This window comes from Amphiura filiformis, chromosome 9 (assembly GCF_039555335.1).
Source record: "Amphiura filiformis chromosome 9, Afil_fr2py, whole genome shotgun sequence".
NCBI classification, from domain to species: domain Eukaryota; kingdom Metazoa; phylum Echinodermata; class Ophiuroidea; order Amphilepidida; family Amphiuridae; genus Amphiura; species Amphiura filiformis.
The window spans coordinates 27,392,792-27,536,970 of NC_092636.1; the positions used below are offsets into that span (position 1 = coordinate 27,392,792).

Below are 144,179 nucleotides of genomic sequence, written 5' to 3' on the forward strand. Positions count from 1 at the left end.
ATTGTGAAGGGCCTAATCCTATGGTTTAGGCCCCTAACAGTCAATTTTGAGTTTCCCGTCACATAATTTCTGAAAACAAGTGAGGTAACTATTTCATTATTCATTATTCATTATTTTTCTGTCTTTCATTATATGACCAACACACATGTAAAATGTGTTGTTATTTACCGCTCACTCACTTGAAGATGGATGTTTAGCCCAAACGAGAATCAAAGTATATTAAAAAAAAGTCTGCAAGCAAGGTTGACAGCAAAATGTATGTTTTGATTTAGATTTTTCCACAAAAAATAAATAGATATTCATCATTTTTTTTGCAAATATAACCAGTTTTTATCGGTATTTTTTGGAAAATCACAATAATGAAATCAAGTGAGGGTCAGAAAATCAAGTGAGGGCGGGTGATGGGAAACTCAAAATCGACTTTAACTGGCCTAATCAGTGAAATCGGCATAAGTGAAGTTGGCATAAGATTGGTGTGACTAGCAATCCGTGAAGTTGGCATAAGGTTGGTGTGACGAGCAATCATTGAAATAGGCATAAGATTGGTTTACCGAGTAATCAGTGAAGTCGGCATAAGATTTGGGTGACAAATAATCAGTGCAGTTGGCATAAGATTGGTGTGACAAATAATCAATAAATTCGGCATATGATTGGTGTGACGAGCAGACATTGAAGTCGGCATAAGATTTTTGTGACGAGTAATCAGTAAAGGTGGCATACGATTGGTGTGACGAACAATGAATGAAGTTGACATAAGATTGGTGGGACCAGCAATCAGTGAAGTTGGCATAAGATTGGTGTGACGAGCATTCAGTGAAGTCGGCATAAGATTGGTGTGACGAGCAATCAATGAATTCAGCATATGATTGGTGTGACGAGCAGACAGTGAAGTCGACATAAGATTATTGTGATAAGTAATCAATTTAATAGGCATAAGATTGGTGTGACGAGTAATCAGTGAAGCATAAGATTGGTGTGACGGGCAATCAGTGAAATAGGCATAAGATTGGTGTGACGAGTAATTAGTGAAGTCGGCATAAGATTGGTGTGACGAACAATCAATGAAGTTATCATAAGATTGGTGTGACGAGCATTCACTGAAGCCAGCTTAAGATTGGTGTGACGGGCAATCAATGAAATAGGCATAAGATTGGTGTGACGAGTTATCAGTGAAGTCGGCATAAGATTGGTGTGACGAACAATCAATGAAGTTATCATAAGATTGGTGTGACGAGCAATCAGTGATGTTGGCATAAGATTTTTGGGACGAGGAATTAATGAAGTTGGCATAAGATTATTGTGACGAGTAATCATTGAAGTCGGCATAAGATTGTTGTGACGAGCAATCAATGAAATAGATATAAAATTGGCATGACGAGCGATCATAAGATTGGTGTTACGAGCAATCATTGAAATAGGCATAAGATTTGTGTTACGAGCAATCAGTCAACTCGACATACGATTGGTGTGACGAGCAATCAATGAAATAGGCATAAGATTGGGGTGACGAGTAATCAGTGAAGTTGGCATAAGATTTTGTGACGAGTTATCAGTGATGTTGGCATAAGATTTTTGTGACGAGGAATTAATGAAGTTGTCATAAGATTGGTGTGACGAGGAATCAGTGAAGTTGGCATATGATTGTTGTGACGAAGAATCTGTGAAGTTTGTGAAGATCTGTGTGAGGAGCAGCGATCGATGAAGTTGGCATAAGATTATTGTCATTGGCAATTATTGAAGTCGGCATAGGATTTGTGTGACGAGTATCTGTGATGTTGGCATTGTGTGACGCACGGGCAATCAGTGAAGTCGGCATAGGATTTGTGCATCGAGCATCGGTGATGTTGGCATAAGATTTGTGACGAGTATCGGTGATGTTGGCATTGTGTTGGCAGGATTACTGTGATTTATAGTGAAGTCCGCATAAGATTGGTGTGACGAGTATCTGTGATGTTGGCATTGTGTGACGGGCAATCAGTGAAGTCGGCATAGGATTTGTGCATCGAGCATCGGTGATGTTGGCATAAGATTTGTGACGAGTATCGGTGATGTTGGCATTGTGTGACAGGCAAAAGGTTGGCATAGGACTGGCCATTTTTTATCAAATTCAAAGAACGTGTCAATGTATGTCCCGCGTGAATCACAAGTCGGCATAAGATTGGTGTGACGAACAATCAGTGAAGTTGGCGTAAGATCAGTCTAACGAGAAAATACTGATGTTGGTATAAGATTGGTGTGACGAGCAATCAGTGAAGACCGCAATATGATTGGTGTGTCGAGTAATCGGTGAAGTCGGCATAAGTGAAGTTGGCATAATATTGGTGCGACGAGTAATCAGTGAAGGCAGCATAAGATTGGTGTAACGGGCAATTAGTGAAGCCGACATAAGATTGGTGTGGCGAGTAATCGGTGAAATCGGCATAAGATTGGTGTGACGAGTAATCAATGAAATAGGCATAAGATTGGTGTGACGAGTAATCAGTGAAGTCGGCATAAGATTGTTGTGACGAGCAATCAATGAAATAGGCATCAGCTTGGTGTGACGAGCAATCGTAAGATTGGTATGACGAGCAATCAGTCAACTCGACATACGATTGGTGTGACGAGCTATCAGTGAAATGTGCATAAGATTGGTGTGACGAGCAATCAGTGATGTTGGCATAAGATTTTTGGGACGAGGAATTAATGAAGTTGGCATAAGATTATTGTGACGAGTAATCATTGAAGTCGGCATAAGATTATTGTGACGAGCAATCAATGAAATAGATATAAGATTGGCGTGACGAGCGATCATAAGATTGGTGTTACGAGCAATCATTGAAATAGGCATAAGATTTGTGTAACGAGCAATCAGTCAACTCGACATACGATTGGTGTGACGAGCAATCAATGAAATAGGCATAAGATTGGGGTGACGAGTAATCAGTGAAGTTGGCATAAGATTTTGTTACGAGTTATAAGTGATGTTGGCATAGGATTTTTGTGACGAGGAATTAATGAAGTTGTCATAAGATTGATGTGACGAGGAATCAGTGAAGTTGGCATATGATTGTTGTGACGAAGAATCTGTGAAGTTTGCTAAAGATCTGTGTGAGGAGCAGCGATCGATGAAGTTGGCATAAGATTATTGTCATGGGCAATTATTGAAGTCGGCATAGGATTTGTGTGTCTAGCATCGGTGATTTTGGCATAGGATTGCTGTGATTTATAGTGAAGTCCGCATAAGATTGGTGTGACGAGTATCTGTGATGTTGGCATTGTGTGACGGGCAATCAGTGAAGTCGGCATAGGATTTGTGCGTCGAGCATCGGTGATGTTGGCATAAGATTTGTGACGAGTATCGGTGATATTGGCATTGTGTGACAGGCAAAAGGTTGGCATAGGATTGGCCATTTTTTATCAAATTCAAAGAACGTGTCAATGTATGTCCCGCGTGAATCACAAGTCGGCATAAGATTGGTGTGACGAACAATCAGTGAAGTTGACATAAGATCAGTCTAACGAGAAAATACTGATGTTGGTATAAGATTGGTGTGACGAGCAATCAGTGATGTGTCGAGTAATCGGTGAAGTCGGCATAAGTGAAGTTGGCATAATATTGGTGCGACGAGTAATCCGTGAGGTCGGCATAAGATTGGTGTGACGAGTAATCAGCGAAGGCAGCATAAGATTGGTGTAACGGGCAATCAGTGAAGCCGACATAAGATTGGCGTGACGAGCAATTATTTAACTCGACATGAGATTGGTATGACGAGCAATCAGTTATGTCGGCATAAGATTGGTGTGACTAGCAATCAATGAAATAGGCATAAGATTGGGGTGACGAGCAATCAGTAAAGTCGGCATAAGATTTGTGTGACGAGTAATAAGTGAAATAGGCATAAGACTGTGGTGACGAGGAATCAATGAAGTTTCATAAAATTGGTGTGACGAGGAATCAATGAAGTTTGCAAAAGATTTGTGTGAGGAGCAATCAATGAAGTCGGCACAGGATCTGTGTGTCGGGCATTGGTGATTTTGGCGTAAGATTGGTATGATAAGCAATCAGTGTAAATCCGCATAAGATTGGTGTGACGAGCAATCAGTAAAGTTGGCATTAGATTTTTTTGACGGGCAATCAGTGAATTTGACATAAGATTGGTGTGACGAGTAATCAGTGAAGTTGGCATTAGATTTTTATGACGGGCAATCAGTGAATTTGACATAAGATTGGTGTGATGAGCAATCAGTAAAGTTGGCATTAGATTTTTTTGACGGGCAATCAGTGAATTTGACATAAGATTGGTGTGACGAGCAATCAGTAAAGTTGGCATTAGATTTTTTTGACGGGCAATCAGTGAATTTGACATAAGATTGGTGTGACGAGTAATCAGTGAAGTCGGCATAAGACTGGCGTGACGAGCAATCAATGGAATAGGCATAAAATTGGTGTGATGAACAATCAGTCAAGTCGACGTAAGATTGGTATGACGAGCAATCAGTCATGTCGGCATAAAATTGGTGTGACGAGCAATCAATTAAATAGGCATCAGATTGGTGTGACGAGTAATCAATGAAGTCGGCATATTAAGATTGGTGTGACGAGCAATCAGTGAAGTTGGCATAAGATTTATGTGACGAGCAATCAGTGAAGTTGGCATAAGATTTATGTGACGAGCAATCAATGAAATAGGCATAAGATTGGGGTGACGAGCAATCAGTAAAGTCTGCATAAGATTTGTGTGACGAGTAATAAGTGAAATAGGCATAATACTGTGGTGACGAGGAATCAATGAAGTTTTCATAAAATTGGTGTGACGAGGAATCAATGAAGTTTGCAAAAGATTTGTGTGAGGAGCAATCAATGAAGTCGGCATAAGATTTGTGTGACGAGTAATAAGTGAAATAGGCATAATACTGTGGTGACGAGGAATCAATGAAGTTTTCATAAAATTGGTGTGACGAGGAATCAATGAAGTTTGCAAAAGATTTGTGTGAGGAGCAATCAATGAAGTCGGCACAGAAGTCGGCACAGGATATGTGTGTCGGGCATTGGTGATTTTGGCGTAAGATTGGTATGATAAGCAATCAGTGTAAATCCGCATAAGATTGGTGTGACGAGCAATCAGTGATGTTGGCATTGTGTGACGGGCAATCAGTGAATTTGACATAAGATTGGTGTGACGAGTAATCAGTGAAGTTGGCATTAGATTTTTATGACGGGCAATCAGTGAATTTGACATAAGATTGGTGTGACGAGTAATCAGTGAAGTCGGCATAAGACTGGCGTGACGAGCAATCAATGGAATAGGCATAAAATTGGTGTGATGAACAATCAGTCAAGTCGACGTAAGATTGGTATGACGAGCAATCAGTCATGTCGGCATAAAATTGGTGTGACGAGCAATCAATTAAATAGGCATAAGATTGGTGTGACGAGTAATCAATGAAGTCGGCATATTAAGATTGGTGTGACGAGCAATCAGTGAAGTTGGCATAAGATTTATGTGACTTGCAATCAGTGAAGTTGGCATAAGATTGGTGTGATGAACAATCAGTCAAGTCGACGTAAGATTGGTATGACGAGCAATCAGTCATGTCGGCATAAAATTGGTGTGACGAGCAATCAATTAAATAGGCATAAGATTGGTGTGACGAGTAATCAATGAAGTCGGCATATTAAGATTGGTGTGACGAGCAATCAGTGAAGTTGGCATAAGATTTATGTGACTTGCAATCAATGAAATAGGCATACGATTGGGGTGACGAGCAATCAGTAAAGTCGGCATAAGATTTGTGTGACGAGTAATAAGTGAAATAGGCATAAGACTGTGCATGTGGTGACGAGGAATCGATGAAGTTTTCATAAAATTGGTGTGACGAGGAATCAATGAAGTTTGCAAAAGATTTGTGTGAGGAGCAATCAATGAAGTCCGCACAGGATCTGTGTGTCGGGCATCGGTGATTTTGGCGTAAGATTGGTATGATAAGCAATCAGTGTAAATCCGCATAAGATTGGTGTGACGAGCAATCAGTAAAGTTGGCATTAGATTTTTTTGACGGGCAATCAGTGAATTTGACATAAGATTGGTGTGACGAGTAATCAGTGAAGTTGGCATAAGACTGGCGTGACGAGCAATCAATGGAATAGGCATAAAATTGGTGTGATGAACAATCAGTCAAGTCGACGTAAGATTGGTATGACGAGCAATCAGTCATGTCGGCATAAAATTGGTGTGACGAGCAATCAATTAAATAGGCATAAGATTGGTGTGACGAGTAATCAATGAAGTCGGCATATTAAGATTGGTGTGACGAGCAATCAGTGAAGTTGGCATGCATAAGATTTATGTGACGAGCAATCAGTGAAGTTGGCATAAGATTTATGTGACGAGCAATCAGTGAAGTTGGCATAAGATTTATGTGACGAGCAATCAGTGAATTTGGCATAAGATTATTGTGACGAGGAATCAGTGAAGTTTGCAAAGATTTGTGTGAGTAGCAGCAATCGGTGAAGTTGGCATAAGATTATTGTGATGGGCAATCAATGAAGTCGGCATAGGATTTGCGTGTCGAGCATCGGTGATGTTGGCATAAGATTACTGTGATTAGCAATTAGTGAAGTCGGCATAGGATTGGTGTGACGAGTAATCAGTGAAGTTGGCATATTTCTCGTGTGACGATGACGAGCAATAATTGGAAGTCGGCATAAGATTTTTGTGACGAGCAATCAATCTAGTCGGCATAAGATTGGTATGACGAGCAATTAGTGAAGTCGGCGTAAGATTGGTGTGATGGGCAATCAGTCATGTCGGCATAAGATTTGTGTGACGAGCAATCAATAAAATAAGCATAAGTTTGGTGTGACGAGCAATCAGTGAGGTTGGTATACAATTGGTGTGACGAGCAATCAACATGATCAATGAAATAGGCATAGGATTGGTGTGACGAGCATACAGTGAAGCATGCATACGATTGTTGTGACGAGCAATCAGTGAAGTCGGCATAGGATTTGTGTGTCGAGCAATCAGTTAAATCCGCATAAGAATGGTTTGACGAGCTCTCAGTGAAGTTGGCATAAGATTATTGTGACGAGCAATCAGTGAACTTGGCGTGGGATTTGTGTGACGAGCATCGGTGATGTTGGCATTGTGTGACGAGCAATCAGTGATGTCGGCATAGAATTGAGCATTTTTACCAAATCGAAGAATATGTCAATTCTTGTCCTCTGTGGAACCCAACATTTGACATTTGACCCGTTTACCTCGGGAACTTTGAAACGACACATTTTAGCGTTAAAAGTGCATTGTCTGCGCGCATTTGTCCCGGTAAACATTTAAAAGTCGCTATAGTAGTTGGTCAGCGGGCGAGTTTGAAATGTTGCCCCCTTGGTTCGGAGGTCCCGGGACGCCTCTTGCTGGTTCTTGTAATTATGTAAAAAATGACCAACAACAAACACTGACAAACAAAAACATATTTCAGTGCGCCATCTGAGTTCAAGCTTCAGCAGCTTTGAAATAGGTCGAGGAGTCTTCAGTCTTCAGTCTTTATGCTCCTAAATAAAGCAGATAGCTTGTCCAAGGAGAAAAAATGTGCTGCTCAAAACACAGGTGCAGATGTGCCAATAGTGCAGGATATGTACAAGATGTGCGAGTAAAAATGAACTCTAGATGCTTAGAGAACCTGGTGGACTGCAGAAGGCTGTAAAGCTCTAACTGCAGGGAGTGCTGCTGACTGGAAGGCTTGGTCTGATGTTGATGTTACAGCTTCCACAGGCAGGCAGTTCCAAATTGGTATCGTGCGAATGAAGAAAGAATACTATCAATACTTGTTAGTGCCCCGAGATGCTCGGATGGGCTGATACCGGAGATGGTGGGTTAATCTCCCAACGGTTGGATGAAGTTTGATGATGGGTGGAAAGTTGACATTTATGAGTCCATGATGTATTTTGCTGTTAGGAAATCGAACTAAAATGATGAACATTAGTTTACGTCAATTGAACAAGAAAGACTAAATTTATATAGTACACAATTATTCATATCGCAACAAAATGTCAATTTGGGATATAGTTTTTTGGAAATTGTTGCAAACTTTTTGTAAAACGTTTTCACTCCTAGAGAACATGTATGCACTGATAACCGTACACCCATCACATGTGCCTGTTACTATTGTTCAAATGTTCAATAAAATTTACATTTTAGTGTAATTATTTTAATTGATTATATGACTTGATTCAGGTCTATTCTTCATTGACTAGACGGTATCTGATAAATGCTCTTTAGATCCGGTCGATAGCAAATATACATATTGATAATCATAACTGATATCGGCACGATTCTTTGAAAATTGCGAAAATGTTAAACTTATTTTGTGATTTCGCACGCGTGGTACAACTTTAAGCGAAGATATTTTAAGGAGGATGGTCCGTTTTAACTATATTTAACTACAGGGTTTAATGACTTTGCAGTCACTGATACAAGCACCGACTACGTCTCTCATAAAATTTGTGGCATGGTAATGGTGACTTCTATTTATTTATTTTCCACATTAGTTCCATCACTTCCGTCCCCCGCTTCTGCCAACTATATTTTTTTGCTCGTGGTAAAACATCGTGATTTTGACTAAAATCATGATAAAATCAGCAAATGTTACGCGATTCGCGAACACTGGCCCACCTAATACCAAAATTTAAAATGCATCCTCATTTGGGCTAAAAGAGTCTGGAATTGAAAATTATTCATTGCAGCACAAAATATGCTTCCCCCTCCTACATTTTAACGTTTCCGCCGCCGTCACTAGTTCCCATGGGTTTAGGGGGCTATCGTTTTTCTTCGGGGGGTCCCAAATTTACAAAAAGTCGCCGTCAATAAAATTGCGATCCCCCTATTTCGGCAACAAAAATTGTAAGACTCCCCACCACCGATACACCTTACCCCCTAAACAGGCTAAAATGGTAATGAAATCCGTCTTTTTTAATAAAATGAACGCACTATCTGTGGTCACCTTGTGACTCCTTTGGTCATCACAAATTGATATATAGGCCTACTTAAAGTGTATGTAGCTGGGAGGAAAAGCCGACGATCATTTGAACATTTGGACTTTTCTTATTAAAGATATAGGCCTACATTTTTTCCCAAAAAGACCTAAATATGAAAAAATAAAAAATAAATCATTTTTTAATAATTTGCCATGAAATGGGTTTTATTCAAATTCAAAAAATCAAAATTACTTTATATCAGAAGGACATTCCTCGTATTCAAAATGCAATTCGATATGCCTGACGTGCACTCATGTGCAAACGTTGATATCCGATCCCGTAAGTGAGCCAGATTTTTAGTATATTCGGTTTTAAAGTGACCATAAATCAGAGACTTCTTTTACTGTGACGTAATGTATCGACGGGTCACTATGTAGGCCTACCAACGGGTCACTATGTACCAACGGGTCGTCGGGACCTGGAGTTTAGTTGTACACTGCTATCTACTGTAGATAGCACTATCTATTCAGTCCAACTTAGTCATGTTTGTCCGGTGTAATAAAGTAATCGCCCTCTCTCGTGAAGGCGATCTTATTTAAGCAGAGGGCGCTATGAATATATAAACTTAATATAAACGAAGAGATCTGCGAAGAGACAGACCACAGACGTGTGGTGTCGTGAGGCTGAAGAAGCGGAAAATTTAACTAAATAGTATTAAAAATAATTTTCGCAATAATGTTTCGTTGTTATATTGGTGTTGATTTAAAGCCATATTATAACATTTCTGTAAAAATAGATTAGTATTTATTTTCCATAAAATGTTAGCTTTTACTGTCAGATTTTCCCCCTTTTAATTTTGAGCCGAACAAGTGAGGTAAAAAAGCATAGAAAATTGGAATTTAGCGGCCATGCATGTTCTCCCGCGGTTCTACTAATTCTAATCATAAATTTTGTGATTTCGCACGCGTGGTACAACTTAAGCGAAGATATTTTAAGGACACATTACAAATTGTAGAAATAGCCACAGGTGTTGCAATTTGTGCAATTTATAAAAGCAATGATTATAATATCTGAGTTGCTTCCAGTATAAGCGCTATCTGTGCTATTTGTGCAATTGTACATGGTGGAAAGAGAAAGAAAATTTAAATAAGAATGATACGTACGAGGATGTTTATAACAAAAAAAATTCGAAAACCGCCCTAACTACGGTTTATGACACGCAACTTTTCAGGGCTCGCGCTGCGCCATTTCTTTCGAGAACTGCTTTCATATAAACCGAGAAAATTTAAGGAAGAATGATACGTACCAGGATGTTTATAACAAAAAAAAGTCCGAAAACCGCCCTAACTAGCTCTAACTACGTAACGCTGTCCAAAAATGTCCTCATTTCAAAAACGCAGAGTCATTAATAATAATAATAATAATAATAATAAGAAATTTATTAAAAGCGCACTATTGCACACAAAGCGGCCTCTAGGCGCTGAATACATAATACACATAATAATGAAAATAATACAGCATTTATAAAAATTACAATACTTATCAATATACAAAATATGAATTTACCTTAAAATTAAACAATAAAACTATAAAAAAAAGCGGCCAGCTGCACATACACAACATCAAGGGCATAAAAAATAGCAAAAAACACAACCATCTCCATCCAAGGATGGAGACGCCTGTGTAAGAAGCATGCGAGACCCACCTATGTAGCACAAGTGCCAATCCGTGGGCCGCACGTCTGATGCCCCTCAACATAATTAAATATAATGACACTAACAATAAAATTATTACACTCAAAGAAAACACTATTCTCATGAAATAAATAGCATGGCAAATAAATAAGCAAAAACACGACCACCCCCATCCAAGGATGGAGACGCCTGTGTAAGAAGCATGAGAGACCCACCGATGTAGCACAAGTGCCAATCCGTGGGCCTCACATGCCCCTCACCATAGTTAAATATAATGACACTTACAATAAAATTATTACACTCAAAGAAAACACTATTCTTATGAAATAAATAGCATGGCAAATAAATAAGCAAAAACACGACCACCCCCATCCAAGGATGGAGACGCCTGTGTAAGAAGCATGAGAGACCCACCGATGTAGCACAAGTGCCAATCCGTGGGCCTCACATGCTCCTCAACATAGTTAAATATAATGACACTTACAATAAAATTATTACACTCAAAGAAAACACTATTCTCATGAAATAAATAGCATGGCAAATAAATAAGCAAAAACATTAACCTTTATTCCCGCTAATTTAGGGGTTCATTCATATTCGTATTCATATTCAGATTTTCATGACTAAACGGTTGTTTATGCCCGAGGGGCCGCTTGCGGCCCGAGGGCATAAACAACCGTTTAGTCATGAAAATATATGAATGAACCCCGTTCATACAAGGTGTCCCATAAAAGGTTACATGTAGAAAATGAACCGCATTTTGTGATGGTACAACAACACATTTTTTCAGATATTATTTATTCATCCTTCTTCACTGTTTGCTAAGATTCAATTCCCTATCTTAAAAGCAACTGAACTTATGAGGGCAAGATGACAGGGGTGTCAACAGTCAGTGGCTAACCATCAAAATATCGCACAACGAAAGTTGAACACACGCGCACCTTTGTTTTCAGATTTTTCTGTATTAGTATTACTTTTTATGTTTCTTTTATTTTCATTGTTAAACTTATTACACAAAAGAAACAAAGAAACATATTGAAAAATTTAATATTGTACACTGAAAATAAATCAGTTTTAAAACTTCTAGACTCTTGGTGGTAACACCTAAAGGAAGATGATCATTAGAGAAGAACACGTTTTTGCTGAATGTCTTTCCGTTGAATCTCCGGTCATCAACATAGTCTTTTGCATTTAGGCTTTGTTGAGTTGAAATTACTGCTGTTTTATATGCTCTAAGAATATTGTACATTTCTGACTGAACTCTTGAATTAAAATTTAATGAGTTTTATTCTCTGTTCATCAGAATAAAACACTGAATGCATCAGTCATGCTATGGCTGGGCCTACTCAAATGCCCCACCAAAGGCACGGTGGCTGTGACAGTGGTTATGAGCCTCGTGTTGTATTAGGGACGCACCATTTGATACTCAGTTAGGTGGGGAAGTTTTTTTTTTGCTCATGTAGTGGGTGAAGTTTTTTTTTTTAAACCTCCTACCCCCACCCTGAGAATCTAATGGTGCGTCCCTTATGTCATGTAAACAGCTTGCTCATGAATGCGTGGAATGCGGGCTAAATACACAAGTTGTGAACTTGACATTCACAGGGGTAGGCCTACTAGTAGAGGGTACATAAATTATGTCATGAAAGGGAAATTTATATTTGTTAACATTAACTTAGATTATTTTCAAAAATCTACATGTAACCTTATTTTGGGACACCCGGTACATACCAGAACATTTTGTGATTCTTACTGGGGGGCGTTTAAAAGGGCGGTACACACTACTGAAAAACAAATTTACTCTCATGTACTTGTATCTGGTCGATTCCAACAAAAGCGGGTCTCTATGTGAACTTTCCACTTAAAAATATCATTAATAAAGGAAATCACGTTATTAATGGAGCATATTATGATCATGCCACGTCCAATGTGCTCTCTTTGGACATAGGCCTTAATAGCAAGTCATACCAGGGGACAAGTTATTATATGGTTTAAACGAATTGGCGTCAGTGGCATAGCGTGGGTCATCATATTGGTGGGGGGGCACCGACCATGTTGGGGGGGGGGCCCAGGGTCTGATTGGGGGGTACAAGCCATTTTTCGGCAATTTTCCTATGGGATTTTCTAAATTTTGAGATCGATACGTGCCCCCTGCCCCTATCATCGCTACGCCACTGATTGGCGTAATGTACTTTAATCAAAATGAAATTATAAGTTTGCATGATCTCTCTTTATATATAAAACGATTGAATTCCACAAAAGTTTGTGGACTCTGGAGGCCATTAAGCAATTTTGACTAATAATTTTGTTACCCGCGTATCAAAAATAAAATGATCGTTATGAAAAATGTTAAGTAAATATGCTATCTATATCATGAAACGAAGTTTCGTACAATAATTCTGAGGTCCAAGTGATTATTTCATACAAGTAGGCCTACATTTTGCCCATAAAATTCCACAAAATCAAATTTGACGTTACCCACGTATCAAATGTTATCCACGAGTCAAATATAATTGCCATAACTTAAAATTTACATTCAATGACCTTGGACACTGAATTTCGTTTGACAAGCGCTTTAATATTGTAAATCGTATAAATACGTTCACAGCTTTAAAAAAATTATACGACGGTTTAAATTTTTGATACCCACGAATCCCGAAGAGATTCTAACCCTGAAAAACAAGGTGAATACTTATTTAAAATCAGCACATATTCAAGTAATGGGTATGGTATGATTTTTACAATAGGCCTACTAACAGTTTGTGCACCTAAGAAAGCAAACCCAAAACTATACTAGTACTTATAGCTTTACCCACGAATTCGGCTCTAGTAGGGCCCTACTAACAGTTTGTGCACCTAAGAAAGCAAACCCAAAACTATACTAGTACTTATAGCTTTACCCACGAATTCGGCTCTAGTACTAACAGTTTGTGCACCTAAGAAAGCAAACCCAAAACTATACTAGTACTTATAGCTTTACCCACGAATTCGGCTCTACCCACGACTCCAAGGATTTATGACTCGTAAATTAGATGTTTCTTAACTGCTTATCATCAATATCATTTCTATTGAATTTGAAAACTTTATTCTCAAAATGTTTATACCCAAAATGCCATAATGATCAATTCTAAATATTCCATGTAGTTTGTATTTTAAAATTCAATGTAGTGCCATTGTAGCCTGAATTATTGACATACAGAAAAGTAATTCTAATTTTTATTTTAAAAAAAATTAATAGGAATTTGCTAATTTTTAAAATGGCCCTCTGAGAGACTGAATTTGTCCCGCTTTGGTTGGAATTGACCACCTGTATTTCAATGGGACTTTATTTAGTGGTGTGCGCCCTTAAGGGGATAATTGCCAACGGGTTGTATTTACCATGCACGACCGTCACCCAACTAGAAAAATTCGAGAAATGAGAAGTATTGGGTAAGCTTATGAAATTTCTTCTATATTTTCCTGCAATTGTTTTTTTTTTAATCAGCATTCAGGTTTTCTACAATTTTATCAGGTGAATTTTATGTACAATTTTGAAAATCTAAATCGTGTATTTGATATTTATACATATATCTTGTCCTTGACCTTGTCCTTGACAAGCACATGAGCATGACAAGCCCTGAGGCTGAGCCTCCCTTGCACAAGTTGCAGGGGCGTAGCAAGAGCCTCAGGGCACAGTGTAATCGCCCCGATATCTTCATAGCAGAAATCGCCATGGTAGGTTGAATCCACTGCCACGCATGGCCATTTTGTATCGACCTTTTAATAGTTTTGAGTCGCATAATGGGCCGAAGCACAGCGATATTTCACCTATTGACCACGTATCAAATTATTATTTCTCTACTGGACTCGAACCCAAGACTGCATTGTACCTTTTGTCAAGGATGTACCAAGCACGGCCAAAGCATGTTCAAGAGACAATACCAGGCATTTATCATGAGGGCTACCATGCTGGTATCATGAATACTCGGATAAACTCTTTTGTTCATATTGCTAGCAGAGTATTCTTGTGATGAGTTTATAAAAATTCGCTGTAGGAACTTTAGAGTTTAACTGATACCATGGGTTATAGTTATATTCCATGCTATTGTTCTGTACTTAACTGCAAACTGAAACTCGCTTTTATAAACCTCTACCTGCTTAAGTATGTCTGTGTGCTGTAATACATCCGATCACATGCCGAGGCGTTGAATATGTAGTAAAAGGCAGGTCCGATAAAATCCGAAGATATGACCAAATTGATGGTTGAAGGCGGAAAAATCCGCCAAAAGGCGGAAGATGCCATATGCATGTATTTGTGCATTGTACTTGCATAGACCCTAGAAAACAAAACTCGAAAAATATTGTAAAACTGGAATACAAAATGTCATCATCATATTGGCCTTTGATGAAAATTTTATCACAATAGCCCTTCGGAAATGGCTTGAATCTATTCAAATATCAACCCATTTATTTTCTACAATACAGTATGTATTCTTGGGAATATGAGAGTTTTGTTTTGAAATTTTTTGTATGGATCAAACATTCGCATATATCAAGAGATGGCACTATTTTTTGGGTAGGGAAATATCGCTGTGCGAAGGACATCTGACTAAGGCTGCTGACAAAAAAAATAGCCCCGATTAGCTCGGTGACTGACCCTCGCTGTGTGTCAGTCGAGCGTGGTACGCCATAGTGTCATATGCTTTTAGATTGGCCTATACACTGCGCTATATAATTCGGCAGTTTTTGATTCAAGACGCAAGCTACTCTCTCAAGACGCAAGCTAACGACTATCATATCTGTTCAAATATATTATATTCAAGTGCAAGGAACCACATCTGGTTTCTTTCCCGGGTTTCTTTATACGAAATCATTTTGGGAGATATTCATCATTTTCTACCCCGGTATCCAAAGATTTTCTTCTCATATCAAACTCGTGCATAGCAAATTCACGTGTATCGATCCCGGGTATTTATTTTAGTATCTCTGCTGACAAAGTAATTATTAGCCAGACGATGTCGGTGTGCAGGGGGCCCATGGACAAGGATCTGTATGGGCCCTTTTAACCAGGGCGGGATTTACCTTATGGAGGCCCTGGGCCAGGCCAAAATTTGGAGCACCTTCAATAAGACGGCCTGAAATGATACCAGTAAATGAAGCGTTTCTAGATAATTTCAAGAACACCACCGCGCATGTGTAAGACCTTTTTAGCCTACGTCTCGTATCCTACTATCGGATCGTTGAAACAAGAAAACCTCATCACAAATTCACTCACCTTCCTACTACACCACCAGTTGAAATAACACTCAAAACTTCCTGTGTTATTCCTCAAAACAACATGTAACTTATACGAGTGGATATTCTGTAGTGGTAGATTAAATGATAGTTTAACTTCAACACTACACTATTTTTTGCTCACCTGGAACGTTTTCACTAGTTTTTACTAGCATCTTCAGCAGATGGTGAATAAAGAAGGCGTGCAGAGCGTGTAAAAATTTTGCATAGATTCTACGCACATTTCGATTGAGCAGTTAAAGAATGCGCGCACAGCGCGCGAAAATTTTGAGTCACCAGCCCTTAATAATTCTATAACCCCCCCTATTTTAGGTGTTAAATAAATTATAAACCCCCCCTATTTTTCGTCTGATAATTCTATGACCCCCCTGTGTTTTTGGGACCCCCCCTTCCGAAGAAAATGCCAGCCCCCTAACACTACATGTCTTATTTGACAACAGATAACAATACTCAATTTAGTCTTATATAATTTGCATTGCATCCATGTAGCACAGTGTCGACACCCTGTATTATATATATTTTTTCCCTGCAATGAATCACATCTATACTTCGTTGGTAAGTGACGGGCGATTGGTATTTCACCGAACGCAAGAAAAGGAGTCCTACATGTATCTGATTGGCTAGAAATCGATCACTAGGTCGCTCAGTGATGGTGTACAAACTCAAAATGTAGAGATGTATTCAATTCTATTTAAATCAATATTCTATTATTGACGCAGAAAAAGAAAGTTGCATAGTCATAGTGTCTCGATATGGTACATTGTATTATCATAGACTTGTGATTTAATATTCTATACAGCACGTGGATCTGAGCTGAATGGGCTATGCGTGTTCCTTTTATATGATTATAATTCTCAAACATCTGAATATAAAAATATCACATTTTTAATGTACGATTTAAAAATCGTTGTGGTGAAAATGCAGTAAAATATATCCATTATCTGTTTAAAGAAAACAGCAATCGCCGCTGAGTGTATTGAATTTCCAGTTACACTGTAGTGTATTGAAAACAAAACCTGGGTTTTACCTGACAACAAATCGAATTTTCTTGTAATGGCAACATCATATGGGGTACTGAGCATGCGCAAATCGTAAAAACATGTAGAATAGAAACTCTGTGGTATCTCATATCGTGTAAATGATATGCTTAGCCTGATGAGTCTGTTGCAAAACGATTGGATTCGTCATACTATCGCGGCAATTTTTGACACAAAGATAAAGGGATGATGACGCTGTGTGTAGATCTTCAAAGTCATTCCCTGCAACTCACAGGTGTACATGTACATGTACTTTTATGTTAAGAACTTGGCTTTTGAAGGGATGTTTTTTATCTATATTTTCTCAATTAATGATTAAATTAATAAATAAAAAATATTCTATATATTAGTATCCAAGTAGTGATTATAGTTATGTATACATGATACATTTAACTCTAGAATACAAATTAGGTTTTTACCAGATTTGACCGGTTTAAACCTGATTTTAACCGCTTTGTGGACAAAACAGGTTTTGACTGGTCAAAGGTCTAACCAGGTCAAAACAGGTTTTGACCGGTCAAAAGTCTAACCCTGTTTTTATGCCTTACCATAGAGTTTCTGTTGCCAAGAACCTTCTTGGATGTCTCATTGAAGGCTGTTTTTATGCCTTACCATAGAGTTTCTGTTGCCAAGAACCTTCTTGGATGTCTTGTTGAAGGCTGTTTTTATGCCTTAAAATAGAGTTTCTGTTGCCAAGAACCTTCTTGGATGTCTCGTTGAAAGCTGTTTTTATGCCTTACCATAGAGTTTCTGTTGCCAAGAACCTTCTTGGATGTCTCGTTGCAGGCTGTTTTTTGCCTTACCATAGAGTTTCTGTTGCCAAGAACCTTCTTGGATGTCTTGTTGAAGGCTGTTTTTATGCCATACCATAGAGTTTCTGTTGCCAAGAACCTTCTTGGATGTCTCGTTGCAGGCTGTTTTTTGCCTTACCATAGAGTTTCTGTTGCCAAGAACCTTCTTGGATGTCTTGTTGAAGGCTGTTTTTATGCCATACCATAGAGTTTCTGTTGCCAAGAACCTTCTTGGATGTCTCGTTGCAGGCTGTTTTTTGCCTTACCATAGAGTTTCTGTTGCCAAGAACCTTCTTGGATGTCTTGTTGAAGGCTGTTTTTATGCCATACCATAGAGTTTCTGTTGCCAAGAGCCTTCTTGGATGTCTCGTTGAAGGCTGTTTTTATGCCTTGCCATAGAGTTTCTACATCAATGTCAGCATCATTCAGCAATGGGAAAAATCTTCCTCAAATTTCAACTTCATAGGAGTTTTGAGTGATAATCAATCAATCAATCAATCAATCAATCAATCAATCAATTTATTTCATCCATCCATTCATATACAACAATATGATTATGATAAAATGAAATACAGATGTATTTTATATATACAATAATATAATGGAAAAAGCAACTATTTTTATGAAAAACGTTGATGAGATTGATGAGGACACTGATAAACGCAGAGCGTGAAGTGCAGTGCCCTCGGCCTAAAGTTACAACATACAGCATTTAACAAAAAAATAAAATATGCTCAGTACAACTTACACTAAAATAAAAATCCTGCACTGAGTGACTTTGAGCTTTTGTACATCGTATCGTTTGGTCTTGTTTTTGTCTTGAATCTAAGTCGTAGGTTGGCTATAACCAGTTGGTGGTCAGACCCAACATCTGCACTATATAATAATTGGTTGGTTTATTGCATAGGGTCTATAGCAGTTCTATACATGTTTGAAAGAGGACAGGGGTAAGATGAGTTATTTTCATATTGTTTACTTTATCTTTTGCAGCAATTTAGATCCAGTAATGCTATATTAGAAGGAGAAGGGGTGAAGTAAAGGGAATTGTAACTTTCAGAAGATGGCATCTGCAGAATCACAAGAGAAGAAAAAGTTGTCAAAAGCAGAGAAGAAAGCAGCCAGAAAGCAGGCTAAGTCACAGCATCTGTTATTGAAGCATGATGGTATAGCTACATCAGAGACACCAACCAAGGTATATATACTGCGCCAATAAAGTATCCTTACACTTGGATAAATAATCACAATTTCAAAAGTGAACCATATTAGGGTAAATTAGAATTTTAATAGATGCACTATCTAATCCTGCACATTATGACACCACATTGAATCCAATGTGACATCAAGAAGTAAAGTTATAAGCAATTGAATAGACGAAGGTCCAGTATTAAAAGTGACAAACTGGCCTATACAAGGCGCAAAAAGATTCCAACAAAGAGACAACACAGTTTCTTCAATGAAGCATTATTTAAAGCAGTTTTTATTTCAGGTTTTATTTCTCTGTACTTTTCATAACTTTCATTTTATTTGTCAGTTCTTTTGTTTCAGTTTTCTTTTGTTCCTTTTGTTTTAAATTAAAGCCAAACGAATAAATTAGTCATTCACCACTCTCAAACCATATGTCTAGTCTGTGGAGTTTTAAATAGGCCAGTTTGTCAATTTTAAAACGGGACCTTCGTCTAATCAAATGCTTGTAACTTTGCTTCTTGAAGTCACATTAGATTCAATGTGGTGTCATAATGTGCAGAATTAGATAGTGCATCTATTAAAAAAACAAATTTACCCCAATATCGTTCAGTTTGGAAATTGTGATTATTTTTCCAAATGTAAGGATACTTTATTGGCGCAGTATATAATTATACATTCATGTATAATAACAATGCACTATGTGACACATCGTCTACACCAGGTAAATAATTATTTTGTGTAGGCAGTGAAACGAAGTGGTCTATAAATGCTCCGCCAGCTGCCGAAGGTCACAAGAGAGTCACTCCCCGTGCGTATTGGTATTGGTAATTGGTGTCTCATTGGCTAAAAACCCCGGCTAAAAACTAATCGCTATAGTGCAGCGACGTAATTAATTCAGCTGTATGAGGCAAAATTGTTATTCTCTTGGGGCAATAAAGCTTGTATATACAGTCTCTATAGAATTGATAACTCAATGACAATAGTCCGAATCGACTCGCATTCCTGAAGCACATGTCCTAGCTACATAGGCCTATGCTGGTGTATTTACTATTGATATGATCAAATCTCAATTCTGTGAATATATTTCATTATTTTTGCTATTTGAAAAAACTTTTGTGAGGCTTGCACATGAATATATATGTTGAAAGAATATGAAAACCTTTACTCTGCATATTGAATTCCCCGCCTGCATCTTGAAAACAAAAACTGACATAAAAAAAGAATTTTCTTGAGTTAGTAACGTTAAAGAGGGTAATGAGCATGCGCAGATCATGATTTCAACAGCGGAGCATGTGTATATGCGCTATTCATTTTCAATGTAATTTTTGTTGTAAAGGTTAAAGGACTTGATTTGGTTTTGTAAAAGCACTGTACAAATAAGACTATGTACATTTTGTATGTTTCATTTGCCATCTTCAATTTGTTTTTTTCCCAACAGTTTCTTCTCATAGGTAATGGTGGTCTTCTAAATGGCATTCAACAGGAGCTGCTTGCCCCCCTCTTTAAACACTATGGGCAAGTGGAAGAGATTGTTATGTTGCCTGGGAAACCATATAGTTTTGTGTGCTACAGAGAAATTGATCGCGCCATCAAAGCTCATGACAATTTACAGGGGTATGTGTTAAGAGATGGACTGGGCCCGACAAATATCAGGATGTACTTGTCTTATGTTACACAAGGTGAGTGTGCCAGAAGTATGTAAGTGCAATAGCTGCCCTGTGAACATTTGGCAAGTTACACACACACACACACAGTATATTGTACTCATCCACACATGTCAGCTACACCTGGCAGCTATTTGCACTTACTCACTTCTGGCAATGAGCAGTCAAATTATATGTTGTGATCATGGTACACTGCCAAATAGGGTTCATTGTTGCCATTTTCCCTAATGCCATTTCATCTAATACTCATTTAGACCTTTAAGATACAACTGGTTTATTACCAAAAAGGCTAATTATAGTAACTATGTTTACTAACCATATAGTCTGATAGCCATTTGGTCTGATATTTTTAGTAACCATTTGGTCTAATAATAGTTTGGGCTAATAACCATTAGGTCAAATCATTATATTGTTTAATAACCAATTAGTCTGATACCATTTCATCTATTTGCCAATTTGTCTTAAAATTTGCCATTTCATCTACAACTGGTTACTACAACTGGGCTTTCTTTATGAAAGCAAAGATTTTCAATTATTATTTTGAGCATGAAGGCTATGGCTGATTCCCCTCAAATTTAACAAAATTTCCCTTGTGAAAAATATTTGCCAATGGCAGAAAGTATACATGAGGGCTACGTTCATAGATTCTGTTCAAACTGTGTGTTTCTACTGGGGGAACAGTTGGCGGGTAATGTGGTTTAGTTTAGAGTGTTACCGGTCAATGTACTCAGTGGAAACATATCGGTTCAGAGTGATGCGGTGTGGACACCCGGCAACCGTGATCCACCTCATGAGGTAGACCATGTGGCGTGACACCCGGTATTTCTGTCAGTGGAAACACAACGGTTAACGGTTGCTGGGTGTTGAATTTCTTTTATGTACATTTTATGTATCACATCGTGACCTTAAAAGCAGCTTGGGGGTCAGGAAATTATTTTCAGTACTTCCGGTACACACCACAACCCTTATTTTAAGCATCAGTAGAAACGTGCTGGTTGTTGCCTGAATCGCATTGTGGGTTACCAGGTAATACCGGGTAAAAATACAGAGTGCTCAGTGTAAACACGCAGAAAGTAGCCCTCGTAATCAAAAATGTCTTGCACTATTCCAGTTGACTTCCGCACACCCCCTACAAAAATATGACCATAATCTCTCTGACTGGAGCTATCTGATTGGAATTTACCTGAAGGGGTTACTCCATTTGAAATCTACACCACCTGTGTAGAAGATTAAGGTCTTCTATATGTGACCAGATGTGATCCAATCAGGCTAAAGTCAGCAATAATAAAACATAGAAATGAGATAAAGCTAGGCAAAAAGTGAGAAGAAAAAACAATAAAAACAAAATAAAATGGACATATAAAAGGTTCATAACTTCATGCCACCAAGTATTCAAGAGACCTGTGGATTCAACATCAGTATGAGTAGGTACTGAGCAAGTTAGTAATGGTATAAACTAAATTTGCAAAATTTCCAACTTTGGCCTGAGTGGATCAGATAAGGTCACATATCGTCGTTGGGCATGTGCTTTTGGCCTCTGAACATGCTTAAAACAAAACTGCCAACAGGTTACATAGGTGGTTTTGCTTTAAACGTGTTCAGGGGCCAATGACACATAGGAAGTTTTTCCTGTATGGTGTATCGATTTCAAATGGAATAGCTCATTTTGAGTCTTGATTTTGAGTAAAATAGGTCAAGTACCTTGAGGCCTATTGACCTTGACCTATTTTGCTGTGTTAGGTAGGTAATTAACAGAACATCCAAGATGGTGCAATCATATCCTTATTTGAATTGTTTTATCAAAACAAACATTTTGACACCCCTTTTGTCAAAATCGGAGCACTTTGATGTTTTTTTACCCCCATGGTGCCAAAAATGTGACCTTTGACCTTTTCGGTTATAACTCAAGAACGGTACGTCCCAGATAGGTCAAACTATACACAGTAATATAACTTGTTTCTATTTCAGTGCCTAAGAACTCCATAAATTGTGAGAATCTACCAGCTGGCCTTATTCTTATAGAAGATTTTATTGATCAAAGTTTGGAAAGAGAGTTACTCGAGAGTATCACGTGGGAGGATGGTAGTGCTACTTGTGAATCCCAATCTGGTAAGAAGGAACAACTAAGGGTTTACTTATGCTAGTTTCATACTTTCTTGCCGCTTGCTGCTTTGCTGCTCTGAAGATGATTTTGCTTCACTGCGCAGTCGCACCAGAAACGCTAGTGGTGACCAGCGGCAAGCCGATATATCGATCAAGCAACCGCTTTGCCCAAGCGGCAGCATCGCTAGGAGTTTGATTAAAGTCAACTCGGAGCGGTGCCGCTCTGACGTATGAGAACAGAGTAAGATTTTGGAGTGGTGCAGAGCGGCAACATTGGCTTTCATAGTCATGCCGCTGCCGGTCAGCGACTTGCTGCTCCGCTTGCAGAAAAGTCCAAGTGGCATGATGAAGTCTTACACCGCTCAGCGGCAAGCGGCAGAAAGTATGAAACTAGCTTTAGAGTATACTTACTCTTTTGATGCAAAAAGTATAATATCAGGCTCAGTGACCTTTTCTGTACAGCATCCCAGCAAACAGAAAATACTTTTTGGTTATTATTTTATTATGATTAAATAGCATTCATACATACTCACGATATAACGAAGTTTCTGATTGGGTTTGGGCCCTTTTTTGCTGGTCATAAATTCCGTTTATGACCAGTACGTAGGGCATAAACAAGCTGCGTCATACAGTGTTGGAACCCAATTAACGTGATCAACGATTTGCTAGTGTTGCGATACGCCAAGATGTCACCGCGCCCATCTCACGTGGAGCGCAAAAGATGACGCGTTGACTCCCGGCCGCTGACCTTATGAGCCGAGCTGCTTCCTGCAAGTAGGCCTACTCATTTTCTCCCAATTTTTGAAGGAAAACGGTATGGAAATGTTATTTAAACTTGTAAACCCTTATTATTTTCACTTGTATTGAATTGCAAACAATGTTCAGAATGTTGGGTATGTATGAACGGGGTTCATTCATAGGATTTTGGGCATGATCGTTGATTTATGTCCTCGGCTCACGCCTCGGGCATAAACAGCGATCATGCCCTCAATCCTATGAATGAACCCCTAATTTGTATTAGTGCCTTTACTAAAGGACAAAGTGCTGTACAAGCAAATTTATCCTTATAAAGGATATCTTTTTTAAATGTGTGGGTGTTTTTTTTGGGGGGGGGTCAAAATGTTTTCATAACATTCAAATTTTGGGTCATGAAAACATTTTTTAAATGTTTTGTATGATGAAACGTTACAACATTTTAAAATTTTAATTATTTTTTGGCAAGGCAAACATTTTTGCAAAATATTTTGTTAACTCAATATTTAGAATATGTTGTATCATGATTGCAAAAATGTTCTCTGAATATCATCAAAATTCTTTATAGTACCCTTTATATAACCTTACATTTAAATGATTTTTTTTCTGTAAAATGTTTTTTTGTGAGAATCCTGTGGTGATATACTAGTAATAAGAAACTAAAGGTACAAACCAAGAAATAATGGCCAAGCAATTTTGGTCCCATAAAAATAACTTACAATGCTTTAGAATATTTACCATATCCAGTAAATAAAAGGAAGTCGCTAAATCTTGTCCAGAAGCAGTCTCCGAGATGCTTTAACTTTCAGCTCTGATTTATGCGTATATTGATCGGGTACATATTGCCATTAAACCATCTGACGTTCATTTTTGCAAAACTATTCAATCACTATGGAAATAACAAAAAAAAAATGGTCGGTTGCTAGGCCGTTCAGGTCAATAACCTTATGGGTCAGGTCATGACAGCAAACGCGTCAAATGCAAGCGATGTCCAACACGTGTGGTAAGCGGCGAGTCCGCACCTGCGCGTACATGGTTTCACGCTCATTGTGACGCATGATATGGACGCACTTAATGTTGGCTTACCGCGCGTAGGCCTACGTATGTGTGGGTGTGTACGTGACTGATTGCTTCTCTGAGACAGTGGCGGATCCAGGAATTTGGGAAGGGGGCACACTGGAAGTTTTTGCCGCCACCTTTTTGAATGGCCACGAAGCACCATTGTGTCCTGCGCCGTGCAGCCGGCTGTGTCCCCTCAGAATTGGAAACTTAGTCAAAGCAAAGGCCTTGAAGCAATTTAGGGGGATCATTGGGTGTAAGCTGATGAAATGGGGGGGGGGGGGGTCATTGGGTGACAGATTTGCAAAAAAAGTCCACTTTTCAGAGGGAATGTTAAAAATAAGTAGCCTACAGAGTCGTGTAACTGTTCAATATAGCCCGAAAAGGTTAAATGTTAGGGGTTGGATGAGCCCACTTTAGTGGAACTTGAAAGTCCACATTTTGGAAATGCTGCGGCCCCTGCAAATAAATCCGGGCTATAATGTAGGCCTAGCTATTAACAACACGGGCTCGCTTAAAATGCTTTGCTGCAACTTTTAAACATGTTATTTACATGTTAAAGCAAAGGCCTTGAAGCAATTTCGGGGGATCATTGGGTGTAAGCTTATGAAATGGGGGGGGGGGTCATTGGGTGACAGATTTGCAAAAAAAGTCCACTTTTCAGAGGGAATGTTAAAAATAAGTAGCCTACAGAGTGGTGCAACTGTTCAATATAGCCCGAAAAGGTTAAATGTTAGGGGTTGGATGAGCCCACTTTAGTGGAACTTGAAAGTCCACATTTTGGAAATGCTGCGGCCCCCGCAAATAAATCCGGGCTATAATGTAGGCCTAGCTATTAACAACACGGGCTCGCTTAAAATGTTTTGTTGCAACTTTTAAACATGTTATTTACATGTTTTATACCATTATAACCCGAAATTGAAACGCTTTTCTAGCAACCTCTTCTAACCAGGCCCGTGACGCAGGATTTTGTTTGGGGGGCTGATTTTGAAAAAGTGGACCTTTTTTGCCAGGGGGGGGCTTTTCCTCAAAAATTTGGACCTTTTTTGGCCTAAAAGGTGTAAAAACCCCAATTGTCATACCCCGGCGTACGGGGCTGCTTCTAACATTAATGTTTTATGATTGTTGGGATAAAGTTAAAATCAACTATTTTGTCACGAGCTGTTTCAAAAAAAAATCTGAGGGATTGAGTGAGTAACAACATTATCACAGGTCTGGATATTCACTTAAAGTTTAGCTTCTTTAATATGACAGGAGCTAACATATGATTATCAAGCTAACATGATCATTACTATACTGGATGAATAATCTACACCAAGACACCATGATGATCATCACCGTTGACCATGTTTACTAACCACTCCCGTTTACTAACCGCTCCCGTTTACTCAACTAGCGGGGACCCGCGCGAAGCGCGGGTCTCCCGCTAGTTTGAAATAAAACCAACCCGAAAGTTAGCTCCCACAGTAAAGGATAAGGTGGATGTACTGGTCCAGCCAAACTGACTACACAGATCTGGGAGATACTAAGGATAACCCAATGCAACCATTGTCCTAGGAGTATTATTGTGCATTAGGCATACTCCATATTTTGGTACTTTACTGGACTTTATTAAGTTATCCAGCAGGGATATGCTACATGGCAGTACGTTGAAAGCAAATGAAATCTGTGATACTGTAGGATTTGGTGATCAAACTACTGTTTCTGCACAGAGAAAATAAAAAAGATGAGATGATGGTATACGAGGGGTATCCAAAAGTTTTTGACATCACCCAGAAGGAAAAGAGCTATATTGATGAAATTTTGTCAGTGTAATCACTGGTCCTTATGTACATTATGGTCCAAAAATGGTCTCCTAAGTATGTTTACTTTCTTTACAGGTGGTGCTAGATGGGCAGTAGGCGCATAACCTGTAAGATAGTGAAAATTGAGGCACGCAGATTGATTAAGTTCCTGCATTTGGAGGGTTAGGCCTACAATGCTCAGAAAATCTATGATGAAATGAAAGCTATCTGCATGTGATGATTGCCCATCATATGGCACTGTTGCTTTTTGAAAAGGAATTTCCAAACTGGCCGCATGTCTCTTACAGATGAGCCAAGAAGTGGACGCCAATCATTTACGGATGATCGGCCACAGTGAAGAAACTCAAAAAGTGGAGGATCTTATCATGAAAAGGTTATGCGCCTATTGCCCATCATAGCACCACCTGTAAAAAATTAAACATACTTATGAGACCATTTTTGGACCATAATGTACATAAGGACCAGTGATTACACTGACAAAATTTCATAAATATAGCTCTTTTCCTTCTGGGTGATGTCAAAAACCTTTGGATACCCCTCGATATTATATTTAGCATCTTTACAACCCTTTACAAAGTAATGAATTTGCCACTGCTATTTCAGTTGTCAAACTACAATCCCACTGTTTGTATCTTAGCAACTATATTGAAAATCAGAGGCTGATAAAGTTTGTTGACCTTCATATATGACATAACGAAGTGTTATACCTGGATGAAGCTACAAGACCATAAAACTTGTCATTATAAAAATGTTGGCATTAATACAATGTCTTTCACATGTATCAAAGCGCTTTACATTTATTCCACTGTCATTATATGTCAGCTGCCATACTTTGCCCAAGGCATGCTCATACCTTTGGGCAGCGCTCAACGGACAATGTTCATATCAGATCCCCATTTCACCCCTGGGTAGAGAGAGGCAAGTGAGGTAAAGTCCCTTGCCCAAGTGCACAACACGATGGCACTGCCAGGGCTCGAACTCACAATCTGAGTAAAGCCTGTACCGCTGGACCACCCTGATCCCATTATAAATATATACAACGCCACATTGGTATAATCTACAAAATAATCATTTCTTAATGCTTATGATTTCATTCAATGTCAATACTGGAGACTCAACATTACCATATCCAAATTGTTTCTGATTGAGCTATATTTTTGCAGTGGCATAGCTGGAAGTTTTTCATGGGAGAAAGTCCATGTTGACGGATATTGATATCTGAAACCAAGTTGCAGTAACCCTGTTTTAATGCACACAAACTCAACTAAAATTGACAGGCTCTGTTTTTAAAAAGTCCTGAAACTTCCACATACATACTTGTGTCATTCTGAAAATAGTTTTTCAGAATGCGCTAAAAATAAATGTACAATCAATTTTTTTTTCACCAGCTCAACAAAGCCTTAAGCATCGGCGAGTGAAGCATCATGGTTATGAGTTCCTGTACAGTACAAACAATATTGATAAAGACAACCCAATGCCTGATGGGATGCCGGCCTTATTTGGGCAAGTTATTGATGACATCATGGCTACTGGGCATGTGCAATGTAGGCCAGATCAGCTGACCATTAATCAATATCAACCAGGACAAGGTAAATTTGGGCTATTCCAGTTAAAATTCATACACCCCCCTATGGAAGACATGACCTTAATCTCCCATACAGGGAGTGTGAATTTCAAATGGAAGTACCTGAATGAATGGCTCCATTTGAAATTCACTCAGGAGATTAAGGACATGTCTTCCACAGGGGATGTATGAGTTTCAACATCAGATTTGAATAATCATGCTCTTTTATTTTTTATTGGGTGATGACAATTGTGATGAAAACCATTGAAAAATGTACAGGAAAATGGACATGGACTATAATATGACCCTTGATTGACCACCATCTTGCTACCAAACAAGGTTCTCCCTGAATTGCATGCATTCTGCATTTGTTTCTAGGTATACCACCTCATATTGATACGCATTCTGTATTTGTTTCTAGGTATACCACCTCATATTGATACGCATTCTGTATTTGTTTCTAGGTATACCACCTCATATTGATACACATTCTGTATTTGTTTCTAGGTATACCACCTCATATTGATACGCATTCTGCATTTGTTTCTAGGTATACCACCTCATATTGATACGCATTCTGTATTTGTTTCTAGGTATACCACCTCATATTGATACGCATTCTGTATTTGTTTCTAGGTATACCACCTCATATTGATACGCATTCTGCATTTGTTTCTAGGTATACCACCTCATATTGATACGCATTCTGTATTTGTTTCTAGGTATACCACCTCATATTGATATGCATTCTGTATTTGTTTCTAGGTATACCACCTCATATTGATATGCATTCTGTATTTGTTTCTAGGTATACCACCTCATATTGATACGCATTCTGCATTTGTTTCTAGGTATACCACCTCATATTGATACGCATTCTGCATTTGTTTCTAGGTATACCACCTCATATTGATACGCATTCTGCATTTGTTTCTAGGTATACCACCTCATATTGATACGCATTCTGCATTTGTTTCTAGGTATACCACCTCATATTGATCGCATTCTGCATTTGTTTCTAGGTATACCACCTCATATTGATACGCATTCTGTATTTGTTTCTAGGTATACCACCTCATATTGATACGCATTCTGCATTTGTTTCTAGGTATACCACCTCATATTGATATGCATTCTGTATTTGTTTCTAGGTATACCACCTCATATTGATATGCATTCTGTATTTGTTTCTAGGTATACCACCTCATATTGATACGCATTCTGCATTTGTTTCTAGGTATACCACCTCATATTGATACGCATTCTGTATTTTTTTCTAGGTATACCACCTCATATTGATACGCATTCTGCATTTGTTTCTAGGTATACCACCTCATATTGATACGCATTCTGTATTTGTTTCTAGGTATACCACCTCATATTGATATGCATTCTGTATTTGTTTCTAGGTATACCACCTCATATTGATACGCATTCTGCATTTGTTTCTAGGTATACCACCTCATATTGATACACATTCTGCATTTGTTTCTAGGTATACCACCTCATATTGATACGCATTCTGCATTTGTTTCTAGGTATACCACCTCATATTGATACACATTCTGTATTTGTTTCTAGGTATACCACCTCATATTGATACGCATCCTGTATTTGTTTCTAGGTATACCACCTCATATTGATACACATTCTGTATTTGTTTCTAGGTATACCACCTCATATTGATATGCATTCTGTATTTGTTTCTAGGTATACCACCTCATATTGATACGCATTCTGTATTTGTTTCTAGGTATACCACCTCATATTGATACGCATTCTGTATTTGTTTCTAGGTATACCACCTCATATTGATACGCATTCTGCATTTGTTTCTAGGTATACCACCTCATATTGATACGCATTCTGTATTTTTTTCTAGGTATACCACCTCATATTGATACGCATTCTGCATTTGTTTCTAGGTATACCACCTCATATTGATACGCATTCTGCATTTGTTTCTAGGTATACCACCTCATATTGATACGCATTCTGTATTTGTTTCTAGGTATACCACCTCATATTGATACGCATTCTGCATTTGTTTCTAGGTATACCACCTCATATTGATACGCATTCTGTATTTTTTTCTAGGTATACCACCTCATATTGATACGCATTCTGCATTTGTTTCTAGGTATACCACCTCATATTGATACGCATTCTGTATTTGTTTCTAGGTATACCACCTCATATTGATACGCATTCTGTATTTGTTTCTAGGTATACCACCTCATATTGATATGCATTCTGTATTTGTTTCTAGGTATACCACCTCATATTGATACGCATTCTGCATTTGTTTCTAGGTATACCACCTCATATTGATACGCATTCTGCATTTGTTTCTAGGTATACCACCTCATATTGATACGCATTCTGTATTTGTTTCTAGGTATACCACCTCATATTGATACACATTCTGCATTTGTTTCTAGGTATACCACCTCATATTGATACCCATTCTGCATTTGAAGATGCTATTATCGCACTCAGTCTTGGTTCTCAGGTAAGAACACAGGAACAGCCCTTTAGTCTGAAAGGTCATTAGTCCGAAACAGTTTGAATAATCAAGCATGAGAATTTTCAGTTTAAAAACTGAATTCAGTTTTTTTAAAGTCAAAATTTCAGCAACTTTATTTAATTTCAGCCTATTTTTGGTACTTTTTGCTCAATTTCACGCGCATTTTAAGTTTTTTCAGGTTTTTTTTAGAAAAGTGCAGTCTCATGCCTGTGAATTACGGTTTTGGACATTTTAGGTTAGGATTCGGGTTAGGGATATTGTTATGGTTAGTATTAGGGTTAATGTTAGGGATAGGGTTAGGTTCAGAGCTAAGATTAGAGTCAGGGTTATGTTTAGGGTTACAGTTGTTTTATGTTCTTCTTAACACCCCAGGGGAGGTACTCAAGTTTGGTCATGTAGGGGTGAGCTGCACCAAAAGTGGACCGATTAATATACCAATTTTTCAGAAATTTGGACCCATCGATATACCAAAACTCTTTTTTTTGGCTGAATTTAACCCAAACTTTTGGCAAAATTTCAAACATTTTGGCTAGATTGAGCCATTATTATGTTTTGATGGATCCAAGTGTGTGAAAATATTGGATCCAACACATAATAATGATAAAATTGATACTTTACACCAATATTTATTGGTCTCGCTATGAGTTGTAAAATATTGGACTCGACTACGTCTCTTCCAATATTTTTAAACTCATAGCTCGACCAATAAATATGGGCTCAACCGATTCAATTTTATATCAAAATTGGGCTGTTTTCCAAAAAAATTGAGAAAATTGTGAAAAAAGGACCCATCCATATGCAAAAATTGGCCTAGAAGAAGGGGTAATTGATATACCAAAAGGCTAAAAATGCTACCCATGTTTGCAGCACGTCCCCATATGGTCATTTGTACTGAGTATCCCCCCCCCACCCCCGGGCTTAACACCATGTTTCCTCTGGGTTTGGTGGCTGATATAGTAATGTGATATGCTTGCTGTGCCTGGCTGAATTGGATCCATTCTCACCATGTGACCAAACCATGTAATCATTTGGTCTTCAATAACTCCTTTCTGGCGGGTGTTGACTGCAGACGACATGTTTCAAAAATTTCAGAAATGTAAATTTTCCTGACCATATTTGGAATCAACATGAAAATTGCATTAAAATGAGTACAAACAAGCCTAGTATTGGTTCAGAAATTCTTAAGATAGCTCTTGATATTTTGAGAAAAGATTTCAAAACTTGAACTTTTTCTGTTGAAGCACATGGATAGCATGCAGAGCAATAAACTTTATGCCTACTATATCTCTTATTACTTTGTTCATCTTTGCCGGGCTTATTTGCTGTTTTCCTTGGACATTATTCCTTTATCAGTCTTATTCATGGGCCATGTTTTTCAGATATTTGGGTCAGTTTGGGGGTAATACAAACTTTTTTAGGCCTAACATTATGGATTGTTATAATTCTGTCATGCATGGTCAGTCTTGTTTCTTTCTTTTCCAAAATTGAATGACAAATATCAAAAAGGAGACATTGCACAAAAAAAGGATAAATAAGGCTTCAAGGCTTCAAGTGTCAAGAGACATGCTGTAAAATAAGACCATGAGGCCTTCTTCTTCAGGATACTTTTCAACGTCCCGTGAATGGAACCAGGCGAAAAGGCCTACTTTATACTTGGAACATTAAGGGATCTGGAATGAGCGTTTTGAGCATTTGGACAGTATTTTTGTGGGACATGAGAGCACATCAGACATATCGAATTGCATTCTGAATACGAAGAATGTCTTTCTGATATCAAATAATTTTTTTTCTTTTTTTAAATACACGATATAATACAAATTTTATGGCAAATTATTAAAATTTGATATTTTTCACATTTTTGATATATAACAGTCCTCAAAGTTAATTTTATAAATCTAATGACATATTCTTAAAGTGTATGTAGCTAGGAGGAAAAGCCGACGATCAATTGAAAATTTTGACCTTTCATATTGAAGATATGGATTTTTCCCCCAAAAGACCTAATTAATTTTAGGCCATCGGCTTTTCATCCCACCTACATACACTTTAAGTATAAATCATCAGATTTATAAAGTTTACTTCGAGTACTGTTAAGTATCAAAAATATCAATTTTTAATCATTTGCCATAAAATTACATTGCGAATTAAAAAAAAAAATCAAAATTATTTGATATCAGAAGGACATTCTTTGTATTCAGAATGCAATTCGATATGTCTGATGTGCTCCAATGTCCCACAATAAATACTGTCCAAACGTTCATACCCCATCCCTTAACTTTTATTTTGTGGGCCAACGTAGTACCCTCGTCTATAGCACAAAAGAAGTGGACCTACTATCACCGGCATAGTAACAATAGCTCAAGAATTCCTGCTTATTCATTTGTACTACTTATCTTGTTGTTATGTGCACAGGTGTTGATGGAATTCAGCCATCCGGATGGACGCCACATTCCTGTACTTCTTTCGCCACGTAGCTTAGTGACAATGACAGGGGAAGCCAGATATCTTTGGTCTCATGGGTATGTTATGCAGATTTTATGGTAATTTTATAGCAAGTAAATGACATCTCTATACGACATCCCTCAAATTTTGTGCTAGTGAATTTAAGGAAACGGAGAGCAATGTGTGCACATTATTTTTTGTGGGACATGAAGAGTACATCAGACACATCAAATTGCATTTTGAATACGAGCAATGTCCTTCTGATATCAAATAATTTTGATTTTTTGAAATTTGCGATATACATGTAATACAAATTTTATGGCAAATTATTAAAAACTTTTTATATTAAACAGTCCTCGAAGTAAAATGTATAAATCTAATGATACATGCTTATATGTATGTAGCTGGAAAGAAAAGCCAACCATCATTTGAAAATTGTGACCTTTTGACGGTATTGAAGGTACACATTTTTTGCCAAAAAGACCTTAAGATTCATAAAGTTTACTTTGAGGACTGTTAAATATAAACAATTAATTTGTTAATGATTTGCCAAAATTTGTATTCTATCGCAAATTTCACAAAAGCAAAATTTTGTGATATCAGTCGGGCAGTTTGATGTGCTCTCAGGTCTTACAAAAAATAATGTACAAACATTGCTCTCCGATTCCTTAAAGCATGTTTAAACAAATGTGTGATAATTTAGCTTTTTTAAATAAGAACGGCATCAATCATAAAATGTTGGATAAACAATTTCCAAAAGATATTACATGTATGGAAAATCAGTAAAAGTTACTTTTATAGTAGGAAAAAAAATCAAGGAATTTATTTTTTACATTTTTGTCCCATGGGCAGAGTGATATTGTGTTTTGAAACATATTCTGTGATAATATTATACTGAAATGCAAGCTTTATAATGTGGCTGTGGCCATGAGAATTTTAGCTCTCTGATATCAAAATCGATCTCGTATAATAATATGCTTATATATATCCCATCAACACATTCGGTGATTGCAATGGTCATTGTAAATATTACATTGTTATTCATTTTTGTTTTTCAATAGAATTACACCTAGGAAAGGAGACATAGTCCCAAGTGCCACAACGGACACCAAAGGCGGCCTTACGCTAATGCCCCGATCTGTTAGAACCTCCTTGACTTTCCGGGCCATTAGAAGGGAACCATGTAAATGTGGTAAGTTAATAATATGGCAGTAAATCATTTCATAACCTTGTTGTGACTGATGGGCAATGTAGACCCTGTGGAAGCCTACTAAACTAAATAATGCAGAGGTACTGAATTGGAATTCTGTGCTTTTTATATCCTATATAACATGATGTTAAGGTGGCTGTGTACTCTCAGACATGCATGTAGTAAAAGTGCAATAACTTTGTAATTATTCGCGCAAAACATATAAAAGTATACATTTTTATGACGGCAAGACATCAATAAATCTTAATATAAATACAGATTTGGGGTAAAAACAACAATTTTGAAGAAAATCACAAAAAGTGAGCTTTTGGCAATATTTGTTAGGTACAACATAAAAAAAAAACACTCTTTCCAAAATATTTTATTTTGTTTTTAGCTCAATCTTTAGGCTCCATTCCAAAAACGTTTTTTTTATTTTTTTGATATTGGCCTTATTTTTTGAGATATTGACCATATAAGGCATCAAAATGAACTTTTAAAATTCAAAACGCCTATTTGCACAAAATGATGCCCAAAATCGGAAATAGACCAAAATATAAAAAAATGAGAAAACTGCGTTTCTTGAGTCGATCATGCTTTTTACGATGATCATATTTGCTTACCTATAGATGCTGTATTTATTGAGTTATCGTGTACCTAAATCGTCATTTTACCGAGAAAATGAACATTGAAATAATGGCCGTTGAAGTTTAAAGTGGTCACATTTTGCACTTTCATCGAATCTCACAGGAGAATGCGACAGTTTTCGCTTTTTGAAACTTATATTACGTGAACATCGGGTAAATCCACAGCCCCTTGAGAAGTTTGAGCGAAATCCATTCATAACTTGATATTTAAATCGGGGGAAAAAACTTGAAAAAACCCACATTTTATCAGCTAAAACTGAGCCATTTGACCACTAGGTTTTTGTGAAATCAGTGCTTCCGTGGTGTTTCCATAAGATGCGCCACAAGATGCAGATAAGCGTCGCGTAAGCGTCAGCGATTTGTGCGTTAACAAATTGCGCGACATAACGCGATGAGTTGTTGCGCGTGTACCTTGCTGGTACAACAAAGATTTTCTTTCCTTTTCAATTTCAAACACGAGTGGAATAGTGAAATAAAATCCTTAAAATATTGCAGTTGGAGGTTACAAATCTGGATTTTCATTCCTTGTATTTATAAAAAACATAACAAGGTACAAATATATCAAAAAAACTCAATTTTGAGAAAGAAACAATGGCTAGAGTACACAGCCGCGTTAACAGTCAGAGACAGTCTACTAAGAGTCACACTTTGGGTTTGCACCCAAAATTGCATTTGTGACATCTATCACAAATTTGTGATCGCGTACAGAATTTTTTACAATTCCGACCAAAAAAGGTCAAAACCAATTTGAAGAAACTTACTTTCTTGCTGACAGTTTCGTCAGTGTACCACTTGTTGTGATGATCCAACAGCTGATGACTTAGATTGTAGACCCCCGTCTCTGTTCATAACTCCTTGCCCCCTTCTCCTGATCTGAATCAATTCAACATCAACCTTTGAAAAAGTCAGTGGTTCACTGACAAACTGTCAGCAAGAAAGTAAGTTTCTTGAATTGGTTTTGACAAATCTAAAAACTTTTAAATAGGGTTTTTGTGAATGCAAGCCTTAACAATACTATTATATGACAAAAATTCATATGCGTGTGTTGTAAAATTTGTGAAACTTACAAAAATAAAACCCACATGAAAATGACCACTTATACATCAGATGCTTAATAGGCGGGGAGGCAAAGGGGGGGAGGCAAATGTCAAGGTGGGGTATTTGAAGAAGATGGTAAAAAATGGGCTAAATATGACAAAAACGGTCAACAAATCTTAAATATCAGGGAGGCCAGCATGGGGGGGGGGAGGGGGAACACCAGGAAGTTCATTTGTCAAGATTTAGTTCAGATTCTGACATTTTCTTGACCATTTCTTGACTTTTATTAACTATTTCTTTAAATTATAAAGAAATAGTTAAGGAAAGTCAAGAAATAGTCAAGAAAATGACTGAATCTTGAATAAATCTGAACAAATGGATTTCCTAGTGGAAGGGGGCAAGACTTATCACAGGGGCAAGCTGCCCCCTCCTTAGGCTATTCTATTCTCACTTCCTGATCCCCAGATTATCCAAGTAGATGTGACAGCCAACAGAACCAAACCATAGTGAAGGCAATTCAGGAGCATAATCCCTCAGCATCGCTGCCTACCTCAGAACAGGAAGCAGCCGTCTTAGAGCAAACTCATGTTCATCAAGTCTACGATAGAATAGCTGAGCATTTTAGTGATACCAGACATAAGCCATGGCCAAGAGTGGCTGAATTTCTCAATAAGTTAGCTCCAGGATCTGTGGTTATGGATGTAGGTGAGTAATTCTAGCAAAGGTGAAATTTAGTGGGTAATGGGCATTGTTCCATGCCTGTGAGTCGGGTAATGTGGCACACGAAGGATAAAATCATGGAAACAAACATGTGACAATTTTTTACAGGAGCCTGAGAACAAAATGCAGCGTATATCGCAAATTTGAACACATATGGGCTGCCATTGTGGGTGACGGGGTTGCTCACTACTATCTTCTATATATCTGCTACTATCGAGTTGACAGTCACCAGCACCCCTGAACCTAGTGCTCATGTGCTATGCATTAAACATTACGTACAATACACGATCTGGTATCCAGGCTGTAAATCGCAGTTGTGTTCCAATTACGCAACAGCAGTGTGAGGGCGGTTTACATGGTTTTACAAATTGCTCAGGCGGCTGCCAACTCCCATATTTAATACTCCCTGAAAACAATGCATATCATCTGAAAAGTCTCTTTTTATCAGCATAGAGGATATTTGCAGCTACTAAAAGTTACATAATTCATGTTGATAAGCTCAGTTTGTTTGGAAATTAAAAACACAAGAATTCAGCCTTGATTTGTGCATAATGACATCAAAACTATTAAAAAGATCTTTGACATTACAGCTAGGTGAATTTTGAAATGATCAAAATGTCACAGCAGAAATAGATCAGATTGTGCTCACGGTTGTTTGATGTGATCATTTATTAATTTTTCAAACAAAACATTACATGATGTTCTATTCTAGACCTGAATAATACCAAAAGCTATCACACTAATAAACTGTATGTACACATATATTTTGTAGCAATTTTTAACATAGATTTTTGTTTCTACATCAAATTATTCATCTTTTTCTGCTTTTTTGTGGTAATTTTTATTCTATAAACTGTATATTTGTATGCAAATTGAGGGTGCTATTTACATATATTTAAATTTTAAATTAGCCAAATATTATGAGTGATACCTTAAATTTCATGATAAAAAGTTTTTTGAAAATTCCCTTGTCATTTGTTAGTCTTTTTTGCTGATGTTCCAGGCGCGTATCCAGGGGAGGGGCGAAGGGGGCGCGCGCCCCCCGGGTAAAAAATATAACAGTGAAAACTTGTCCATGAATGTCTGCTAAAATTTCACACAATAATAGTGCCAAAATGGTCCACCAAATGGATTCAATTAGGTCTTCATTTTGTAAAACTTTTCACTTCTGAGGGGCCACATCCCCCTCAGACACCCCCTGCGTCGCACAAGCGCTCCTGGGTGGCCGCTCCGCGGCAATATTGTAGGCCTATTTGACTAAGATCGAATTTGCGCCCCCGGTCTACGAATTCCTGGATACGCGCCTGTGTTCTAATACCATTATACAAGTGTATACCTCTTGTAAAGATGCAAACAAGATTTAAGATAAATAGCGCTATCATTGTTCAACTTTTCTTAAAAATGACTCAGTTTTACATGCCATCAAACAACTGTGGCTCTAATTTGTAATCAATTAAAATATGCTCTTTTTCTTCTTGAATAGGGTGTGGTAATGGCAAGTATCTTGGCGTGAACAGAAGCCTTTATACGGTAGGTGTAGTTTCATATTTGTTTGTTTGTTTTCTTCTTTAGCCTGGATTACTCATTCAGTGGATGTTTTAAGGTGTCATCTGTTCCTCAATGAGGCCCATATGTACATTAAGGTGTCATCCTTGAAATGTAAAACAATCTCACAAGCGTCTTAAAGCCATAATGTACAATTTCCATCAAATTTTTACTTTGCTATAGTGGTTAAGCCGAAAGGTGTGTATTCAAGACAAAACTGGACATTTTTACATGAAATTCTAGCAGAGAAATTATACGTATGTATCTGAGTGGGGCTTCAACTTTGTCCATACTTCTGTTTTGCTCATTTTGTGCCAAATTTTTCATTGCAAAAAGACAATTTTAATGATTTATCCTTCACTTACAAGCAATTTATACATAGTTTTAACCTTTTTTTAAATACTTTTACTGGGATCACTGAATGGGCCTTTATTAAATTTGGGAATTATCTCCATTTCAGTGCATAGTGCTATAGTATAGTAATTAGACCCAACCTTTTCATTGCAGATTGGCTGTGATAGAAGTCAGCATTTAGTAGACATATGTAGACAGAGACAATTCCAAGCATTTACCTCGGATGCCTTAGAGTTGCCTGTCAGATCTGCCTCTGTTGATGCCTGCATATGTATTGCTGTTATACACCACTTCTCAACTCAGGTGAGGAATCATACATTCATTTTATGTATAGACAATTCTTCTAATTTGCATGCATTAGCCATAGACGGGGTAAATAGCAGTGGCGTTGCCAGTTTTTTGGGAGGGGGAGGGATAGACTTGTGAATATACCGTTTAGAGGTTAATAACTGCGCATCGGTTATTTGGAGGGCATTGTGAAAAATCTAAACATTTTGCCTTTGGAACCGAGGAATATGCCCCAAGGGATATTCCGAGGTCGAAAGCAAAATGTTTAGATTTTTCACAATGCCCAACATATTACCGATGCCAAGTTATTAACCTCATTCATAACCGTCTATTTAATCTCTTCACCTTACAAAATAACACAAAATATTGCTCAAAACTATATAAAAATAGATGATTTTTACATCTTCCCTTTCCAAAAATCGATCAGGCTAAAACAGGATGACCAATAACAAAAGTGCGTATCACAATCTGTGCAAATATAGTAGAGCGCAATCCAAATCGACGCACAACAACACGCAAATGCCGGTCAATTGTGTGCGACATTGGAACAATTGCGCATTTTGCGATCAATTGTGAGATATTAATGACCTCGATTTGCGTTTGCGTTTTCACAAATAACTAAATGTAATTGGATCGCACGCACCGTGTTTATTAATGAGGTTATGAATATGTATTGGTGATATCCAAAGTCACATACTGAGGTCAAAGGTCATTTGAGGTTAACTTGTAAAATGGGCTGAAAATGAAAAAAAAAGTCTCACATCTTCGGACACCGCCGTCCCTATTTTTATACCCGAGGCCCAGAATTTTGGTTCCAGTTAGGTAAAATTGGGGCACTGTGTATGTAGTAAGCGAAACTGAATGTATGCTGTGTCAATATTTACTTTCATTTCATTATATTATATTTGTTTGGTTTTACAGGCAAGAAGAGAGAAAGCTGTTCAAGAAATTGTCCGGATCTTGAATTCTGGTGGTCAAGCTTTAATCTATGTTTGGGCTGTAGAGCAAGAAAGGAATAAAAAGAAGTCCAACTACCTCAAAGACTCAAAAACATCTGATAAAGTACAAATTGCAAACAATGGTGCTACTGACTGTGAACAAGAAGCAGTTGATACTAACTTGGAAACTGAGAGACGTAATGGTGATGCATGTCTGCAGAAACCAGTAACCGATTCATCGATTTCAAACCAGAACAGCAAAGTAACGGTGAAGGAATCACATTCAATTACTGCAAGCCCCAGTAATGTAGGTTGCTCAGATACATCTCAAGACTGTTGCAAATCACAAGGTACAGCAGATAGGGAGGATGTTCCTGATATTGAGAGGAGAAATGGAGTTGGTGAGAAGGGAGTTAGTGTTCCACAAGGTAACGATCTCCAAACTACAGACAATACATTACCCATACACAAAAACAGGACTCAATTTGTGCAGCCGGATCTTTTGGTGCCATGGCATTTGAAAATCAAGAAAGACACAAGTCAGGGGTCACCTTCGAAAGATTTGACAGCTCAGAATGAAGCAGCGCAGTCTGTTGTGTATCATAGGTATTATCATGTGTTTAAAGAAGGTGAATTGGAAAAATTATGTCTCTGTGTAGGTGATACAGAGGTGGTTAGTAGTTATTATGACCAGGGAAACTGGTGTGTGGTTTTCAAGAAGAAATAGTATAGTGTTGTTCCTTAGAATGCTAAGCTTTACATTGAGTTTGGTCCTATAGTGCTATCGGTGCCCCGATCAGCAGTGGCTGCCGTATGGGGGGGGAGCAATTTATTGCAATTTACATTTTGTGGGATTGTGGAAAATTGTGGAAATTGTATTCTCAGTATTGTCTCAATGAATTATCTTAGGGCGTGATCACATCAGGCACTTTTGATGTAGGGACGTGGAGTTGACCCTACATCGAAACCACTTCCCCGTGTAGTGTGAACACAAAGTAAGTGGATTCGACCCTACATCAACAATGTGGATCGAAACTACCTGGTTGAGGTAGTTTCGACCCTAGGAGGTGGGTTAAATTTCAGTAATGTGAACGCATAATAATGTGGAGTGATCCAGATCGACTCCACATATACCGGAAGTGGCCGTGGTCGTACGGGCAGAAATAGTGAACGTCAATGGAACAAAACGAACTGTATTCACTGGGAATTGACTTCATGACATTTACATGCTAACAATATTTCAGTCCACAGCATGCTCAACATAAGCTTACATAAATTACTTGTTTTACGATCAGACAGGCCGTGTTACGGGCAATCCCAAATAAATGGCTTATGGTTCTGTATTCAGCGTTTTAGCCGCCACAATGTTACCGCTAATCGCTTCTCTGGGGTGATGGCTTTATGAAATTTGGTATCTATGCTGCGTGGTAACGGCGCTTTACTTCCGGGTCGTTCTAACATCCGGGTATGTGGATTCGCTCCACTTACGTCATAACCCACTTTCGATGTAGATAAGCTTGGTAGTGTGAACGCGAACTCAATGTGGAGTTGATGTGGATCAACACCACTTCACTACCTACTATCTGTTCAATTAGCTTAGATTCTTGAATTTTTAAGATATTTGAAAAAATAAAAATTTGTGGTCAAACTCATCAAAGAAAAGTGTTAGCACAGCCTTAGACCTAACATGATTTATACTTTTCAAATTCTAAAGTTCCATTTAAAACCCCATTTCTTTTCAATTTTGGTCTCTTCCCGCGATTTTTTTTATAAAAAGCCGTAGAACGTCGGGTACCATAAACTTTTTTGAATCAATCCATTTAGAGCAATGGGGACGAATGTCACAATGCGCAGAGATAGTATTTATTCGACCATCTGCATCAGGAAGTATTGTCCAGCAAAATATTTGCCAGTATGCCTAATTTATGTTGAAACCCTACTTTTGAACATTTATGAACTAAGGTTTTCTAAAATAGGCACAGCTTATATAAATAGGCCTACATTCCTTGCGTATTTATTTATTTATTTATTTATTTATTTATTTATTTATTTATTTATTTATTTATTTATTTATTTATTTATTTATTTATTTATTTATTTATTTATTTATTTATTTATTTATTTATTTATTTATTGTTTGTTTGTTTGTTTGTTTGTTTGTGCGAATGGGTCTGAGAAGGTGTAGGCCTATTATAAAACTACACATTTATTTTCAATTTGTTATTTTGTTTTGTTTGTTGAATACAAACTAAAAAAACTGTGAAACAAGAGAACTTTTGTACAAAAAAATATCATTTAAAACAATCAGGTTACAGAAAACAATTCTTGTAAAGTCACTGTATCTGAAAATGTCAAGCGAATGCTGATACTCTTGGGAAGGAATGGTGTTATTAAACAAAACTCAATTTACATTGTAAACCAGTTGAAATAAGAACAAAATCCATAATTTTAATGTCATTGTTTAGGAAAAAAATATTAAATGCTCAGAATAATGTTATGCATAAAACATACTCGCGCCATATAATTTCGTGTAACAAAAACCGGTGGACCATCATCACCTATAGAACCTATCCAATAACCGGAACGGTATAACAAATTGAAATGGCAGGACAGATTGGTGGAGATTGTTTTGCTAAATTGGATAGGGTCTATACCCTAAGTTGAGAATGGACTGTGCCACTCGATTTGTAAAAAGGTCGCGAACCCTTTTGGTGGACCCAAGTAACTGCCTAAAATGAGGCAAAATTGAAAAGAAATGGGGTTTTAAATTGAACTTTGGAATTTGAAAAGTATAAATCATGTTAGGTCTAAGGCTGTGCTAACACCTTTCTTTAATGACTTTAGCCACAATTTTGTATTTTTTCAAATATCTTAAAAATCAAGAATCTAAGCTAATTGAACAGACAGTAGGTACGAAATCCACATTGTGTAATGTGAACACGCCCTTAGAGAGATGATGTTTCAATGATTATTTTAATTGTATTTAGATTTCAACTGTCATGCCTTTGTGATTTGTAAATTCCTTAAATTTAGATATGCCTTCAGAAATATTTTGTGTACATAAAAATATGTGTATATTTGTGACAAAAAGAAAATATCAGGTATACTTTTCTCATCAAAATAAGCCAAGTATCAACTGTACAGTATCTCTGCATGTTGGCATTGAAACACCAAACTCCAGTGCATAGTCTGTAAGCTCCCATGCTCATCATGGGAAGTCAGTCACTGGACAGTATAATAGTTTCTCGAGGTACAATTTGCCATTTACAGTATTGTAAACATGTATGTCACAGAAGTAACGTTCTCCCATTTTAGTCTGATACTTAAAACTGTGCATTAAATTTTTGAAACTGAAATAACAAGAGAAAAAAACCAAATGACACTATATATGTAGGTTCAAAATTTAATGCACATTTGTTGAGTTATGGGAGATGCTCTTTTTCATTTGTGCCATAGAAAATCTGCCTTTTATATATTCTTCTAGTTACTACTTTTGTCATGATTCTCAGATGATCAAAATTGTTGACTATATATTGCTATGTAAAAAAATATCAGTCTTGCATTGTATTTTGTCTTGTGCCTTGTACACGTGCTTTGTTCTATTACAAATTCTTACATAGCTATAATGATCTTGCAGCTGATTGATCCTCGTATCGGAGCTATGTTATCTTGCAATAGATATATAGCATATGTAAACTGCCAGAAAAAGATGTGAAAAACTTATGATTGAAAATTGCTGACATGTGACTCATTTTCTCTTGATCATGTCACATATTATTAAAAAATGTGAATCACAATTGTTTTGTTTTTTTATATAATGCCCATTATCTATGTGCTTACAAACACTACTGAATAAATTCAAACTATTACAAAATGTGCTTCATGTTTTAGTATGTTTCTATTTTTATTGCTTCGGTAAAATACCCTGATTTACTTAGACTATGCCATAGTCGATTTTTGATAAATAAAAATGTTATTAATCATGATGAACGCATTCAGTTGAACTCGAAATTATACTGATATTTATTACATCAAAATACTAGTATAAAATGGTTATGAAAAAGTTTATATAATTATATTTGTGACAGTAAAAGTAAAGTATAGGCCCTACGTGAGGCTTATATTATTGAATGCAACATATCATAATGGCATAATTATAATGACACTTCAATACTGAACAATTCTAATTTTAGAATCTGCCAGTTTATTATCCGAAAAACCGACTATGGACTTTCACTTTTAAGCAGAACTTACCCCCTGTTTACCCGGGACTTCGTTCTCTAAAACACACTGTCAATCATACTTGTTTATCAATAAAATCTAACCACAAGACTAAGCATGGTGGTACAATACACGCTAGATGCGTACGTTCATCCGCCAGCACAAAAGTGCCGTATTCCCTAGATAGTTGTGTAGTACATGTATAGTTAATGGTACCAGTACGTGTCGGGAGGATTAAAACAATAACGATATCTGGGCGACCAATAACAAGCCAGATTCATTTAAAAATGCATTACATCATGACCAATTTTAGTTAGGCCAGAAATTGGCCTAACTCTCCATAGAGTCCCGTGTTAAAAATGTTAACTGCAATCCAAAGTCAGTAGTCCACTTGGGAAGGTATCAAACAGAGGGCGTACAGTGACTGAAAAGATCAGTTGTGAAAATCTATCAATTGTGCACACATTAATTAAATCAGAGTTTTAAGCTTATGTAATAGCCAGTGTATGCACAATTGGCAAGTGGACTACGGAGAAATCTATGATTTACTAAGCAGCAAAATAAGTTATTATCATTGAGTTTAGCTATATATATATATATATATCTATAAAAATACAATATAATAATGCTGCATATCTTTTTCATATTTGTGACTTGATCTGATCCAATCGGACCAAAGTTGGCAATAACTTGGTGATATAGGCAAAAATGTAAGGAAATTGACCAAAAAAGCAATGGTGATAATCAATCTATTTTCAAAATCAACTTTGCTATGGCCTATGGTCCATTTCTGACCCAATTTGATGCACTCAGGCCAAAGTCAGGAATTTTGAAAATTGAGTTACTACCGTTACTAACTTGAATCCCCAGGTCTCTTGAATATTGGCTGCAAAGTTATCAACCTTTTATATTTCCATTTTAATATGTTTCTTACTGTTTTTCCTCCTCACTTTTTGCCTATATCTCAGTTTCATTATTGCTCACTTTAGCCTGATTGGATCAGATCTGGTCACATTTAAAATGTACACTCCCTTGTGGGAGATTAAGGTCATGTCTTCCATAGGGGGTGTATGAATGTGACGCATGATAACAGCTGCATGGCAAGCTGCGCCTGGCATGTAGTGTCCAATGCATGAACATGCAGATCATTTGTACCTAGGGATGAAATCAAAACTTGACCTGCAGTTGACCGGCGGTTGCACCGCATTCCATTGTTTAGAAAAATATAAATCGGCTCCAACCGGACGGAACCGCCCGGAACCGGCGGTCGACCGGCAGTAGAGTTTTGATTTCATCCCCAACAAGATGGCAAAAGGCTGACAGCCTCTATTTGAACTGGAATAGCCCATTAGTTGTCTGGTGACCTGCCAATGTTATAACCCTCTCTCCTGCCATACCTGGATGTAGAATGGAAAAATAAGAACAAAATCAGTATGCAATATACTGTAAAAGTCAATATTTTCGCGAGAAGATATTTTCGCGATTTTGAAGATTTTGTCAATTGCGCGAGAATTAAATTTCGCGGTTTTGATATTGATACAATAGAAACCTAATGCAAAAGGTCATTTTCGCGAGTTTTTATTTTCGCGATTTTATGTCCACTCGCGAAATTCGCGAAAATAAAAACCTCGCGAAAATTTCTACTTTTACAGTAAATAAATACAGAAATAAAGTCCTCACTTATGTAGCCAGTCATAAATCTAAAACTGGGCAAGAGGGGGGCATTTCCCCCCACATTTTTCTTTCCCTCCAGAGTCCCCCCCTCCCGGTAAAACCCCAAATGATGAAAAATGCCCCAAGCCCGCCCTAAAATTGTGTGCTGCCACTGGCCGTGCCTAGCAATTCTGACTCTCTGGTCGTTTCTTTTGAAAATGCACTGTAGCAAATGTGGTATCAAATTGGTGTTAACAAGATGATACACATGATTGTGTCAATCAAATTGTCATACAAATATAAGCAGGTCTAGATTTATGATGGGTGTTTAAATGTAGGAATGTTTTAATGACTTTAATTTGGTCAGTTCCGTTTTCAGGCTTACATGAGGTTTCAGCAGCTCTTAATTACGGTACAAAAATGAATCATGTGTAAAATACAAATTTGTTGTCATTTAAAATCACTCTATTAGGATTTTTATAACATTCAGAGAAGCCTATTTGAATGAACTTTCTTGCCATTGATGAGACTGACAAAGCTAGTTTCTCTTGGTTTTTGTCCTCACCTCTTAAAAAGCTGATTAGCAAAAATGTCCAGCTAGATTGAACATAAGGTGCAACTGGATTTGACGTGGCAATGTAATCTACCACAGGGAGTGTGAGTTTTAAATGGAATAGCTGATTGTTTACATACCTTTGTTGCTGCTCTATGTAGTATAGTATGTCTTAGAGCCAATGCATCTAGATTCCTAGAATAACCCCCTCCTATAACAGCTGCACATGGATAGCCCTTGGATGCAATGTAATCCAAAACCCAAAAGTCTCTAGCAAATAGACCTGTATAATCAAACAAATAACAAGCTTTTAAGAAATATTCATTTTGGGATTATTTAGATGCATAAACACAAAATAATTGATTTCTGATGCATATGTTGTCAAAATAGATCACCAAAACAATTATTAAGAAAACTGGTACAATTGAAGATGAGCGAGTGTCCAAATTGGACCAGACAGGGAACATTTTGAACAGGTCAACCCCGATTCAGGGTGGGGATAAAATACAAAGGCCAGGTCAGGGCACTTAGCCGTTGGGTTTGTTTGGGTCTAGGCAGGTGGCGATTTGGCAATCCCCACATCAGCATATGGGCGGTCTACGGTCCAGGGCTGTCTCTAAAGGTTATTTTCCCCCTACCCCAGATTCTCTCTGGAGCAGGCCACGAACCTTAGCTATGCCCCTCGGCTTTGTGCCAAAGCAACCGTGATATGTGCGCTTCATGCACAGTTATTTAATTTTTTTAGGTCAGTCGGGGGACTGTGGCATTTGGCCAACCCAGTCATGAAATCCTGCACACGTTACTATAACATCATGTGACCAAGGTGTGACATAGTTCTCTTTATGCAATGATCAGGACAAGTGCATCAACCACTAGTGCAAAATGATCCTTTGGTATCTATACTATGATCAGCTCGTAATAGGCGAAAATCTTTTGGTTTTTGTTACTGCACGCAGCAATATTAAAGTCCCAACTTACACCTGTAAATCACAAAAGCACACATCTGTTAAGCAATACTCAAAGTGTGGTTCATGTAGGTGGTGGGTCAAGCTGTTTGTACGCTATTCTATCAATCCACGATATTATGAGTCCTTATGATTACGAGCTGATATAAGAATAAATGTGAAACTGAATTCAACTACTAACCTTGATCAGTCAGACTCAGTCTGCCCAAATCATCATCAATATGAGGGTCAACCCCAGCATCATATAACACCAAATCTGGTCGGAATGTATCAAGCACCCAAGGCACATGGTCTTTTACAACACGTAGGTATTCTTGGTCCTCTATCTTGTCTTCTAAGCTCACGTCTAAATCACTTTGTTGTTTTGTGAGAGGAAAGTTCTTGCCATTGTGAACAGACAATGTAAAGACACATGGGTCATTCTGGAAGATAAATGCTGTACCGTCACCCTGTTAACATAATAAATTATGACATCAATTTAATTTGACCCCGGAATTTGACAAATAAAAGAATTGGAAGAGCCTGATTTTGAATCTTATGGAATGCATGATTTACCGGTGTATTGCCAAAATGGATGTTCTATTCGCTGTAGAAGTGACATCATAACCGGATTAACTATATACCATAGCAATAGATGAATACAATTTTTTTGACTTTTTTGTTTTGCACTACAAGCAGGTTGCTTTAATCATCTGTGTATGTCTGCAATCATAGATTGAATACAATACCGCTCTTTTCAAAGCTACTAATCTTCTTACAGGTGCGAGTGATCAGCATGATATGGCATAGATACCGCATGAACATTGTAGTGCAGGGCGATATATTCAAAATTATTCATCTATTGCTATGGTAGCCTTCAGGCACTGTATTTTGGAATTTGCATGACAGCATTAAATAGCTCTTCTGGAGCCTTCAAGGACAGCTGTTTAGAGCATTTACAATATAATGTAAGGAGAGAATGGTCAACTAAGGAGAGCTAAAAATCACTCTCCTATATCAGATTTAAGGAGAGCAGTAGAGAGTGATTACTCTCGTTCTCCTCAAAAGGCAGTCCCTGAGCCTTACCTCACTTCTACAGCGAATAGTGTAAGAATGTCCTATCTGCAATAGCTGCTATGTGTCACATGTGTACAACACAGAATGCAGAAATTATCAAATTCTATTAGGGCAGCTATTGCAAATATATCCCCTTCTTGCACTATCCCCTCAACATGTGTTTACAAGTGCTACCTCTGAGTCCCAAGATTACCTGATGCACATCTAGGTCTATAATCAAAACTTTCTGTGCTTTCTTTTGTAATATCATTTGTTTAGCTGCCACAGCCAAGTCATTTAATAGACAAAAACCACTTCCATAATCTGGGAAAGCATGGTGTGTTCCACCAGCAGTACTACAAGCTAGACCTCTTGACAATGCAATGTCTGCAGCAAGTATGGTACCCCTGTGAGGAAAATAACAAAAAAACAGGGTGAATTCATAAATGAACAGTAAAGCCAATAGACCATTTCAAATCAAGATCAGAAAAGATTGGAAAACCGCAGTATTTATTCAGGTAAGCTAGGGGTCAAATTGATGCACAATGAATCAAGTGGAATCATGTACCCTTTTGAATGAAAATACAACATATTTAGCCAAAATCAACATGAGCAAGTCACAGAGAAATTATTTCTTATGGTATTGAACTAATACTCCCACTATTTGGCACTTCACAATGTGACAGTAAAAGAAAGAAAAATGCAAATGTTTGTTGTCTGCGGCACATTTGATTTGGTCTTTGTGTGGTCTTCGCAATATAAATATCAATATCAATCTCTTGCACAAGCCATACCCAATGCTTGACAGTGTCTTTCACACAGATTTGTGTTCAGATGTAATGGTTTGCGTTAGCGTCGATGACCCAGAATTGTAAACGGGGTCTTAAAAAAGGTCTATAAAACAAAGGTTTGTCTCCGGATACGGAAAACAAAAAGAAATTGCACATTTTGCATAGCCATTAAAACTATTCAAAAAATAATTTGGAAGCTGATTTGCCTTTTTCTAAAATTTCACAACTGTATTAAATCATCACAGCTTTTGCATCGAAATGCCTGTACTTGCTGTTGCACTAATAAGGTTTATGAACAATTCCTATGCTCCCTTTCAGAATGTTGAACTAAAAAGCTTTCAACAAGTTCTAAAAGTATTTATCAATGTGCCATAATTAATAAATTAAACTACACCTAAAATTACCATGAAGGATTCCTTTCCATCAAACTGTCTTTGTTTGTTTTTACACGTTCACTCAGTGTGGAACCTACATTGTATAGTACGGTATATAAGCATGCTGGCATATATGGAAAGAGAAGTGAGAAACATGCAGATTTGAAGACAAAGAACAAGGAAAAGAAGGTCACTCCCAACAACCAAATAATTTTACTATCAGCCTCTGGGTCTGTTCAACATAATCCAAGACACAGTGTTTCCTCATGACTTCGTTTGGAAGTTTACTATTGATTCCCTATCATTTGAAAAGAAAATGCTCATGTACACCTACACATACTCTACATACAAAACAACCTCACATCAATAAAACTACACAATTACCTGTTTCAAGTCTACACCTTCTGACCAACCCTTCACTCCACTTGAACCCAGTCACCCTCTGTTCCTTTGTATCTGTCCCTCCATCAAAGAACTTGTCTATGTAGGTCTTTGAATGTACACAAGTGACAGTCTCTTTGCTGGGAAGGTCTGGTTCTGATACTTGATTTGCTGTGATGACGCCTTGTCCTTGAGGAGGAAGTTTAACACTTTGGTGAATTTTTGCATTGGGAAGCGATGGTTGGGTGGAAGGTAACAGACATAGTCCTTGTGGTGGACGATTGGGAGTTTACTATGCAGTGGATTACCATTGTAGCTGCTGAAATGCTAGGAATAAGAAAAACAACACAAAACAAAAACAGAAGTACAGAACATTAAATTATGTAGACATAGTGAAGAATATTAAGTTGTTTCCATTTTCTCTGTTAGAGGGGGGGGGACATTTTTGGTGAGCCGAAAGGGGGGGGGGGGCAAGCAATTTTTGGCACACATTCATGGGGCACCATTCAAATAAAACGCTCTATAATGGCTTAGGAAAATAGTACGGAAACGCTTAAATGTGTAAATTTTCCTGCTGGCTCCGCTCGCAACATGTATCTAGAGTAGTAAGGTTTGCAAATTGGGAGCTAAAAAATGTGCCATGTGCAGGGGGGCAGCTCGGGGGGGCAAAGATTTTTGGCCGGCCGAGGGGGGGGACGATTTTGGTGGGGGAGGGGGAGTGATTTTTGGCGGGGGGCAATTTTGGCATTCCATTATGATTTGGAAATTTGGCCCCGGGATTTTACCCCTCTCCTGAGGCTGATGTACATCATCTAGGTATGCCAGGTGAATTCAAATTTGCCATCAAACTGCATCATTTTATATATCAAATTAAAGCCCTTGAGTAAAAAAAAAAAAGCCAAAAATGAAAACCTTTTTGTCATAGCACTTTCCGTAGCAAAGTTACATCTAGTCAAAGATTGACTTTCATCAAAAAGATTCTGCTAGCAAAATTCCCCAAAACAGCATTACGGGGGTGTTTCTAGATCTTAGTCTCATGACGATAGCTTTTAATTAATGGAACTGCTATCAAAATCCCTCTGAAATTCCATGTGCGAGTCTCTCATCACCAAAAAAAATCATATATTTGGGTCAAGTGAAGTATAGACAACATATTTATGATGGTTTCCTTGAGCAAGCGGTTCTTTTAAATTTCAATGTAAATTTGTATTGCCGGTTTAGCCATTTTGACTGACTAGCAAATGTGTTAAAGTCTTATTCAGATTTCATTTGACAGCTTAACCATCGCATATACGCGCGTGACGTCAAGCGTGTGCATTGGACCTTGTGCAAATAATACGCTCTGGACGGCTAGCAGTATGCTTAATTTGTAAAAGGGAATCTGAATAAGACTTTAACTGAGGTTTCCCTGTACGGTCATACCTACATCGAATACAGGACACTTAGCCCACAATGCACTTCGCCACACGCAATTTTCGCCTACACGCCATTTCGCCTCGTGCCATCTCGCCCCTAATTAGCTATAGCGGCAATGCAACGCAATGGCATTGTGGATGTATACGATCGATGCGCACAGGATGTGTGTGTATTCAGACCATACTATCAATGATGTATTCATTAAATCGCCCCCATTGGATGGACGAGAATTAGCCTGGTGTAGTCTTGAGAATAGCCCGGTGTCAATAGGTGATGATTGTTTTTAATGATCGTGCTGTGGAGATTTGAAGTTGAGAAGTATTATAGTTGTATTTCTCCCTCACATAATTTAGCTATAGCGGCAATTAGATGAGTAGCTCAGTATTAATTGCGTTTCCGTTTTTAGTCTTTCAACTTTTGCATGTTTTTTAATTCTTTATTGGGTAATTTGTAATATAAGTATCTTTTCTTTAGTTTTCGACGGGTCCCTGAGGTCCTTTTTCTTTGCTTTACAGGCCCATAGTAAAGTATCTTTTCTTTACTTTTTACGGGCCCCTAGGACCCCGGGCCCGGGGGTAACGCACCCCCTTAACCATCTTGTCGTCGGAACTGTATCTTTCTTGACTGGCGAGAACTACTCTTGGACCGTTCCTCATCAGGGATATCCCTTTTAACAAAGGAGCACCTGCGCATATGATGTAGCATAAACACCGTCATCATGATCTGACTCGTTATACTTAATTGCTTTGGCTTCAAGTATTTAGCATTATGTATCCTATATAATATATTTCGTCGGTCGCAACACATAGTGGCGTATAGGGCCTATAATGTACAAATAAAATCTAAACTGAAACTATAGGTTTAGAGCTAACTATTATCCTATAATATTTATTCCTTGTTAACTATAAGATATAGTTTAATAGTTTGAACCTTAAACTTCAAATACAAATGGAATCGGGTCACTGAGAGATAACAGTGGAGGAGTATCGACTCTGTTACTAGTAGCATATCCTTCAAAATCGTTTTGATCAGAATCGTATTTTGTCCTTCACGTACGCCACTATGTGTTGCGACCGACGATTTATTTGATTAAAATGCAAGTTAGGCTTTAGGTATTTTAGTCTCAGCTCAAACCAAAAAATTTATGTATATGACATGACCATTGACAATACAAGAACGTATCAAAGGGGAAAAAATAATTAGGCCTAGGCCTCAAGAAAGAACAGGATTGAATAAAGAAAAATTAAGGACATAAGGAAAGAAAGACTTTGGCCTTATGCCTGAAGGAGGAAACCGGGTTTAACAATCTAATACGGTAGTCGGTATTCGTTTATAGTTTGAACCATGTGATTACCAACGGAGTAGGCCTACAAAACAAGCGTAATTGGACGGGAAAGAGAAAAAAATGATTATAATGGGTGTACTGAAATGACATGTGAAAGACTAAGCTAAAACTAAAAGACCCACGCATTTACAGCTGCAAGTGTTACGCTTTCATAACATGTATATAGGTGGTCGCCTCATGATGGAAGGGCCTTTTGATGACCAATGCTCAAAGTCTTTTCGGCCTTCCCGAGTCCTTCTTTCTTAAATTTCTTGGTGACAAGCTCAAAGTCGAATCCTTCCCTGATCATGCTGATTTTTTGGCATTGTAATGTTTTAACATGTCTACTGAGTATACATTGGAATCAAATTCATTATGTTTGTAAGACATCGGAGCTACCCTGGGAAAAAATTTCAAATAAATGGAAACTTTTTGTGCAATAAATGTGTTTATTGATATACGAGCTGTGATTTAATTTGAAACTTCACGTAACTCGTTATTTTCCCCAGATTTGGAAGATGTAGGTTGTTTGGCTTTATACAGGTATGATTCATTTTAAACTTCATATAACTCGTTATTTTTCTAGATCCTGTTAACACGCGCACCGCGTCTTCTAGGTCTATCAAATACCATACATGATTTCATTTTAAACTTCATATAAATCATTATTTTGCCCCGTATTTTGCGAATACGAATAGGTCTACGAATAGGTCTTCCCTATCCAGGCTTATCAAACACCCAGATTTGGAAAATCGGATGTCGTTTGCATGATCAGGCTGGGCATTCACACAATATTAACACTTGTCTAAAATAATTCCTTCCTTGTTTCTATTATTATAATTATTATCTTTCTTTCATTTATCATGTGTATACCTTCTTTGTATATTACACATATGCACATCATATTTCTTTACTGATTTCTAACAAACACCACCGTCAAACAAAAACAAAAAATTGCAAATTCGGATTTATGCGCGCAAAAGTAACATTTTCAATTTCCGAGCTTGTTTCTTCGAGATGTGTTTGTGAAGGGGTGTGTATGGAGTGTTAGATAGGGTGTGTATGGGGTGAGTGGACGTAGAGAGAACAAATAAACAAACCAAAGTCATTATAGAATTATAGGAGAAAGAAAACAAAACACAGATTCCAGATTCAGTTTTATGCGCGCAAAAGTAACATTTTCCATTTTCGCTTTATTAAAATTCTTGAGGTGTGTTCGTGAAGGGAGTGTGAGGTGGGGGTGTGTGCGGGAGTGGACGTAGAGAGAATAAATAAACAAACCAAAGTCAATGAGAAAGATTAGAGAATTACATACAGGAGAAAGAAAACAAAACACAAGATCAGTTTAATGCGCGCAAAAGTAACATTTTCTATTTCCGCGCTCAATTCTTCGAGTAGGGACTATGTGTGTTCAACATATAAAAGGGTGTGCGTGTGCACCGCGTGCGAAACCAGGAGTTGAGTGTTTACAAACACAGGAATTCGAGGAGGTTAGACCCAAAAAGCAGTAATTCGAGGAGCTTCTCAAAGTGGAGAACCCTATAGGGGGGTTAGGACGTCTTTTTCTGGCATTTTTGCCTTCAATTCGAGGAGATCCATAATTGTATTTGTGCTAAGTTCTCCTCACACACCTCCTCACATTCCTGTGAAAACTCCTCGTTTTGTATGTAAAGTGTGCACAGTTTAACACACTTCACACACTATATGCTTTTCTGTCTCCTCGTTTAGACTGCGCTACGAGTATAGGTGTGTGTGTGGGGGGGAGGGGGGTGGTATGGTTAAAGGTTTAGTATACCTACAGCGTCAAATATCCCATTCCTGCATTAAAAGTACGTGCATGATGATACATTCCAACCCGTGCTGCACTCCAAGAGTAGGCCTGCAAATGTCTATATTTAGGCCTAAAAGAAATTCAGCTTCAGTTTCCTCTTGTCTAAAATTAAGTAAAACTCGTAGGAGACCCGGGTCCCCGCTAGTATAATTATATTTGCGGTCATAAGGTATTTCGGGGGCAAAATTGTGCAATAAATAGGAGTAGGATCCAAAAAGGTCTTTCGAGGGCAGTTGCTAACATTAATGAGGCCTTTCGAGGGAAGACCCCCCCCCCCAAAAAGAGTTCTTTCTGGGCCATATTCTAAAACTTAGGACTTTTCCACAAAATGGTCTTGGGAGCTGGCCTTTTGCGTGAAAACAATAAGAAAATGATGGGTCTTTGGATGTGTAGGCCTATAAGGGAGCACGTTAATACTAATAATATTTGACAAAGAATAACCCCAAATTAAAATTTTACCGAAATCGTATTTAGTATTAACCAGTTTTGCAAACATTTGCAACTTTTTCTTCTTCAAGCGTGCCTCCGATGAGGCCTACGCCATAAGCACAAAACATGGCCCGTATAATTCTCGGGGTCTTAAGGGGGTACTACACCCCTGGGGTAAATTTGTGACTATTTTTCATTTTTCTGAAATTCCAGTGTAGTAATTGGATTCATTGCCCCTATAATATACATAACTTTTGTTACCACTGTGTTATTAGTTTTTGAGAAAAATGCAAAAATAGACACAAATTTATCGAGGGGTGTAGTACCCCCTTAATCAAACTGAGAGCATACTTGACCCGCGACTTGTCAAGCAATCGATCGTACATCAGTGTGTATGGCATGCGGCCGCGCGCGGGGCACGGCCTTGTCAAGGAGAGTACATCGGTGTATTCTGGCATTTTTGCGTGCTTGGATCACGGTACCATTGATTGAACATAATCACACCGGGAATCACACCCGGCGTTTTCGTGTAAGTGGTAGCTAATATCCGCCGTTAACACGCGGTGCAAAAATGGGGCATAAGTCACTGCACAGTAGGCTACCCCACAAAATATCTCAAAGCTGCATGCTGCTGGCGTTTGTTTTGCTAGTTGTGCACATTTGTCTTTGAAAAATTTGGCAAATATTTTTTTCCCTTAAAGGGGCATTTCGTGATCCACAGCCTCATCCCCCCACTTTTCCCAAAAAAAGTTGAGATTTTTACACCACTGGATACCTCTGGCTACATAATGTTTATGTACCAAATATTTCTTGCAGATTAATTCGTTTAGCAAAAATATCGCTAAATTTGAATTTCGTTCTGGTGCACCAGAACGAAATTACAACACATTGTCTATGGAGCAGTGTAATACACATAATCATGCATAACTCGCAAACGCATAAAATCGGAATCAACTGAAATTTTGGAAATAAGCTTTTTTCGTGGATATCTACTGAAAAATGTCATAAAAAGAGGATGCTAGGATCACGAAATCCTCCTTTAATTGTTTCATTAGGCTATGTCAAAGAAGATCTTCTCTGATTTAATATCTTTTATAGGACTGCAAGTTTTAAAAGTTTTGAACATCTCAAACTTTATTTTAAGTGAGTTTGAGCGGTGCTTGCCGTAAAATGAATGATTCGGTAATAATTAAATAAAAATGCACAAAACTCGCAAGCGCTTTTTTTTGGCCATATTATATAAATTATTAGGCCATACTGGCCATAATTAATTTAACACTAAAAAGTATGAACTTATATGAAGTAAACATAATTTGTAAAATAAAATAACACATATAATAGGGCCTAATTGATTCTTTTGTTCATGAAAACATACCTGTAAAAATAAAATACATAGGCCTAAGGATTTAACATAAAAATACATTTATAAGGCCTAAATTTCGGACATATTAAATTAATTATTGGTCGTGAAAATATAATGTAAAAAAGTGATGCCGATGATGGGAAACTTGGAATCAACTTTCATTACCCTTATGATTTTGTATCATAATTCAATGGCTTTCCTTCATCTTCGTGTGCATGGTACGGGCTTACAAGCACAAAACATGTTTTAACACGGCCCGCAATTACAAATTTTTTGTTGCGCACACTACCCGTCCTCCAACACGCTGGCAAGTAAAGACTTCCGCGAAATCGCCGGGTATGCCATGGGTAAATCAATGGCACTGTGACCGTTATTCCATTTCCGGGCCATCCGTGGTTTGGCTGGCGGTGTGCAGGCACGCAGGGGACTTGTCAAGCAATAAATCGGCAGCAAATACCCATGTGTAAAAGGGGAAAAACGCACAGCATAGGCCCTGCTCGCTGAAAATGGCCAAAAATTTATTTTAAACACTTTATCACGTTATCAAGTTATTAAAAGTAGGCTGAAAGGTTTAACAATCAATGGTATTAAGAAAATTAAGACTGCCATATTTTTCTTTATAATTATCTTCATAAAAATTCACGTATAACACACTTTAACACGAAGTTATCAAATTATTAAAAATGCATGTTGAAAAAATGCATACACATATTAAAATATTTAAAAATATTGTTATAATCACATCAGCACGGTGTGTTAAAAACCGAACACCATAATCTACACCGGGACGCGGACGGTAGGGGCCTCAATTTATAAAACGCACACACATACCCCCCCACACACACATTTGTTTAATATTCCCGTGCATTCATTGGAACGAATCCTTGATCGTACAGTCTGCTACCAACACAGGAACACACGTAGTCTCCTCCGCAGCCAGTTTGGTTACGCTCCCTCCACACAAACAGTCTGCCAATGGCCACTTATAACGCCGTTTCTGATTGGCTACACGTATATAGCCGTGAGAGCTGTACATACGGGAACTTGATTGACCTCAGTCTAGCTGGCGAGATGGCGGGTCAAACTTGCTCATGAATAATAAAGTAGCCGTCTAGCCGATCGACCAATTGAAAGCTTTGTTTGACGTCAAGCTGGATGACGTCGGCAGAAAACCGTTAGCGAATCAAAAAGGACCAGTTCGTGACCATTGGCAGACTGTTTGTGTGGAGGGAGCGGAACCAAACTGGCTGTTTGTGTGGAGGGAGCGGAACCAAACTGGCTGCTGTGGAGACTAGAACACACGACCCTTCCGGTCACATCGATCGTCATGATACATCCACAACCGCCATTGCAATGCATTGCATTGCATAGGGGGCGAGATGGCACGTAGGCGAGATGCCGTGTAGGCGAAGTTGCGTGTGGGCGAGGTGTCCTGTTTCCCCTACATCATCTAGAGATATTATAAAAAAGATAAAAGAGATAAAAATCAATAGTTTTGAGCTTTTAGGTTTTATATAATTACAATTGTTTTGGAACTATTTTTATAGCATGAGCATACTCACTTTAATGTTCATGAAAATTCGACTTGTAACACGGTCGATACACATGAAAGAACCGGGGAAAGAACTCGCTGCCACTGTGACATGTTGTTGACATGCATATAAAACACTGGACTTTCGACAGAGCATTTTGAGACCCATTTTGACGAAGTGTTCTTGACCAAAAGATGACAACTTATAATCAAACACCAACACGAAATTGATCTCAAGACATCAACGATTTATTTGGAACATCTCGACACGAAATCTGTGTTTGAAATAACGAGTTACATCAAAAGTTAACAACGGCAGCGCCAGAAATCGAGAAAACCGGCTTATCTCTCTGTTTATATTTTGTAACACATGTGTGTGACCTGGGGTCAAAGGTTAAAAACAGATGCAGGGACCGTCGTAAAACTCTGATTTTATTCCTATAAAAAGACATTGTCATAATTGTATATAGAAGTTTTTTTAATAGTTTCTATATTTCAAATAAAAAAATTCTTATAGTTGAATTATTTATAAGTAATGTAATTTCTAAATAAGCAACATTTATCTTCACTATCAAGTAAAATAATGCATTTTAATCCGGCGCTGTTTACAAATTATGCCACTATTGAAAATTTTGTCAAGACAGTCCCTGATTTACAGCCAGCTGACCTCGACTGATCTGGGAGCTCACGTACACCAGTTGTACCAGCATCAACCTCTGATTTTTTCTCGATTTTCATCCATAATTTTGTTTCTGATTACTCAGAAAATAAATCAACATGGCCCTCAATAAGTTGAGCATCGACAGTGTCGATTTCAAAGGCAAACGAGCTATTGTAAGGTAAGAATTGCAGGTCTATTTATGTACAATCTAGTTGAAAATTATTTATGTTCAGTTTGTCATTCACTCATTATAGTCTCATGTCATTTCATTGACAGTGACTCAGTGTGCACGTGTGGGGGTGTGCATGTGTGGGCTACTGTATTTTGCTGTCAGTCCCAGAGTTGGGCCTAAATTAAAAGCTATAGTCAAATGCAGCAAACCTAATAATGCTAATTTGTGTCAATTAATTTTAAAGCCAGCAGCAGGAATAATTCCCATCTTATGATCCTGACCTTGCCTTGCCCTTGGTGATTTTTATAATTATCCTGAAATTGACTGGAAAATCTGGCGAAGCAGAGTCAGTAAGTGTTAACCACCCCAGCTGGACACTATTAGACTGCTTGCAAGACAACTTTCTTTTCCAAATGGTAGACTTCAACACAGTTTACTAGATCTTGTTATCACAAATGAAGAAGGAATGGTTGGAGCTATAGAAAGCAGGAACCCATAATTGGTAAAAGTGACCACATGTTGTGATTGTTATAGAGATGTTCTGCTACGTGGATGAAACTGCCAATAATAGCCCTGAAAGATTTCTTTCTGAAATTATAAATTGATAAGGGAGATTACACAGCACTGAGAAATGAGTTGGCTGATTTAGATTGGGAGGAGGAAATAAAGAATATGGATACAAGTAAATCATGGGATCTTTTTGCCAACAAGTTAAATGAAGCCATGGAAAGACCAAAATCGAAGCCAAGACAAGAATGTAGACAAGAGAAACGGCGGAAACCGCTCTGGATGTGTAAGGAGGCATTACAGAAAGTTAAGAAAAAGTACCATGCATGGAAAAGATACACCAACACCCATCGGTACAGGGACTGTGAAGCCAAGCTTACTGTAGTATCAGAAATGCTGCCACCAAAGAAGTTCGAAAAGCTAAGAGAGAGTATGAGAGAAAGATTGCGGAGGACATAAAAAGAAAACCCACATTTTTTTTGGAAGTATGTTCGTTCTAAGACAAAGGTGAAGTACGGCATCAGTGACTTAACTAGAGTAGATGGGTCCACAGCGCATACATGTACAGATGAAGACAAAGCAGAAGAGTTGAATTTTTTCTTTTCAAGTGTATTTACTAAAAAGGATATATACCAGTAATAGGCCTATACCAGAACCTGAGACCAGACACCAGGGAGAAACTCTGAATACAATTTCAGTTTGTGTGCTGAAGAAATTATTGAAATTGCAGCCGTCCAAGTCACCTGGTCCAGATGGTTTTCACCCCAGAATACTAAAAGAAGCAGCTGAGGCTATAGCATCTCCACTTGCAACAGTTTACAACCAGTCCCTGAGTGAGGGTGTGCTTCCATCTGACTGGAAGATTGCCAACGTTACTGCCATTTTTAAGAAAGGGAGTGTCAAGTCACCAGGAAACTACAGACCAGTGAGCTTAACATCAGTGATCTGCAAACTACTGGAATCCATTGTAAGAGATAAGGTCATGGAGTTCCTGAATGCCAACAATCTCTTTAGCGAGGACCAACATGGTTTTAGACCAAGGAGGTCATGTGTCACACAATTACTAGAAATTATGGAAATGTGGACGAGTATGCTGGACGAGGGAGGTGGAATAGATACATGTACAACATACATAGTGTATTTGGATTTCAAAAAAGCGTTTGACAGTGTACCTACCTCACCAGCGACTATTGAAGAAAGTACATGTAAGAACACATGGCATTGACGGTCCATTACTGAAGTGGATTGAGGCATTCCTGACTGGAAGGAAACAGAGAGTGATGGTAAATGGAAAATCTTCATCATGGACCAATGTACTTAATGGCATTCCGCAAGACAGTGTCTTGGGACCAAATTTTCATCAACGATCTCCCTGATGTAGTATAGAGTTGTGTTTTGGTTTTTGCTGATGACACCAAGGTTTTTACACATGTTCAAGATGAAGATGACTGCAACAAGCTGCAAAGAGATCTGGATGAGCTTAGTGATTGGTCAGACCGATGGCAGCTTGGTTTCAACATCTCCAAATGTGGCACTATGCATTATGGCAACCAACAAGATCCTCACACATACAGCATGTCTGATGGAAACAGTAGAAGGAACTTGGATGTATTTCAGGAAGAAAAAGATCTTGGAGTAAAGTTCGACTCAACATTAACCTTCAGTAAGCATGTTGCAATGGTGGTGAAGAAGGCGAACAGTATGGTTGGGATCATTAGGAGGACTTTTAACTTCATTGATGAAGACATGTTGAGAACTCAGTATAAGACCATAGTAAGGCCTCACTTGGATGCAGGGTCTTAGCTAGAAATTGAGGATTGCCCGTCATTTGAATAAAATTGCCTGTCCTAATTTGACCTTTAAAACATTTACCAGACGTCTATAGCCCATTGGGGGTTCAAAGAGTTCAAATATGTGCTGATATGGCCTTGTTCTACAAAGTGGGTCTACTAAAAAGGTCAATTAGCTTCTCAAAACATACAATTTATAATATAGTATCTGTCAAAGGCATTAATTTTGCCCGCCCCAGGAGCAAACTCCCGCCTAAAATGACGGCCAGCGGGTGGCTAGCTACATGTAAGACCCTGCTTGGATGCAAACTGTATTGGGAGCCCTCTGCATCACAAAGACAACCAGCTGGTGGAAACAGTCCAAAGAAGGGCCAGTAAGTTAGCACCACAGTTGAAAGATAAGTCTTACGAAGAGAGGCGACATGATCCAGACTCATGCATGGGATTAATGATACAAAGAAGCCATGTTTGAAATGATGACAAGCCACACGTCGGTGACCAGAGGACATACATGTAGTCTTAAAATCATGAAGCAGCACTCAAGACTTAGGCTTAGAGAGCACTCCTTCTCCAACAGAGTAGTAAATACCGGGAATGACCTGCCGAACGAGACAGTAAATGCTCCAACAATGAATTGCTTCAAGACAGCAGTGGATAAAGCCCTAGCCAAGAAGTTCAACAGATTTACATTTGGAGTTGGATGTCTCTGGCAACAAGTTTCCAATTAAAGTATTTTCCATGGCATACCTAAGTTATCATGCAGTGAACAATAGGATGAAATTGTGTGGGCATCACAGGGCAACAGCCCTATTTCCAGAGCCCGAAGAACAGGTGAATACAGTTCATTCATAAATTTCCACTCGGCAACAGCAGATCGCCTCAGCAGCTAATCAGAGACAAGTGCGTCCAACACAGTAAATACGCGATGTATACTTAAAATATGCGGTCATCAAAGGTTTACTGCATTTGATTATAGTGAGCACAGGTGCAACATACATGACATATTAATTAATTTGGACAAAATAATTATATCCAAAACACTGGGTTGAATGTTTAGACTTTCTGTGACTCGATTGTCAGAAAACATGCCGTTTCTGTGACTCGATTGTCAGAAAACACGCCGAAAATGCATGTTTTTGGCTCTTTTTTCAAGAAATTAGTAAAATAGTGAATTTTTTCTTTTATCTCCAGTTAGGACTAAAATAAATGAATGATTAGGATTGAGCTATGTTTCATTTGGCAGAACTTGATCATATTTTTTTAATCCCAAAAAATTAGTGCTGTATTTTTCTGGAATGGGGAGTAGAGGTGTTCTACAGATAGCTTCACTTTTATAATGACTTTGTTACACAGCGAATTTGCAAATTCCCTCTTCTCTTGCATGTTACATGCTACAATGGCGCCACTTGCACATATGCATTGCTTATATCATGTGTCTTTAGGGTGTTCACAGATTTGAGATCAAAGGTCATTAAGGGGTCATTTCCGGTGCAAAACCAAAAACCTTCAAAATGCCTCTTCTGCCACAAATTACATAGCACGATGACGTCACTTGCACATATGCATTGGCTATATCCAGTGTCTAGGGTGTTCACAGATATGGGGTCAAAGGTTATTAAGGGGTCATTTCCGGTCTGAAAGCTAAAAATATTCAAAAAATCACTGTTGTTACAAATTACATAGCAGAGTGTTGTCATTAGTACACATGCATTGCAACTAACCAGGGTCTTTGGGGTGTCTACAGTTTCGGGGTCAAAGGTCATTAAGGGTCGCTTCGGTCAAAAACCAAAAATCATCAAATATGTTCATTTTTTTTATCTCAAAACGTAACCAGACCAGAGTGACATAAACTTCATATATGCATTAGTGTTACCCGATGTATGCACAGTATTTTTTATTTTTTTTTTCAAAGGTCATTTAGACGTCATTTCCGGTTTTAAGCTTAATAACTTTAAGAATTTTTATCTCCATAACTAAGCATAGTAGATTTTTTTAATTTAAACTGTTACAATGCATTTTCTCGGTGTATATGAGGGTTTTTTTATATTGGGGTCAAAGGTCATTAAGGAGGTCAAAACGTCAAATTTGCAAAAATGTTTAAATTGGCTTAATCGAGCTCAAATTCAACAGGAACGATTCAACAGGAACGACATTCTAAACATGTTAAAAATATTTATGACCCCAGAGGTCAATGTTTACTTTGGGGTCAAAAGGTCAAAATATGGTTGCCAACTTGCCAGGTACATTGTAGCTATTCGCTGTGTACCCAGATTCTATTGACTCTAGTTATTATATGTTTTTTTCTTTTTTTCAGAGTTGATTTTAATGTACCACTCAAAGATGGACAAATCACAAATAATCAAAGGTAGGTACATGTATTTGTAGGCCTGTATTTAGATATGCTGGCCATATGCGTACGTACTATACATTTTTCAAAATTTTTACAGTTTTGATTACATTTGCATGGCCAGTTTGCATGCTGGCCATATGCATATTGCATTGTACTATATACATTTTTTCAAATTTTTAGTTTTGATTATAATTGCAGTTTGTATTACTCTCAGTTTCAAAGATTTACACAATAAACTGAATTGGGTCAAAAAAATTTGTGGTTCTGAAGTTAACCAGAAAAAGTATGACATGATTATTTACCCTGTATATCCTGCGTACATATAGTAAAACATTTGTACAGGTTTTATAATGTATTATAACTTGTGTGTACCGGTTGTACATTGATTTTATTTCCAGGATTGTAGCAGCTCTTCCCAGTGTCAAGCATATTCTAGATGGTGGAGCTAAATCTGTGGTCCTCATGAGTCATCTTGGAAGACCCAACGGAACACGACAAGATAAATTTTCACTCAAACCAGTGGCTGCAGAGCTCAAGAAATTATTGGCAAGGTAGTAGCTTTATCAAGATCAGTGTTTGCAGACCCTTTCATATCTAGGCCTATTACAGGAGTATAACACTCACTGTGTATACAATGTACTTCAGGAATATAACACAGTATACTTCAGTGTCTTAGCTAGCCACCCATCTGCCTGTCAATTTAGATGGGGAGTTGAGAAAGGCTATTGACCTTTTTAGTAGACCAGATTTGCAAAACAAGGCCATAGCAACACATATTTGAAATCTTTGACCCCCTAATGTACCGTAGAAGTCTGGTTTACAAATGTTTAAAGGTCAAATTAGGACAAGCGATTTTATTCAAGTGGTTGCCAAACCTCATTTTCTAGCTAAGACCCTAGTAATACTCTACCAGTGGTATACTCTATCTGGGAAATATTCAAATTATGATTAATTAAATCATTTTAACTAGAAAAACTTTTGGCTTAGGCTAGACTTTGTTGATAACATCAAAAGTTTCCACTTTTATAGCACTTCCTGTATAATAAAAATAAGCAAAAATGTTTACTCCATGTGTAAGTTCACTCATTTTCTATTTTGCCCTTTTTATGAATTTTAAGAGATGTGCTATTCTTGAATGACTGTGTTGGGGCTGAAGTAGAGGCTGCCTGTGCGAGTCCTGCTGATGGTTCGGTCATCTTGTTGGAGAACCTCAGGTTTCACATGGAAGAAGAAGGCAGCATGAAAGATGCTGAAGGCAAGAAGGTTAGTGTTGAGGTTAATGCATTCAGTCCTGGTGTGGGGAGGGGTGGTACACAGTACAAATGACCATACAAGGATGTGCTGCAGACATGGTATGGGCCACATTTTCGATCATTTGGTTTATCAATGATCCGTTTTTCTTGGGGCAATTTTGGTATATGGATGTGTCATGTTTTCAAACTTTTCTCAATTTTTTTTTTAAATAGCCCAATTTTACCTCACTGTAGCCAACATTTAGAAATTTGAAGAAAAAAAACTTGTAAAATATCTGGCACTTTACCAGGGGGGAATTTATGCAGGATTTGGCTGAAAATTTGGACTTTTGATATAGCGATGGGTCAAAATTTCTTGGACGCTTGGTATAGCCATGGGTTCACTATCAGATTTCCAGCTGCACCTCCCTACACAAACCAAATAACTACCTACCCAAACCAAGCTTAACCCCATGAGAACTACCTGCCTATTGGTCAAAAAGAAGTTTTGATTATCAATTGGACCAATCAGCAACATTGTTACAATAATTTCACCACATAAAAAAATTGGGATGAATTATTTGCAAAAACCCATTCTGATTGGTGATTAAAATGAAGATATCATGTAATTGACCAATCAGAGGCAATGTTAGATCGGCAGGTAATACTGAGGGGGTTAACTAGAGTCCGAAGTTTTTTTTTACCGTTTTCTAAAATCCATTTTCCGTGTTGTAATCCGTGTTGTAAAATTTGTAAATCTGTGTCATGAATAAAGCTTAAAATGTATAAACAATGATATTAATGGCATAATAAAGCGTTCAATATCGCGATCAATATGCTCTGATTGGAATATTCTCACGAAAATAGGCCGACTATTATGATGTTTGGAGGGAGATAAGGGGTTCATGTCTTGGTAATATACCTTTATTTCGGTATTATTAAACAGTATTTTTATCATAAAAATTGACATACACAACTCATGATTGTTTTTAACATTTATTTCTCTTATCTTTTAAAAATTTTTGTCACATCATACAAAAATGTCATTTTCCGTGTTGTACCTCCGATTCCGTGATTTTCTTCCGTAAAACGGAAAACTTCGGACTCCAGGGTTAACACCCGATTCCAGAAACAAATATGTTCATATCCCTAGATGGATGACGTTTTAAAGTATTATGTTTTGATTGACTTGTTTTACTTACCAGGTAAAAGCTAAGCCAGAAGATGTGCAGGCATTCCGAGCATCATTGTCCAAGCTAGGTGATATTTACATCAATGATGCATTTGGCACGGCACACAGAGCACATAGGTAAGACTGGAGAATGCAAAACTGGCATTCCAGTTGAAATCCATAGACCTATAGAAGACATGTCTTTAACCTTCCACACAGGGAGTGTGAATTTCAAATGGGGTTACCTGAATCTGTGACTCAATATGAAATCTTCACCCCCTGTGTAGGATATTAAGGTAATGTCTTTCAAATAGCCCATTGCAACCTGACTTTGCAACATGTATTGGTGAGCAGTACATCTTATACACATGTACATGTATACAATTTATTCATGATGTTTTTCTGAATGTGTTTAATTCCATGTTTGGTTCTCAATGTTTATTCTTTGTTCTTTCATTTCCAACTCATGTGCTTCTCTTATTAGTTCTATGGTTGGTGTGGAGTTGCCACAGAGGGCAGCAGGGTTTTTGATGAAGAAAGAACTGGCCTACTTTGCCAAGGCCCTTCAGTCTCCAGAAAGGCCATTCCTGGCTATTCTTGGTGGGTAAGTAACATGTGACTGAAATACATAGTGTGATAGAGTGCTGCTGCTGAGTTTTGACCCAAAGAGTCATGACTGTGAATGCCTTGTGCCTAATGCTATGGTAAATATGTCATCTTGGTTGGTCACCAGGTTTATGTTGAATAAATTTAGTACTAAATATTTAATGTTTGCTGTCTCAAATATTCTCATGGTTCACTTTCCAGCTGTTTTGAATGCTAAAAAGTACAGTAATTTCTCTATGCAAGTGCCAGTTGGCATGTCCTCCTGTTCTCTAGAGTGCCGCTCAATTGGTCAGTTTTAGTGCTTGTTACTACTGACCAGTGTAGCGACAACCCTTTTTGTCAATATTGTAAGTTGTAACCCCGGCATTTCGACTGCTCAGTGTCAGAAGTGGGTAAGTGCAATAGCTGCCATGTGTATATGAGTACACTGTGGATATGTGTGTAAATTGCCAAATGTTCACAGGGCAGCTATTGCACTTGCCCACTTCTGGCACTGAGCAGTCGATTTATTGGCATGAGCTCGATATTGAACTTTAACTTGCAACTTCCAGGTTGAGCAACACAAAGGTTTGTACGCATGGCATGTGACATGGCCACAACACATTACACACACAGTGCAAACAAGGACACACTCTAAATTGAAGTTTACTATTGGCGAATGGTGAAATAATCCGGAGCTACACTATTTTGCACTCTCTGAGTGTCATGCAAACATTGCAGAGTTGCTACTCTTTGGGTCTAATCTCTTTAGGGTTGCCATAAAGAGAACAGCAAGGCTTTGATTCAATATATCATTGCACGTCGTTTAGTGAAAATCCTTTCTGTGCATTGCAAATCGGTGTGACGTCAAATGACAACATCTTGGGTCTAACCGCAAGAAATTATGGGATTTACCAAAAAAGTCAATTCAGAAATTTGTGAAATAGTGTGCAGACTATTTTTATTCTATGGTTAGTGCGATGGTTATGGTTAGTTGAGAACTACCTGCTGATTGGCCAAAATGAATATTGTGTCCAATTTTGAACCAATCAAGGAGGATATTAATAAGATCATCTGCAAATGCAAGTTTGACCATAAATAGTTTAAAGCCTAGTCATAATTGGCAATTGAAATGAGCATTTCAAGTTATCAACCAATCAGAAATGCTGTTAGATGACCGGTAGGTAGTGTCCAGGGGGTTAAGGTCTGAAGTTGCATGAGGGGTTACATGTACTATTAGAGTTCTGAGTGGCATAGCCAGGGTTTTCCAAAGGGGTAGGACTTTGAAAGAAGATTTGATTAAAATGGTAATAAAATAGCTGTAAAAATCTCAAATTATTGTAATTGTTGTATAGTTATCCTGTGCAATGTGCATAAGTAGTTAACACCCTAGCATCAACTCCTTCATATTTCAGTGCTAAAGTAAAGGACAAGATTCAGCTGATTGATAACATGTTGGATAAAGTAAATGAAATGGCGATTGTTGGTGGCATGGCTTTCACCTTCCTCAAAACTCTTCATGGCATGAATGTAAGTGACCTTATCTGCTCAAAGTAAATCAACTAATTATGTTGAATAGATTCATCAGATATGACTGTTATGGACATCTGATTCACATTCATGGGAAACTGGTGTGCAGTACTAAAATTTGTTTGGCTTATATAAGGCAGAAAAAACAAGGCTCATAACATTATTGATATAGAATGGCATGCACACAGTGGGGCGCAATGCTTACGCTAGTTGTGCGTTGCGTAATGCATTGACTGGCGCACGCTTATGTGAATTTACGCGAGCATTATATAAACCAAACAAACTTTACTTTAGTCTAAATGACATTTGTTATAAGATCAATTCATAACTCGGTTTGTAATTAAGGTGGTCCCCACACAAAAGTGTGCAAATAACAAAGGTTTGTAACTACAAATAATATAAATGTGCAAATAACATGCCACAAAACTATACAGCACATCAGGCCACCATATATTATCACCATACCAAGTTCGAAGGTGACTGGTTATTGCGTTTAAGCAGCAAAGTGGATTAATGAAAATTGGGGAAAATGTGCAAATAAGCTCATTAATATTCATAAATATGCAAAAACATGACACAAAATTATACAGAACATCAGACCACCATATACTATCACCATACCAAGTTTGAAGATGATCGGTTATTGCGTTTGAGCTGCAGAGTGGATTAACGACATCCAGGCAGCCAGCTAAACAGACAGCCAGGCAGCCATAACAGACAATCATTTGGGTGATAACATAAGCCCCATATATGTGTGGGGGCCAACATTTAAGAAGTACGCTGCCAATATGGCTCCTTCCTTCCAACTCACCTTAAAACAAAGCAGGGGGGGGGGTGGACAAGTAAATGACACTCTAACTGGGAAAAAGTTATAAGATCCACAAAACTTGGATGTTGTAGGAAATAACCCATTAATTGTTTGTTTTTAGATTGGTAAATCTCTGTTTGATGAAGAAGGTGCAAAGATCATCAACAAACTGATGGAGAAAGCTGAGAAGAATGGAGTAAAGATCCATCTACCGGAGGACTTTGTCACTGGAGATAAATTTGCTGAGAATGCAGCGGCTGGCACTGCAACATTGCAGACTGGCATTGAAGATCCATGGATGGTATGTAGGACAAGATATAAATCATGAGAAGAATATGTTTGAAAGGAACTTATTTTGATTCAAATATGTGACATGATCAAGGGGAATGAGTCACATGTTGACCCTGGTCAAAAATGAGTTTTACGTATGTTTCTAAAGAGGACAGCTTTCAGAAACTGAAAACCCCATGTTGATACGACTTTCCTTTGCAAAGTTTGCATTTTACCATTCGCTGAAAACTTGCTCGAAACTACCAGCTTGCAACTTTATGTTCATTTCATGGTAGCAGATCACATGTGATTTTCATGTTGGGATAGAGGCCTGCCAGGTTTAGAAATAATTAATCACAATTTAACAAAAATTACTTTTAAATATTACCAGAAGCTCAATTTTTTTACCCAATTGTTCATCATTATATTCAAATGTAATATCAGCAGGTATGAATGTAAAAATATTATTTTATTTTAATGATTCTGCTTAAACTGTTTGAATCAATTGTTTTTACTTCTTTTGTTATCTTTTTAAGGGACTCGACTGTGGACCTAAGAGTGTGGAGGTGTTTAATGCTGCAGTAGGCAGAGCAAAGATTATTGTATGGAATGGGTAAGGCTGGTTGCTGCATATATTTCATATAGAGACCCCATATCTTAATTGCAATGTGTTTATACTTACCATCCCGCATAACAGTACTTGTAGTCCCCTCGACGACGTCAACTGGGGTGTTTTTACTGCTCTCCTACTTACCAAGGGGTGGCATCCAGAATATCATATAAATATATAGCTATAGAAGGAATTCCAATTGAATAAATGCAGCTTACAATAGCGTGACGTTTTTTTGCGTACACTAGCATATGCGACTGTGCATGAGTAATGCGGAAGTGAATCCAACCATTCCAACGCACTTGTGATTGGTTAATATTGTATCCAAGGTCGTGCATTCATGTGTGATATACAATCGCGGTGTATCGAGTACAGCTGTTGAAAGCTGTGTTCATTCAATTGGAATTCCTACTATAGGTCAGGATTTAACTTCATTGAGATTTGAGGAGCTACTCAAATTAGCCAATTGGGATTATGGATCACACCTTTGTATTTGCTTACTCTGTACAAACATACAGTCTCGGAATCCATTGCAAACGATGCACATATTGTTGCGGACATCATCATTGCACATGTTGAACTGATGTGCAGTACCATAACCAGCAGTAACGATGAGGGAATTGGCATGTTATATTTAGGATTTCAAACTTATGGAATTTTCTGAAATGGCCTATTGGATTGAATGAATTCACAACATTGAACAATAATAATGCCAAAACAAAAGAATTCCCTCTTTTTAAATTTCCATACCAATTTCAAGAAGCATGTGTGTGATTCTAACACTGATTGATTAATTGATTGGTTGATGGCTTGATGGATCTAAACTGTTGTTCTGTCTTTCTACGCAGGCCTGTTGGTGTGTTTGAGTTTGATAAGTTTGCAGCTGGAACCAAGTCAGTAATGGATGCTGTTGTGCATGCTACAGAGAAAGGAGCAACCACTATTATTGGTAAGTAAATATTTTGTTACAATAGACCTTTTAACCGCAGTATTTATTCAGTAAGCTAGGGGGTCAAATTGGTGCACAATGAATCAAGCGGAATCACATACCCTTTTGAGTGAAAATACAACATATTTAGCCCAAATCAACATGAACAAGTCATCACAGAGAACTATTTTCTAAAGGTATTGAACTAACACTTCCACTATTTGGCACTTCACAATGTGACAGCAAAAGAAAGAAAATGCAAATAACCATTGGTTACTGCTCCAAACCTGGGCTCATACACCTGTTCCGAATTTTGATATGCCATAGGCTTTGTGTTGTGATCATTTCGATCAGTGGTTCGTAAAAAAGAAAGCGTGATCCAGTTGACCTGGCAACTGTCATATTGTAACGTGCACTACAACAGCGAATGCTTGACCGTGTCTTTCATGCAGATTTGTGTTCAGACGTAATAGTTGCGTTTGCATTAGCGTCGATGACCCGGAATTGTAAACGGGGTCATCCATAACGAACTTTGGAAAACTTTGATTTGAAAAGGTCTATACAGTAGACTTGTAGTTGTGTCAATAACTTGAGTCGAGTCAAGTCATCAATGGCTTGAGTCTTAAGTTGAGTCATTGATCTGACAAGTCTATTTGAGTCATTTGTGATTTAAGAACTAAGTCCTAAAGGAAGTCCCGAGTTATTTGGGATTTTAGACTCAAGGCGCGCGACAAGTCGGGTTAGGGGTGAATCAAGTCATTTGAGACGTTACAACTCTGTACATCAATGTTATAAGTCCTTATTATATCACTTAAATTAATTATTTTAATTAAAAATCATTGTCACAAATTCAGCACCTAAGGCCTTGATTTTGATTTTCACAGGGTATATTTAACATCCCATGTCTTGTAATCATATCCTTACACATGCCCTTACTGATGATGATAATATTTGTATCTCTTCAGGGGGTGGAGACACAGCTACATGTGCAGCTAAATGGGGTACTGAAGATAAGGTCAGCCATGTCAGTACTGGTGGAGGTGCTAGCTTGGAATTATTGGAAGGTAAGAGGGATACTAGTAGTACATGTCGGTGAGGTTGGGGAAAGTTGGCAGACCCTGTGTACGAGTTCTAGGACATGCCTAGTAACAAATTCTTGCAATTCACAATATGATGCGCTGCCAGCGGTTGCTCTTGTCCATCAAATTCTGACATCCAGGGTCAATATTGCCGTTCTAGTCACCATTGGATTTTCACGCGAATGTGATAATAATAATGTTGAAAATGGCCCCACAAAATTAAAGTATTATGTGTGATCAATAGATAGAAAATGGATCTACTAAAATTGTAAATTATTGTTTTCAGAACGGTCAACTGCATATCCGTCAATACATGCTTTTTCAATGGGAAATGAATTTTGCTGCTTGGATGATGTCACGATGAGGTTAACATTTATTCCGTATTGAAAAGCGTGTACTGACGGATATGCAGTCGTCCGGTCTCTTTAGTGTGTATTCGCAAGTAACATCAGTATATTGTCATTTAAACACACATTGACAAATAATGTTACTGTGTTTTATTCGTATTATGTGCTTTGGATGTCAACATTTTCCCATGATGCACTGCACATATTTGCCTCTCCCCAGCAACCACTGGAGGCGCACTCGATTGTGAATCACCCAGTTTAACAAGTTTCAGAGTTTATGATCACCAGACTAGCAAAGTTCAAAGGCTACTTCAGGCCAACTCAACTAATACAAGATGATTATTGTCTCTGAGCAAACTCAGGAGTCTCTCTTAGTAGATCTAGAACTACACTACAAGATTCCTATTGCGGACGCATGCACAGGTACATCGTCGCCAATGTACCTACCTGACTGGTACACACAGATTCCTACACAGTACCAATGCTGCTACTGCACAGGAACCACCAGTACTAGCTGCACTAGTGCTACACCAGTACTCCCCTGGTACTGCACAGTACCTAGCAACAGTGTACCTTTGCAGGCAGCTGCAATTCCCCAGCAAAGTAGTTACGTAACTCCCTGGTAACTGGATCACGCACCTTTTGACTTTGGTAGTACATACCATAGATTTTGTTGGTGCAGAACTCAAAAGCGTGATCCAGTTGCCATAGTGATAATTGGATTACACGTAACACTTCGCTGGCAAATAGGAATCTGGTATTGTAGGGGTACACTATATATTTAGGACCTCATAGGTGATGATCCACTGTCTGATTTCCAATACAGTATTATGCATGGGTTATACTGAATCATTGCAGTGAAATCTTCCACAGGGGGTGTGTTGATATTCAAAGGCATAGTCCATTGACATTTTTTTAAATATCTATACTATTAATTACATCATATGACATGTTCTGTGTATATACAGGTAAGGTACTTCCAGGAGTGGCAGCTCTTACAGATGCGTGACTACATACATGTACAGTTGACCTTGCCAGTAACCTTTGACCTCCGAGTGAACTGCTTGAATAGGTGTGGTATCCTACATATAGGTTTAGTTTCGTTCCCAGCTGTTTTCTGAAAACTTCTGATAAAAGTGTCTGCTCCCATCCATTACAGTAGTGGTGGTACCACCAAGATAATATGGCCAAGAAGTGTTACAATATGTTGGCAATACTTAAGATGCAAGTTAAATATTGGGTTTTTACATTTGGATTTCGGCTCTGCATCAAAAAGTTCTAATAATATGTAGACCTATAATTTGTTTTCCATTTTACAGTCAGTTAGCTGTATTATTATGGCACTTGATGAGTATAATCTTTAAACACTACTAATGTTGAAAATATCTGGCACATATGAAGGTTTGGTATTGCTCTCAAAACTTTGGGATTCTTTGAATTTGAAAGCCAGTACTGGTGTTTGCAGTAGAACTGTTTTCAAGATTGTTTGATCAGCGTTTTTCTATTGGTCGTACAGTATTATTGTGGATGAGAAGCAAATAGCTGCTCGACTCTGATTTTTCTACTCTGATAAAATACAGAGAAATGATCGGCACTGCATACATTTGTACCTAATTCGCATAATTACAGAAGAATGTTATTATCTGCTGCCATACATTGTGTATTCACAGGGATGTGCATTGATGCAGTTTCTATTGGATTTAACCGACTTTTTTCCCAGTATACCCTACTTTTTGAAGGAGAAATTCCAAAGAAATACTGGAAGAAGATCAGTTAGTCTTAGCAGACAAATGCTGGAGGCCTTTTTAATCTGCAAACCGGAGTAATCCAGCTTTTTTTACTGCAATAGAAAAACACTGAATATCAACAAATATCAAGATGCAAAAATTCACCTTTTAAAAGTTAACATTATGAAATATACAGAGTTATACGATAATAATGTTTGTGGGATTATTTGAAAGGATATAATAATGAAATAATCATGATATTTTTACACTTATAAAAGTTAGAATATTTAAGTTTTGAAATGGCAAATTTTGAATTGCCAATGTACCAACAAAAACATCCAATTTATTTTTGTGCAATTAAGAGTCAAAACATTTTAGTAAACACATTTCGAGGGCTTAGTGTAACAAAGGGGCCGGGCTATCTTTATTTTTGGCGATATTGAGAACACTGGGAATATTCTGGACACAAAGGGCTATCTGCATTGAAATTTGTATTTAAACTACATGGATTGCAACTAAGGGCTATCGGCAAACCTTCCATAGAGTTTATGTATGCAATGCAGGGGGTCTCTGGTGTTTAGAGCAAAAAAAGGGCTATCTGCATCTGGGATATCGTATATCGAAATGCTCAATTTGTAGATAGCCCTTTGTTGTACTAGCCCCTCGATTTGTTGACCGTATTGTGTAAACCTTTAACCCCCTGACCACTACCTGCCGATCTAACATTGCCTCCAATTGGTCAATTACATGATATCTTCATTTTAATTCATCCCAATTTTTTTTGCGTGGTGAAATTATTCTAACGATGATGCCGATTGGCCCAATTGATAATGAAAACTCCATTTTGACCAATAGGCAGGTAGTTCTCATGGGGTTAATAATGTGTAAGTTATATGATAAACTAATAAAGAGTACTATGCTACCATGTGCAAAGTGTACAATCAACTGCTTATGTGGGATAATGATGATACAGTCTGGTTTGAAAGTGTAGACCCCATCTTGGGTTTAGAACTTTTGTGAACAAAATTCTAAACATGATTACATGGTGTAGTCTCACATACATGACTAACTAACATTGTGTCTGTGTGTGTAACAGTTATCATCTATGGACAAATGCAGTATCATTCATTTTGTGGGATTGCTGTATTTCTTAACAACGTTAAGTAAATTCTATGAGTGCATCTTCCGTAGGCATGTCGATATAATTGAATGTCGATGACAGCACCAACTATTATGACAAGTGAAATTATTACTTCACTTTAATGCGCCTGTCAATTGCATTCCCCGCCCCGGGACCCGGGCAATAGCGGGGACCTAGCCGGGACTTAGCCTGGGATGTAACAGCTCATTTGGTCCCCGCACTGCCGGGACTTATACGGGGATGTAATGCATCTTGAAAGGGCCTGGGATCTACTCAGGAAGTTATAAAAGAGTCATCTCAACTGTGCAGGGTCGTAAGTGGGGGAAACACTGATCTGTTCTATCCATTTACATGGGGAATCCAGGTTCGTTGATACTATGATTCGAGTCTCGGAATTCATGCACATTTTGTGATCTTTTCGGTGGTTGCCCCGGGGTTAGGGGCAGGGACGTGCCCGGGGATGTACAAGAAAATATTGCCCCGCCCCGCAGGGACTTGGCCAGGACTGTTACATGTTTGTAACAGTTTCCAAAATTACGTCCCCGCCTCAGTCCCCGGGTCCTGGGGGGCAGGGACTGCAACTGACCGCTGCAGAACAGAAAGCAGTAGAAAAGGTAGCAATTTACTTTCATTATTTTGTGTAAATACCTTAATCTGTATGTTTAAAATGAAAGACACAACAGAGGCATTTTATTATGCAATAAAAATATACATTTATTGAAATAATAATTGGTATTATGCGAGTTGTTGGTGTGATTTTATTTAGCAGGGGCATACATCTTGGTACTACTCCATCTATGAATTGGTGACAAACAAAAGTAACACATTTCAATTTCATTATGTATATCTTCTGATAACACATTACATGTCCTTTAAAATGCCTTTAGTGTGGCGACACCGATAACTCGGTTGCAGTCAAAGTTTGGGCCTTGGTATAAAGCTCCATGAGCTCTGTGTGACCAGTAATTTTTAGGCATATTTTGGCTTTCAAAATCCAAACTAAACATCCCAAAAATTTCACTGGGTTCATCTAGTACTAAAATGTTGACCACTTCTGGTTAAGTCTGTGTGAATGAGACTGTTGATTGGTCCATGGACCTTCAACTGTCTGTATGTGACTGGACACTACGAATCAGCCATAAAGTCGGCCCCCGGTCAATTTTGTTTTATTTTGTGTTTAGGAAATATAACATAAGCTTTAAAATAGTATATCATTTGATTTCAAACGATATCCAGAAGCGGGGTTATAGTTGATTGAAATCTGCTCCTTCAACAAAATGGTACCTTATTTAGGTTCTACACATGTCTCTTTTTCCACATTGCTGGTAATAAAGTCATAATTGGCGGTCATTTCAAATCATCCCCAAGTCAACAAGGTTCAGAAATGTCTTCTCATTGTCATTGTTGGTTATACATACCTAGACAAAATACAATGTAATTGTAACCCACCACTTGAACAGGATTTAGCCAAAGCAAACAAAGACTAGATCTATTTAATGATTCTATATAAGATTATGATCCTCTTCAGCAATAGGATTATTGATTGGTTTAAACGCTATCAAATGTGAAACATGTCGCGCCTAATTGAGACACCTATGAATACAACCTTCGGATACATTTTGCACTGTATCTCGGAATACAATTTGCCGAGTTTACGGCTCATTCGTAGTGTCCGCTCCCATATGAGTACAATGTTTATAAAATAAAATCACAAGGTGAAAGATTGGTTGTTCCATCTCAATGATCCTAGCATCCTCTTATTATGACATTTTTCAGTAGATATCCACGAAAGAAGCTTATTCCCAAAATTTCAGTTTAAATGCATGATTATGTGTATTACACTGCTCCATAGACAATATTTGTTTTGGTGTACCAGAAGGCAATTCAAATTTCACAATATTTTTGCTAAACGAATTAATCTGCAAGAAGTATTTGGTACATAAACGTATGTAGCCAAAGGTTTCCAGTGGTATAAAAAATCTGAACTTTTTTAAAAAAAAGTTGGGGATGATGCTGTGGATCACAAAATGTCCTTTTAACACAAATTTAAGACAATTACTACTTGTTTTATCCAAATAACATTTGAAGAATAGGTTCGTCCTCATTTGCCAACACTAACAACCTGTACCCAGAAGCAGTCTCTTCTCAACACACAGCATAACGGAGGTTTAAGGCAAGAAAACTCTACCTACAATATAATTAAAGACAGAGATAAAAAGAATTTATTGCGTCTGATGTCAGTGTCAATTACGATCCTTGATTGGTTAACACAGGTTAATAGCGAGTGCGTAAAAGGAAGACCGATCTATCTGGTGCTGATCGGAGAAAAGAAACAGCAGCAAATGGCGAAAAATTACGTACTTTTACAAGGCAAAAACCAGCTTTTCATGGCATTGTTGACATGGTGCCTTCGCCAAAGAAAGTTTCCTACTATAAAGACCTAACTTTTGAGATGGTTTGCATGTTTGAAAGTGCAAAATTAACAATAAGGCGACCGGTTATAGCACCGTGTTCAGCATCGCGACATTTGTAAACAAACCGTGCTCGAATTTGATTGACAGATGACGTCAGACGCGATAAATTCTTTTTTTCTCTGTCTTTAATTATAGCTGTCAGATGTCATATTTTAAAATTGTATACAACATAGAATGCAGAAATTATCAAAATGTCTATAGGGCAGCCACTGCAGATAGGGCCTTAAGCCTTCTGGTCCTAAACCCTCGATATGTCAGCTAGGTTTTTGTTTTCAATGGTGTCATTGATAGTAAATGTATTAGCATTTAAATATGGATAGATTGCTATCAGCCATCAATAATTCATCAATACCAGTATCAGCTGGGATATTGACTTGTGGAAAAAAATTGTCTGATATTAATTTGGAACCTCTGTAGACTTCCACTCTCCCCATGGTTCATTTAGAATTCGGTAAATGAATCATGAAAGTACTCCGTCCTTCGAAGTCCTGTGTACAGAGAGCCATACCTGTATCTCGCAGCCAGTTTTGAAAAGAGTAGAGTGTTAATCCCTGACTGTTCCCAACCCTTCCGCTGTTCAAATGGACCCCAATGAAAGTAAGCTTCAATAGAGGCTTTCTTGGGTTATCCAGGGTTGTCAAAACCCGAACATATCAAATAAAAAAAGAAAGCCATCATTGAAACATCAGGAGTAGCCAGATAACTACTTCATGAATACCTGTGTCAGCAGTACTGGTAGATAGCCACTTCATCAGTACCAGCACTAAAACTGAGCATGAGCAGTAGCTAAACTATAATCAGATCGTTATAGGTGAAAATTATTCGTTTTTTGTTATTGCACAAAAGCATGCTTGAGTCACACAAATCCCAGTTCGCATAGGTGCTGCGCTGTATGTCCGCTGTTCTATATCAATCCACAATGTTATGATTCCTGTCTATTACAAGCTGATCATAGTATAGTTCCTTCATCAGTACCAACATCAGCAGTAGATATATTGCATTCATCAATACCAATATAATTACATTGTCTATAGATGAGTTGACTTCTGACGTCAATGCCTGACAGTATGTGCACACATCATCACAATTTCAATTTCCATTGTTTTTTGCCTGGCAGTATGCGCGCGCGCATCATATTTTGTCTATCTAAATTTGAATCCCAAGATTCAAATTTCTATCAAAACCTGTCATCACCTGTTAAGTTTGTTCTTGAGAATATCTAAGGTGGTTCCTGGTTCAATTCTACCCTGAGTTTTCTTCTGTAATGAGCCCATTAGTGCATTGATCAGTTTGGTATTCCCAGCCTTGTATTTCTTAACCTGAAAAAAAACACACAAAAAAAACAGATGTACAAATATTCTTCAATTCATATTACTTAACTCTTTTTTTCAAAATGTTAGCCATTAGTCAATGTCACTTTGTTTCTCCAAGAAAAATTAATTTACCATTATACTAAATCCTCCCTTTAATTAGAGAATAAACAAAAGGAATTTTTGTTTTTACTATCCTCTACCGTGCGATGGATGACAGGCAGGTTCAATATTTTCAGTAGTGCGATTTATGGTAAGAATGGTCAGTAGTGGTAAAGGGGATAGGCTCAAAAGTGCCAAGAGATCTTAAAAGCTCTATTTTGATTGGTTATTTAAGTGATTATATCATGTAATCGACCAACCAGCGGTTATGTAAAGACGCAGTAGTGCCCATGGAGTTAAAACATAAAGACAAGACAGGGTAATTACCAATAAAGGATTTTCCTCCAGGACTTGTTGACATAACTCTTCTATCTGGTTTCTGTCTGTAATCTGAGCCCAGTTATTAGCCTCTATGATCTGTATATGATACAAGACACACATATGCAAAATGAATTCCATATTCCATATCTTGACCTAAGGTAATGCCTGTCGGTGAAACAATAATAAGTGTACAATCCAAAAGATCGATGACAACCTTCAAACGAGGTTAGAGGGTTAAGGTTAGCAACCATTTTAAACTGTTGCTATTTGGTTAGTCACATCATCTTGTGAATGGTAGTGAGCTTTGGCAAAAATTGCATTGATCATTTCATAGCAAACGTGTAGAAGTCTTGCAGGTCTTGTGGTTCTCGAGTTAAGTTGTAAAGAGGGCTAGCAACAACATTTTGTAAAACGTACATACTCATTAACAACAATAAATCAAGCAAGTTTTCAAAGTATATGATTTGTAGAATGAACTTTTGCCAAGCATCAAAGTGTTATTTTTCAATAATATTTTGATTTAGATATTGACAATCTATATTTTGGCTGCTTTGACCAACAATACCGCGTCTACCCTTAGAAGTTAGTCATGTTTCTCCGACACCCTTAAAAACATCAATGGGTTATTTCACCCTGTGGAAGACATGACCTTATCTTCCACACAGGGAGTGTGAATTTCAAATGGGTTCCCTGAATGGGTTACTCTATCTGAAATCTACACCCCTTGTGTAAAAGATTAAAAGTCATGTCTTCCACAGGAGGGGTATAGATTTCAATTGGAATAGCCTAGAGTCCGAAGACGGAAAATGGAAAAAAAAATCACGGAATCAGAGGTACAACACGGAAAATGACATTGACGTGACAAAAATTGTTAAAAGATAAGAGAAATAAATGTTAAAAACAATCTTGTGTGTGTCAATTTTTATGATAAAAAATGCTGTTTAATAATACCGAAATAAAGGTATATTACCAAGGCATGAACCCCCTATCCATCCAAACATAGTAACAGTCGGCCTATTATCCTGAGAATATTCCAATCAGAGCATATTGAAGTTGATGTTACAGCACGGATTAAAACCCGGAAAATGGATTTTAGAAAACGGTAAACTTCAGACTCTAGAATAGCCCAATGTTATTTTGATCCAGTTGTGTTTGTTCAGTACAGACAGAGGGAGGGGGTGAGCTATGAGATGAAACAAGTTACATATATAGGTGTCATTGATCTTTTGAGTTGTTCCCTAGGTAGCCATAGAAAGGTCAATGAAATTTGTAGCTATGGGGACAAATCAAAATATTAATGAAACCTGTAGGATTAAGGTAATACACTATTTTAAAGTGTTGTGATTTGGTAGTTCACAACATCTTGCGAATGGTAGTGAGCTTTGGCACAAATTGCATTACTCATTTCCTTGCGAGCGTGTAGAAGAATTCAAATATCACAGAAATACTTTTGTAGGTTCTGTGGTTCTTGAGTTATGTTGTAATGAGGGCTGAAACAACAACACTTTTGTAAAATGTACATAACTCATTAACAACAATAAATTAAGCAAGTTTTCAAAGTATATGATTTGTAGAATGAACTTTTGCAAAACATCAAAGTGTTATTTTTCAATAATATATTGATTTAGACAATAAAAATCGATTTTTCGGCTGCTTCGACCAACAACTCCTCGTCTACCCTTAACAATGTCAAATTGTCACAAAAATGAATTAAAAATGCTTAACTGTAACATTTTAAGTTCCTGTGATCGCCATAATTAGTACTGATGGTATCGATTGAAATTCAGTTGAAATCCATACAACCCATGGAATACATGATCCGAATCTGAAAATAATCTCCCCCACAGGGATAGTGTAGAATTCAAATAAAGTCACCTATTCAGGTAACCCCATTAAAAAAATTCACAGTCCCTGTGTAAAAGATTCAGGTCATGTCTTTTATGGGGTGTATGGATTTTGCAAATCAACATTTCTTCATCACAAATCATCCCCTTTCTCGTGAAATTTCACAAGAGCATGTGGATATATACATAAAGTGCAGTGACCTGGCTGGATGCTCACCTCTTTTACTGGTCTCCTTTCACCTTGGAATATAACCTCTACTAGCTTCTTGGCATTATTAATAGATATTGTCCCATCAGAAACACAGTCTAAAAGTTCTCCTAAAGTGCTTGGCTTCATAGGGCTACAAGAGATGTAAATTATAAAAAGTGACTGAAAATTAAATATTTGCAATCTGACTTGTATGGCTGTTGACTGGCTTGTACGTACACAACAAAATTCCTATTGCGTCCGCCTGCACAGATACACCCGTCACCAAGGTACCCAACAGGTACACATAGAGTAACACATAGCTATACATCCTGATTCCTGATATTTTAGTTTGGATCACTTGATGCCACTGCCCATGTGCAGTGTCGTTGAGATATTTTCATGTCCTAGCTCAATGGAATTATAAGAAATGCGCAAATGGCCAATAGATTTTTCAATTAATGCCAAACTTGTAATAGCAAAACCACTATACCTTTGTGACACAGGTATGTCAGCCTGGTGTAATTCTTGTAATAGCGTTGTTGTTATCCAATTAGCCACCTTCTGCCCGTCTCTCCCAGGCTTCTCTGTCAATATTGCCTCAAAATATTCAGCCAAGTCATCTTCATTCTATAGGGAAAGAATTTGTAAAATTTTGTAAAATAGCCATTACATGATGTTAATCACAAAATAAGCGACGTACATGGAGACAAAGTATGGAGCAGATGATAACAAAATCAAGTGATTTACCTAGTTCTTATGCCTGTATCTGTCACAGTGAGTGACAGCAAGATCAATACTCATCAATTGCCATCTATAGCGATTATAAATTGCTACCAGCCTCTGTTGCTACCAAATAAACTTGCCCTGGAGTTAACGGTTATAATGCTGGGGCATTCTAGGGCATGTTCAATATAATTGGCAATTGCCTAATTTGATTAAGTGCATAGGTGTGTCCAGAAAACGGCTACCCTGGAAGGCACAACTAGCTGTTGCTAGAAATAAAATTGCCTTGACATCAACTGGTCCAGATGCGGGGGGGCCTAGCATGTTTAATATATATAAGTCGCCAGGCATGTTTTTGAGTTTTAGGCCTTTAAAGATGACATTCCCATAATAATTTCATGGTATTTGACCTTGGGCCTGTATGGACTTTCAAATCTTTGTAAGTACTTATTAAAAAGAGGTTTATTTAATCAATAATTGGCTGTTGAACTATTCAATCCTGTGTAAAGCAGGAAACGAATTAGCCCATTATTCAGATTAACAGTTCGGCAAAAATATCAAGGTATCATTTACAAAATTATCCATATCTTGAAAAGATATGCTATGTATATAATTTTGGTATCATTTTGAAGCTCATAGTGCCATGCTTTCTTCAAATCATGAAATGTCAAAACTGGTTTTGTCTGAATGGGTCACATATTGGCAATTGCCACCGATGTAGTGCATAGGTGTGTCCAGAAAACGGCTATCCTGGAAGGCACAACTAGCTGTTGCTAGAAATAAAAGTGCCTTGAAGTCAACTGATTGTAATTTGATGCTGGGGCATTCTAGGGCATGTTCAATATAATTGGCAATTGCCTTCATGACAATGAAGTGCATAGGCGTGCCCAAAAAATGGCTACCCTACAAGGCACAACTAGCTGTTGCTAGAAATAAAATTGCCTTGAAGTCAACTGGTCATAATTTCATGATGGGGCATGCTAGTCTTAAGTGCTAGGGCATGTTCAATATATTGGCAAATTGCCTCCCGATGTAGTGCATAGGTGTGTCCAGAAAACGGCTACCCTGGAAGGAGCGACTGTTGCTAAAAATAAAATTGCTTTGAAGTCAACTGGTTGTAATTTGATGCTCGGTCATGCTAGGGCATGTTCAATATATTGGCAACCGCCTCTGATGTAGTGCATAGGTGTGTCCAGAAAACGGCTACCCTGGAAATTGTGCTAGAAATCAAATTTGATGCTGGGGTATGCTAGGGTATGTTCAATATAATTGGCAATTGCCTTCAATGAAGTGCATAGGTGTGCCCAAAAAACAGCTACCCTAGAAGGCACAACTAGCTGTTACAGTTGCTAAAAATAAAATTGCCTTAAAGTCAACTACTTGTAATTTGATGCTGGGGCATGCTAGGGCATGTTCAATATATTGGCAATCGCCTCCGATATAGTGCATAGGTGTGTCCAGAAAAGGATACCCTGGAAGGCGCAACTAGATGTTGTTAAAAATAAAATTGCTTTGAAATCAACTGCTTGTAATTTGATGCTGGGGCATTCTAAGGCATGTTCAATAAAATTGGCAAATTGCCTCCGATGTAGTGCATAGATGTGTCCGAAAATGGCTACCCTGCAAGGCACAACAGTAACTAGGGCATGTTCAATATATTGGCAAATTGCCTCCGATATAGTGCACAGGCATGTTCAGGAAACTGCTACCCTGGAATGCGCGACTGTAGCTAGGGCATGTTCAATATATTGGCAATCGCCTCTGATCATGAAGTGCATAGGCGGGTCCAGAACCTGACTACTCCGGAAGGCTTGGAGTGCATCCAAGTAGCTTAAATGTGCCCCAAATAAGCTGAATTTGCATGTTTTTTCAGAAAACCCAGGGGGCTTCAGCCGCCACCTTGATCACGCCACTGAAGTGACAAGAAGTAGAAAGGTAATGCCATGGAAAAAATGCTATGTTTATTATTGTACTAATTTCCAAATCATATCAGCAGGTTCTAATAAAAAAGGATTGATTTTGGATTGAGCAGAAATGTGCAGCTGTGATACAATGATACAACCCCCCTAGAAAAAATGTTACGAAAAAGAGACCCAAAACTGTACCAAATTCCTGGACTTCAAATTATTTAAAGTTAAGCTTAAGGGCTCGGATAGCGATGTTTCCACATATTTTTTATGGGACCTGAGAGGACATCAGACATATCGAATTACATTTTTAAATATATATATCAAATAATTTTAATTTTTTGAAATTTGTGATATACACATTTTATGGCAAATGATTACAATTTGATATTTTTGAAATTTAACAGTAAATTGTATAAATCTAATACTTTAAGTGTATGTAGCTAGGATGAAAAGCCAACGATCAATTGAAAATTTTGACCTCTCATATTGAAGATATAGATTTTTTAAAGTCTTAATTTGCTAAATTCTGAAAAATGTTCACATGCATTTTGCTAAAAAAAACCAATAAAAATTAGTATCTTTTCCGATTTTTGTGTTGAAAATTGTTTAAAAGCACCTCATCTAAAACAGTTTTTTGAAATTGAAGAGCCTGCAAAATACATGACGAATCTGCTGCACATCCCTGTACAAACTTTTTCACTAAAGACCTCCCCTCTCTCGGACACAAATAAATCAGAAATTATAACTTTTACATTTAAGGGGGTACTACACCCCTGGTTAATTTTGTGCCTACTTTTGCATTTTTCTCAAAAATTATAGCACATTGGTGACAAGTAAGATATGTATATTATAGGGGCAAGGACTACAACTACTATACTGAAAATTCAGCAACTCAAACAAGTAGTTATTGATTTATTGATCAAATATTGGTTTTGCCTCATTTTTGACTGTAACTCCACAACTGTTGTCTGTGCTGAAATAAAATTTCCAGCGCAGTAGTTGTAGTCCTTGCCCCTATAATATACATATCTTACTTGTCCCCAAAGTGCTATAATTTTGAGAAAAATGCAAAAATAGGCACAAAATTGGGCAGGGGTGTATAGTACCCCCTTAATGCAAATCACTTACCACTAATTTGATTGCACTTTCCAGCTTGATCCCATAATCCTTCACTAGTCTCTGCCTCTGCGCTTCAGGTAACTCGGGCAAGCATTGCCTTAATTCATCAATATTTACAGCAGATTTAACATTGGTGGCGCTCTCTATAGACTTGTTGTCATACACAATAAGGGGCGGAAGGTTCGGCTCTGGCATGAAGCGATAGTCTTGTTTGCCTTCTTTGTCTCGCATAGATATTGTCCCCCTGAAGTACAAAGTACATCACATGTTGGTTATTATACGTTCCAGCTACTGTGACACCTTGTGACGTTACACTGGACAAATTCCATTCATTGTCAGAGGAGGTTTGTGGATGTAAACAGATGGAGACTAACTAGAATCATGCGATTTGTAATAAGGCGAGGACTAAAAATAGTGTATATCTGGGATTCACTGGTAAAAAGCTCAAAATCAAACGACAATTTGCTTCTTTTTGTTTCAGCACTACATGTAGAGTGGATTAATGGAATTTGCTTCCACCCCAGATGACTGCCCGCATGCACATCTACCATCTACACTATACATAAGTCCCACATTGGTGTTTTTTTGGTGTTTTTTTTGGGGGGGGGGGTAAAAAGGTAATTACGGACGACTTACCCACTTTTCAAGTCATAGGCTCTTGTTTCTGGTAAAACTTCTCCTCCATTTTCTAATAGTTCAATCTGTCTCTGTATTTCAAAATCTGATAAAAAAAATATGGATTTATTTCAAAATTAGTGTGCCTGGGGCTGATTTCACAAAGAATTACTGCACACTGTAAACACTTTAGTGCATTATCTGTGTCAGACTGATAAATCTAATGTAGAGTCCGAAGTTTTCCGTTTTACGGAAAATGGAAAAAAAATCACGGAATCGGAGGTATACAACATGGAAAATGACATTTTCGTAAGACATGACAAAACTTGTTTAAAAGTTAAGAGAAATAAATGTTAAAAACAATCTTGAGTTGTGTGTGTCAATTTTTATGATATAAAATACTGTTTAATAATACAGCAATAAAGGTATGTTACTAAGGCATGAACCCCCTGTCCTTGCAAACATCATAACAGTCTGCCTATTATCGTGAGAAAATTCCAATCAGAGCATATTGATCGCGATATTGAACATTTTATTGTGACGTTAATATAATACATAATCATTGTTTAAACATTTTAAGCTTTATTCATAAAACATGGATTTACAAATTTTACAACACAGATTACAACACGGAAAATGGATTTTAAAAAACGGTAAACTTCGGACTCTAATCTAATGTAAAGCGACAAATATTTTAAATGGACAAAACTTTGCAAAATACCAGGCATACATTTACTGAAATGTTACATTGATTGTTTTCCTTGCTTTAAATTATTTCCTTAGCCCACAGGTAAAATAGCCTGACCTGACCCAACTTGACCATATGGACCGGACCGGTAAATATTTGAACGATGGATACCCGACCTGGTTTCGGTCTGGTCATGAGAAATTCAGGGTTTTGGGGTGCCCCACAGGGTACTAGCATATGTATCACACGCCAATACTAATTCTTCTTGAGGAAGCCAAATGGACTCTACATCAAACAATTTTTGCCTATTGACATGAAATGCAAGTTTTATCTTCATGAAGGCACATATTGATTACATCAAGTGATTCATTTTAAATCTTAAAATGTGTAAAAGTTGACTTTTTCGCATTAATTTTTCGCACTTTGTCAATTTTGAACTTTGTGATTCTAAGCTTCCATACATTAACTATACCTTTTTATTTGCACATCGTTATTTTTGCTTTGGCTGTTTGCATACATAAAGTATGTGCAAAATTAAATGTATAGCATGAAAATTTCCACTTTTACAGTAGTAAGGGGAAAGTTTATTGTATTTACCTACGGCAGTCTTGACAAATCTCATACTGTTGATATTTTTTACCTCTGACCTTGTTCCCCATGGGTCTCCTGGTCTGTTTACTGACACATTGGCGTCAACTCTCATCGAGCCCTCTGTCAGCAAGAAGAAAGAAAAACAGTTATTTTTAACACAATTTTTAATCATTGAACTTTTTGGAATACTTGATGTTTATCTTGTATTGAATATGATAAATAAAGGTATTGAAAAATGGCATGTACAGGATGAGTTACTGATAAGCGCCAATAAATCTAAGCACCCAATACAATAGGAGAGTGTGGCGCAATGGTTAGGGTACTTGCCTTTAGTGCACGAGGTCCCGGGTTCAATTTCCGGTGGTGGCGATTTGCTGGGATATTGACTTGGAAAAAAAAGTCTGAAATTAATTGGCAACTTCTGTAGATTAAATTCAGATTCCGCTCTCCCCATGTTTCATTTAGAATTGGGTAAATGAATCATGAAAGTACTCCGTCCTTCGGAGGGGATGTTAAGCCGTATCTCGCAGCCAGTTTTGAAAAGGACCCCAATGGAAATAAGCTTCAATAGAGGCTTTCTTGGGTTATCCAGGGTTGTCAAAAACCCAAACAATTCAAATCAAATGCTATTCCATCACATGCCTTCAAATATGATATCCGTCTTCGGCTGGACAAAAATATTGATGTGTTTCCAATCACCTGACTGATCTCTTAAATTCTCTGTATGTAAGTTGAAGCAGGACAAAGATGGTAGCATTGAGGACACAAGTTATGAATATCAGGTTATGGGTGTATCATCAGAGCAGTAGATGGGACTATCCCATCATGAATTGCACTGTATCTTCTCGCTCCATATACATGTATAGTAAATGCATACAAACAAATAAATAAAATAAATAAATTTCGGATTTATATAGCGCCTTTTTCCAGCTAGATCTTGAAGGATTCAAAGCGCTGTAATTTTGCTGCCATGGTGAATCATCACAATCAGATCGCATCATCTATGCCAGTTGCAGCCGAACCTGGGCCAGACCTATCCACACTTAGATTGTAACATCCACCAATTATCTGTGCAGCTCCCCAAATTCCATTGGGTGAAGGAAGTTTCTGATAACCAAACAACTAATCACCGATTTTTTGAAAGCAGGAGGAAACAGGAGATCCTGGGAAAAACCTGCGAGAGCGAGCATGGAATCTGTATAAACCAAATGCACATACAGTCCTTGGGCACGGCCGGGGCTTGAACCCGGGACCTCAGTGGTGCAAGGCGAGGGAACTACCGCTGCGCCAACTCGAGACCTATGAAAAAATTCACAATACATTAGGGGACAAATTCTTTCAACCAAAAGTCTTAGTACGCCTGGTTTAAGTGAGTAATTGGAAGTTGAAATAAGGGATTTTATGTACATTTTCAATGCCATGTGCAGTACTATTATGGTATCGCAAAGCATAATGGGATACTCCCTTCAGCTCCTGTGGATTATCAACTCACCTTCCATTTTGCCATCACATGTCCCTAAACATTGCAGTATTCTTCTCAGTTCAGACACCATAGCACCAGCTTCCTGTCCTGTATGCAAGTCTGGCTCACTAACCAACTCCATCAAACCTACACCTGATAGGATAAAAATTATCACATCTTGCTTTTGAAAATTCATCTTAAATTTTTTCAGGGCTGATGAATTTTAAAATAAGTTTCATGTTTTTCTTTTTATTTTGCAGGTTTAATTTGTCTGTTGTCAAATGAAAAGTTTGTACACATATATATACATGTATTGGGCGAATCCATTTAGAGTCCACACTCCCCTGTTGGGAAATATCTTCACCAGGGGGAGTATGAATTTTCAAATGGAATTAGGCCCCCCTCCCCCAAAATGTTGTTTGCTTGCTTGTCTGACCGACCGTTTCGGCAGTCCGTAATACTTTTTTTTACAATTTTCCCAAAAAGTTCATGAACTTTTCGTCTGGAAAACTGAAGATATAAAAGAAATGTTGTAAAATACCATTTCCTGCATGTTTTTCCCCCCTATCCGGATGTACCTGGCTGAGGGTTCCAATATTTCGTATTATCATCCTCAGACTCAGCGTCTACACAAAGTAAAACATTGTTGAACCTAAAAATGCAGTATTTTACATGTCAAATAAAGTTTGGTTTACCTTGAATTTGTCTTTGGTGGAAATGCTGTGATCAGTGCATGGTTTTCATACAAATAAGTACTTCACATTATACTTTTGTACTTGAAAAAAAAAAGATATTAAAGGAGGATTTCGTGATCCTAGCATCCTCTTTTTATGACATTTTTCAGTAGATATCCACGAAAAAAGCTTATTTCCAAAATTTCAGTTGATTCCGATTTTTGCTTATGCGAGTTATGCATGATTATGTGTATTACATGTACACTGCTCCATAGACAATGCGTTGTAATTTCGTTCTGGTGCACCAGAACGAAATTCAAATTTGGCGATAATTTTGCTAAACGAATTAATCTGCAAGAAATATTTGGTACATAAACATTATGTAGCCAGAGGTATCCAGTGGTGTAAAAATCTCAACATTTTTTGGGAAAAGTGGGGGGATGAGGCTGTGGATCACGAAATGCCCCTTTAAGAAAAAAAGAACAAAAAAAAAACTTTTCCTGACTGATCCAACTTCTGAAAGTGATCTATGGACAAACAAACAATTATTTTTTTGCCTTAGCACATTAACTAACTCTATTTTAAAACTCGCCCTCACTCTGTGGAACATTCAGGTTGAATCTTTTTCAGAGGGTGTATCTCAAAATGGAATTACCAATGTATTAAAATTCACACTCCCCCTTTGGAAGATATTACCAAAATCATCCACAGAGGGAGGGTGGACTTTAAATGGATTTACCCATTACCTGTTCTATTGAGGTCTACTAGTGACATGCGGTTGTCATCGTCGTGCAGACTCTTGCCACTGTCGTGTTCTAGTTGAATCTGCTTGATTCTCACTGTGTGCTGGGAGGGGGCCTTTTTACCTTTCCAATCGAATATTGCAAAATTAATTTGACCGTCTACAGCAAGGGGTAACCTCTGCTGGGTGATTTGATATCCCGCCTGTCAAACAAACAGAATGTAATATATTACAAAGTTGGATCATATTCCACTTAGTGCCTCAATATTGGATCCAAAAATCAAATAAAAAGCAAGATACAGAGACATAAAGGTTATATACGAACATCTTTATGTTTATCATTTTGTTTTTATAACTGTACAGATAATTTGGTTATGTAGCAAATTCAAAATGCTATATAAATTTTTATCAATATTTTGTTTATTCTGTAAATAATTATAATAATTATGATGACATTAAGGCATAGTATGTGGGGCCAGAGAGCACATCAGACACGCCAAATTGGATTCTGAATATGAGTAATGTCCTTCTGATATCAAATAATTTAGATTTTTTGATATTTGTGCTATAACACAAATTTTATGGCAATTATCAAAAATTAAAATTTTTGATATATATTAACAATCCTCAAAGTGAACTTTATCAATAATATTATGTACTTAAGGTTGGTCTGAACCCTGGAATTATGGAAACTTTCGGGCCTCATAACTGCTAAAGTGTTGGTGTAAAGTATATAAAAGTATACATATTTAGAATAGCAAAGACTTGATAAGTTCATCTGTGATGTCAAATTTGGGCCAAAATGCTCATTTTTGGCCCAAAATCCAAAAAAACGGTTTTTTGACCCACTTTTTTTTCGTGCAAACGTAAAAAAAAATTCTTGGGCCAAATTATTTTTTTTATTAATTTTTAAAAACTGGACAAAAATATCTAGGGACCGTTTTTTTATTTTTTTGAATTTTGACCAACTTCACCAAAAATATTTGAAATTTGGGGGTAAAATCGGGCTTTTTATGATTTTTTGAAAATTCAGCATTTTTGACCATTTTTGGTGCAAATTTCTTGAAGTTGGTCGAAATTCAAAAAAATGAAAAAACGGTCCCTCACAGATGAACTTATCAAGATGTTGCCATTCTAAATGTATACTTTTATATACTTTAGACCAACAATTTAGCAGTTATGAGGCCCGAAAGTTTCCATAATTCCATGGTTCAGACCAACCTTAAAGTGTATGTAGCTGGGAGGATAAGCTGTCTATCATACGAAAATATTGACTTTTTGTATTGAAGAGATACAGTTTTTTTTCTAAAAACACCTACAATTTTTAGGTCTGTATGGGAGAAAAATGTATAAATTGATAGTCAAGTCAAGTCAATTATATGTTTAATATGAACATAATAAGTTTGTACAGCACTGAGGGTTGATTTGTACCGATTTAATTTTTTTTTCCCGAGTCTTTTTTTCTCACAAAAACATTTTTCAAATAAAAAAATTAATTAAATGAGGTACAATTGCTCCAAAAACAAAATGCATGAGGCCTAGTATCAAGTTCAAGAAGCTTCTCAATAGCTATCTATTTCAGGATTTTTATCAGCAGTAACTTTTGAGCAAATGAGCGCTGTTGAACAAAAAAATTAATTTGGTGCTAGGACATAAATTTAATTGATTGATTGATTTGCCTATGAACAAAATGATATGCAAAAGATGTTCATAGCAGTTAATAACATCTCCTTAACATCTTTAAGGGGGTACTACACCCCTGCCCAATTTTGTGCCTATTTTTGAATTTCTCTCAAAAATTATAGCGCATTAGTGAAAAGTAAGATATGTATATTATAGAGGCAAGGACTACACTACTGCACTGGAAATTTTATTTCAGCACAGACAACAGTTGTGGAGTTACAGTCAAAAATGAAGGAAAACCAATTATTTGATCAATAAATCAATAACTACTTGCCTTGAGTTGCTGAATTTTCAGTGCAGTAGTTGTAGTCCTTGCCCCTATAATATACATTTCTTATTTGTCCCCAATGCGCTATAATTTTTGAGAAAAATGCAAAAATAGGCACAAAATTGGCCAGGGGTGTAATACCCCCTTAACATGCTTAAAGATGTTCTTAATTGCCATGAATTAAAGCAACATGCAATGAGAGAAATATTCTTTCAATTTAGGCTATCTAATTAAAACTATTTTTGAATCATGAACCAGAATGATAAAAAGAAAAATATACTAAAAATGGAAGCAGCAGCAGATAGATCCTGAAAGGGAGTTATGTTATCTGTGCGTCTACACTGCATGTGCTCCAATTACCTCGTTACAATGCGTTACGACTACTTTAAATCGCTTGTGTTTTTACAATATGTTATTTTTAGGGCATCCAATATAACAGTTGGGGGTACCTTCTGCTATCTTATTGGAACCCCGCTTACAAAATGCATATCAGGAGTGATGACTTTGTATTCAATTACTCCGATAATATTATGGTATATGACTTGATAGCATACTCGAGAAATTGGTGCTAATTGCAGGCTATACTTATTGTCATAATATTGTTCAATTTATGATATGATTGCATGTAGGCAGAGAAGTTACATTGTGTATCTCACAACTCCCATAATGCAATGCTTCCATTTCAATGTTCTGTACTGATTTGCAATTCAGTTCAACATGGGTTGATTGTGATGAAAAGGTACCTCAATGAACAGAGCACATCCAGGTCTTGCAAATTATGTTAATATCATGACTAATGACCTATGTTTAGGAGGCTGTTGTCGACAAGGTCACAAAGCAATTTTCCGATTGTCGACAAGCATGGACTAATTGTTGACAAAGACTAGTCATTAAAAAATTGAGCACAATGCAAGATGACAATGATAGGGCGGATTAATATACTTCATTTTGTAATAGTAAGGATACGTGTAATTGACAGCAATATATTGATATTGAAAATTCTACTTGACATCAGCCCTAATGTTTAGCCAGTCTATTCTCATCAACTTGAAAACAAACGGAACCTACACAAAGTAATAGGAGTGTCATTTGATGAAATGGGGTGCTGTCCCGGGGGGTGCTGTATCATGTTGCAAAGGATTCTGGGAAGGGTAAGCCATGTTCTCTGGCATGTGGGTTTATAGTAGCCATCAATTTCTGTGTTATTTAGAGTCCTGCTAAGAAATTTGATAGCCTTATAGTATTCATACATGTATCATTTTATAGTAGTACAGCAAAGTTGTTGACTTTTCAATATAAATATATCTGATTTATATAACTCATACATCTGCTTGTCATTCGATGAGCCAATTAAGATTGATTATTTTTGCTATTTTTAGCAAAACGACTATTGCACTCCCTGTGAGTTCAATTGTCCAAATTTCCATTGCACACAAGCGCAGCTACCTTGACAATGTTGATAAATGCGAGAGTTTAGCGAAGCCTCATTGAATGGAACAGAGAAGTCCATACATCACCTTGTAAAAATATTCTTACCATTGCAGGGAATGAAAATTAGAAAAGACATGTAGAATGCTCTTCAAGAAGAGCAAATAGAAGAGCTGTTTGCACCTGTGGCCATTAAAGCATAAAGAATTTAACAAGTCATCTAGAAGAGCTATAAGTCGCTGTTGCAAATGCAACTTAAGAATAGCTGCAGTGGAGTGATTGCTCTCACTCCTCTCAAAAGGCAGTCTCTACTCATAAATATTTAATAATTTGTATACCAAAAAGACCAAAGTCGGTAAATACCAAAATGGAGATATATTTATACAGGGGAAAGAAGAATTACGCATCGCACACTAGCACAATTAAACATGAATTTACAAATGGAAACATTACATGCATAGGCAGATATACCAGAGTAAAAACTCCGGACATACCTGCCTGTGCGGGGACTCGAACCCCAGACCTCTCGCTTGTCGGGCGAGCGCTCTTACCACTGAGCTACACAGACTGTCCCTGATAAACAGGACTCAAGTCTGGTACTTATGGATATGAGCATGCATGCGGGGTAAACAGTACAAACAACACATTACATACCAGTGTACGAGATCAATTAATGATGCTTACCCGCCGGCCTAATATAATCATGCAAACAAGGGAAGAGGCCTACGCATCATACACTGGAACATGGAAACATTCAAACATTACAAACTAGCGCACGAGATCAAGTTAATGATGCTTAATCGTATTCTTAATATATCAATATACAGGGGAAAGAAGAATTACGCATCGCACACTAGCACAATTAAACATGAATTTACAAATTATGGCAACATTACATGCATAGGCAGATATATTTAGGTGAAAATAAGGAGCAGAAATTCACTACAAACATTTGAAAATGAATGTTCAGTCCAACCTCCCTTATCATGACCTCTTTTATCCGGATCTCTCTGTTATCCAACCGTGTGGTCTTCAAAGGAAAACTTGTTTTTAGTGCTTGACACCTTAATGCTCTGAAGCAATCAGAACGATGTACATTATGCGGAGGCACCCTATTCAGCATTACCTTTGGATGTTTGATTATTTTCTTTATTTTCCACCTGACTTATCCAAATAAAATGGATAAACAATAATGTAACGTAATACACATTATATATGCAAAAAAGAATTCAGATTTAGGTGGCAAAAAAACCACCCCTGTTTTACAGGCGGATATTTTTTAAAGGCTAAAAATGGTGACATCCCGCTATCTCTAAGGTCCGCTATCTCTAAGGTTCGCTATCTCTAAGGTTCGCTATCACTAACGTGTAAAGACTAGCGAAATCAGAATCCCGTTATCTCTAATAGAGAAAATGGTTCACAAAAAAAAAAAAAAGGTCCGCTACTTCTAAGGTTCGATATCACTAATTTAGAATAAGGTTCGCTAGTTCTAAGGTTCGATATCACTAATTATAAATAAGGTTCGCTATCACTAATTTAAAATAAGGTTCGCTATCACTAATTTTGAATAAGGTCCGCTATCACTAATTTATTGAAGGTTCGCTATCTCTAAGGTTCGTTATCACTAATTCCAATTAAGGTCCGCTATACCTAAGGTTCGCTATCACTAATTTTGTTTCAGGTTCACTATCCCTAATTAATTAAGGTTCGCTATCTCTAAGGTTCGTTATCACTAATTTCGATTAAGGTTCGCTATACCTAAGGTTCGTTATCACTAATCTTAAATAAGGTCCACTATCTCTAATTTTAAATAAGGTCCGCTATCTCTAATTTCAAATAAGGTCCGCTATCTCTAATTTCAAATAAGGTCCGCTATCTCAAATTTTAAATAAGGACCTTAGAGATAGCGAACCGTAACCCTAAAAATGACCCTAAAATATCACCAAAAGGTTGAAAATATTACAAAAAAACTTTTTACACAGTTGCAGTGCATAACATGTTATTTGTTATACCAAATTACTACACAATCTATACACATAATGTAATATCTTTCATGATGAATTTGCATTCCTTTTATTTTAAGGAACTAAAAGTATCAAGGAAATATATTCATGAAGAAATGATGTACAGGGATTTGACACTGATTTGGTGTATCCATTGCTCTACATAACATTTTCAGTGGCCAAATTAATGTTACATGTAAGACAAACCGCACTTTTGTATTTTGTATAAACCTTTTAACAGGCCTTGTCATCTAGATTTTAAAGGCGAGTGGTTAATCACTCGCTGGCATGATTCTAGGCGAGTGGTCGAATTTGAACAAAATATCACTAAGGCCTACATGTATTTTGGTATAATCAAGTAGAGCTTCGGTCTTAATTACCATTTATGTATTTATGTTGAAATGCGTGCTAATTTTTTTGACTTTCTATGCTCGGAGGGGGCACAGAATCGATTAAATGCTGAAATGGCTGATTTTGGGAGATTCGCAGCGAGTGTCTATGGCGAGTAGAAAATTGCTCACTAGAAATCGAGTTTGGGCGAGCGGTGCAGAGCGAGAGCGATCACTCGCCTCAAACGGCAAGGCCTGTTTTAACCTTTATAAATGGCAAACCACATTTTATTCACATTAGGTCATTTGTCAATATTCCCCATTTTCTAGGCAACTATTAGTATATGGATGGGTAATTCTTTTTCAAAAATCTCCCCCTTCCCATAGCCCAATTTTCCCAGCCCCTCCCCCCAAAAAGTAACTTATTTAATATTTACCACCCTGACAATGGAAGTTACAGTACAAGAGCCCCCGCTGCAGAGTGATATTCAGGTGGTTCTCAATGTAAACTGGCTAGATCTCATGCTAGACGATAAACCCAGGAATCAGTTGCCGTTGCTACCAATTCATCATCTACCAATTCATCATTAGATACCAATTCATCATCATCTCCTTCATACAAAATTTCCAACTCAAGTTTAAGTGTTGTTCAAAATTATAAGTATTTGGGTGTTATTATTTCCTCTAATCTCAAGTGGAATGACCATGTTAATCATGTTGCCTCTAGTAGGGGGGTGTGTTATTTTGCGAAAATGAACTTTTTATTTTGGGGCCCCCTTCAAATTATGGTATGACCATTGTGAAACTAGAATATGAAAAAATTTTCTGAAAAAAGTTGCAGAACCCCCTGTACATGCCCCTTGAAAATTTTGTGACAAGGTTTCCGAATTCGGAAGGCTTGCATATACATTAGTACAGAGCAGACGACATATGAATGGTAATATCATGTTAATTTGGCCTCATATCAAATGATGGTGTTTGTTTATGTTTATTTTCTTAAATTTAGATGTCTTTTGGATCAAGATATATATTTATTTGACCCTCTTTGTGTTTGTTTAGAGTCTTCTATGAGGCTTCTATGAAATATAGGCCTATATTACATGACCATAAATATAAGTATTCATCGTATACTTAATTTTGTGCAGATTTTATGACCAAGGTGTATGCTATAATTCTAGAACATCTCGGCTTGTTGGTTTTATTAAACGCATTGTCCGTTGCAATGACCCTGTTATCTTAACTAGGCTTTTTAAAACCCTGTGCCACCCCATTCTTGAGTATGGTGCTCCTGCATGGCTGCCCTATCAACAAAGTCAGATAAACCGTCTTGAAAATGTTCAGAAGAGGTTGGCACGTTCATGCATTCCAGCACCTAGGGGGTAGACATAGGACAAACGCACGGCGCATGCGCAGCCCGGGATCTTTAAACAAACCGGAAATGTCACTTTTTGATGTAAACAGAGTTCGTACATGGAAACTATATGCAGAAATTTCACCTTTTTACTGTCTATAAATAACGCGATCGGATGAAACTAACTTGACGAATATAATCATTACAGTAATGACTTTTATCAGCATTAATGGTTTGGCTTGGTTTGAAAAAATAATATCAAAAAACATCGTTTTACTTTCCGCCTTCATGTCAAAAAAATGAACGTAAATTTTCTCGTAATTTTAGTATAAAAATGTTATCAAAACCATGCCAATGGCAAGCTGAGTTTTTCATTTTAAGACCTGAAACTTAGAAATAATGTTTGGAGGATGTTTTCTTATTAAAAACTTTTGAGACGGAGGATTGGTTCACTGAAAGTGAAGTTACAAAGCAAAATACGGCGGGCAAGACCTGCGAACAGTGCAATGATTTGCCTTCAATTGTACAGGTAAGCTTAAAACTGTAGGCCTATGGGACCGTTCACAAACACTTGTTCAAGGGGCCTGATGCAAAAAAATTCACAAAATTTTTGCCCTCCCCCTTATCGGATCTCAAAAATTTCAGCCCCCCCCCTTTTTGACATGAAAATTATGGGTCAACCCTATAGAAAGGCATTTTTCACATTTTTTGTGGTCAATTTTTTCAGACCCCCCCCCTTAGGAGGGTCAAAACTTTTAAGGGCCCCCATTTTGCATCAGGCCCCCCTAACAAGTGTTTGTGAACGGTCCTTATAATAATGCTATGAACTTAGAAGTATTTGAAACCTGTTCAGTATTTTGGTACAGCAGCTCTATCCAGAGCAGGATTCAGTTAATATTGGGCCAGAACAAGATGCGATTTTTGGCTTACACCCTAAAAAGTGTAGGAAAAGGTTAGGATTAGGAACACATTCAAATATGCAAAATTTCCAGCTCACTGCGCTCGTACTATGATAAGACAATTTAAGGTTCCCCAAAATCTTGCATGTGTAAGGGGGGGGAAGGAAAAGATTTTTTTGCACGACAAAAGGGGGGGAGGGTTTTGGCACGTCAAAAGGGGGCAAAGATTTTGGCATGGCCGAGGGGGGGGGCAAGCAGCCAAAAATTCTGCTTGTATTGATGGTTTCTTGCACACTGTCACTGGCCCTTCAAATAGCTTAGTCCTATCGAAACAAAATATGCCCGTCCTCCTGAAAATCTTTCCGACGCCACTCAATCTTATATGGAAACCAAAACTTGACCACTTGAGTGCACATCATCAGGGGTTGCAATGAGTTTTGAAAATTAATACAGGCTTGGCGTGCTACAAATCACACTTCTAGAAATTGTTAAGGTGGGCTTGTCAGCTTGGCTATTGGGTGGGTTATTGCTCTCTGTAGTCTGTAAGAAATTTAGAAATTTGAGCTGTGCTATAAATCGCACTCGGCAGGGCCGTAGCAAGCGGGGCGGTTGGGGATGCCATGGCCGCCCCACTTTTTGAGAAATTTGTTATGTTTTTCTTTATATCTTTATTTCAATTTGGGCATATATTTGTATTTTGGCCGCCCCACATTTATGACGGCCGCCCCACATTTTGCAACCTTGCTACGGCCCTGGCACTCGGGCAGGTGAATTAAGATGTGTGATCACACTGGCGTGCCTTAAAACTCAATCCCTGGCACATGCCTTCCTCACGGTGAGGGGCCCAAAAAAGGTAACTCCGGCCCTGAGCCCCGGGGAAGGGGAGGCACACCAAATTTGGAGGTGATGTGTATGTAGGGCTATTAAGACCCCCTTTTTCAGCGTCGCTGTCACCCAAAGACCCCATATTTGTTTTCGAACACATGCCCTGTCACCCAAAGACCCCCTATTTTTTGATCTGTCACCCAAAGACCCTTAAATTTTTCAATAGCAACTTGGCATTTAGGCAAAATCACCCAGTCAGTACTCTTTCCCCCAGTAAAACCCAAAATTACAAAAATTACCACTTTTTTTGCGGTATTTTTTTTTAACAGGTGAAAATATGTTTTTACAGGTGAAAATTTCAAAAAAAATTTAAAATCATGGAAAAATTTCTAGAAAAAAAAAAAAATCTGTTGAATTCTGCACCTTGAAGATGAATTTTTAGCAATTTAGATAAAATGACATGATCACATGATGATAGAGGCACTGGTAATTTAATTGTTATCAAAAAGTGAGAAGCATTAGTAGGCTATATAGTAAAACAGTCAATTTAAAGGCCCTATGTCACAGGGGAAGTTGCCCAAAGTGGTCCAGAATTGTCAAAATAATATAAAGTTATTCAAAGTTTCACAAACTTGCTTAAAACTTCCTCGAAATTGCGGTAAGTTGCACAAAGTTGCTTTTTAAGTTTCTCAAAATCGCGTAAAGTTATTCAAAATTTCACAAAATTGCTTAACATTTTCTCAAAATTGCTTAAAGTTGCTGAAAAGATGCTCAAAAGTTTTCAAAATTACTCAAAATTGCTTTAACTCCCGCGCAAGCTGCGTAAAGTGAGCGCGGATTCCATCAAATTGTCAAAAATTTTCCAGTGCAGCACAAATAGGTCATGCAACCTCACACACTTTTGGGGAACTTTACGTAACATTAAAAAATGTTGCAAAATTTCGGACATTTTTGGAGAATTTTGACACCTTTAGGCAACTTCCCCTGTGACATGTGGCCTATTTAAGGAAGAAATTAACTTAAATTGATCAAAAATGGTAAAAATGAACTGAAATTGATTAAATAAGTGACTTAAAAAAAATCATTTGATTTTAAATCATGAAAATGATTTAAATCTTGATTTAAATTAATTGAATCAAGCTAACCCTGTAGGGATACAATGTAAAATTTTAAACCAACTCAGTAGTACTCCAACCTTCACTGATCCAACTTGGAATTAGCAGATTGGCTTGCAGACAATTTGCCCCTCAATTTAATTGGGTGTGGTCTGTGCCCCAGGCACTCTTATAATATGTTTTAATGTTCACCTTTTTAAATTGTGTGTGTGTAACATAATATGTTTATCTATACATATGTCCCTCCCCTAACATTTGTATCTCAAACTCACACACACAAGTATGTGAAAGCCATTTTAGCACATAGCCCTACAGTGAGGTAAATAAGAATTGAAATTCTTGTTGTTGCCCACACAGTTAAAAAGATCTCATGTGCTATTTTTACTTACCAGTAGCACTATATGCTGTGCCTTTAGTACAGGCCCTTAAAAAAAAGTATACATACACACCCCCACCCAGTAGAACCTAGCTTAGCTTGTTTTTCTAGAAAACAATGGGGAAAAAAAGGAGCATAGCACATAGCTTATGCGCAAAATATTTTTGGTGCCTTGATGTGCAAGTGAAGTACAAAAAATAAAATTAAGTTAAAAAGTTTTTTTAATGTATTGATGGGACAGGGTGAAATTTTGAAAATGTATTTTCCTTTCACTGCCTAGTGCCTACATGTGCATTTAAAGTCTGGTTCTTACTCCACATCACAGCGCGATACGATGTTTGTGTTATCCAGTTCTAATAACATGTGAAATGTATGCTTAATGTATAAACATATGTGTTATCAGGAACTTCATGTTAAGAGGGTTCGTGTTAACGAGTTGCCACTGTATCTTTACTGCTGACAGGGGCATATTGAAGAGTGTTGGAAACATGGCAGGACCTTGGGCAAGTGTAGTGAAAATAATTACAGGCCAATATACACCAACCTACAGGTGATGAGGTTGGTTTTTTTTTTGGGGTGTGGTGGAGGCAAGTCCATGTTGAGTGGTGGGACAAAGTTAGTGATCAAAACTGACAAACAAAACTGCATTGGGATTACCAAATCTATACGGTACACATGGAAGACATCACCTTAAGCTCCCACAAAGGGATTGTAGATTTCAAATTAATGTAGTCACCCATTTAGGGTTCCCCTTTTGAAATTCACACAAGATTAAGGTCATGTCTTCCATAGGGGGTACTGGTGTATAAAATTCAACTGGAATAGCCCATATGATTACTTGGTTTTAAGATCAATATAATCCTCAGGTACCATGTTGAATGCAACTTTGCAACTTTGTTTCGTTGTGTGACTTGTGACCCTGTGAATAGCACATGACCCGTGTTCAGTTCATCATGTCATATTAAAGCTATCAAACCAATTGCAGTGCAAGATAACAATAATAATGTAGTGCCTGTTATATTGCGGAGTAAATTTTGGGCAGAAAGCTATAGAACTGTATAGTCTACGACAGCACTTGGATGGTTTTTTTGGAAGCTTAAAAAAAAGGTAACTTGAGACTCCTTTATATACTGCTGCCTGGCGAGCCAATATGCCACCCCTTAACGCTGAAAAGTTTTGGCAACACTACTTAAGTCCAGTTTCAAGTCCAAGTCCATGGCTCAAGCTCTACAGCACTGCTAGTGCAATGCCCCTGTCAGACTTTCAATCAAGGCTTGTCAATGGTTCATACTTCATGCCGCTTGCCGCAGCGGCAAGACATATCAACCAATGACAAGCCTTGATTGTGTCCGTTTGTCTTAAATTATGTGTGCGCCACGCCGTTCAGCGGCATGGTACAAAACCAGCATTAGGCCTATAAATTGCTGTGGTGCATCCATGGATTTTTTTCTCCCAAGCAGTGCATGGAGGATCATCCTGCCACTTTGTTTATGTTGTCATATGGCAATGCATGTGACTTTAACTTTGTGCTTCTCTTGTTGGCTTGAATCATGTACCTTATTGAATCAGTGGAATTGTAAAATTGTGTGTAAGGGGCTGTGCAATAAAGTATGGGGGTAATTTTTTTAATTGCTCCCCCCCCCTTTTAATTGGCCTGCCAACACACATTGCTTTCCCCCAATCTTAGCCTGCCAAAATAAAATCTTTGCAGCCCCCCCCCCCCATTTGCACTGCCCAATTTGCAAACTTTAACAGGCTATATCATATTCCTCGAAGGGGGTCCCAAATATAGGGGGTCATAAAATTTTTGATGACCACAATGGGAGTCACAAGATGACCACAAATAGTGTGTTTATTTTATTCAAAAAGACTGATTTCAATACAATTTTAGCCTGTTTAGGGGATAGGTGTATGGTGGTCATAAAATTTTTGTTCCCGAAATACAGGTGGTTGTATTTATTAACGCAGACCTTTAAAAAAAGGAAATGATAGCCCCCTAAATGTGCTAGAATATGATGGGAGTGTAGCGAGCAGGAAATTTGCATATTTAATATTTCTGCAGTGTTTTCCAAAAGGTGCCAGTAAATATGTGTCAAAAATTGCTTCCCTCCCACAACCCCCTCTCGTCCTGCCAAAAATTGCTTGTGCCCCTTCTCAGCTTGCTAAAAATCTTATCCCCCCAATTTTACCCTCCCAGGGGCTCATAATTATATTGTACATAGCTCATATAGAACACCATAGGCCTACAATATCTCCAAGGACTCAAAGATGCAAACTTGACATTCAAACTTATTGAAAATGGAAAAAAAATTGCTTATGCCCCTTCTCAGCTTACCAAAAATGTCCCCACCCTCCAATTTTACCCTCTTGAGGGCTCATATATTGTACAGACCTGCAGGCTCAAAGATGCAAACTTGGCATTCAAACTTATTGAAATGGAGGCTTGCCAAAAATCTTTTCCCCTAATTTTCCCCTTCCAATCCAAGGGCTCATAATTATTGTACAGACCCGTTTATAAAATAGGCCTACAATATCTCCAATGGCAATGACAATGTCCGACTGCACCGACTCAAATAGGCAAACTTTTGACTTCAAACCTATTGAAAATGGAGAAAAATGTAAAATGCACTGAATTTATTCACATTTTGCAAGATGCAAAGTCATGTAAATAAGGGTCCTTATAAAATTTGAAGCTTCACTACAAGCTACTACATTTAGATACATTTTGAATTTGTGAGACGTTTTAAGCTTACCTACTGTGCACTGAGCAAATACGGGTCGTTTTGGGAAAATCATGCCCGGCCGTATTTTGCTTTGTAACTTTACTTTCAGTGAACCAATCCTCCGTCTCAGAATTTTTTAATAAGAAAACACCACTCCAAACATTATTTCTTAGTTTCAGGTCCTAAAATGAAAAACTCAGCTTGCCACAGGCATGGTTTGGGCAACATTTTACACTAAAATTATAAGGAAATTTACGTTCATTTTTTTTACATGAAGGCGGGATGTAAAACGATGTTTTTCAATATTATTTTTTCAAACCAAGCCAAACCATTAATGCTGATAAAAGTCATGACTGTAGTGATTATATTCGTCAAGTTAATTTCATCCGATCGCGTTATTTATAGACAGTAAAAAGGTGAAATTTCAGTATAGTAATCCATGTACGAACTCTTTGTTTACATCAAAAAGTGACATTTCCGATTTCTTCAAAGTTCCCGGTCCGCGCATGCGCCGTGCGTTTGTCCTATGTCAACCTAGGGGGGAGCTTACTTACAAATTCAGACTGGAAAAACTAGGCCTTTCATCACTTGAAAAGAGATTTCATTACTTAGCCATAGCTTTTGTCAGTAAATGTCTCTATCGTGTGTATGATGTGGATCCTTTTGTTTATGTTCAAATTAACACTCGTCATACTGACACTACAAAATTTCACCACAATTTTGGTAGGACAGATTGTTTCAAATATAATGTTTATACGCGTTTTCCCGTGGAATTCCAATCATTACCTCTCCACATTAGAGATAAGTTGAATATCAGTCTTTCTAGCTTTTTATCTAACTGTAAATTACATTTTAAACAATCCAGCTGGCTGGTTGATTCTTAACTAAATGTAAATGTAAATAATTTATTATGTGCAATATCATTATTTTCTTTTTCTTTAGATTTGGAGCCTTTGGATGAGATGGTTGGAGAACAACATGCATGCACTTTTGTTCTGTTTCTTCATGGAGTGCTTTTAGGTTGACCACTTCGAAAGTGGCATTTGCTACTATTTGGTCTTCCCTGCCAGGGCACTCTCGTTCTTGTTCGTCCCTGTGTTCTTGACTTGTATCCTGTTCATCTACACACCTCGCCCAAATGCTCCCCCTTTTTTGCTGTTGATGATATTTTATTGGTAGGAATGTCATTTTATTGTTTAATTAAATTTAATGATTGTATTTAATTTAAAATCGATTTCCCTCATTATTTTCATTTTTGAATGTATTTTATCATGATTGTATTGTACTTTTATATTTTATGAATTTTGTTTTGTATTATGTGTTTTTTCTGGCAAATAAAATGAAATGAAATGAAATGAAATCTACAATGCATGTCTACAATGCCTCGTCAACAATGCATCGCATCGTCTACAATGCATCTTGCTATACTTTACATTGACCATGTTGACAAACATCTGAATAGCCCTCTGCATAGTGCTGCGCATGGAAAATTTAACCTGAGGTACAGCCCTGCATTGGGCTAATCCAGTTGAAATCCATACACCCCCATACATAACCTTAATCTCCCACACAGGGAGTTGTAGATTTCAATGGAGTCACCCATTTGAATTCGCACTTCCTGTGTGAAAGATTATGGTCATGTCATCGTCTTCCATATAGGGGGGGGGGGGCGTATGAATTTCAACTGGAATAGCCTATGGTTATTACTTACCGGTAGATCAGCATAGAAGTAGTGTTTTCTATCAAACAGTGATTTCTTGTTGATGTGACATGATAGAGCTAAAGCTGTCAAGACTCCGGCTTCAACGCAGGATTTGTTAAGAGCCTGCAAATAATATGTGGCACAAGTACAAAGGAATAACCTTTATTATTTGCCCCCTAGTAAAATGGAAGCATTCATATTGGAGAAGCTGGAATGTCATGTGCAATGCCACAGGATATATAAGCATATGTGACACAATCTGATCCGTGGAGGCCAAAGGCGGCAAATTTGAAATTGAGATAAAGGTGAAAATATGGAGTAAAAAACATGACAATAATATACATAAGAAAATAAACATCACATAACTTAAGAACCAAGTATGCTAGACCTTTGGGTCCATGCACATGAAAAGTTGCACATCACTAGAGGGACTGATATATCATCGATATGGGACACATTCTGAAATGCATTGAACATGCTAAGGAACCGGCGATGGTTCCCGGTTCAACGCATGTCCCCGGTTGGAATGTAAAGCTGCATAAAAATGTCTACATATGAGGGTGATTTCATATGCACACACACACCCCCCTTGCACACACACCAGTATTCCCGGCCACCTTAGTTCCATAACCATTACGGTATAGACCACTTGGCATGTGACGTCATTGCCCGGCAGTATGCGTGCGCATTATGACAATTTACATTGTTCTTTGCCCTGCAGTGTGCGTACGCATCGTAGTCTGCTAAGGGCATGTGCATTTGAAATCTCCCACCACATTTCATACAATACAAGAAAGCCATTGAACAGTGTAGCGGCTCGTTCGAGCATATCAATAGACGAGTCCCTCGCCTTTGTTGATAAACAGTGATGTCAAGTGGTCTATAGGACATTTTTTGTTTTTGCTATAGCCCCTGAATGAAATGTATTTAATTATGTTTGTACTCACTCAGGTAGCATTGTGTGTGAATTTTACATCCGAACTAAGTGCTATTCTTTTTTATGGGCATTTTAGTGTCTAAAATGGCCCAAAATGAGGGTTTTTCAATATTGCCGTCCATTTCTAATCGTCACTCCCATAGACTTTACACGTAAAATAAAAAGGCTCATAAAAATTTAATAGTTCGGATGTCAAATTCACACAAAATGCATTTTGAGTGATTACAAAGATAATTAAATACTTTTCATGCAGGGGCTATGTGGAATTTTTTTTAATGTATTCCTTGTACAATGAAATTACCCTATAAAATGTCCATTGGAAACAAAGGTGGGCCATCGGGTCGATACCTAGCCGTCTATCACATGACCAGCCCAGCGGGTCAGTTGCCTGATGAAGTATGGTGGTTCCAGACAAAACGTAGCAAAAGTTTCAAAAAGTAAGTTCCAGTATTTGATTGAATTCCAAAACTCTGTTCCCTGACATATTGACAAAGCATCCAATATGAACACTTCTTTTCCCTCTGTGAAATGCAATCAAACATGAAAGAACCTGACTTCTCCTGTTAAGTTCATTCACTATGGACCACAAGAGCCTCATCCTAATGGCATAGTCCAATTACCTCAATTACATAATCATAGTGCAAAATTTCACCTCAAGTTGCAGAGTATGAGTTTTTGTACCCAAATCTTCAAAGGTCATTCAATGAATGTACAAATGTATTGGGGTTTAAGAACTGTTCCCCTGAGATGAGCATGTTGTGGATCCTAGTGATTGACAAAAATAAAATAAGGCTCCACATTACACAAAACCTAAGTTGACTTATGCCTATTGGGACCATCTGTTTATGCCATCTCTTAACTAAAAAGCTCTTTTGTATGCATTAGTACTGATCTCCCAAGAGTAACAGACCAGGCAGTATTCATTTTCAACAAAAAAAGTAACACAGATTCAAAGAATACATGATTAATGTCATTTTATTTAGGATATGTTCCACTAGACACAAACATCTTAGTCATCTATACATGCATCATGTATTCATGTTGACCACTTCCAAGTTGTCTTAAAGCCATGTTGCATTATTGCTGAGGATGCCTTGAAGTTTTGTCAAAATTCTGACTTTTAGATGATTGTAATGTATTTTTTAAACCAGTATACCCTGCAAAAAGTTTAATAGAGGTTATCCACTTTACTCATGTGTGACTTCTAACAAAAGGCGCTGATTCCCGTAGTATTCCTTATTCAAAACAATTCAATGCATGACCTCGGAGTTACCTGCATGACTCTTGGCGGGCTATTTTGAAACAGTCATGGTTGCACATGCAGGTACTTCTTTTGAAAGTCCTAAACAAGGTATAGCAGTCGTTGATAGGATATGCAGCTTATAGAACACGGATAACCTCTATAAAATGATGTGTTCCATTGTTTTATTCACACTATTGAATATTAGTCAAATGCATATGCGATGTTGATAACACTCTACATACATGGTACAGGATAGTCATAACACATCAAAAGGACAGACCTCAGTCACAACCGACGGGGTGACATGCATTGGAGACATCATCGGTGCTAGAATTAAACTGCGATTTTCTTTGCTTTATACCTCAGTTGTTGGGCTCAGTTGTTCGGCTCAAAACTTTATTATACCTCAGTTGTTCGGCTCAAAATCATTTTGTGGAAAAGAAATACAAATCTATTTTTATGGAAAATGTTGCAATAAGGCTTTACAAATAAAATATTAAGACTTTCGTTCTTTTACCCACAAAATGTTTAGTTTTCACAATCAGTTATGAACCATTTCAATAATTTTGAGCCAAACTAGAATGACAATATGAAAAATAATTACTATTTACTTCCAGCACAATTGTGAATGTGTGCATTGATTGGCTCAATGTGCTATGAACGTCCTGTAGACATGTCAGCCATATGTAAGTCCGACTGATATTCTGATTAAGGCAGGGATTTTCGGGCGGGCTCGTGGATATCCGCCCGAAATTACATCAGGGTATTTCCTGCCCGGGTGCCCAAAATTCCAAATTCAAATTCAATGCACTTTGATATCATTAATAGAGTATGACATGAAAACAAATTATCAATTTTCATATTAAAAACACAAAACATCGTGCAAATTTTTTTTAGGTCAACCATGAATGATCCTAACATTTAGGTCTAGGTCCAGGGACACTACAAAACCAAAAAAAAAAAACCTGATTAATTCTCGGGATCCTAAGGTTTTCTCAGATTTTGTCACATATACATTCAGGCGCCTAAATGACTGAAACTGGAAAAATATGTCTCCTACCGACCCACTCTCTTTAAAGGGGAAGCCCTGCCAGAGCAGTTCTTCTGGGGTAAACCAAACCTGCCTGGTTATCAAATTGATCAGTGTTATCTCTGAATTTGACAGGTGATAATTGATGTTTTAATGTTACCGTATTGCATTAATTAGCACCTGTCAAATTCAGGCCATGATGAGAGACTTACCGGGAGTGTTCCTGGAAGTGAGGCATCGAAGAATGACACGAGCGAGTTAGGAGGAGCTAAGAATTTGACTTCTGATCCAGAGAAAAGTTTGGATCTGGAGGAGACCTGCGCATGGATTTCTAATCCTACTACAGCAAGCCATTCACCATTTGGAGTCTTGTACCTGAAAAGATAATCCAGTAATAACAAGGTCAAATTAAAATAATAAATTTAAGATAGATATTATAATACAGCAAGGTTTGAAACAGGATAGAGGATAGTAATTAAACAAAAATTCCTCTTGTGCATTCTCTAATATACTGGCAGAATATTCCAGTTTTCACCTCGATGTGGCAGGGACGCCAATGTGCGTTTCATTGGGCGCAGCTTCAAATTGCTAGCATTCGCTGAAAGCATTGGCACACATACGCTTAAAGACGCCACATATATGCGCACGCGAAATAGCAGCCTCAATGCACTGATTTAACTGCCACAGTCACGGCGACGGTTCGCTATCTCTAAGGACCGCTATCTCTAAGGTTCGCTATCCCTAAGGTTTGTTATCACTAATTACGAAAAAGGTCCACTATACCTAAGGTTCGATATCACTAATTTTTAATAAGGTTCGGTATTTCTAAGGTTTGATATCACTAATTTTAAATAAGGTTCGCTATCTGCTATCTCTAATTTTAAAAAAGGTCCGCTATCACTAATTTATTGAAGGTTCGCTATCTCTAAGGTTCGCTATCACTAATTTAAAATAAGGTCCGCTATCTCTAATTTTAACAATCCCGGTATCCCTAAGATTCGCTATATCTAATTTTAAATAAGGTCCGCTATCTCTAAGGTTCGCTATCACTAATTTAAAATAAGGTTCGCTATCTCTAATTTTAAATAAGGTTCGCTATCTTTGATTTTAAATAAGGTTCGCTATCTCTAATTTCAAATGAGGTTCGCTATAGCGGTCCTTATTTAAAATTAGAGATAGCGGACCTTATTTGAAATTAGAGATAGCGGACCTTATTTAAAATTAGAGATAGTGGACCTTATTTAAGATTAGTGATAACGAACCTTAGGTATAGCGAACCTTAATCGAAATTAGTGATAGCGAACCTTAAAGATAGCGAACCTTGATTAATTAGGGATAGCGAACCTTAAACAAAATTAGTGATAGCGAACCTTAGGTATAGCTGACCTTTATTGCAATTAGTGATAGCGAACCTTAGAGATAGCGAACCTTTATACCAAAACTCCGAAACCCACGCTTTTTCTAAGCCTGGTTACTGATCATACATGTAGGTAAGCAGTGTCCGTTTTAAAATGTTATAAAATCTGGTCATCCGCCAACATTTTTGGTCATCCGTATAAATCCCCCCAAAGTAGGGAATTCTCAGAATTTCAAGAATCAAAAAGTAATGTAAACAGTCTATTTCAACAAGTACATACTCCAGCCATTGGCGGCCTACTTTCCACTATGGTTTGAATTTTCTCATCCATTTTAATGTATTTCTGATCATATTCCCTAATCGAATTCCCTCTTCTTGGATTTAGAAGCGTCAGTATTTTCGTTGTGACCGTGCCCACCCACAAAGAAATCCTGAATCGAAATTTGCCTCGCCATTTTTTCTCAAGTACGTGCGAGGCGACGTCACAACAACGTTTTTGCTGGCAGCCTGCCACGACCCCAAAGACGCAGTTCCAAGCAAGCATACCCGGTATTCAGCGTGAAAGCCATGTTCAGTGGAATCAGTGGATGTGGATCATTTGCAGTTCCGGTGAACTTCCCTTCTCACATGCCAAGGTCAACAATGCGCAATTTACAGCATTTTCAGTGGGGTCTATTGTTTTGTTTTGCCTGTTATTTTTCGATGCATACTTTGCGGGTTTTTCAATATTTGTTTGTTTTTCATTTATTGTTATTCAATCGGAAATTATATAGTAAGCTTTCAGATTGCAATTGCCGACTTTCAAACCCACCCTTTATATCAGTGACCACTCTTTGTATTTGGACACACATTTAAACAGAAATTGCCCAAACTCACCCTTTTAGGCATAGGCCTATTGACGACCCTTCAAACCCACGCTTTCTAAAGCATGGGTTACCAACTATGAGTTGCAATTTCCTATACTTGAGTCCAGTCCTCGTTTACAGAGTTTAGGGTTAGGGTTTAGGGTTGGGGTAGGGCAGTCTTGTAATAAGACTAGTAGAGTTGCACCCTATTCGGCAATCGCTCCTAACTTTCAACCAAATTTCAACATTAACAGTTATAATAATAATTATTATTACATATATAACATCCCTTGCAAAAAATGTAAATGCTGACCAACCGAAAAACGATAGCAATGTACTCTAGCATCGAATGCATAACTATCCTGTGCAAAATCGAAGCTGGAGTTCTCGTGTAATTCGTTGCTTGAGAAATCTAGCCATAAATTTGCTCACTGACGAGCTTCACATTAGAGGCCGGTGCATTCGAAATCAAGTTGGATTTTACTGAAGCATGATAAAGCAATGTAACGCAATGGAAGTTCAGATGGAAGTAAACGCAACCAATCACGACGGGCGACTGCATCAAAAATGTTGTCAAAATTGCACTTTCTTGTTCGAAATAGGCAATCTTTACTCAAGCGATACAGTTGAATCATCAAAATAACTTTCATTCAAATTTCAACATTTAATAACAGAAAAATGATAGCAACGTACTAATAACTCTAGCATTGAAAATACATATAAGTATTACTATATTACTATCATGACTACTAGACCGAATAATCAGTCGCAATACAACATCTGTATAGCGACTGAAGTGGTTACATTGCTAAAGTCCATGGTGGTATTTTACCGTATTTATGTCAGTTTTTGTTGAATTTGTCTCACCTGCATTTATATGAACCACTCCAAATTGTTGCTTGTATATAAATACGAGGTTTGGGTGTACAATCGACGTCAATGCATTCCTTAAAAAAACCAATTTGTAGTTACGTTTTCAGCGCAGTTTCTCTCGTCACACGCTCGAGTATTTACTTTTTAACTATCATATGGAGGCTATGGAGCATGCGCGGCTAAGCTGAATTTAAATGTAATACTCCATCGCCGATCAGTACTTGACCAATGATATACGCGCTTTTTCCAATCAATGCAACAAAAAGTGGTCTACCTCATTGGCCCCCCAAAAATGGCTATTTAGCGATATGGTATAAATTTAGTTTTAGCCTAAGTCTTTCGGCCCCAATTTTGAAGCTAGTAAACATAGCGGAACGAAATGGCCATTTCTCATTCGATGACCGTGCGTAGCAGTTGAAGACTAATGGGATGAACCCTAAATGCGGGGTCGGCCATATTTATTTCCGTTGTCCATGCAAACAAGATTCGCGATGAGCAGGAAATTTCGAAGGTGAGAGCGCAAGAAATTGGATTTTTTCTGCACATTTCAGTGCCCATCCAGAAGCTTGAAGTATTGCGCTCGAGAGATAAGTAAGTTATTATCACGTATAGGGTATTGCAGGGAATCATACAAGATTATTTAGTAGGGGTGAAAAATATCAAGTAAAACACATTGTGGCTGAGTGTTTGCAAGTTCAGGATGTAAATATCGTCATCCTCGCCGAATACAAAACATAGCGTAATAGTATGGCACTACATGACTACCATCATTTATTTATCGTGTTCATGTGTTGCGTGTGCAAATTGAAATTCGAAGGCGAAGCTAGAGAGTTCTAGCTCGAGATACTCTAGCTAAAATACAGGTTTACATTTACTATCTTACATTATCTTGCTGTATTTCAGCTAGAGCTCCAAACGACAAGCTTCCGGGTTTTTTTGGAGAACAATACTTTTACGTAAGATGAAGAAGAAACCCGCCTCGGAGCCCGCCCTACTCATTATTTCATTGTACTTATTGCAATTTGCCTCCACACATTACGTAATCAACACAAAGCTTTTGTGAGGATTAGTGAGTGGATAAGAAATTGACAGTGGAGGATACGAAGGACACGCCGATTGTTAGTTGTCAATCATGAATTGCCGCAACATATTAATATTTTACTGCATGGCATTCCGCAAACACCAAGACAAATTATACCGTATTTTTCCAAAGATCATCTCATATGAAGTAAGCTGAATGCGATCTGTACTTTTGTAACATTCCGATCGCTTTTGATCACCTATTATCGGCGAATTTGCTTGAAAACACGTGAGTTCATGTTGTGTAAACATAATTAGCATAGACACAAATGAAATTACGATGCAATACAATGCAATTTGAATGCGCAGCAGATCTAGCCCTAGAACTCTGGCCATAGTATCCGTTTTTACTTCCACTAGGGCCAGAGGCACTTACATTGAAAAATTTGTTGGAGATGCTTGAACGATCCAGTACAAAAAATCAATGCTTGATCGAACCAATACAAATATGTGTCAGGTCACTAATTAACATGATAAAACCCACTTGAGAACACACAATCGCCAGTCATTTCTAAAGATGCATTTATACTCAATCGCTTTTGCAGAAATCTGAATCGCACGCATGATCAGTGTACTAAATCGCCGTCGATTTGCCTGCTGAGCATGCGCATGAATCGCTGTTTTTCAAAAGCGACACGTAGGCCTATATTGACACCCTCTGTCGGTCAACATTCTCTAGAATTGCACACATAACTTGTGCAGTTAACGACAATGATTCAGTCTGATGATGAGCAACCCATGGGTATAAACACAGCTTTACACAATGACTAATTTACATAGGCACAAAAGACCGTGTTCATGTACCGTTGATCGAAAAATCTATCTTTTATGCACGACGACACGAGAGTTATGTGTGCATAAGATAGAACTTACGGCTATTTGAAAACGCGTCTGCATAGCGTTGATACTTTTTATAACGCAAGTAAAAACATTCTTCCGAATGTCACTTTTGGCTACAATTTTCCTGGACTAACATAATGTATCTTCGGATTCAAGGTTGCTTACTTTTAGAGAAAAAATACATCTTTGAAGTACATTCTGGAGATGTTTTAGGTCACAGCAGTGCGATGCTCCGAGCAATGATCATGGCCGATTTACTGTCACCGATGTACACGCTAGAGACGACCTTTTTTAATTGGGTACATCCGGGTCATAATCAGTCACAGTCACTGATCAGTGGTCACAGTACATGCGCAGTGTAGACGGCTGGTGGAATAAGCACGTGCGGAGTTCAGGATTGGCAAAGCAGCGACTTAGTAGCCCAAAAGGATGACTTTTGAAGATTTTCCACACTACAGTTTCCTGTCCAATAGACACCAATTGATGGTTAAGAAAGTAATTGAGCAACTTTTCAAATCTGGCGTAGGCAATTTATGGTATTTTGCTATCCCATAGATACCAATGTATGAATTTTAAAAACAATCGATCGACTTTTAATTTATTTGACTCGCGATTTGGGCTAACATTTTTGGCAACACTGCTGGAGGTCAGTGGGTGCATATACAGCAGAAACACGGCGTTGATCGAAGCCGTTCTGAGAACGAATATTGACGTTTTTCGTAAGTACATGTATGAAAATTTAAGAAAATATTATAGTACAGTGTGTCGGTAATATGTCACGAACTATTTCATGATATTTTGGAGACAACAACTAACTTGAGGAAGAAGTTTTTATTCATATGCATGAAATTGTACTCTGTATGGCAACTGCGTACATGTATCACTGCGTACATGTAAACAAGCACGTTACATACGATAACATCTCTAGCAAGTTCTAACTTTCGTATCACAAGCTATCGGTTGTTCATACGAAAGTTAGAACATTTCGAACAAATGTACCGTTACTCAGCCAAACATGGCAGAGTAGGTCCCGGATGACGGTACATGTTCCTATCTCCTCAACGTTATACCTTTCCAACAAGGAAAGAGATACGAAAAGCGAACGTCTAAGCAGATCTATAGAAATAACGTTGCCCGGTTTTATGCAGAATTAGACCCTGTCTGGAGAGTTCTGGAGTACCGTGTCACGTGTGCTTTCACATCTTGCATTGGTTCCTTCAAGCATTTCCTTCCATATTAAGAATGTAAAGTACCTCTGGCCTAGTTAAAGTAAAACGGTTTATACTCTTTGTCCAGTTCTAAAAATGTGCATTGGATTGACGCAAGGTTGTTGAATTCGACATACACGCATGATAAACACGGTCACACAAATCATGAAACAAAATGTCACAAAGTAACACACCTTTTGTTCTTGTCATCATATTTGGCGTATATTTTTTGAGACGACGGAGAGGCAAGGTGTATTCTGCGAGCAAATAATGTTCGTTTTCCAATGAATTTTCTATTTAATTCATCTCGAATCCGCTGCGAAAATCGCGACATGGGCGCCGCCATTTTCTTTTTCTGTTTTTCCGTGTTGGGCGAAACAACACACTTTTAATAGTCAAACTAGTCACGGACGTATCGATATTGAAAAGCAAATTCGTTTTAGAAGGAAAACCAAAGTGTGGTAAGTTAACATTAAAGTGTTTGTTTGTTTTTTTTTTTTTTTTTTTTTTAATATAAATTTTATTGATACACGAAAAGGCCCAGATCAGCCCTTGAACTGGTCTTCCATGGGGCCGCGTTTTACAATAAATAAAACAAATACAAATTAAAAAAATATATATATATAAGCAATGTCTTTCCGCCGATTACGAGCTGATCAAACTGTACGCTTCTTATAGTTATTTCCCCGGTTATTTCAAGGAAAGGGAATAACATTTTCTTGGATTGCGGTTGTATTTTCCGTAAATAGCTTACTAGATCTATTGTTTGTGACTTTAATACATACTTTAAGCAAAATGGATAGGCCTATTTCGAATATTTCTAGCAGCTCTTGGTTGTAGTCTTTGTAACTTAAAGGCCGCTATAAATATCTGGAAAACACATTAAGCTGGGAGCTGTACAAAGTTTGGTGGTATAGAGGTGAACAATAGCTGAGTGCTTTGATTGACAAGGTTACCTGTCGTCCCGTAGCCGCTTGTAACATTGACTTGATTATATTTTAAGCCTACTTAATTGGGTTGTCCTTGAAAGTTTGCCTGGTCAACTGGATCCCCCTTTAAGATCAGTTTTGCTACGATTGCCCCCAAATTCTCGCTATTCGCAATAAGGGCACCGCCAGCGGTTTGCGATGTAATCGTGATGTATCATGGGAAAATCGTGATGTATCATGGGAAAAGGTCGACATCAAGTCCGCGCAATACGAATATTACCATGCAAATATTACATAGGAACACGTGACAATATTGTGCACAGTTTTAACGGTATTATCACATTATTAAAAATTAATTGTGATTTCAAATCACATTATTAAGTATTATTCGTATCGATTCGCGTGTAACTCCTTTATTTTGACAAACTAAACAAATATTGTCACGTGTTCCTATGTAATAGCATGGTAATATTCGTATTGCGCGGACTTGATGTCGACCTTTTCCCATGATACATCACGATTACATCAAAACCGCTGGCGGCGCCCTTATTGCGAATAGCGAGAATTAAATCACAACAGCCGAAGTGTGTTGCAACAATAGACTTAGGCCTACGTCTACTGAGAGCGATTAAAGCAAAGTGGTCGAAAGCTGAGACGAATATACCTATATATACGCTATGGGTTACTTATATAACGAATAAGGCATATAGGCCTACTATGGGTCACTTATATAACGAATTAAGCATAAGGCATGGGTTACTTATTTAACGAATAAAGCATGTGCCATGGGTCACTTATAACGAATAAGGCATACGCTATGGGTCACTTATATAACGAATTAGGCATACGTTATGGGTCACTTATATAACGAATAAGGCGTATGCTATGGGTCACTTATATAACGAATAAGGCATGTGCTATGGGTCACTTATATAACGAATAAGGCGTATGCTATGGGTCACTTATATAACGAATAAGGCATACGTTATGGGTCACTTATATAACGAATAAGGCGTATGCTATGGGTCACTTATATAACGAATAAGGCGTATGCTATGGGTCACTTATATAACGAATAAGGCGTATGCTATGGGTCACTTATATAACGAATAAGGCATGTGCTATGGGTCACTTATATAACGAATAAGGCATACGCTATGGGTCACTTATATAACGAATAAGGCATGTGCTATGGGTCACTTATATAACGAATAAGGCATACGCTATGGGTCACTTATATAACGAATAAGGCGTATGCTATGGGTCACTTATATAACGAATAAGGCATACGCTATGGGTCACTTATATAACGAATAAGGCATGTGCTATGGGTCACTTATATAACGAATAAGGCATATACTATGGGTCACTTATATAACGAATAAGGCGTATGCTATGGGTCACTTATATAACGAATAAGGCATACACTATGGGTCACTTATATAACGAATAAGGCATACACTATGGGTCACTTATATAACGAATAAGGCATGTGCTATGGGTCACTTATATAACGAATAAGGCATATACTATGGGTCACTTATATAACGAATAAGGCGTATGCTATGGGTTACTTATATAACGAATAAGGCATATACTATGGGTCACTTATATAACGAATAAGGCATATACTATGGGTCACTTATATAACGAATAAGGCATACACTATGGGTCACTTATATAACGAATAAGGCATACACTATGGGTCACTTATATAACGAATAAGGCATACGCTATGGGTCACTTATATAATGAATTAGGCATACACTATGGGTCACTTATATAACGAATAAGGCATGTGCTATGGGTCACTTATATAACGAATAAGGCATATGCTATGGGTCACTTATATAACGAATTAGGCATATACTATGGGTCACTTATATAACGAATAAGGCATACACTATGGGTCACTTATATAACGAATAAGGCATACACTATGGGTCACTTATATAACGAATAAGGCATGTGCTATGGGTCACTTATATAACGAATAAGGCATATGCTATGGGTCACTTATATAACGAATTAGGCATATACTATGGGTCACTTATATAACGAATAAGGCATACGCTATGGGTCACTTATATAACGAATAAGGCATATACTATGGGTCACTTATATAACGAATTAGGCATACACTATGGGTCACTTATATAACGAATAAGGCATACGCTATGGGTCACTTATATAACGAATTAGGCGTATGCTATGGGTCACTTATATAACGAATAAGGCATGTGCTATGGGTCACTTATATAACGAATAAGGCATACGCTATGGGTCACTTATATAACGAATTAGGCATATACTATGGGTCACTTATATAACGAATAAGGCATACACTATGGGTCACTTATATAACGAATAAGGCATGTGCTATGGGTCACTTATATAACGAATAAGGCATATACTATGGGTCACTTATATAACGAATAAGGCATACACTATGGGTCACTTATATAACGAATAAGGCATACGCTATGGGTCACTTATATAACGAATAAGGCATGTGCTATGGGTCACTTATATAACGAATAAGGCATATACTATGGGTCACTTATATAACGAATAAGGCATATGCTATGGGTCACTTATATAACGAATAAGGCATACACTATGGGTCACTTATATAACGAATAAGGCATGTGCTATGGGTCACTTATATAATGAATTAGGCATACGCTATGGGTCACTTATATAACGAATTAGGCATACACTATGGGTCACTTATATAACGAATTAGGCATACACTATGGGTCACTTATATAACGAATAAGGCATACGCTATGGGTCACTTATATAACGAATAAGGCATGTGCTATGGGTCACTTATATAACGAATTAGGCATGTGCTATGGGTCACTTATATAACGAATAAGGCGTATGCTATGGGTCACTTATATAACGAATAAGGCATACGCTATGGGTAACTTATATAATGAATTAGGCATACGCTATGGGTCACTTATATAACGAATAAGGCATACGTGATGGGTCACTTATATAACGAATAAGGCGTATGCTATGGGTCACTTATATAACGAATTAGGCATGTGCTATGGGTCACTTATATAACGAATTAGGCATGTGCTATGGGTCACTTATATAACGAATAAGGCATACGTGATGGGTCACTTATATAACGAATAAGGCGTATGCTATGGGTCACTTATATAACGAATAAGGCGTATGCTATGGGTCACTTATATAACGAATAAGGCATACGCTATGGGTCACTTATATAATGAATTAGGCATACGCTATGGGTCACTTATATAACGAATAAGGCATACGTGATGGGTCACTTATATAACGAATAAGGCGTATGCTATGGGTCACTTATATAACGAATTAGGCATGTGCTATGGGTCACTTATATAACGAATTAGGCATGTGCTATGGGTCACTTATATAACGAATAAGGCATACGTGATGGGTCACTTATATAACGAATAAGGCGTATGCTATGGGTCACTTATATAACGAATAAGGCGTATGCTATGGGTCACTTATATAACGAATAAGGCATACGCTATGGGTCACTTATATAATGAATTAGGCATACGCTATGGGTCACTTATATAACGAATAAGGCATACGTGATGGGTCACTTATATAACGAATAAGCCAAGGCGTATGCTATGGGTCACTTATATAACGAATTAGGCATGTGCTATGGGTCACTTATATAACGAATAAGGCATACGTGATGCTATGGGTCACTTATATAACGAATAAGGCGTATGCTATGGGTCACTTATATAACGAATAAGGCGTATGCTATGGGTCACTTATATAACGAATAAGGCATACGCTATGGGTCACTTATATAACGAATAAGGCATACACTATGGGTCACTTATATAACGAATAAGGCATATACTATGGGTCACTTATATAACGAATTAGGCGTATGCTATGGGTCACTTATATAACGAATAAGGCATACGCTATGGGTCACTTATATAACGAATAAGGCGTATGCTATGGGTCACTTATATAACGAATTAGGCATACGTTATGGGTCACTTATATAACGAATTAGGCATACGCTATGGGTCACTTATATAACGAATAAGGCATACGCTATGGGTCACTTATATAACGAATTAGGCATACGCTATGGGTCACTTATATAACGAATAAGGCATACGTGATGGGTCACTTATATAACGAATAAGGCGTATGCTATGGGTCACTTATATAACGAATAAGGCATACGTGATGGGTCACTTATATAACGAATTAGGCATATGCTATGGGTCACTTATATAATGAATTAGGCATACGCTATGGGTCACTTATATAACGAATAAGGCATACGTGATGGGTCACTTATATAACGAATAAGGCGTATGCTATGGGTCACTTATATAACGAATTAGGCATGTGCTATGGGTCACTTATATAACGAATAAGGCATACGTGATGGGTCACTTATATAACGAATAAGGCGTATGCTATGGGTCACTTATATAACGAATAAGGCGTATGCTATGGGTCACTTATATAACGAATAAGGCATACGCTATGGGTCACTTATATAACGAATAAGGCGTATGCTATGGGTCACTTATATAACGAATTAGGCGTATGCTATGGGTCACTTATATAACGAATAAGGCATACGCTATGGGTCACTTATATAACGAATTAGGCATGTGCTATGGGTCACTTATATAACGAATAAGGCATACGCTATGGGTTACTTATATAACGAATAAGGCATACACTATGGGTCACTTATATAACGAATAAGGCATACGCTATGGGTCACTTATATAACGAATTAGGCATGTGCTATGGGTCACTTATATAACGAATAAGGCGTATGCTATGGGTCACTTATATAACGAATAAGGCATATACTATGGGTCACTTATATAACGAATAAGGCGTATGCTATGGGTCACTTATATAACGAATAAGGCATATACTATGGGTCACTTATATAACGAATAAGGCGTATGCTATGGGTCACTTATATAACGAATAAGGCATACACTATGGGTCACTTATATAACGAATAAGGCATACACTATGGGTCACTTATATAACGAATAAGGCATATGCTATGGGTCACTTATATAACGAATAAGGCATACACTATGGGTCACTTATATAACGAATAAGGCATATACTATGGGTCACTTATATAACGAATAAGGCATGTGCTATGGGTCACTTATATAACGAATAAGGCATACGCTATGGGTCACTTATATAACGAATAAGGCATATACTATGGGTCACTTATATAACGAATAAGGCATACACTATGGGTCACTTATATAACGAATAAGGCATATACTATGGGTCACTTATATAACGAATAAGGCATATGCTATGGGTCACTTATATAACGAATAAGGCATACGTGATGGGTCACTTATATAACGAATAAGGCGTATGCTATGGGTCACTTATATAACGAATAAGGCATGTGCTATGGGTCACTTATATAACGAATAAGGCATATGCTATGGGTCACTTATATAACGAATAAGGCATATGCTATGGGTCACTTATATAACGAATAAGGCATATGCTATGGGTCACTTATATAACGAATAAGGCATATGCTATGGGTCACTTATATAACGAATTAGGCATATGCTATGGGTCACTTATATAACGAATAAGGCATGTGCTATGGGTCACTTATATAACGAATAAGGCATGTGCTATGGGTCACTTATATAACGAATAAGGCATATACTATGGGTCACTTATATAACGAATAAGGCATATGCTATGGGTCACTTATATAACGAATAAGGCATACGTGATGGGTCACTTATATAACGAATAAGGCGTATGCTATGGGTCACTTATATAACGAATAAGGCATGTGCTATGGGTCACTTATATAACGAATAAGGCATATGCTATGGGTCACTTATATAACGAATAAGGCATATGCTATGGGTCACTTATATAACGAATAAGGCATATGCTATGGGTCACTTATATAACGAATAAGGCATATGCTATGGGTCACTTATATAACGAATTAGGCATATGCTATGGGTCACTTATATAACGAATAAGGCATATGCTATGGGTTACTTATATAACAAATAAGGCGTATGCTATGGGTCACTTATATAACGAATAAGGCATATGCTATGGGTCACTTATATAACGAATAAGGCATATGCTATGGGTCACTTATATAACGAATAAGGCATATGCTATGGGTCACTTATATAACGAATAAGGCATATACTATGGGTCACTTATATAACGAATAAGGCGTATGCTATGGGTCACTTATATAACGAATAAGGCATATACTATGGGTCACTTATATAACGAATAAGGCATATACTATGGGTCACTTATATAACGAATAAGGCATGTGCTATGGGTCACTTATATAACGAATTAGGCATATGCTATGGGTCACTTATATAACGAATAAGGCGTATGCTATGGGTTACTTATATAACGAATAAGGCATACGCTATGGGTCACTTATATAACGAATAAGGCATGTGCTATGGGTCACTTATATAACGAATAAGGCGTATGCTATGGGTCACTTATATAACGAATAAGGCATATGCTATGGGTCACTTATATAACGAATTAGGCGTATGCTATGGGTCACTTATATAACGAATAAGGCGTATGCTATGGGTTACTTATATAACGAATAAGGCATACGCTATGGATCACTTATATAACGAATAAGGCATACGCTATGGGTCACTTATATAACGAATAAGGCGTATGCTATGGGTCACTTATATAACGAATTAGGCATGTGCTATGGGTCACTTATATAACGAATAAGGCATATGCTATGGGTCACTTATATAACGAATAAGGCATACGCTATGGGTTACTTATATAACGAATTAGGCGTATGCTATGGGTCACTTATATAACGAATAAGGCGTATGCTATGGGTCACTTATATAACGAATTAGGCATATACTATGGGTCACTTATATAACGAATAAGGCATATGCTATGGGTCACTTATATAACGAATAAGGCATGTGCTATGGGTCACTTATATAACGAATAAGGCATATGCTATGGGTCACTTATATAACGAATAAGGCATACGCTATGGGTTACTTATATAACGAATAAGGCGTATGCTATGGGTCACTTATATAACGAATAAGGCGTATGCTATGGGTCACTTATATAACGAATAAGGCATATACTATAATGGGTTACTTATATAACGAATAAGGCATATGTGCTATGGGTCACTTATATAACGAATAAGGCATACGCTATGGGTCACTTATATAACGAATAAGGCATATGCTATGGGTCACTTATATAACGAATAAGGCATACTATGGGTCACTTATATAACGAATTAGGCATGTGCTATGGGTCACTTATATAAGGAATAAGGCATACGCGATGGGTCACTTTATATAACGAATAAGGCGTATGCTGTGGGTCACTTATATAACGAATAAGGCATATGCTATGGGTCACTTATATAACGAATAAGGCATATATGCTATGGGTTACTTATATACTTACTTATAACGAATAAGCATGCTTTCAAGCTTTCATTTGACTGCTAAACGAATCTAGGTAACCCGGACAAGCTAACCAATAAAGTATATTTCATTTTACTGCTGTTTATCTTATAGTTAAAACAGCTTGGGGTTATTGCTCCAGTTTTGTGGCTTTTAGAGCAATCAATGCTTATTTATATAATGCCCGTAAGTTTTTTCTTAATTTGATCAATATTTTTCTATCAGCTTTTAATATTATTTTGAATCTTAGGCACTCCAAGTCAAAATTTGCTGTATATTAATATAGCTTGTACTTTTTTTTTTAAAGTACAAGCTTTAAAAAGCTTTTATATTTTGCTTAAATATATTTTTAATCTATTGAACCATGTGAAAAATATTATTGACGAACCATATTTGATTGATTTTGTTAACCGAGACTGATAATTTCAAACTTCAATATCAGATTTCAACAGTATATACAGATATGCCTTCTCAACCCACCTCTTTCGAGGATAATAAAATCATCGAGTTTGAATCGATGGCCAGAGTGCGGAATCCTAATTGCTCTCCGTTGCTTAAAGGCCCATTCACTGATAGCAGCGAAAGTGTAAAAAGTAACCTTATATTTCCAAGCAAACAGGGATATGGCCCAAAACATGAAAAATGCTCAGAACTTTTAACCCTACGAGTGCTACAATGGCAAATTTGATATCAAATGAAAGAGGTTAATATGCTCTTTAATGTAAGTCACCTTATAGCTACGCTAAAGCCTTAATGTACGATCTTTTTCAGAATATACCTTTATTTTTTTTTAAACCGATTTTTTGGCATATTTGTAATACTTACACGTGTTCCAACTTACATCTATGAGCAAACTGTCAAATTCGCCCTATTTGTAGTAAAACGGGATGATTTTCTGTTGGTCCGACATATTTTCATAATTTTTCAGATTATGATAATATGTCGGAACGATCGCTAATCTTAATCTCCTACGAAGCCAGTTTGGTTGCGCTTCTTTGGTTACGCTCCCTCCACACATGTTACGCTCCCTACACACAAAATGGCTGCGTAGGAGACTAACTCTGAGGCCGCACTCGGCGTCCTAAACCAAAAAGTGCGAGATATTTCGAGTGATAGAGGTGAAGTTTATGATGTTGTTTCTTTGCAAATTTCCAATGTTTTTCGCGTCCAAATGTATTGGGAACTTTCATAATGATTGCATATTATCATTTTGGAAAAAACAGAAGAAAAATCTAAAAATTTAAAAAGATCGTAAGCCTTAATGTACGTTACCGTGAATGTTCATAGAAAACCATGTTTTTTAATCAATTCTGTTACTTCTCGTCTTGAGTTCTTGCTCTAACAATGTCCAAGTCACTAAAAAGTAATGCATGCATTATAAAAACGCACAATTTTATCGTTTTCCAATTCTATTCATAAATCACCATATTTTGTGATGTTTACCATGAAATTGCGTCTGTAATATTAATACAATAGGTTTACATGCACTCGTTTTCTATTGAACTGTACTTCCGCTATTGTTATTAAGGCTTTATAGAATTCAATATGATTTGTATCAAGAACAATGCTTTGCAAATTGCTTGTTTCAGAAGAAAATACAGTTCGATTTATTGCGTAGTAGGAAAGTCGTTTATTCTCTCCAATGTAACTTCTGTCATCGTCACATCTGAAAGGAAATTAATTTTGAAATTACAAGTATTTGTTTTCATATTTCACGCCAAAATATGAATTTAATGCATGGGGACGCTTATTTCATAATTTGCATTTGCTATATACATTCTCGTGGCAGTTCATGGATAACAGACTTTGACAAAAAGGATATCTTAAGATATCTAGTTCAAATTGTTAAAGTATCGCTATTTATGAACTTTTAAGTTTAAAAATGTGAGCCGTCACATCAAAACATACCTCTTCACGGCTTTTATATTTTCAAGATATGAAGTAAAATGTCTATGAAAGTATAAAGGAAATAAATGAAAATTTGAACCTTGTCTTTATCACATCCTGTGATGTGCAAGGCAAACATTCAGCATGTTCAGTAATGAGGTTTCATTTTAAAGCTTGATTTTAACACTTTCTGATAAGGTTAAAATCTCACTTTTTCTTCCTCTCATTCCATCTCAGGCCCACTCGGCCTCGGCTTCAACTCTTTTCACCCCTCCCTCTTCCACTCCCTCAATTTTCCCTGGCTTTAAATGGAAATTCGTGAAATTGAAAAAAATGGGCATATAACCATGATAACAAATTAAACAAAATATACTTAAAATTTGCTTTGATTTTAATCCAGCTGGTCTCAAATTGGTCCTTTGACAAAATTAATCAAACCGAGAAAGGTTGCATTGTTTTGTTACATAGGGCTTAATGGATTTAAGACCCTCTCTTTGACCTATGGACCAAAATTAAACTTGATACTTTCTTTTTGGGATGTGTTTATATAAAATTCGAAGAAAGAAAGATCAAATATTAAATATTACTCGTATATGCGGATTTAAGAGCAGATAAAGGTACAATAACCAATATACGGATTGTGTAAATATCATGGGACAGGTGGAGAGTGAGAATAAAACCAAGCTATGTGAATAAAAGACAATCCTGATAACAGGAATGCAAGGAAAGGATGCAAAGTACTGTCTATCTGTGTTATATTATATAACCATATTTTGGAAAATGGGTTAAAATGATCACAAAGGTGGATAAAAGTACTAAAAATGCAAACGGTAAGTATATAAAAACAAAGCATGTTCTCTTTTTAGAGGTATTGGTGTCTCTGAAAAGAGCCGTTTAAAAATTCTCGGAAGATGAGTGTCTACAGGCTTTATCAGTTGTTCTCTCCTCAAGATTGCTGGAGACGTTTTGCAAGAGTTGAAGGATGTTCCGTCTTATTGATGGCTCGAATGAAAATCAGTTCTGCTCTGCTTCGCTGAGAAGGATCGGTGATACTTTCTAAGTCTCGATTCACGCTCGATGTGGATTTTCCTTCCACAGGCCTAGTACATGCAGTCTATGACGTTTAGAAAGTGCTCGATAACTTTCTGACATCCATTTCGGACGAATCTGCTGTTGATGAAGACGGAGATTGTCAAGATAAGACTTGACTTAAATTCAAGTAGGGACCGGGGACTCGTGACGAGTCCAAGTCACACGACTCGAGTCTACAACTCTGGTAAATAGCGCCCTCAATTTGCACACAAATGTACAATTTATAGAATAAAAATTACCACACAAAAAAAGAAGAAAATAATGAATGATTTGATATAGAAACGAAAATCTATCTTAAAAATGACTTTTAAATATTATGTGTATTAGTGTGATAGCTGTTGTATTGTCCCGGTCTCGAATTGAACATTATATAATGTATTTTGTTAGAAAAATTAATAAATCTGCTCTTCTGGACTCGATTAGAGAATGATGATCACATTAAGTAAACAACCGTGTTAGAAACAAGCAAATGTATACCTAAGTGGAAGAAGGGCCCAACTCCATCATTTTACAATAATGAGTTTGATCGTAGACCTGTACCGTGCCATTGAAACATATATCATTACATATGTATGTTATAGATCCTCTGAAGAAGATGAAAACAAACTGTCTCTAAAACGTTTCCAAATATTAAGTTTTTTGTTGTTAATATCTCAAAAAAGTGTTGATGGTGTTGGGCCCTTCTTAATCTTCCACTTAGGTACAGGTATTCAATTTTATTTGCCCTTTGTGTGGAATCGCGGAAACCATGGAACAGTAAGTTGTATATTGAAAATAAGAGCGTTGTATGTTATTATATTAATACGGATGCAATTTTCATGGTAAGCGTCACAAAATAGTGATTTTTTTAGTTGGCCTGTTTTTCAGCCCAGCCAGGATTTCATTTAGACTTTGGGTTGTTAACTTCTTTCCTATTGATATTATTATATTCGGTTGCCTCCTGTAGCGAACATTAACAATTTGTGCAGGATGTAGTAGCTCCATTACCTACTTTACTTGAATATAGCCCAGTCAAATTATGAAATCACCCTCCATTATTTTCTTTTGTGTGTGTGTACATTTGTGTGCAAATTAAGGGCGCTATTTACATATATTCTAAATTTAAATTGGCCAAATAATATGACTTATTCCTTACATTTCATGATAAAACATTTTTTGAAAATTTCTTGCCATTTGCTAGTATTTATTCTGATGTTCTAATACCACTATACAAGTATCCATCCCTTGTAAAGATGCAAACAAGATTTAAGATAAATAGCGCCATCATTGTTCAACTTTACTTAAAAATGACCCAGTTTTACATTACATCAAGCAACCGTGCTAAAGGAAATATACAGATAATTCAATTCAATTCAAGAAACATTTATTTCACAACTTCAATAATACATGATATAATGACAAATGCCAGAATTAGCGAAACAATATCATACAAAAGTAATTAGGCAAGTAGTCTATCCGATCACAAGCCCACTGCTGACAGTCAAATGCGATCACGGTAGAACAAACAACCAAACAACAAAAGTGAGCCTGAGATAAGATATGACGCGATGACGAGTGGCATCAATGAAAAGACCTGAAAGGGAGTTGTGGGGCAACACGCGCGGAGCAAGCTCGTGGGTGCGGGTTGCCGGCAAACAGTACAAAAAAACAAACATTCAAGGGTCTGCGGTTGAACAGACAAACAAAAAAAGACATTACAGTAAAATAAGATGTTACAGTAAAATAAGACATTACAGTAAAATAAGATGTGAACGAAAGAATTGAATTGAGTAGATATAAAACAATTTCTGTCATCATCAGATTTGAAAAGAATTTACTTTGGCATTAGTTGTTTCAATCTATTACAGAATCTAATGCGCAGGGAAGCTTATTTCATAATTTGTATTTGCCAATCTCATGGCGGATTGGCAGTTCACGGATTGAAACAGCAACTAACCTTTATAGGTATATCATCAAGTCAGCATGTGAAGCTATTACTCAGTCTTAAGGGTGATCTAATTTGCCATGTTTGAGCAGACATTTGGATATTGAATGTATACAGGTTAACAGGACACGAGACATTGGATCTCATGACTTAATGAGGTTAAAGTCACCTTCCTAGGCTCACATCAGGAGGTTTAAATGAGGTTTAAAATGAGCTTAGGTTTAAAGGAGCTTAGGTTTTAAAGGAATTTAGGATGTTTAAATGAGCTTAGGATGTTTAAATGAGCTTAGGATGTTTAAATGAGCTTAGGAGGTTTAAAGGAGCTTAGGAGGTTTAAAGGAGCTTAGTTTTAAAGGAGTGTAGGAGGATTAAAGGAGCTTATGAGGTTTAAAGAAGTTTATGAGGTTTAAAGGAGCTTACGAGGTTTAAAGGAGCTTATGAGGTTTAAATGAAAGGAGCGTGCGAGCTTTAAAGGACCTTTAAAGGAGAAATTAAGAGGTTAAAGGAGAAAATAAGAGATTTAAAGGAACTTTTGAGGTTTAAAGGAACTTATAGGGTTTAAAGGAACTTAGGAGGCTTAAAGGAGCTTACGAGGTTTAAAGCAGCTTATGAGAATTAAATGGAGCTTAGTAGGTTTAAAGAAGCTTATGAGGTTTAAAGGAACTTAGGAGGTTAAATGTAGCTTATGAGGTTTAAATGAGCTAATGAGGTTTAAAGGAGCTTATGAGCATTACAGGATCTTAAGAGGTTTAAAGGAGCTTATGAGGTTTAAAGGAACTTATGAGGTTTACAGGAGCTTAGGAGGCTTAAAGGAGATTATGAGATTTAAATGAGCTTATGAGGCTTAAAGGAGCTAATGAGGATTAAAGGAGCTTAGGAGCTTAGGCTTTAAGGAGATGAGCTTTAAGCGCTCTTATGTTTAAACTTAGGTTCAATGTGCTTAGGCGTTTAGATTGACACCAAAACAGAAAACCTGGTAAACATTCATTCATATTCATATTCATTCATATTTTATTAACATTTATGAAAAGGTGACCCGGAGGTCAAATTACATGATAAATTTACAAAGATAAAAACAACAAACATAAATTTTTTTTTTTAAAGAATGACATCTATAAAACACACAAAATGATATAAAATTTCATTTACAGAAACTAATATTGCACTTTTAAAATAGTATCATTAAATAGAAAATAGAATATAAATAAATAGAAAGAAAATGAAAGAAAAACATTGCATAATACATTTCAGAAATGGGTGATTGCACGGCCACTGTGCATGCAGGATATAATGAACACATGAAGAAAAAAGAAAAAATACACATTACTTGTTTAGCAGGTTCACAAAGTATGGTATGGGACTATTTTGGAAGCGGGAGGTTCTGAATCGCAGTTGGGTGAATTTATGCGCATTGCGAAGGTTGCGACCATGAGCGCTTTGTCTAGATGGAGGAAGAAGATCTTTGGTACGGTCTGAGTCGGCAAGCCCTTCGGCTAACCTTCGACAATGATCTTCTCTTCTATCTGACAAGCGCTCAAGGTCGCAAGCTTGCACGCCTCAGCATATGAGGTAAATCTCTGGCCTAAAATGATCCTGCATGCACGTCTTTGGAGTTGTTCAAGTGACTTTGTCTGATTTGTTGTTAACGAGGAGTGCCAGGTGACATCTGCGTACTCAAGAATAGGCCGCAAATAACCTTTGTACACATTAGTTCTTCATCATTGAAACCAAACACCCTCTAACAACTGAACAAGATACTGACAAAACGAGAACATAGACTCGCGTCTTTTTTAATGTAATTTGGAATACGTCGTCAAAAGAGATCCTATAACCTTCCCCTTCTCCCGTCCTTTGGGTGTTAACTCTCGTTATTACTGATTACATTGGCATGACAAAAACACCGACGAACCGAGGACTTTAAGAATTAAAAAATAATGGCCATTTTGCAGGTCCCGGGGAATAACAGGGTAGATGTGTTACTTGGTGTATTTGTGTGTCCGCCGCGCATATATTTGTCGTTAAATGATTACGTATGCAGCATGCATAATCTTAATTTAAACGTGTGAATTTTACAGCCAAGTAAAAATCAGCATGGACCACCATTGGGATCCTTATTAGTCTAGATATCGTGTCTGAATGTATTCAATACTGCACTACCGCTCATCACGCTCCAAGTAATTTAGACGTGTTTTTTCACCAGACCGTTTTCCCATTTGCAGACATACCCAGAAGGCAAGAGAAATATCAAAACACGGTTAAAGAGTCGAATTAATGACCTGAAATGGGACTCTGCTGCGATTTGGTCGTATTTAATGAAACAGTCGTATATCTGTCGTCTTCAATTAATCACCACGAGAGCAAATGTTGCATGGAATACACACTCTATTGAGATAAAGAGTGTCTGACATTAATACCGTACTTGTTCGCGACCCGATTGGGGATGTACACAAATCTGCAATTATTTCCTTCTTCATACTCGGTTTCTTAGTTGATACACCGTTGATCAAGCAACTGTGTCTCTTTAATCTACTGCAAAATTACAACTCTCCTGCCTGTAAATTGAACAAAGTACCGGTAGTTGTCATCCGTTCCCCAGTATAAACTAGTAGAAACACGCAGATTGTTTTATGCATCAATAAATTAAAAATTGATCTCATACTAATTTTGCTAGTACTGTGACCCAGGTTATGAGGTATTGCTATGTCGCAGAATATTTTTACCTAATAGCATAAGCTTGTATTTTACCTATGAAAATTGGTACTTCAAAAACTGTATGTATTCTACAATAAAGATTTCAACAATTGACTGTACTGGGATTTAAAGATATTAAGTATGGATTTGCTGTGGCACTTGCCTTTACACACGGTTGTTTGATGTGACCATTTATTATATTTTCTAACAAAACATTATAGAAATTTTCAATTCTAGACCTGGACAATACCAACAGCAATCACACTAATGTATACATATATTTTTTAGCTATGTTTAGTATATACATGTATTTTTATTTCTTTATCAAATTATTCATTCTTTTCTGCTTTTTTGTACAGACTTGACATTTAATATGGAATATTTTTCGCAAAGTTCCGAGACTGGTCTGGATGGAGTCTGCATAGACCGCACGGGCTAAATATTAATTGGGGTGTGTCAGGATATGGTGTAAAATAATCTGTGTGATAGAAAATGTGCTTTCGATATGTTTACATTATGGTGTTCATAATGTAGCGAATTTGCCTAAAATGGCGGATTTAGGGAGGCTAATTTTGAGCTTTGTGGGGGACACAGTTTCGGACTTTATGCAACGTGGTTCTGTTATTATCAAATTTATAGGAGTTTGAGGTGATATTTCTTAAACTTCGTCAGCAACTGGCATTCATCACAGCTGAAATACACTTACAATGTACCAAGTTTTTGAACAGGGGAAGGAGCTTTAAAAATAAGGCTCTTAAAAGTGTACGTACTCAGAAAGTTTGAATGGTCCCTGGGGCCAAATGTTATAAACTTACCATACAAAAACAACTGTGCGGATTCCTGGTTGTCCAATGAACTCACACTGTTTCTTTGTGTACAGTAAGTTTATAACATTTGGCCCCAGGGGACCATTCGAATTTTCTGAGTGCGTACCACTTTATAGAGCCATATTTTTAAAGCTCCTCCCACTTTCAAAACTAGGAGATCACAGGTGCATTTCAGTTCTGACGAACAGTTATTGGTATTTAGGTTCAATAGAATTGCCTCAAACCTCAATAAATTTGATAATATTAGAATAATGTTGCTCAAATTCAGAAATGTCTCCTTAAATCCGCCATTTTAGGCTAATTTACTACATTATGAGCGCCATAATATAAACTAATGGAAAGCACATTTTCTGTCAAACAATTATTTTGCACCATAACCCGACACACCCTAGTTAATATTTAGCCCGTGCCGTTTATGCAGACCTCTACCAGACCAGTTTTGGAATCTTGCGAAAAAGTATTCCATATTAAATGTCAAGTCTGTAGTAATTTTATTTCTTTAAACTGTATATTTGTGTTGAAATTGAGGGCGCTATTTACATATATTTTTAATTTAATTTTGCCTAATAATATATTCCTTATATTTCATGATAAAAATGTTTTCGAAAATTTCCTTGATAATTGTTAATCTATTTCTGATGTTTTAATGCCACTATACCAGTGTCTACACCTTGTAAAGATGAAAACACGATTTAAGATAAATAGCGCCGTCATTACAGTTTTCACTTTTTCTTAAAAATGACACTGTTTTACATGCCATCAAACAACCGTGTACAAACACTCGCTTTTTTGACTGCACATGATTATGATATTTGTTCCAAACCTGGGGTTCATCATTTATCCTGTAACCATGGTAACCGAAATAAATCGAATTTATGGACTTTGCCTTAAGCCTACCATTATAGATGGCTCCTCTGGGACATTTTATCGTTAATAATTTGGAAGTATTCTTTGCACTATTTGAAGATAAACCTTCCGCTCCATTAACTATTTATACTTTAAGTTAAATGTCTTACAATCATGTGTTTGACCAAGCTAGGATTTTCTGTGAGATTTCATTTGGGAAGTAGTAGTTGCTGTATTTGAAGATAAAATTCCGCTCCATTAAGGCATTACCTTAAGTCAGAAGCCTTACAATTAAGTGGTTGACCGCGTAAGGATAATTTTTCTGTGAGATTATGGAAAGTAGTCATTGCTGTATTTGAAGATAAACTTCCGCTCCAATAATCAATCACTTTGAGTCAAAACTTGTTGAATCATTTTTGCATGAATAAAATATATTCTAAATAATTTAGAGAAAAGTGTCGTGTTATTAATTCAGATTACTGAAATATCAATACTAATAATTTAGTGTCGACATAACGGTAACGGGAAGGTAATAAATAAAAGGAACAAGCGTTGCTCACACCTACTTTTGTATACAATTGTTTACAGGGTGTGTCATAAATATTTTACAATGTGTTTTTAATAGTAATTCAGTGTTTACATAATAGAAAAGCCACATTATGTTAGCTATCATTTGCACAAAACAAGAATTTTTTTGATGAAACAATTGTGAAGAATATGATCTCGAATGTAAAATGATTTCAAGGCCGATTTTGCGATTTGGAATTATCGCAGGATTCGTGTGCCAATCCGCGAATCAATTGTTCTATTTTTTTAATCAAATATCCGACTATTTCTTTAAAAAGTGATATACAGGGTGTCCCAGAAAAATTACCGAGTGAATAAAATTGAACGTGTAAAATGTAGCGCATAGCCTATTTTATTGTGCATCACATATAAAATTGTTCTTTGATTCGGTTGAATGGATGCGAAGAAATTAACAATTACATAATGCGCGCATCAATGCAGTTCATTCCAAGTTTGATCAACAGGCGTTTTTTTCATACTCGCTCACCACTTCCTAAAGGTTGTGTATCTCATTAAATTATTCCACATTATCTATTTTATAATCCGACGGTGTTATGTTATTCATGTTTTCACTGAAGATGAATAACAGTTTGTCCGAGAAAACTTCGATTTCTGCAATTGGAAGCTTTCTAACTTTAATTCTTTAGGTTGTGCAAATATGTTATATTTTAACTTTCCAAAGAACATTTGAGCCAAGAATGACAATGAACAAGTGCTTACAGCTTTACGTGTGATTTTTGATACCATGCAACATTAATGTTGAAGTTTTAAAAGATTCAAACTTTGCATTACAATTTCTTGGAAATATTCCAAAAACATTAATGTGTGTGAGAATTCTTTCAAAGCCAGATGGAATTCTTTATGCAACATTTATATCAACATATATACAAGTACCGAGCATCATCTTACACGCAAGCTTTCATTGTCAATGTCGTGTAGGTTTTCAAATTTGAACAAAACCTAATCAAATGTTTTGCAAGAAACAGATTATTTAAAAAGAACGAAAAGGATTTCACGGTACAAAATATGAAACCCATTGACAGTTAACCACTATTGCGCATTGTGTTGAATGATCTTTCTTTCAAACTTGGAATGAAGTGAATTGACGCATGCGTTATGTAACCGCTCATTTCTTCGCAATCAGTCGACTGATTCCAGTAAAATTAGCATATAAGATGCAGAATAAGATGGGCTACAAGCTGATGTTTAGATATTTGGATTCTGATGTCTATTTCTCGACTTACGTCCAAATTCATTCGCCCGGTAATTTTTTCTGGGACACCCTGTATGAATCGAACAGGAAATTTTAATAATTTCTAAAATGACATTCAAATTGCGATAGGTCTGGACATTCAAATTGTGATAGGTCTGGACATTCAAATTGTGATAGGTCTGGACATTCAAATTTTGATAGGTCTATTAGTGCTACAGTTATTTTACATTTTTTTGACATTTTACCCTATCAATAAAGAACAGCAACACCTAAAAACCTAAAAAAGGTAAAGGAGGCGATCCTGTACAAAAACAGTGATCAGAGTGCCCATCTCTCTTGGCGATTGGGCCAGACTCCTCCATGTAACGTTGCTGTAGGGGAATCGCCTGAATCGCTACACCTCCTCCACAGCGAGTCTGTTACCTTCCCAGCATTTAAGAATACCGGTACCCATTTATACACCTGGGTGGAGAGAAGTAATCGAGATAAAGTGCCTTACTCAAGGGCACAACACGATGGCGTCGCTGGGGCTCGAACCCGCAATCTTCTGATTATGAGTCGGAGCCCGTTCCGCTCGGCCACCGTGCTCCCGTGACACAGACCAAGTTTCAAAATTGTATTGTTCATTATAGGGTTGAATAAAAAAAATTTCTTATTGTAAACTGCTAGGTTTAAGTAGTAGATGTTGCACAGTCTGCAAGTGGAAACCTAAAGTGAAAAAATTTCATAAAATGATCGTTTTGCTTGAATCAATATTCGGGTTAATATTATACATAAATGAAAAGTGCTTTTTCTCTGAACGTCTTAAATTGCGCCTGTAATATTAATACAATAGGCTACCCTATCCTCGATATCTATTGACCTGTACTTACAGTTTCCGCTATTGTAAAATACGATTTATGGCATAAATTAAGAACAATGGATTAAAAACTGCTTGTTTAAAAAAATACAGTTCAATTTATTGCGAAGTAGGGGCTTCTTTGAACATCTTAATCACTAGGATCCACAACATGCTCATCTATCAGGGGCACAGTTCTTGAACCCCAATACATTTGTACATTCTTTGAATGGCCTTTAAAAATTTTGGGTACAAAAACTCATACTCTGCAACTTGAGGTCAAATGTTGCACTATGATTATGTAATCGAGGTTATTGGACTATGCCATTGGGATGAGGCTGTTGTGGGCCATAGTGAATGTAGGTATACAATTATGTGATATCTGTCATCATAATCTTTTGTTTTCCATGTTTTCCATCTTTGACGCCCAAAATGTAATGCATTATTTATTTTCATAATCTGTATTTGTCACTCTCATGGCAGGTCATGGATAAAAAGATCTTTTTAATATATATATCATCAAGTCTGCATGTGTAGTCATTGCTCTTGTGATGACCTAATTTATTTTGTTTGAGAAGACATGTGTGAAGAGAGTATTGAATTTATACAGGTAAAGAAGACACCAGACATTTGATCTCATGACTCTAAATGAGGGATGTATGTGTAGCCTCGTGGCTTTGGGTATTCTAGATCATGACTTTTAAACAGCTTGTTGTAGGGGCTTACCATACGTGGATAAAAGTACTAAACACAGCCAAATTAAAAAGTCGCCACTAGGTTCGTCCCCATTTAATCAGAGTCTGATGAGTTTATGGCAAAATAATTGATATAATAATTTTTTATACACTTTCCTTCGAAGGTTAATACCAAATTTGATATCAAAAGTTTAATAATCGTGAGCATAGGAACCGTTGTTTGGAAATTCGTGCAATTTCAAAAATGACATAGGGAGTTGTAGTTGGAACTAGTGGCGACTTTTTAATTTGGCTGTGTTTAGTATTGTCCAGAGACAAAGCCGCGATAGTGGCTCAGAGAGTGAAACCCTCGTAAGCTCTACTTAAATTGTTTTTGTATTCTAAGCTCCCACAATATTGTTTGTTTCTTTACCCAGATTGGTCCGTGAGGGACACATGCTAATCCATGGGAAATCCATGCACCGTTCCTAGCTCATACAATAAATATGCACAAGCCTAGATAGCCAGTGTAGGCTAATGAGATGCATTCTGAACCAGATAGCTTTGATAAACAAAGTAAGAAATTGAAGAAAATAGCAAGGAAAAGGAGAAAGAAGAGAAGGCCACTCCCAGACACAATTGTACAATTGTACTCTTAGCCATTACTTCGTGAGAAAGGAAATTTGAATTCCAATCTCAAGCCCGATGCAAAGGCTTTTGCAATGATGTTTTCGGCAAAGGGCCCCAAAACAATCCTAACTTTGTGAACAAATTCGGACAACAATAGAGTATACACTTTTCTATTTGTTATATCATGATATGTTTCTGTTGCTTTACTTGGGGAAGTAAGTTACAGCTGCACAGCAAAGATTTCTCATGATGGACAGCAAATGTTGCATTGTCCTTCCCCTGTTCGTTATGTTACCAATGAATACAAAAGGCCCTGTTGTTTCAGCAATCTTGAATTAATAACACGGCATTTTCCCTTGCAATTGTTTGGAATTCACTTTTGCTCATGCAAAAATAAATACCACCAGGTTTGACTCAAAGTAATTGATTAATGGAGCGGAAGTTTATATCCAAATCTAGTAAAGCAGTATACAGACTTTTTATTGTACGTACAATATTGTATGTACAATATACACGTTATTTAATCTATTGCCATTCTATTTCCAGTAATGTTTAAGTTCTAACGAATGTTTGATGACTTAAAATCGATAATATATTTCTGCTAGATATTGTATGTAACATAATTATTATCGATTTTTCGTTTTTTTTTATTCGTTAGAACTTAAACATTACTGTTAATAGAATGGCAATAGATTAAATAACGTACATATTGTACATACAATATTGTACGTACAATACTCGGAGTCTGAAGCGCGCTTAAGGACTACTTCCAGCTTATAGATAATAAAATCTCACAGAAAACCCTAACGTCAAACACATAATTGTATGGCATTTGATTTCAAGTAATTGATTAATGGAGTGGAAGGGTTATCTTTAAATAGTGCAACGAGTATTTCCAAATTATTCACGATAAAATGTCCCAGAAGAGTCATACATAATGGTAAGCTTAGGCATTTGACAAAGTGCAGTAATTTTAAATATTACATTGAATTGTGATCACGGTTGTTTGATGTGATCATTTATTAAATTTTCCAACTAAACATTACAAAATGTTCAATTCTAGACCTGGACAATATACAACAGCTATCATTCTAATACATACGTATATTTTTAGCTATTTAGCTATTTTCGTTTCTTTATCAACTTATTCATCTTTTTCTGCTTTTTTATGGTCACTTTTATTCCAGAAACTGCATATAATATGTGTGCAATTTGAGGGCGCTATTTACATTCAGTTTAAATCTAATATAAGTTATTCCTTGCATTTCATAATAAAAAGTTTGTTGAAAAATTCCTTGCTATTTGTTTCTCTTTCTCTGATGTTTTAATGCCATTATACCCCTTGTAATGATGAAAACACGATTTAGGATAAATAGCGCAATCATTGTTCATCTTTTCTTAAAAATAACGCTGTTTTATATGCCATCAAACAACCGGGCAATTTATGTATGGTTACAGGATAAACTAGTGGCAAATGGTGGTCATAGACCACAAACCTAGCTGGGACTTGTTGGTGTTGTGGAGGTATCTGACCCCTGCAAATGTTCCAAAATGTTTCCCTGGTCATGAGGTTTGTTGTCACCGAGTTCGAGTCCCGTACTCCTTACAGATGTCCAGAAAATGCAATTTTTAGATTTGACCCCAGATGACCTTTGACATGACCCCTGCAAAATGTTCCCCTGGTCATCTAGTGTGTTTGAGCCCCATACCCCTTACAGATGTCCAGATAAAACATTTCTAAGATTTGACCTCTGCCTGACCTTTGACCTGACCCCTGTAAAATGTTCCCCTGTTCATGAGATGTGTTGTCACTGAGTTTGAGCCCCGTACCCCTTACAGATAACCTTTGACCTGACCCCTGCAAAGTGTTCCGAAATGTTCCACTGGTCATTAATTTTGTTGTCAGTAAGTTTGAGCCCTGTATCCCTTACAGATTTGACCTCTACATGACCTTTGACCTGACCCCTGCAAAATGTGCCCCTGGTCATGAGATTTGTTATCACCGAGTTTGAGCCCCGTACCCCTTACAGATGTCCAGATCATGCAATTGTAAGATTTACCCCCTTAATGACCTTTGACCCCAATTATGTATACAAGTTATAGCCGGTGCATATATGCAAATGACATCATTGTACTATATAATATGTAGCGGAAGTAGCATTTTGAAGGTATTTGGTTAAATACCGGAAAATCCCCCTTAATGACCTTTGACCCCAATTTTGTTTAGACCCTATGGGCACTGGATATAGCCGGTACATATGTGCAAGTTACGTAATTGTAGGGGGTAACATGTAGGAGGAGGAGCATTTTAAAGTTTGTTGCAAAGAAAGAAGAATCGGATAGAAAACAGTACCTAGCTCGGGGGGTTGTAAACCCCCCAGCTAGGTAAAGATTGAAGTCGATCTTTACACTGGACATATCCTTTGAAGTTATGTTCATGTATCAGGTAAAACATTCAATGACATCACAATTATTGGGCCGCAGTTGCAGAATTACAATGAGATTAATTTTTAATAGGTTTACTCAAGAAGTAAGGGAAATCCTGTGCAGTTTTTGTAATTAACTATTCTTAATTTGATTTCTTTTGCGAGATGAACAGTTTGAGACCATTTTGGTTAAAATCGGAGCATTTTTAAAGTTTTGATACCAGTTGAGGGAAAATGCGACCTTTGACCCTTTTACTCATAAATCAAGAACCATACGTCGCAGGTTTACTTTTTCTGAATCGTGTGACCAGATGAATACTTTTACTTTGAACAAAATCTGATAAATTTTGAGTGATTCCAAAATGAATTAATGACTTCAAAGGATCTTGTATTATGTTTTCTTTGGGTCAGTGATATAAATTATAAGATGGATACCTGAGATATGAAAACATTGCCACGCGGTTTTAAATTGTACTCAGCTCATATCATGATCAGGAAATATGAGACAATTTCTAAACACTCACCTTATAATAACAATAGGCACTTATAATTGAAGACAGAGATAAAAAGACTAGTTTGCGTCTGACGTCACTGTCAATCAAATTCCCTACGATCCTTGATTGTTAATAGCGTTTAAAAAGATGGTCGATTTATCTGATGCCGATCGGAGAAAAGGAATAGCAGAAAATGGCGACAAATTACGTACTTTTACAAGGCAAAAAGCAACTTTTCTAGGCATTATTGACATGGTGCCTTCGTGAAAGAAAGTTTTCAAGGTGCAAAATTAACAATAAGGCGCCCGTTTTCAGCAGTGCATTTTACTAAGTGATTTGATTGGGCAGAATGTGTGGCTAAGACTCTGAATCTGACCGAAAATTTGATTAAAAAATTAGGTTTAAAATTTGACGCCAAAATATTACGTTGGTAATAGTGTAGCAAATAACAAATAATGAAAAGAAATCCGGGGTGGGGGTGTGGGGATGGGGGGATAAATCCCCCGAATATTTTGTTAGGGGGATGATCCATACAATCACCCCAAATGTTGACGCCTGTATGTAGGTTTCTGACCAAATAAACCTCATATTTGGCAGTTTTAGCCTAAAAGTGTCAATATTTTTCACGCGCTTCGCGCACATTTGTACCATACACTTATTCTGTCTCCAAAAGGGGCTGGATTCAATAAACATTTTTCCAATCCCATCCCCACATGTCAAAAAGAAATCTGCACCACTAAAATAAACATAATGGTCTATTAAAATGAATACCTTTCTCAGATGCACATATCGCTGAGCAAAATCCGGGAACATTAATTGAAGCCAGTCGAAACTGGAGCCAAACCCTGGTGATCCTTATATCGGTCACAGTGGTGAAGGGGTACGATTCAAAAGATAAAGGTAGGAGTATGTGTAAAGGCGATTTTTGTACTTTGTAATATCAGGAGAAATATTTTGGTGGATATTCAAAGATATCAAATTACTCACAAAATTAAAGGATCATCAGAATTAATCTGACAATCTTGATTTTACCTTTGTTCTTATGATGCCACCCAAGGTAATTTACGATGTCAGGGGACATCAGTACTTGGTAGTGCAAGTGGTTTGTAATTTCTGTTGCCCAAACATTTCTGCATGGACGCTCATCTAATTTAAGATTTTAGATGGGCACTCCGGTTTAAAACGTTTTGTATGAAAACACACTACAAGAATATTTTTAAATGTTTTCAGAAAATGTTATTGTAAACTATTTTTGCAAACATTTTTGCCAAATATTGTGTCAAACTTAAATAACATTATGTTAAAATGTTTGAACCCAGCAAACACAGAAATGTTCTTCAAATGTTTTTTTCAAAACCTTTTTTATTAAAATAACATTTAAATTTCGGGTTATAAAGGTCATGAAAATGTTTTAAAACGTTATTGAAAATATTTTGTGCAAACATTTTTCGCAAAATATTTTTTCAACCCCAAAATAACATTCTGTTTAGAATGTTTTGTATCAAGTTTTAAGAATGTTTTTGGAATGTTATTAAAACGTTTTTATACCCTTTATATAACCCGACATTTAAACGTTTTCTGTAAAACTTAATATACCCTTTATATAAACCGACATTTAAACGTTTTCTGACAACCTTTTATAACCTTTTGCGAATGATGTCGAAATACCATATAGGGTGAATGTATTAAGGGTAGCATTTTGTATTAAAAGTTCCACTTCCTATTCACTCGGTCGGACATCCGGGAACATTGTCCCCTCCGCACAAGCTCGCGCATAGCAACCAGCTCGAGAAGGGGAACTACACATGCACACTGGTTTTACAAGGCTATTTCCCTTTGAGACGTCAGCCCGACCACGAGAATATAGGTTACATGGTAAAACCACTTTTAACCCTTCAGGGCGTGTTTGTTGTAAAATGAAACCAACCCACAAGATGTAAAAATAACAAAAGTGTCCTTATTACTACCCTGACCCAGTTCTTCAAAGCAGTACACTTTCCTGGTAGAACCGCGAGTGCAATACAGCCAGGGTCGAAATGGTAAGAGATTTTGGCTTTTAAAACAATATTATTTAAGTAAGCACCATAAAACAGTACGACCAATCGTTGCAATAGTGCTGACATATCTGGAAGTCATGGCGATCAATTGCCGATTTTCTTGATCATGTTGATTCATTTTGATGCAGGTGACACTTGGCAATGTCTTTTAAAAACAGTGGATTAGTATCCTATTACCAGGTCAATTTGAAATCATCTGACAAAATAAAAGACTCTGCCCGCATGATTGTCCCATAGATTTTTAAAAGATGTGTGTAACTAAACTGGCATCAAAAAGAAACTTATAATTTTGTTACAGCTTTCCGGGATCACATTCACAGGCGAATAATTGGAACCCAGCCAAAGAAATCTGTTGCGCTGTGAATGTGGTCCAGGAAGTTGTTGCATGTCAGTGCATTTTGCTGTTGTGTCAGTTGGACAACTGTTTGGTTACTGACCAGTGTTTAGAGTAGAGTATTGAAGTAATCCTGTGTGCAATTTTTGTTCATTTTTATGGAGAGGATTTTAAGATATGACCTTGTGAAAAATTATAAGTTTCTTTTTGAGGCCAGTTTAATATTATATAAAATAAAAGAAAAGTGAAATATTTCACATGGGACTAAACAACAATATAAACGAAACATGCCAGATCGTACCAATTATAGAACACTGGAGGCTACTATACTGGAAGAGTGGCGTATGTATCATCATAGTTTATGTTGTCTTCATTTGTACATCCCATTCCAAATACGATAAAAAGCCTGTCGAGGAGCCCGGTCCAGACCAAATGTAATTGACAGACTTCTGCGTGTAAACGTCATATTTTGTATCTCCTGTTTTATATATTGCTGAAAAAACACGACCCTTTTTTGCTCCAGTGACAACATATAAAAGACAATGGAAGACATTTGCTGCACATCATAATAAATATTTTTTGCTCCCACTTACTTCTCCCAGTAAAACAAAACAAGCATGTAGAAAAGTTTTTGCATTTGTCCAAATTTCACAAACATAGGATTGCTACCCATCGGAGACAAAACTTTACCTTGACATACATTTCTGTAACTGCACTGATCCCCAAAATAACTGTTGAATTACAGATTGGGCCCTTTACCGAAAACATCATTATATTTATATTTATACAAACTTGTATTTTGTTGCAGGAGCTTGGAATACAAAAACAGAAAAAGAAGGGTTTTACTCTCAGAGCCACTATCGAGGCTTTGTCTCTGGATCATACTAGTACTAGTAATCCACTTATGGTAGGTCCCTGCAACAAGCTGTTTAAAAGTCATGATCTAGATTACCCAAAGCCACGAGGCTACACATACATCCCTCATTTAGAGTCATGAGATCACATGTCTGGTGTCCTCTTTACCTGCATGAATTCAACACTCTCTTCACACCTGTCTTCTCAAACAAAACAAATTAGGTCATCCCAAGAGCAATGGCTGCACATGCAGACATGATGATATATCTATTAAAAAGATCTTTTTATCCATGACCTGCCATGAGAGTGACAAGTACAGATTATGAAATAAATAATGCAGTAATTTCGAATTTAAATTGATTGATTGATATTTTATTTTATTGCCAATTCGTGGCCCGTAGGCCAAATTACATACAATAAATTACGATATAAAAAATACACATAAGAACAATTAGAATTAAATATTTAGGCAGGCATTGCACAAGATATAAAACACACAAAAATATACAATTTGAATTAACATTTAGAAAATTGATTATAAAAGTCACTAAAATCGAATTATGAAATATTGCACTTTTTTTTAAATATATAAAATGACATTGAAAGTATAGTATATGCAGAACAATTCTGGGTGGCAAAGCAAAAACACAAACTATTTATTTAGGAGATCAACGAAATATGGAAGAGGACTATTTTTAAAACGATTTGTCCTAGTCCTAAACTGAGAAAATTTGCTGCAATTACGTAAAGCACGACCATGACACTCCTTCCTGGTAGGAGGGATAATAGAACTTGTTCGATTTGTTTTGGTAAGCCCTTCGGCGAACCTAAGACAGTGGTCCTCCCTCCTATCAGAGAGGGTGTCAAACTTGCAGATTTGAAGCGCGTTACTATAAGATAAATAGTGCCGACCCAGAATTGTTCTGCAGGCACGTTTTTGGATGGCCTCTATATCTTTGGACTGTTTAGCTGAGATTCCAGAATGCCACACCACATCAGCGTACTCAAGAATTGGCCTGACATAACCACTATATACGACACCGAGCTCTTGGTTGGTAAAACCAAAACGCTTAAGGGTTCGTAGCATGAACAACCGGGAATTAGCCTTTTTCAACATCGCGTCCATCTGGACATTCCATTTAAGGTTGTTCTGTAGCCACAAACCAAGTACCTTGGCTTCGGTGACGTATGATAGTGGTTCAGTGCCAATTCTTAAGTCGCGATGTGGCGGCAATGGATTAGAAAAAGCAATTTGCATGGCTTGACACTTGCTGGGATTCAATTTCAGGTGGCTGTCACTAGCCCACTCTGAGAACTGATCAAGATCACCCTGAAGTGGACTAGCACAACCACCGGAAAAATTCTCAGCAAATGTCAAGTCATCAACATATTTCCAACACCGACTACCAGCGTCTTGTGCTGCTTCGTTAATAAGAATCTGAAACCCAATTGGGCCAAATTTTGTACCCTGGGGTACACCACCATGAAGAGTTGTATAATCTGAGAGCACACTGTTGTATCTGACACACTGTTGACGGGTACGGAGGAAATCGCAAATCCAAGGAACAATGGACCTACGGACTCCCATTATCCCATATCGATGATCTTACCAATAAGAAGCGTATGGTCGACAAGGTCGAACGCCTTCGAGAAATCCGTAAGTACCACCGTTCCTATGTTGCGACTTCTCTCCGCTCCCTGGAAAAGAAAATGAACAAGAGAAACTAAATAATGAGAAGTTGACACTCCTTTTACATTACCATATTGGCGGATGTCAATATCATTTTGAACATCGTTTAGGACCCAATCAGTAATGAAACCTTCAGCTATTTTGGCAAAAATTGATGTGAGCGAAACAGGTCTCAACTTATCAATACTGGGTGGATACTGTTTAGGAATAGGGATGACAATTGCTTTCTTCCACTGCTCAGGAACATAACCCTCACTATAAGAATTATTCAAAATATCAGTAAGCGGCACACTTAACTCATATGCAAACTCTTTGACCAGTTTGGGTGGAACTTGATCAGGACCGCAAGATTTGGCAGACTTAAGTTTACGTAACTCAGCATAAACTTCCCATGGGTATAACTGAGGGACTGGTTCTTCAGCAGGAAGATAAGATGGTAACCTGCAACAGTCGAGATGATCTAAACAATCAGACACATGAGCGAACTTGGAATTAATAGCATTGGCAATGCCTTTTAAATCTTTGTCCTCAATACCCTGGATGTTTATCTTGAGATCAGGTTTGCTGGAGTTTGTGACAGTTCTAATTTGTTGATGCCATTTTCTTGGTTCTGTTGTTTGTAAGTTCCTAATTCTGGTGGCATGATAGTGAAGTTCTGCTTTTTCAATTTCACGTTTTACTAAATTTCTAAGTTTGCGCCACTGCTGCTGGTCTTTATTTGCAAATGCAACTTGACGCTCATGAATAAGCTTCTTAATATGTGGTGTTAGCCACGGTTTGTCATTGTTATGCATTTTTGTTTTCTTAACAGGAAAACAGGAATCAATAGCAATTTCAAGCATTGAATAGAAAACATCAACTTTATTTTGTGTATCACAACACTCAAGAACCTCATGCCAATCTTGATCCTGAACCCACTGACCAAAAGCACTCATGCCAGATTTCTGCAAAGGGCGTGACTTGTTGATCTTAAAAGTGTTTTTTGTTTTGGCCTGAAACTGGGGTTTCCACAAGACACAAACATGATCACTAAACCCCAAGGGTGACATTGGAATGGGTTTATTATACCGAGTTTTAAGTGCATGGTTAGTGAGGATTAAATTTAGCGTCAATGATGGAAAACATTTAAAACTACTTTCTTTTTCAGAGATGATGATGTCAGATATTGTATTGTATATATGAAGAGAGTCAATAAGGCACCTACTATGCAATAAATTAAACTGTATTTTCTTTTTAAAAAGCAATTTCAAAGTCATTGTTCTTGATTCATGCAATAACTTTGATTGAACAATAGCGGAAACCATAAATAAAGGTCAATAGAAAATGGGGGTTTGGTAGCCTATTGAATCGATATTATACACGTAATGTAAGATTAAGAAGTGCACAGTAAAGGCATTTCTCTTTCTTATGTTTGAGTAGAGTCTGATATTCATAATCAAATCATTTTATGACTTTCATTTCAT

General features: G+C 37.3%; 4 protein-coding genes and 1 non-coding gene across 5 annotated transcripts; 2 read left to right on the forward strand and 3 right to left on the reverse strand.

The window, feature by feature from the left end:
* Positions 1 to 14,001: 14,001 nt before the first annotated feature.
* Positions 14,002 to 40,384, forward strand: LOC140160823 (tRNA (carboxymethyluridine(34)-5-O)-methyltransferase ALKBH8-like). Its single transcript, XM_072184133.1, has 12 exons — positions 14,002 to 14,076; positions 18,740 to 18,941; positions 20,373 to 20,613; positions 22,567 to 22,707; positions 27,707 to 27,907; positions 30,324 to 30,394; positions 32,822 to 32,928; positions 33,913 to 34,043; positions 36,191 to 36,430; positions 37,929 to 37,975; positions 38,498 to 38,647; positions 39,554 to 40,384. The coding sequence occupies exons 2-12, from the start codon at positions 18,810 to 18,812 to the stop codon at positions 40,295 to 40,297; spliced, it is 2,205 nt and encodes a 734-aa protein (XP_072040234.1). The 5' UTR covers positions 14,002 to 14,076; positions 18,740 to 18,809; the 3' UTR covers positions 40,298 to 40,384.
* A 4,688-nt stretch (positions 40,385 to 45,072) lies between these two features.
* Positions 45,073 to 57,791, reverse strand: LOC140160301 (uncharacterized protein SYNPCC7002_A1628-like). The gene is given in 7 exon segments (XM_072183574.1): positions 45,073 to 45,188; positions 46,138 to 46,280; positions 47,144 to 47,411; positions 48,212 to 48,404; positions 49,525 to 49,727; positions 49,730 to 49,870; positions 57,469 to 57,791. Coding segments are annotated over 7 exon segments (1,110 nt in total). The 5' UTR covers positions 57,607 to 57,791; the 3' UTR covers positions 45,073 to 45,164.
* A 300-nt stretch (positions 57,792 to 58,091) lies between these two features.
* Positions 58,092 to 73,965, forward strand: LOC140160825 (phosphoglycerate kinase-like). Its single transcript, XM_072184136.1, has 12 exons — positions 58,092 to 58,276; positions 62,882 to 62,932; positions 63,316 to 63,468; positions 64,036 to 64,180; positions 65,355 to 65,458; positions 65,805 to 65,924; positions 67,321 to 67,435; positions 68,365 to 68,544; positions 69,050 to 69,126; positions 69,972 to 70,072; positions 71,017 to 71,115; positions 72,446 to 73,965. The coding sequence occupies exons 1-12, from the start codon at positions 58,215 to 58,217 to the stop codon at positions 72,484 to 72,486; spliced, it is 1,248 nt and encodes a 415-aa protein (XP_072040237.1). The 5' UTR covers positions 58,092 to 58,214; the 3' UTR covers positions 72,487 to 73,965.
* A 1,094-nt stretch (positions 73,966 to 75,059) lies between these two features.
* LOC140160824 (glutamyl-tRNA(Gln) amidotransferase subunit B, mitochondrial-like) lies at positions 75,060 to 113,571 on the reverse strand. The gene is made up of 12 exons (XM_072184134.1): positions 113,420 to 113,571; positions 107,235 to 107,397; positions 103,822 to 103,935; positions 89,115 to 89,313; positions 87,725 to 87,847; positions 86,239 to 86,352; positions 84,975 to 85,059; positions 84,348 to 84,582; positions 81,077 to 81,213; positions 80,614 to 80,737; positions 78,559 to 78,648; positions 75,060 to 78,138 (listed from the first exon to the last, which is right to left on the reverse strand). Exons 1-12 carry the CDS (start codon positions 113,569 to 113,571, stop codon positions 78,010 to 78,012), a joined length of 1,665 nt encoding a protein of 554 aa, XP_072040235.1. The 3' UTR covers positions 75,060 to 78,009.
* On the reverse strand, positions 92,985 to 93,057 carry Trnav-gac (transfer RNA valine (anticodon GAC)). Its single transcript has one exon. It is a non-coding gene; the product is annotated as a tRNA-Val (tRNA).
* Positions 113,572 to 144,179: the final 30,608 nt, after the last annotated feature.

What these genes read in the sequence shown, in the direction of transcription:
- LOC140160825 (XM_072184136.1), top strand. Translation starts at nt 58,215, where the DNA reads ATGGCCCTCAATAAGTTGAGCATCGACAGTGTCGATTTCAAAGGCAAA. An exon ending in AAGATGCTGAAGGCAAGAAG is followed by an intron (nt 64,181 to 65,354) that starts GTTAGTGTTGAG and finishes TTTACTTACCAG; the next exon opens with GTAAAAGCTAAGCCAGAAGA. An exon ending in AAGATTATTGTATGGAATGG is followed by an intron (nt 69,127 to 69,971) that starts GTAAGGCTGGTT and finishes CTTTCTACGCAG; the next exon opens with GCCTGTTGGTGTGTTTGAGT.
- LOC140160823 (XM_072184133.1), top strand. Translation starts at nt 18,810, where the DNA reads ATGGCATCTGCAGAATCACAAGAGAAGAAAAAGTTGTCAAAAGCAGAG. An exon ending in TCAATATCAACCAGGACAAG is followed by an intron (nt 27,908 to 30,323) that starts GTAAATTTGGGC and finishes ATTTGTTTCTAG; the next exon opens with GTATACCACCTCATATTGAT. An exon ending in ATCTGTGGTTATGGATGTAG is followed by an intron (nt 36,431 to 37,928) that starts GTGAGTAATTCT and finishes CTTCTTGAATAG; the next exon opens with GGTGTGGTAATGGCAAGTAT.
- LOC140160824 (XM_072184134.1), bottom strand. Translation starts at nt 113,571, where the DNA reads ATGGCGGCGCCCATGTCGCGATTTTCGCAGCGGATTCGAGATGAATTA. An exon ending in CACTTCCAGGAACACTCCCG is followed by an intron (nt 103,936 to 107,234) that starts GTAAGTCTCTCA and finishes TATTATTTGCAG; the next exon opens with GCTCTTAACAAATCCTGCGT. An exon ending in ATGTGATGGCAAAATGGAAG is followed by an intron (nt 86,353 to 87,724) that starts GTGAGTTGATAA and finishes TCTTGCTGACAG; the next exon opens with AGGGCTCGATGAGAGTTGAC.